The following is a 144,179-nucleotide window of genomic DNA, read 5'->3' as shown; positions in this document are numbered from 1 at the left end:
ATAGTATTTCTGCCATTTTTTAGTATTTGTGCTAAAACATAGTATTTCTACTAAATGCAGTATTTCTGGGTAATCATTGTATTTCTATATATTTGTGCCAGGTCCCCAGGGAGTCAGTCCTCTGTAAGGACTGTAATATTCAAACTTACCTATCAGGACCTGGACGGCTTCCCAGCCAGCCAATCATATCTGAGCCCTGGCACATTCAAATTTGCATATTGGGGCCTTCATGGCTTCTAAGACAACCGATCATATCTGAGCCCTAGCACATTCAAATTTGCATATTGTTGCCTTCATGGCTTCCCAGCCAGCCAATCATATCTGAGCCCTGGCACATTCAAATTTGCATATTGGGGCCTTCATGGCTTCTAAGACAACCAATCTTATCTGAGCCCTGGCACATTCAAATTTGCATATTGGGTCATTCATGGCTTCTAAGCCAACCAATCATCTATGTTATATATCTTTAATATTTCATATTTGTATTTTAAATGGTCAACATTTCAAGATTCCCCCATGTCTTCTGAAGAAAACGGTCTAAGAATGACTGTTTTAGCCCCTACGGTTAGGAATTTATGGCTGTTTGTTTGAGGGGAATCCTGACTATGAGAAATAGACAGCACAAATCCTGTCTCTGTGCTGCGTGTGTGTAAAAAGAAGTGCACCTGTTTTGGCGGGAAAAAGCGCACAGCCTCTCTGATTGGTGGATTCAAATTTAGCAGCTCCCAGGCTGCTTGACTGACCTAGAAACTTGATTTTCTCTCCCTGTGTGTGTGTGTGTGTGTGTGTGTGTGTGTGTGTGTGACACAGAGAGAGAGAGAGAGAGACTGTTTATGGGAGCATCTTATTGTATGATTCAAATTCAATATATTTAGACTGGTTGACTGAATTTGATCCTGTGTTTGTGTCTCTGTGCTTGTGTGTTTCGATATTTGTCCATCTTTGTGATTATGTGACAGTTATACTTTTTTTTTTACAGATTTTGTTTCATTTAACAATTACATTTGAGGGACCCTTAGCATGTTCAGCATTTGTTCAGCTGTCCATTTTGTTTTTCCAATTTTTCTATTTAAGTTATTACTATTGTGCTAAGTCATAGCATTGCTGCTGCTTTTCAGCATTTGTGCTAAATACAGCATTTCTGCTAAATCATACTATTTCTGCTATTTTATAAGACTTGTGCTAAATACAGCATTTCTGCTAAATCATACTATTTCTGCTATTTTATGAGATGTGTGCTAAATACAGCATTTCTGCTAAATCATACTTTTTCTGCTATTTTATGCGACTTGTGCTAAATACATCTTTTCTTCTAAATCATACTATTTCTGCTATTTTATGAGATTTGTGCTTAATACAGCATTTCTGCTAAATCATACTATTTCTGCTATTTTATAAGATTTGTGTTAAATACTGCATTTCTGCTAAATCATACTTTTTCTGCTATTTTATTTGATTTGTGCTAAATACAGCATTTCTGCTAAATCATACTATTTCTGCTATTTTATAAGATTTGTGCTAAATAGAGCATTTCTGCTAAATCATAGTATTTTTACTATATTATATTTTTTCTTTCTAAATATAGCATTTCTGCTATAGAATAGTACTCCTGCTATGTTATAATATTTGTGCTAAACTGGAGTATTTTTGCTAAAACATAGTATTTATATAAAATTACAATATTCATAGTATATTAAAGTATCTCTGGTAAATCACAGCATTTCTGCTACGTTGTTTTTTTTTTTTTAAATCATAGTATTTCTGTAATGTTTAAGAATGTTTGGCTAAATATATTCTGTCTGTTATCTTATACTATTTCTCCTAAATTCTTGTATTTTTGAGAAGTTATCGTGTTTCTGGTAAGTTACAATATTTCTGCTAAGTTTTGCTTTTCTATTGTACATCTGCCAAGTATTATCTTTCCTCTAAGATATTGCAGTTCTGCTAAGTTACTGCATTTTAGCAAAGTTCCTTTGCTTCTGCAAAGTTTTTACAATTTCTGCAACTTTTCAGCTTTTTCAGCTATTTTTAGCAGACAGCTTCAGCGTTCCAGCATCCACACTGCATTTTCGCAGGAAATGCAAATTTTTCTAGTTCTAGTTGCTTCCGTACGTTTTTTGGACTTTAACTACTCTCTCAGTTTTCAGCCGATTTTCACCGTTCAATCTCTAAACTGTTCTGCTCTTTCTGGAGATGGGTGCTATATCTTTTGGTAGTTATAGCTATTATACTTTTTAAAATATTACACTTTTTTCCTTTAATTTGTCCCATTGAAATGAATGGGAAACTTCCACAATTCTGCTAAAACTTGCTTGCTTTTGAAACTTAACTACTTCCTCATACTTTCACCTAGAAACTCCATTCAAACTTTAAAACGTTCTCAAATTATTGGGCTATTCATGTATGATTCAGCTTTTTCAGATCTTCTACCGTTTTAATCTTATACCTCTTTAAGTTTTCAGTTGCAAAATTGTGATTTATTAGAAAATACATGCGTTGTTATGGTTGCTATGCAATTAACTCAGAGTGTGCACTTGTCCTTTCTGAATTTTCTCTTCATGTCTGAACAACTTCTTGCTACTCGCTCAATTTCCACTCAACCCCCACAAATTATATATCAAAACGTAGGTATTTTTGCTGGCTTTCAGAAGATGTCACTATCATTGTTGTGGGATTTACAGATTTTTTGCAAATCTCCTCAGAGCAACACAAAGTCTGAAACCTCTCCATAGAAAGTCAATGGAGAGTTTGTTCAAAATCAGCGCTGGATTTCTCTAATGAGAGGCATTTTCAAATCGTCATATCTCCTTAACGAAACAAAGTTGAGACATGAGGCTTGTGCCAATATATCTTCAGACATCCCCAATGCTCACAGTTGAAGAATTTTTTCCTCACCTATTACCGTTTCGCCATGAATTACACTTGTTTGAGGATAGGAAATTTGTCCCTTGCTCAGATTTCTTCAGATTTCAAACTCTGGAAATGAGGCACTTTTTTCTCTCGTCAGATCTTTTTGATGGATTTCCATAGAGACCTGAAAATTTCCATGACTGTTCACCAAAGCCTGCTGTTTCTTACGGTGAAAGAATGATTTTGATGCTCCATATAGATTTAGAGTTACAAAACGTTGTTTGAGGGCAAGTCAAGGCAATTTTGCTTTGCCTCTACTCAGTCACAGTGTATTACAAGTCATATACCTTAAATAAATTATATTTTATCTCTGAATTATGAAGACCTGAAGATTCCCCCATCTCTTCTGAACAAAACGGTGTCAGAATGAGCGTTCTAGCTCCTACGGTTAGGAAATTATGGCCATTTGTTCGAGGGGAGTCCTGAATGTGAGAAATACACTGAAGAAAACCCATAGCTCTCTCTGTGTCTGTGTGTGTAAGTGCTGATTACAGCAGGTGCAGCCAATTTAGCTGACCTAGATATACCAAGCCCAGACTCTCAACAGCCTCTGTTCCCTTTAGGCTCTGTGTGTATGTGTGTGTGTGTGTATCAATATTTCTCCCATGTTAAAGTATTACTCCTCCATAATAGTATTTGTGCTAAATCAAAGTACTTCTACTACATCTTAGTACTTCTGCTCAATCATAGTATTTCTGCTAAATCATAGTATTTTTGAAAAATCATGGTATTTGTGCCAAATCACGCTTTGGGGGCAAAACCATAATATTTATTTTATGTGATAGTATTGCTACTAAGTGGAGGAAAGTCTGTTATGTTATAGTATATTTGCTGAATACAGTATATCTGTCAAATCATAGTATTTATCCCAAATCATAGTATTTATGCAAAATTACAGTATTTCTGCTAAAAGCAGAAATAGTACCTTTTAGCAGAAATTTCTGTCAAAAGATATTATTTATGTTAAAACATAGTATTTCTGCTAAATCATAGTATTTGTGCCAATTCATAGTATTTGTACTAAGTCATAGTACTTGTGCCAAATCATAGTATTTGTACCCAATCATAGTGTTTCTGCCAAATCATGGTATTTTTTTGCCAAATCATGGTATTTGTGCCAAATCATGTTATTTGTGCCCAATTAAAATTTCTGTTATGTTATACTATATCTGCTGATTATAGTATATGTGCCAAATCATAGTATTTATAGCAAATCATAGTATTTGTGCCCAAACATAGTATTTCTGCCAAATTGGAGTATTTGTGCAAAAACATAGAATGTCTGCAGAATCATAGTATATCTGTTGTGTTATAGTATTACTACTAAGGCATAGTATTTCTACCAATAGTATTCCTTCAAAATCATAGTATTACTGAAATTTCATAGTATTTGAGCAAAATCGTAGTATTTGTGCAAAAACATACTATGTCTGCTAAATCACAGTACATCTGTTATGTTATAGTATTACTACTAAGGTATAGTACTTCTGCCAATTCGTAGTATTTGTACTAAATCATGGTACTTGTGCCAAATCATAGTATTTTTTGCAAATCATAGTATTCGAACCAAAACATAGTATTTGTACGAAGTCATAGTATTTCTTCTAAATCATAGTATTTCAATCAAATCTCAGTAGTTGTGCTGAAACGCAGTATTATTGCCAAATCATAGTATTTGTACTGAAACATAGTATTTCTGCCAATAAGTGTATTTCTACTAAAGCATAGTACTTGTGCCAAATCATAGTATTTATGCCACATTGTGCTAGTTGTGCAAAAACATAGACTGTCTGCAAAATCATAGTATATCTATTATGTTATAGTATTACTACTAAGTCGTAGACTCTCTATTTTGTTATAGTATCTCTGCTGAATACAGTATATGTGCCAAATCATAGTATTTATAGCAAATCATAGTATTTGTGCTAAAACATAGTATTTCTGCCACATTATAGTATTTGTGTAAAACCAGAATGTCTGCAAAATCATCATATATCTGTTATGTTATAGTATTACTACTAAGGCATAGTATTTCTGGTAAATCATAGTATTTCTGCCAAATCATAGTATTTGTACTAAATCATAGTACTTGTGCCAAATTATAGTATTTGTACCCAATCATAGTATTTGTGCCATATCATCGCATTTGTCAGTTCAACTTATTTAACTCTTCTCAACAGCCCAACACCTCTTCTTCACCCCGTTTCAGCAGAATTGTGAGTTTTTTCACCCCTTTTCAGCACAAATCCCAGCTTTTTCAGGTGTTTTCAACAGAAATGTCTTTTTTAGCAGACATTCTGCTGATTCACCTGTTTTCAGTGCAACGTTCTACTTCTTTACCTCTTTTCAGTAGAAATTCTGCTGATTCACCTATTTTAAGCAGAATTTTCAGCCTTTCACCTCTTATCAATACAAATCTCAGTATCTTCTGCTCATTTCAGAAGGAACCTTTTGACCTCAGTACAAATTTCTTTTCAGTACAAATTTGAACTTCTGTACCCCTTTTAAGCAGAATCTTTGCCTTTTCACCTCTTTTCAGCAAAAGTTTCTGTTTTTTCACTTGTTTTCAGCATAATTTTTCAGTTTCTTTACTGCCATACAATTTTTGCAGCTTTTCATCTTTTTCAGTCATTTTCAGCAGACAGCTTAAGCGTTCTGGCATCCACACAGCATTTTCGCAGGAAATGCAAATTTTTCTAGTATTTAATTGTGTTGTGGTTTGCAGTGTTTTGTGTTGTTTCATTTTAAATTTGTTTAAAAGGAAAAAGCTGAAAATTTAAAAGGTTAAAAGTTGAAATGTGAATAGTTGGTTTTTGTATTATATGATTTATTTATTACATTTTATGTGGAGTGAATAAATAAAAGTATATTTACGGTGGTCTCTAGAGACAAAGCAGCACGTACAAACTCCAAAACATGTACAAAACACAACAGAAGTGCTCCAGGATGCTAGGGCGTAGTGTTGAGCTTTTGTTACCTAGTGGCTACACAAGCCAGGAAGTACCAACGACCGGTGTGTGGTAGTAACAGGTAAATGAACTTTTTTTTTAAATTATTTGAATATATATGAGTGCTTGTGTATAAATACACAAACAATACACATATGCTTTCAATTGTGTAATTTAAGTGATCTAGGTAGCTCCGTTTTGGAAGTTCAGTTAATGCTAGAAATGTGTTTTGGAGTTTGTACGTGCTTTGTCTCTAGGGACCACCGCATATATTTATATATAAACATATATAAATAAAACCACCTTTTTTTTACATTAGTAATTCATTTTGTGCATAATTTTATATTGTTGTTAATAATAAATTAATTAAAGCAACAAAACAACCTGAAGAAGAGCAATTTGGATTGCAATGATTTTAATAACTACAGACCTGTATCCAACTTACCATTCTTAAGTAAAATTTTAGAAAAACTTGTTTTTACTCAGATTAATGATTTTCTGAATGATAAACAGATCCTAGAGATATTACAGTCTGGATTTAGGGTGAACCACAGCACAGAGACCGCTCTCCTAAAGGTTTTAAATGATATTAGATGTAACTGGGACTCCCAAAAGCTCTCAGTCCTGGTGCTACTGGATCTAAGCGCAGCCTTTGATACAGTAGACCACGCTATTCTTTTAAACAGACTGAAACACATGGTGGGCCTCTCTGGTGCTGTACACAACTGGTTCACTTCCTATCTCTCAGACAGAACTTTTATGGTGTGTATGGATACATGCTCCTCTAAGATCCATAAAATGACATGTGGTGTGCCTCAAGGGTCGGTTTTAGGCCCTGTACTTTTTAATTTGTATATGCTCCCTCTTGGCAGTGTCATCAGGAGGCATGGAGTGAACTTCCACAGTTACGCTGATGATACTCAGCTGTACATCTCCGTGTCTCCTGATGACACCAGACCAATGGATGCCCTTTTTAACTGTATTCTAGATATAAAATCTTGGATGGCAAAAAACTTTTTACAGCTTAACCAGGACAAGACTGAAGTTTTAATCATCGGTCCTGAGGCTCAGAGAGAGCAACTCTTGTCTAAATTACAGGCATTTTCACTATGTCCTTCACTACAAGTGAAAAACCTGGGTGTTATTCTTGACTCTGAGCTTGGTTTTATCCCACATATTAAACACGTAACCAAAATTGGATTTTATCATCTAAAAAATATAGCCAGAGTCCGCCCTATTCTCTCTCGGGCCAACACGGAGATGTTGATGCATGCTTTTATTACCAGTCGCATTGATTACTGTAATGCCCTGCTCTCTGGTCTCCCCAAAAAGAATATTTCACCTTTGCAACTTTTACAAAACTCTGCAGCTCGTGTGCTGACGAAGACCAGAGGGCGGGCCCACATTACACCGGTTTTACAATCGCTGCATTGGCTCCCCGTGTGTTTCAGGATCGATTTTAAAGTTCTTTTATTGGTTTTTAAATGTCTTAATGGTCTTGGTCCTTCTTATCTCTCAGATCTGCTTTTACCATATGAACCCTCGCGGACCCTGAGGTCCTCTGGTACTGGCCTTTTGATTGTCCCTAAAGTCAGGACACATACTCACGGAGAGGCAGCTTTTCAGTGGTATGGTCCTCGACTGTGGAACAGCCTGCCGGAGGAGCTCAGGGCCGCGGAGAACATTCATGTTTTTAAAAACAGGCTCAAGACCCACCTTTTTAATTTAGCTTTTAACTAACGTTTATTTATTTTATGCTTATTTATTCTATCCTGTTATTCTATTTATATTATTAATTTAGTTTTTACCTAATATTTATTGATTTTATTCTTATTTATTTTTTATTTTCTTACTCTGTTTATACTTATATTTATATTGTATCCCACTCTTATTTATTTTATCTTTTTATCCTGTTTATATTCTTATTAGGTCATATCTCCAGTGTTTCCTTGGAGGGGGCTCTCTGCACCGGGGCTGTGATCGACCGTGGCTGCTGGGGCTCTGTGGACCCTCTCAGCCTGGTTGGGGGGCTTCTTTGCCTCCCTCCTGCTGCGTGCCCAGCCTGGAGGCTGCGGTCTGTGACCGGCTCCCGGTGCAGACGGCTCCCTGTGATAGTGTTTCCTACTTGGCTAATGCGTACCCAGCCCAATTTTACTCTTTAAGTGTGTGTGTGTGTGTGGGGGGGGGGGAAAGAATGTGTGTATCCATGACCGTTTATGTTAATGAGAGTGTGGGGAGTGAGTGGGAGGGTGGGGTGGGGTGGGCTGCTTTTAACCATGTAAAGCACTTTGTGCTACAGTGTTTTTTGTATGAAAAGTGCTTTATAAATAAAGATTGATTGATTGATTGATTGAAGAGCCGGTTCGGAGCCGAAAGAGCCGGCTCTCTAAAAAGAGCCAGAAATCCCATCACTAGTAGAGTGTAACTCTACTAGTGATTGAAATTTATCAAGAATATTATGCTTCTCCAGTGCTTTCTTTACTTGTAGCCAAACGACTTTTTCTAAGATTTTAGAGATAAAAGGAAGTTTTGAGATGGGCCTGAAGCTTGACTAAAGTGTTGGATCCAGGTTAGGCTTTTTCAGCAAAGGTTGAATAACCCCCTGTTTAAAGCACCTGGGGACAGAGCCAGATAGCAAGGAACGGTTTATCAGCGTGACCACAGAGGGCCCGATGGTTTCAAAAACTTTACAAAATAAATGAGTAGGTAAGACATAAGCTGAACTCGTTGAAGGTTTCAATTGGGTCAGTATTTCCAATAGATCTTTTAAAGAAACTGGGAGGAAAGATTCCATAATTATGGAGTGTGGAAGATCATGGTTGGTGGGGTTACCTGAGGGAGTTATGTTCTCTTAGGCAACTAATCTTATCTTGAAAAAATTTTAAAAATTCACTACAGTCCTTATCTGAAAAGACAGGTGTACATGGCGTTGGGGGGGAGACGATGCTACTCACTGTATCAAAGATAACTTTAGGATTTCTTTTTCCTACTGCAAGTAGTTGAGAGAAATAAGTGGCTCTTGAGTCTTTCACCATGTCATTAAAGGTAGATAATAGTTCTTTTAAGTGGAGCTTATGAACCTCAAGTTTTGTGATTTTCCACAGGCGCTCAGTTTTACGACACATTCGCCTAAAGCTGCGGATAGCTTCTGTGAACCAGGGCGGGCATTTAACAGTGCTGCCTTTCCTGATTTTTATCTAGAATTTTTTGACATTGCAAGTTGAAGGAGGCCGCCTGCTGATCTATATCATCTGTTTCAGATAAATTGTTATCAAACAATTCCATAAATTCTTCTACCGCAGAGTCGTTAATTAATCGTGAATACTTCATATAAGCAGAGGGTAGAGTGTCACAGGTAAAAGAGAGATCAAATAAAAGATATTTATGATCACTAATAAAAATGTCTCTGCAGTGAACTGGGCCGATATCCAGACCCAGTGATAAAATCAGGTCCAGGGTGTGGCCACTGCTGTGTGTTGGCCCAGTCACATGTTGGGCAAAGTTAAATGAGTCTAAGAGAGTGAGAAAATCAGAAGCAGCGTGACATGAACTGTCATCAACATGAAAATTAAAATCCCCCAGCAGAAGGATTCTTTCCAGCTTGATGGTGGAGGATAGAAATCCCCAAACTCCACTAAGAAACTCCTGGCTAGTCCCGGTGGCCTATAGATTAAAATCACATAGAAGGGATGAGTCCTATTGATCTTCATCATCTGAATCTCAAAGGAGTTAAAGGAAGGGGTCTTTACCAGCCGACAGAAAAAGGAGTTTCTAGCAATAACTGCCAACCCACCGCCACGTCCTGAAAGACGCGGTGTGGTTAGTCACTTACAGTCTGCTGGACACAGTTCATTAAAATGGACAAATTCCATATTCCGCTGCCAAGTTTCGGTTAGGAACATAAAGTCCAAGTTATTCCTAATAAAAAGGTTGTTGAGAACAAATGCCTTATTTGAGATCGAACGGCAATTTAATAGGGCCATGTTAATCGGTGGTGCTGGAGCATCACTATTTACACCCTGAGGGGCTTGGTGCAGGTTCACACTGCACACTCCTCGGGGTTTCTTACCGTTTACTATAATCTGTGGGACAATGGGATGGTCACTCACATGGTCTGGGAAAACTGTTCTCAGACACGGCGTCCTGACGAAGTCCGTGCGGGGAAGCCGTGCATTTAGCTGGAGGTCCGTCTTAGCAAAAACATCCAATGTTGAGAGCTCCAAGCAGGACGTTAAGTCAGCGGTACTCCTATATTTCCGTAATCTCACTTGCCCGCTCTCCTTCCTCGTCTTCTCTGACGGTGATTTGTCCGGGAATGGCGGCTCCGGTTTTTCCCTGACACAGGCAAGCAAGGGACGTAATGGGCAACAGCTGATCGCCCAAAAGGTGGAGGGAAGCCTCGAAAATGTTTCCAGGTTTCATCCATAGATTCCATAGTTGATTTAATCCGAAGTAAAGTGTGGCGATCGTAAACATAGGTAGCTGTAATCTCATCCACAGACAGCAGCAGAATAGGTGATGCAACATAAAACAGAAGAACACAGAGTTTGACAGCGGCATTGCCGATCACAGGCGCCATCTTGCCAGCCTCCAAACAGATTCAGAAGACCTTTCCCCTTGCACATTGCCACCTCATTGTATATTGATTCACTCACTGCAAATAAACACACTGAACAGCCCTTCCGAGTCTGTGATTGAGTTCACCTGCCTTGATCTACATGGCACATTACATGAAATTATGAGGAAACATTAGACTTCTTCAGGCTCCTCTTGAAGTGCTGCACCTGCTGGGCCCATCTGTCATGGTGTGGAGTCTGTGTGTATGTTTAAGTTTATTACGCTTCTGTGGTTTTGATTATTTTGGGTTGTTTTTTATGATTATCCCTAGTGTTTTGTGTCCTTTGTACTCTCCTGTTCCACGCTTCACGTTCCTATGTTCTGTCTCCCCAGTCTGTGTTAAGTTTGCGTGTGTAGAGTTCAGTCGGTGTGGTTCCTGTTTTACTTTGAAGGTCTGTGTCTCTTGTCAGTGTTTCTAGTTTCGCTTCCCCTTGTCTCGTTGTATCCAATTAATCCCTGCTGTGTTTTCCATTCCCTGATTGCCCTGTGTGTATTTAAGCCCTGTGTTTTGTGGTGTGCATTGCTGGTTTGTCTGTGTTGTTCCCCTGCATCTCCGTTTGTGTCCCAAGGTTTCAGGTTTGTTTTATTCTTAGTTTGCCCAGTTTAGGTTTTGTAAGTTCTGTTCTCGCCACCCTCGCCTTTTGTTGTATGCTATCCTCCTCAATAAAGCTCACTCACATCAGCAGTGACTGCATCTTGGGTCCTTTAATAATTCCCACACAGCTTGCCTCGCGAACTGTGACACCATCAGATCTCATTGTTCTGTCAGTTTGTTCTGTAATAACTTCCAAGATTTGGAAAACATGAAATTACTTTTTGCCAACTAAAGGCAGTCCATTGCAAAAACACAAAATTACACAGCTATACACATACAACACAACCACATGCAAAACAGTCCAGGACTATAAATACACACGGGGGTAATGGGTAAGTGGAAACAGGGGCCCGTTCTTCGTACCTCGCTAAGTAAGTTAGCCGGATTTGATTGTTGACGATTTCGCGTGATCTTGGATCGTTCGGTTCTCCGAAGCTCATCCGGGACTTGCTGTCATAGCAACAGATCCGTAAGCGTAAACCTGCTCGGGAGCAGGCTTACCAACCTCTGTATATTTTATATATCTTATTTTATTGTTTACTTTATTTCATTTGTAAAACATGTATATACATACTATATACACACTCAAACACACACACGTAGAAAAACATATTTAGTATACACATTCAGTAATGTATATACCTTTACATATTGTACATATATTTATTACTTTTTAGATTAGCCAGTTTTATATTTTGCTTGTTTTACGTTATTGTATTTTGCACAACTCTGTTGCTTGTGAAGCTCGCACACAAGAATTTCACTCACATGTACTGTACCAGTGTACCTGCACATGTGATGTGACAATAAAAGTGATTTGATTTGATTTGATTTGATTTGATTTGACTTTATGTAAACAGGATTAGATCGCGGCCACTCAGGTATGTCCGCTGCAGTTATATGAAAGCAACAGTGATATTTCGCCACTGTTTTACCATAAATAAATATTATCAATGTAACTAAAGATAATGCAGCATTTGATTCTTTTATTGATGTCATACAGATACATACAGGTCATTTCCTAAAAAAAGGGAAATGTACTATTAATCATTCTATGTCATGTATTTGATTATGTCAGATGTAATTCATATTTTAGAGTAGTAATAGTAAATTACTTCGTGTAATCAAGATGAGAGACCACGGCTATAAAAGCGAAGGTGGATTTGGGAAGTCTGTCGCAGCCATGTCCTGTCCGTTTGTACGCGAGCAACCCATTGCGGAAGGTGCAAGATTGATAAGGAGAGTCTTCAGAATTCAGCGTATATTGCGGGATAGACAGGATCCTTTAGCTCAGCGCGACAGTGTGCTCATAGAGAGATATCGCTTTTTTTGTTATTTACTTAACACACTCTCTCTCTCTCTCTCTCTCTCTCTCTCTCTCTCTATACATATATATATATATATATATATATATAGATAGATAGATAGATAGATAGATAGATAGATAGATAGATAGGTATATCTCCCAACTTACTGTGCATGCTTCAGTCACCCCTTGCATGGGAACAGGTAAAAGTGATGGAGTGTTGTGTAAAACTACACACAAGAAAACCCACAATGTCAATAAATGTCACGGTACAGAAAGCCGGGGTGTGACGAGGGGGTGCAGGACCACCACCTGTCTTTATTTGCTCTGCCCTTTTCTTGGTTGCTGTTATAAACAAACAAACAGATTATTTCAGGGTCTCTTTTCAAGAGACTAAAAGCAATATAAGTGATAAATATTACCATTCTGTAGAATATTCTTATATTTCACTTTTACTTGTTCCCATGTTCTAGTGGGTCCTGTTGTGGCTCTAATGTGAAAGAGGATATGATGTAATATAATATAATGTGGTATAATATAATATCACATGATATAATGTAGTATCATGGATCACTTACAAGTTTAATTTGTCAGCAACTTTCTGCCAGCCCTCTCTCCTTGCTTTTGCAGCCTTTGCAGTGTTCCCCTGCGTTTTAATTAAACTCTGAAACTCCTGAAATCCCTCAATCAAGAGTTCTTGCTCTGCTGCCGTGAAATACTGAGCGCGCTCCTTCGACATCTTCGCCGACCAATCAAAGGGTTGCCGATCAATGTTTCTACTATCGATGCGTAGCCCCTTTTAAGCCACCCAGTGATCTCACATTACTTCATCCAGCTATACTAATCGTCAACAACAGGTGTGTTCGGAGAACCGGATTAGCGAGCTCAAAGTTAGCGCGATGATTTGATCTTGGATGTGTCATTTGATTTTGGATGTAGTAAGCGAGGTACGAAGAACGGACCCCAGGGCTGAAACAAATCAGGACAATCAACAGGAAGTAAAACATAAGACATCAGGGATAATAAGTAAAAAAATATATATATCAGGAAATTATCAACGTGACTAAGCAAGAAAAAAAATCCCAGCATCCTCCTCTGTCACCTCAACCCCTCTGTCCTGGTTCACTCCATTAATCTTCTCAGAGGTCTTTCTCTTTCCTCCTGCCTGGCAGGTTCATCTCCAACATCCTTTGTCCAGTAAATCCAATAAATCCACTGTCCCTTATCTGCACACATCCAGACCTTCTCAGCCTTTCCCATGGACTCATTTCTAATCCTGTCCATCCTGCTCACTCCCAGTGAACATCTTAACATCTTATGCTAGGCCTCCTGCTGAGGTCAAGAATCCACTTGTGTGCTCTTTCCTCCACTCTTATATTTCAGTCTATGTTCCTCCTTATTCCTAAAGTTCATATTCAAAAACCCACCCATAGAATGCCACAAGCCCAGATAAATGGGGAGGGTTGCATCACAAAGGGCATTTGCTTTTTTGGCAAAATCAGACATGATAAAAAATTTGAAAAGTGAGCATAATAGCGAAAATTAGAAGAAAAAAAAACACAAACTGAAAACATTTAATAGTAACAAAACTGCACAGCAAAACCCACAGACCCTGACTGCTTTGAATTGATGGATAGATTTAGAACACATATACTGTCAGAATATCTCCATGGAAGAAAAAAAACTTAACACCTGTTGCTCCCACACTAGGTGGGACGTGAAGCATTGTGCTGGATTAGCTTGTAAGCTGTTGTTGTCTATCAAGGGCAGGTAGAGCCACAGCTGTTGGACTTGCTGGTATGACATCCACTCGTTGGTGGTGTCAGTCTTTGAATGTTAACTTGACAGCCCACACACACATTAGCTGGGCATGTAAAGACAAAGTAGCCTTCAAGCAGCTTTCAGTTATTTATTTTTTTATTTACATTCATTCTTTCAGCAAGTGAAGCGACTGGAAATGAACGAGTAACTATATCGGCAGAACAGGGCGACATGTACTGTGAGCATGTTGGATATGTCTATCAGCCAGCGTTGCTCCTAAAAACAGCAGCACAGTGTGATCATGGCAGTTGGATCCTGCTCCACCCTGCTGCTGCACCTGTTTGTTGTTTACTTTCACTTCAAATACCTGAACAGATGTTACAGTTACTCTCTAAATCTGTGACATATTTGGACAGTGTGAGTGCAAAATCCTCACTGCTGATCAATAACATGTGAGTGGACTCACCAGCTGTTTTGGTTGCCATGATGTCACTTTTCTGAAAAGACCAGGGGATGAACTGGAAGGAAAAAAATGCATTTTAGGTTCTTTGAATCACACAACATGTGATGGTAGGTGGACAAAGGGTCTGTAAGCATGAATGGTTCAAATGGAACGCCACAACAAAAGAGAAGTTGTTATTGTGATGTTGGTCGTTTTATGCGATACTTCAATTGGTCTCCGGTTGCTCACCATGTAGAGTAGGTTTTATACAAACTGGGAGGTGCGGAGGGTCAAGTGTAACCAATTACATTTAGAGCATTAAGACATCATGAGTAACGACGGAAAGAAGGTTCACATCTTTCACTTTCAATTTCATTTTTCAAAGAAATTAAAGTCTTTTTAAAGACTGATCAACCAGATTTATCCTGAGCAAAAGACTGAAGAATCAGGGGACCTCAGTCTGAACACATGTAGAAGTGTTTTATACACATGAATGATTTATTTCACATTCTCAACCTCAGAGATCATTTCTGCTTTCAGGAAGCTTTCTGTGCACAAGAAGATATTAATTGAATGAGTTTTAATTAAAGAAGAATATGATGGATCCATTTGATCCACAGTTCCACTCATGTGTGCTGCATTCAAGTGCATAATTGGACTGAGATTATTCCAAACAGTCAGACAGAAATGACCAACTATAGACCACATCACCTGGATCATAATCACATTCACATCTTGCTACAAGGATTAATTTAGCAAATGTTTCTGAGAATGATGATTCGATGAGATCACGAGAGTCTGAAAACTCCAGAAAGTGAAACACGATCTGAGAGTGTGGGCGGTACAATCTGCAGCATACCAATCTGCAACAAAGAGAATACCAGGACCTGTTCCAGCCTGCTGGGTACAGGTGAGCAGCTGCAAATAAGGTGTGTGTGTGTGTGTGTACGGGTTTCTACTATCCTGGTGGGGACCACAACCTGACATTTACTATCCTGGTGGGGACTTTCTGCACCGTGGGGACCCAAGTCCAGGTCCCCACGGGGTTGAAAGCAATTTTCACACTCAAAATGTGGTTTTAGTGTCAGGGTTACAATTAGGTTATGGTTAGGTTTAGGGTAAGGGTCAGGGTTGGGCATTCATTTTTGATGGTTAGGGTTAGGGTAAGCGGCTAGGGAAAGCATTATGTCAATGGGATGTCCCCACGAGGATAGCAAACCCGCACATGTGTGTGTGTGTGTGTGTGTGTGTGTGAGTGAGAGGGGGGTCTTATGGCAGTTTCAGTAGAGAGATTAAAATTTTCAGATAGATAAAATATTAAAATATTCATCTTCACTCAACTGCCTCACCCTCCAGTTTATATGCAATCTTTCTGTCAACTCAGAGGAAATTATTTATATCATCGTATGTTATATAACAAATATCCTAATTTTCATGTTTCTGCTCATTCTGTGCAGTCATTTGATAAACGCACAAAAAGAATATTAAAAATTACAGTTCTGCATCATAACACACAGGTTCACTCTCTGCAGCCAAAAAGAAAAGATGTAAATGAGGAAAAATCCAAAGTATATTAAAGGCAGTAACGATCAAAATGAAACTATCACTAACAAAGAGAATCACAACGCACCTCACAGCACAAACACAGCTAACAAAGGTGAAGCAGACCTGCAGAGAATCCAAAACATGAAAAAACATTTAGTGATGAGTTTAACTGTTGAGAAAAAACAGCAGATAAATTTGTGCTTTACCTGTTCGTCGTCCTCTGAGTTCACAGGTGAGACATGGCGCCTGCTTCTTTGTTTGGTTGCACCTCTGACGACGGTATGAAGGCGGGCTTAACGCTGCCCAACCAATCAGAAGTTAGAAACACTGCTCATGTTTTCTCTGAGCCTTATTTTCTTCACTTTTGATTGGGTGGGACAACCACCCACCCATACTCTGTGTGCTGGTGTTTGGGTGGGGTGAGCCTACTCGACACAAATTTATGCTTTATATTTTTATATTTGTACAGATTTGTGTCGACGTTCAGAGGCTGGATCCATGCAGAACAGATGACAAAACATCTGCATCGGTGCGCCTTCATGTTTGTCGTCTCGTTGCACCGTTGTTCTGTACGACATCCTGATGTGTTGTCGGTCTGATGTTCATTGTTTAAAGTTTAAAAGAATACATTTGTCCTCTGTCACTTTAATGCAGTGTGCATTGTGGTTGTGTGAGAAGCCGAGAGCATGAAATTTAATAACTCCACAGACTACAGCTAATCTGTCAGAAAGCAAAAGGAATCCAGGGCCTGTTCCAGCCTGCTGTGTTAGGAACGACGGTTACAAATAAAAGTGTGAGACAAAGATCGTCACAACAAAATTGTGAGTGTGCATGTGTCAAGCAGCCTGTTACAGTTGCTCCTGCTTTTTCTCTTCAGTTTAACTTTTTCTTACTTATTTCTTTGTCCTTTACTTTGTAGATGAGTGTTGAACTCTGTAACATTTTGTATTATTTAAATAGTTTAGTCTGTTACTGTCTTGGTGCAACTGTAACCAACATCATTTCCTTTGGGATTATTAAAGTATTCTGATTGTGAAACATGCAAAACAAAATCATCAAACAGCACTCACACTCACAACCCGTGACACTCATGGCCATGACGAGTGGAAGGCAACTTCTGCCCACAGTCTGTAAATATCAGCTGATACAAAGACACAAAATGAACTTTGGTGCTCGTTCCAGTTTGCTGCATGATGTTTGGCAGCTACGGGTACACAACACAAACTACAGTCACCTACTGAGCTGAAGGTTTAGGGGTAGAAATGATTGACGAGCAATGATTCACAAACGTGTGCGATAATTTGTGAGTAACTATAAAACTATTGTTCAAATGCACACATCAAAAATGATCATTTAGTCACTCATTTGAATCTTCAACAGATCGGATCCTTTCCACTTCTAAAAGCTTCCTGTGCCACTAATGTCTAAAAAAACTGACATTTTTTTAGTTTTTGTTTACATTTTTAATACCCGTGCAACGATCACCTGCACAGGCTTTTCTTTCACAAGCAGCCAGTTTGTTCCTTAAGTTCAACATGTGTTTGACTTACTGAGCATAAAGTCAGTGGGTCGAAACATTGAGGTGGAGATGTGATCAAAAACTGAGAGGAGAAAAGATGTTTCAGATCACTGAGCTGACGTCTGTGTAAATGTGTTTGACAACAGGACATCTCTGCAAACTCAGATGGAGAGCAGGTTCAGACCCTGCTGACTCACTCTGGCTATGGGCTGAGATCCAGTCCACATGTATGTGCGTCCTTCCTACACAATCTCAAGAAGAACTATTTAATTTTTATTCAGGCAGCACGAAAACACAAAAACAGCTTCTAATTTGTGTTTCAGTGCACGCCTGCCCAGACATGAGGAGAATTAAAAGGCCAATGTCTGTCAGAGCTTCAAGTGTCCAACTGGAAAAACATGTACACGGTGTATGTTTGCTGTTATTATTATTATTATTTTATTTTATTTTGGCCGCCTGTCCCATTTGGTGCTTTTGCCATCAGAATTATTGTCTGAAGGCAAAGAGAGAAGCCCAACAGAATTATTTTACCAAGTGGACCATCCCTGCCCTGCCGTATTGGTCCATTTGATTGACCTTTGTTGTTAGTATTTATTTATTTTATTTTATTTTCAGTTGTTACAGACGGGACAGACATGACCGGGGGGCGGGACGGAAACAAAGACAGCGGGGAAGAGGAATAGTGATGAAGGGCAAAGAAGGTGTACACCTGTGAGCATGAGCGTGCTTGTATTTAAAAGGTTCCTTCATGTAATGATCTGCTAGAGGGTGTGTGTGTGGGGGGGGGGGGGCACAGCCCCGTCCTCCAGGGCATGAAGCAGGTATGGAGGAGATCCAGGCTCCAGACATCCAGAGGCCCTCAGAGCACAAGAGACCAAGGAAGACCAACAGAGGAGCAGCCGTGCCACTGTCCCAGAAAGCTGTTATTATTTAAAAGAAAGCTGGAAAACCAGCTTAAGCTCACAGAGCTGAGTCAGTGATGGTGTTTATATTTTTTACATATCTTCCATAAAATCTTTTTTGTTTGTTTGTTGGGTTTTTTTGCCTGTCCCGTTCGGTACTTTAGCAATCAAAATTGTTGTCTGAAGACCAGGAAAGATGCCCAACGGATTTTGTTTGTTTGTTTTTTGAGTGGAGAAAATGTGCCAGTGCCATATTGTTCCACTTGACTGACCTATATTATTATTATTATTTTTAAGTTATTACAAATTGGACAGACATTTAGACAGAAAGGGAGAAAGGGAAGCAGAGGGGAAGGGGAACAGTGAGAGAAGAAACTGAGAAATTCTGTTGGATCACCTGTTAAAAGAAGAAAAAAGAAAACAAACAACAAGAGAACAACACAATACAGAGATCACAGCAACAACATGCTGTTCAATAACATTGAATGTTATTGAGCAGCATGCAAGACCAACAGCACACGATGTGCTTTAAGTTGGCAGCCAAGGAAGATACAGTTTGTGTCTGTGAGCACCTGTGTGTGGTATCTGCCATTCAATCTAACGATGTGTGCAGGTCCAGCTGTAGCTGATTTCGGTACGGCGAGTCTCCCTTTCTGGTTCGTTTGGTAAAACCAGTCCATCTTTGTTTTGATCTTCTCTGTGACTTTGCCTTCATTTGCGCTTTTTTGTTTCTGGGAGAGAACCTGCAACTGGGCTTCTGTTAATATTTTCTTCCTTGTTCTTTATAATGTTGCTTTTATAGGATGACTGCAGTGGACGAGCAGCAACATAAAAATAAACTCTACATGTAAAGAATATTTTTATTTTTCTTGTGAAGAGATTATAATTGCAGGTGGCAGGTGAAACATGATGAAGTCATTAATTTTACTCACTTTGTCTTGTTTTCATGAGCTACTGTAAGGATTTTTGTTCTGTATGTAATATGCTGAGGTTCATATAGCAACAGTCAAATCTGAGAAGGGATTCCACCTGAGTATCTGAAAACCTGCAGATTTTTTATACAACACCTTTAATATACATACACTATACAACATCCAAAGTTTCACCTTAACAATATGAATATTTTCAGCTACATGACGTCCAGTTAGTCATTTGAAATTTGGTGCTATTCAATAATAATAATAATGATAAAATCAGATTTATTTCAACAAACCCAAAGTCAGCTTACACACAAAAGTCAAAGTCTTCAGTGAATTTAACTGTAGGTCTTTATCTGTGGACCTCAGAATCAGGGATGGGGTGTAGGGGAGGAGAAGACCAGCTAAATACTGGAGACCAGGAGCATGTAGGGATTTGTAAGTGAGGAGAAGGACTTTATGGGGGACGTGGGTCTTGACCGGGAGCCAGTCGATGCTTCTAAGTTTGATGTGTTGCCAGGTCTCGTGTTGCTCCAAACTCTGCTGAGTTCTGAATATACTGGATCATGTCCAGGGTTTGAGTTACAATAGTTTAGGCACAAGATGATTTAGACCAGGGGTGTCAAACTCAATTGCACAGGGGGCCAAACCTCAAGGTACACTTTAGGTCAAACAAGATAAACATTTATTGAACACACTAAAACAATGTTTTTTAAACATAAATATGAATAAAAACAGAAAGGAATATTATTCCAGAATAAATAAACTTAAAAAAAATAAACTTTAACTTATATATAATATATCCTGTCAAAATTATGCAAGTTAGAAATATCAACATGCTGCCAAAAACCCCAGAAAAAATAAATGAAAGCATACACAAGGTTGGAGCCGCATGTAGACGGAGCTGGGACGTTGCTTCAGGAATGGAACTAATAAACTGTGCGGGCCGTTCAGTGTAGTACTTTCCCTTGAGTGTCCCGTTACACTGCAGCTCCATCTGAATCTGCACAGGTGCAGTTTCCACGTCAGCTGTAAGTGGGTTGTGAAGCAACTCCAAATTCTCATTTTCATTCTCATCTACTTTCTGTAGTTTCTGTTCTGCATTTAGGTTTTTCAGCTTATCCTGACGTTTTGTCTCGTAGTGCCGTCTTAAATTAAATTCCTCAATTACAGCCACGTTAGCTCCACTAATAAGACACACGGGTTTACCAGCAATGTCTGTAAACATATATTCAGTCTCCCACTGGCGCTGAAAGGCTCTGCTTTCAGAATCAACTTTTCTCTCCACCATTGTGAGCGGCTAGCTTCACAATAACAGAAGTTTGACTTGATTGACACGTGAATGTTCCCAGTTAGCCTACAGTTGGACAAGGAGACTGCAGCGCTGCATTATGGGATCTGTAGTTTGTGTGTTATTAGCGCCTCATATCGCCGGGCCATGCATAACAATAACAATAAATCTATATAAAATGATCTCGCGGGCCAGATATAAATGTCCGCCGGGCCAGATGTGGCCCGCGGGCCTTGAGTTTGACACATGTGATTTAGATATTGCAGAGTCTGGGACCACTGGCCTAACGCTGGAGATGTTCTTTACAATAATAATAATAACAATAATAACATTTTATTTATAGGCTTCTTTAAAGACCCTCAAGGTCACCTTACAATAGTACGAAATATTAAATAAATAAATAAAACCTCAAAAATAGACTAAGACTGAATCATGATTAAGGGTCTGTGAAGGTTCTCAGTCATCCAGGTCATGGTAGTCTAAAACTGGATGAACCAGTTTGTGTCTGAGTGTGTTGCTGGGAGTTTTTTTGATTAACCCGCAACAAAGTTGTTGGTTTGTCTTTCTGCAGTATAATGCATCATAAAACAATGTCATTCATTCATAATAAATCAGCAGTCTAATGTAATAAATCAGCAGACTAATAAATGTAATAGTTATCACCTTCTTCTAAGTCAGGATAATAATGCAACCTAAAACTACATAATGCTTTCACAATCTTTAATCAGGGGTATAACGTGGCATAAGATAATATAATAATCTCACAATGTTGACTAGCGTGCAGCTTTTCCGCAACCATAAAGTAAAAAGGTTAAATGAGCTATTCAGCTGCATGTAATTTCAGCTAAATCCAGGAGCGTGTTAGAGTCTATAACTTAAACATAAAAGAAATGCGACTTTCCAGAAACACAACAGAATTGCCGGCTTCTTCGCTGTCCCGCAAAACAACAACTTCTATTGACAGATAATTGGTAGTCTACAGTGGGATTCAGCGCTCTGTTATTGGGCCAGAGTCTACATTGTCTAGAGTCACCATAGACTCCGGGTCTATGAAAAGACCAGTGTTGGCTAAGTTACTTTAAATTAGTAACTTAGTTACATTACTAGTTACTTCTATCAAAAGTAACTCAGTTACTTTAAGTTACTCGTTACTTTCAAAGTAACTAGTTACTAGGGAAAGTAACTTTGGTTTTACTCAGAATTCTCTGGTTAATGTGTTGCTTCCGTAACTGGATACCCAGCAAGATTATTCTAGCTTGCTTACTTGCCACAAGTGCACTGTGCCACCTACCAATAGAAAGGAAAAGATAATGTGCATATTTCCATGGCTCGATCTGATTTCCTCGTGTTGGTGTTGTTACTGATCATCATGAAAATGTTGTTCCAGGATCAACATTGCAAGTGACCAACCAGAATGTTGTGACGTCATACTTTTGCAACTTCGGGAAAAACCGCCGTAAAACAAAAAACTGTACTTAAGCTGCGAGAAACCGCCTCTGTCCGCCGATCACGGACCCTGACCCTAATCCTAACCCTAACCCTAACCTTTTAATAAACGGTAAGCAGAATTGATATTGTCCTTGCAACATTGGAATTTCATAAATGCAAGAATGGCTTGGCGCGCAAAAGAATAACGTCACAACATTCTGATTGGTCACTTGCAATGTTGATCCTGGAACAACATTTTCATGATGATCTGGGAACAACACCAACACGAGGATATCAGATCATCCATTTCCATGAGAGAAATCCCACGCCTGGACCGTCATTGACCGCCGCCATGATTCTAGCCTACATCACAGCGTCATGTGCGCTTTTTACATCCAAGACAAAAACTGCAGTCGTGGTGCTTTCGATTGTACTCAGAACTCGGAAATTCTGCCATCCGAGTAGGAAGATGTAGGTAACACCAGACTGCAGATGAGCTGCATACAGGGCTGGACTTGGACAAAAAATTGGCCCGGGCGTTTTGACTAGAGACCGGCCCACCATTATAGGAAAGATCATAGTCTTTGAATGGAAACAAACACTGCTGTGACAGTGATGTACACTGTTTTGATGGTATATATGCATCAATCTATCAATTGTTTGTTGTAAGATTCAGATAATTTTTTTTTTAAATGCTAGATATTTTAAATGAGAATAAGAAAGAAAAGTATTTCTTTGTGCCCCCCTTTCCCTGTTAATGCCCTACCTGGCCCCCTGGCAACACTTTGCTAGACCCGCCCCTGCACAGTTACCAGCTGTCAGCTACTTAGAAAAGGATCCTGGTGTTATTTGTCTCTCAGAAACAGTTCATAACTTCAACTCATTCATGTCACCTAAAAGGTAAGCCTGTTTCTCCATCACCTGTTCAGCTCTGATGATTCAGTAAGGACATCTCCTGGTTTCATCTTCATGTTTCCCTCTCACCAGATAACCAAACTGATATCATGACCAGCAGCTTTACAGCTGTGGCTCCAGCAAACATCAGCTGATACTAGAAATTAATATTAAATAAGTTCTAACAACAGCTGATCAAGCTTAAACGTGCTGCTGTTGTTTAGCGCGACATCCGCTGGTTTCCTCTTTCTGGCGCAAAGTGGGCGATAAACAAACAAGAGAGAAAAGCCGATCAGCTGATCATTGATCAGTTTCATGATTGAAGTAGAAACAGGAGAGGGAGGGGGAGAGGATGAGAGAAGAAGAGGCAGCTGTGCAGCAAAGACAGAATAAATCCAACTGAAGTACGGGACAAATCACGTTCCTTTTCACCTCTATACGAAACGCGTAATATTTTCTCTGAATACGAGATGATTCCATTTTTTAGGGGACGGTTGGCAACTCTAATAATTAACCTTATGAACAAAATAAAGTTCAACATCAGTAACATAGCACCCACCCAGCTGTATAGAAACTCTGTCATGCTAGCTAGCACGCAGTATGAAAAAGTCAGCATAACGAAAATAAACTTCACCTAAACTTGGTTTATATCTGACCCAGATAGACTGCAGGTCATAACTTCTTACCTGAAGTTCAGTTCACCTGACACTCGGACCAGCGGCTGCCTCGGGTCTCTGCTCCTGCCTCCCTTTTCCTTCATCCACCTGCTGGCTTCCACCACTTGTTAATGTTACTGAATCTGTGGAAGCTCCGCGATAGCCACCACACGAAGTTACGAATAACGAGCCTATCTAAATCCCAGTAACGAGTAACGCGTTCCTGGTTTTGGCATAATAACTAGTTACCGTGCTCGTTACCACAATAATAACGTGGTTACTGTAACGCGTTACTTAATAACGCGTTAGTCCCAACACTGCTTATGACAGCTGAACCAACCATGACATGTTTTCTCAGCACAGATTAGCATAGACAAACAGGTCTGACAGCTTGCTCTATAAAGAATTAAATGCGCGTAACACACACTGCGCAAGTTTTTGTTGTGGACATTTCTGGCATCAAACAAAATGTATTTGTTGAAACTCTTCCCCAAACAGTGCTGGGATTTTTGCAGTAATATCTGGAAAACTGAAATTCCAGAGAAGGTTTTATTGTTGATTTATACGTTTACAGCACTTCAGGATTGCAGTATTCATAGTAACACATCTATCATTGTTCTCTGTGCAAGTTAATCTGTTTAATTGTACATTGTTTCTAAATACTGTCTTCATTTTAATACACTTTGATCTTTGACTCCAAAATACAAAGTTCTACAGCTGAACTGACGCGATTGAAGAATGACGTAAATGGAAGAAATCACAGTGTTGGAATTCTTTTTGTTTGAAACTCAGTGATGCAGAAAAATATGTGGACACCTTTGAATGTTAGTTAGAAGTTGATTACAGAGTTATTTAATATATGAGGAACAGCAGGTGCTTTCATTTTCAAACTACATCTAGAGCAGAAATGTCACAGACAACATGATGAGAGTTCAACTATATTTAAAAGAATATATCTACGTCTCTATATCTAGATAGCTCTATACACACATCTATCACTGCAGCCGTCATCTCCTGTTTGTCTACCACCACTATGTCCGGTTGGCTAGCCACCACCATTTTGTCCGTCTGTATCTGGAAGTCCCACAGGATCTTAGCTCGGTCATTCTCCATCACCCTTGGGGGCGTCTCCCACGTTGACCTCGTGACTTCCAGGCCATACTTGGCACAGATGTTCCTGTATACTATGCCGGCCACTTGGTTATGGCGTTCCATGTATGCCCTGCCTGCTAGCATCTTGCACCCTGCTGTTATGATTGTCTCAGGGGCATCTTTACACAGCCTGCACCTGGGGTCGTGCCTGGTGCTCTTTTTAATCCAGATGCTGCCTCACACAGCTCCTTTTGTCACTGTTTCTTCCTCGTGTCCTAAAGTGTAAAGTGTACATGTTTAATGACTTTTGTTTAATGACTACTAGCTGTAGTCTGTGGAGTTATTAAATTTCATGCTCTCGGCTTCTCACACAACCACAATGCACACTGCATTAAAGTGACAGAGGACAAATGTATTCTTTTAAACTTTAAACAATGAACATCAGACCGACAACGCATCAGGATGTCGTACAGAACAACGGTGCAACGAGACGACAAACATGAAGGCGCACCGATGCAGATGTTTTGTCATCTGTTCTGCATGGATCCAGCCTCTGAACGTCGACACAAATCTGTACAAATATAAAAATATAAAGCATAAATTTGTGTCGAGTAGGCTCACCCCACCCAAACACCAGCACACAGAGTATGGGTGGGTGGTTGTCCCACCCAATCAAAAGTGAAGACAATAAGGCTCAGAGAAAACATGAGCAGTTTTTCTAACTTCTGATTGGTTGGGCAGCGTTAAACCCGCCTTCATACCATCGTCAGAGGTGCAACCAAACAAAGAAGCAGGCGCCATGTCTCACCTGTGAACTCAGAGGACGACGAACAGGTAAAGCACAAATTTATCTGCTGTTTTTTCTCAACAGTTAAACTCATCACTAAATGTTTTTTCATGTTTTGGATTCTCTGCAGGTCTGCTTCACCTTTGTTAGCTGTGTTTGTGCTGTGAGGTGCGTTGTGATTCTCTTTGTTAGTGATAGTTTCATTTTGATCGTTACTGCCTTTAATATACTTTGGATTTTTCCTCATTTACATCTTTTCTTTTTGGCTGCAGAGAGTGAACCTGTGTGTTATGATGCAGAACTGTAATTTTTAATATTCTTTTTGTGCGTTTATCAAATGACTGCACAGAATGAGCAGAAACATGAAAATTAGGATATTTGTTATATAACATACGATGATATAAATAATTTCCTCTGAGTTGACAGAAAGATTGCATATAAACTGGAGGGTGAGACAGTTGAGTGAAGATGAATATTTTAATATTTTATCTATCTGAAAATTTTAATCTCTCTACTGAAACTGCCATAAGACCCCCCTCTCACTCACACACACACACACGCACGCACACACACACACACACACACACACACACACACACACACACACAACTTATTTGCAGCTGCTCACCTGTACAGAGCAGGCTGGAACAGGTCCTGGTATTCTCTTTGTTGCAGATTGTCCCGCCCACACTCTCAGATCGTGTTTCACTTTCTGGAGTTTTCAGACTCTCGTGATCTCATCGAATCATCATTCTCAGAAACATTTGCTAAATTAATCCTTGTAGCAAGATGTGAATGTGATTATGATCCAGGTGATGTGGTCTATAGTTGGTCATTTCTGTCTGACTGTTTGGAATAATCTCAGTCCAATTATGCACTTGAATGCAGCACACATGAGTGGAACTGTGGATCAAATGGATCCATCATATTCTTCTTTAATTAAAACTCATTCAATTAATATCTTCTTGTGCACAGAAAGCTTCCTGAAAGCAGAAATGATCTCTGAGGTTGAGAATGTGAAATAAATCATTCATGTGTATAAAACACTTCTACATGTGTTCAGACTGAGGTCCCCTGATTCTTCAGTCTTTTGCTCAGGATAAATCTGGTTGATCAGTCTTTAAAAAGACTTTAATTTCTTTGAAAAATGAAATTGAAAGTGAAAGATGTGAACCTTCTTTCCGTCGTTACTCATGATGTCTTAATGCTCTAAATGTAATTGGTTACACTTGACCCTCCGCACCTCCCAGTTTGTATAAAACCTACTCTACATGGTGAGCAACCGGAGACCAATTGAAGTATCGCATAAAACGACCAACATCACAATAACAACTTCTCTTTTGTTGTGGCGTTCCATTTGAACCATTCATGCTTACAGACCCTTTGTCCACCTACCATCACATGTTGTGTGATTCAAAGAACCTAAAATGCATTTTTTTCCTTCCAGTTCATCCCTGGTCTTTTCAGAAAAGTGACATCATGGCAACCAAAACAGCTGGTGAGTCCACTCACATGTTATTGATCAGCAGTGAGGATTTTGCACTCACACTGTCCAAATATGTCACAGATTTAGAGAGTAACTGTAACATCTGTTCAGGTATTTGTAATGAAAGTAAACAACAAACAGGTGCAGCAGCAGGGTGGAGCAGGATCCAACTGCCATGATCACACTGCTGCTGTTTTTAGGAGCAACGCTGGCTGATAGACATATCCAACATGCTCACAGTACATGTCGCCCTGTTCTGCCGATATAGTTACTCGTTCATTTCCAGTCGCTTCACTTGCTGAATCCAGTGTAACACTATCTGTACTTACCAAATGTTTAATGCTTGGAAATCAGGACTGTTGACCTTTACTAAGCATCAGTATCAACAATTTGACCACGATGCCCAAAAATCACACAGTTGGAATCAGGTTACAAGAATTGAAATGTGTCCCAAATATCTGGATCCCATCAGAGGCTAGTTTCATAAAGGAGATTGGTAATAGAATAGAATAGAATAGAATAGAATAGAATAGAATAGAATAATCCTTTAATTGTCTGCCAAGGGAAAATTAGGTTGTAACAGCAGCAAAAAAAAAAAAACACATATTCAAACAAAACAGGACACAGGACAGAAACACACAAAAAGTTTACATATTTACATCATGGACAATAGTTACTGAAACAGTACCGTACAGTTATTAAAATGAAACTACAGATAAGTAGTAAACCCGGGTTGTAGTGTGCAAACAGAGCAGGATATGAAAGATGTTTAAATAGTTAAGAATATTTAGAATAATTAGAAAAGTACAGATTGTGTATTGTACCTGTGCATTAAAAAGTAGACATGTAACTTCCAATAAGTTAGTGTATATAAACTCAGAAAAGTAATGTGCAAGTTATAATAGTCATAGTTGTCCGGCTGATACGTAGCTGCTCCACCACAGAAACAGTAAGACCTCCAGCACACAATGAACACCACACTCACTTAACATAAAGACATTTATTAAAACACAATTTTAAACAATAACGCTTTTCCTTTTAGTGTCTTTCCACTCAGTGTTCCCAAAAAATATATATTTTTCAAGGTCCTTTGCCCCAAAGAAAGCAACTTGAGCTCAGGGAAATGTAAAATGCATCATTGGATACTAAATGAAAAAAAAAACAGCCTACAAACAAATGTGCAGAGGAATTAACCAAAACATATTCATGACATCCAGTATCAATAACTCGGTGTCAGTGTCACTAACGGCTCATCTAGCAGTCTTGACATGATAAAAATACAGGCCGCCGTATTAGGACCGTAGCCAGGCTTGCTTAACCGCTTGCTAATCAGAATCAGCAGAATCAGCATCCTTTATTAATCCCTTAGGAAATTATGTGGGTTACAGTTGCTCCAGTACAGTAACAGAAACAGACTAGACTATTTAACAATACAATATGTTAAATATTGCTGCTATTTTAATTCGCTGCGGATGTTGGGTCAAACATCGCGCTGCTGCTCAGCGCTGTCGCATGTTTAACTCCTCCACTGTTGTTATCAACAGTTTTTAACCAGAACTTTAAAATCCTGGAGTGTTCATGCACACAGACTGAGGAACTGAGCTCATGGTTTTATTCCACATGTCGGACTGCTTTGGACACTGTCACTCCATTAAAAATCAGGCTGCCTAAAACTAAATCTGAGCCCTGGCTGAACAACACAACCCGAGCTGTCAGACGCGACTGTCATCGAGCCAGGGCTGGACTGGGACAAAAAAATCGGCCCGGGCATTTGTATGATGTTTATAGATTTTATATCAGATAAAAACTTTGTTTGTAAGATTCAGATAATTACTTATTAAAAGCGAGACATTTTAAATGAGAATAAGAAAGAAAAGTATTTCTTTGTGCCCCCCTTTCCCTGTTAATGTCCTACCTGGCCCCCCTGGCAAAACTTTGCTAGCCCCGCCCCTGCACAGTTACCAGCTGTCAGCTACTTAGAAAAGGATCCTGGTGTTATTTGTCTCTCAGAAACAGTTCATAACTTCAACTCATTCATGTCACCTAAAAGGTAAACCTGTTTCTCCATCACCTGTTCAGCTCTGATGATTCAGTAAGAACATCTCCTGGTTTCATCTTCATGTTTCCCTCTCACCACATATCCAAACCGATATCATGACCAGCAGCTTTACAGCTGTGGCTCCAGTAAACATCAGCTGATACTAGAAATTAATATTAAATAAATTCTAACAACAGCTGATCAAGCTTAAACGTGCTGCTGTTGTTTAGCGCGACATCTGCTGATTTCCTCTTTCTGGCGCAAAGTGGGCGATAAACAAACAAGAGAGAAAAGCCGATCAGCTGATCATTGATCAGTTTCATGATTGAAGTAGCAACAGGAGAGGGAGGGGGAGAGAATGAGAGGAGAAGAGGCAGCTGTGCAGCAAAGACACAGAATAACTCCAGCTTTGTGTCTTTTTCATTGTACCTGAAGTACGGGACAAACTGTGTTCCTTTTCAGCTCAATATGAAACGCCTAATAATTTCTCTGAATACCAGACGATTCTGTTATTTTACGGGACGGTTGGCAACTCTACTAACTAACCTTATGAATAAAATACAGTTCACTATCAGTAACATCATAGCACCCACCCAGCTGTATAGAAACTCCGTCATGCCAGCTAGTACGCAGTACGAGTTATTGTAACTGACTGTAAAAAGTCAGCACAACGAAAATAAACTCCACCTAAACTTGGTTTATATCTGACCCAGATAGACTGCAGGTCATAACTTCTTACCTGAAGTTCAGTTCACCTGACACTCGGACCGGCGGCTGCCTCGGGTCTCTCCTCCTCCTGCCTCTCCTTGCCCTCATCCACCTGCTGGCCTCTGTGGAAGCTCCGCCATAGCCACCACCAAACAACTGAGTTATTTTTACACATCGGCCAGCATCTGGTCAATCCACCAGCTTTCATTGTTTATACCGTTACAACAAAACAAAAACAAAACAAAAAAACACCCATCGGCCAATAAAAACGAAAAATCACCATCAGCCCACCGGGCAAATGCCCCGTATGCCAGTCCAGCTCTGCATCGAGCTGAGCGCAAGTGGAAAAATGACAAACTACAAGTGTCATTCCAGATGCTAAAGGACTGTTGGCATCAGTATCAAAAAACTGTAAAAGATGCCAAAAGAAAACACTTATCTGACATTGTTCTGTCAAACTGTCACATCCCACGTGTTTTATTTAAAACTATTAACTCTGTTCTTAGTGCACCACATACTGACTGTATCGAGCCCTCATCTGCAGCCTGTGGAATTTTTTCCCCTTTTTACTGAGAAGGTCTCCTCCACCAGGGCTCACATGTCTCCTTGTGCTCGTGACCTCTCAGTCTCTGTTTCCTGGTTCGAGCCCCGGCTCGGACAGTCTCGGTCGTTGTGTCCTTGGGCAAGACACTTCACCCGTTGCCTACTGGTGGTGGTCAGAGGGCCCGGTGGCGCCAGAGTCCGGCAGCCTCGCCTCTGTCAGTGCGCCCCAGGGTGGCTGTGGCTACAACGTAGCTTGCCATCACCAGTGTGTGAATGTGTGTGTGAATGGGTGAATGACTGGATATGTAAAGCGCTTTGGGATCCTTAGGGACTAGAAAAGCGCTATATAAATACAGGCCATTTACCATTTACCATTCCTGCTCTCCTGTCTTTGACAGCTTTGAGCCTGGGACTCTGTCCTCTTTAAAGGAGACTCTTGGCCATTTTAAGCCTGCAGGGTCTACAAATGATGCTGTCCCGCCTCGACTCTTAAAAGAGGTGTTACCTACAGTTGGACCGTTGGTTCTTGAGCTGGTAAACCACAATTTGATGTCAGGTGTTGTCCCTAAAGATTTTCAACATGCAGTAGTCAAACCCCTGATTAAAAAACTTGTTCTTGATCCTACGGTTATTCCAAATTATAAGCCTATCTCCAAATTATGTTTTCTTTCCAAAATTCTTGAAAAGATGGTTCACAGCCAAACAATGACCTTCCTGTTAAAGCAAAAACTTTTAGAGGTTTTCCAATCTGGTTTTAAATCATTTCATAGCACTGAATCAGCCCTTTTAAAGGTTTTGGGTGGGTATTAGGGGCAGGGCACTGGAGTGGTTCAGGTCGTACTTGGCGGGGCGAACTTTCTGTGTCAGTCTCTGTGACCATGTGTCGTCCTCCACTCCTCTCTCTGGACTGTGATCTGAAGCTTGACAGTCAGATTAACTCAGCTAGCTAAAATAAAGCCAATTTTTTCATGGAAGCACTTTGAGACAGTGATCCACGCCTTTGTTAGCACTAAGTTGGATTACTGTAATGCACTTTATATTGGGGTCACCGCATCATATATTACTCGTCTACAGAGGGTGCAAAATGCAGCAGCTCGTCTTTTAACTGGCACTTGAACGTTTCAGCACATTTCCACTATTTTAGCCTCACTTCACTGGCTGCCCATTTCTTTTAGGATTCATTTTAAAATTCTTTTATTTGCTTTTAAAGCTCTCCATGGCCTAGCCCCATCTTATCTCTCTGAGCTGCTACAGCTTTACACACCCATCCGCTCTGTCATGTCAGCTGATCAGCTGCTCCTGAATGTACACAGAAGCTTATCCTCCTTAATAGAGAGCTGACATGGCTGTTCAAACTTAGCCCGGCCCGTCATCAAGAAACCATATTGGAAAGTGTAACTGCCAGCACTATCACTAAGCAACCTGTTTTAAGACAGAATTGTAAATGATTATTTCTCAAGTGATATGATTAACAATTACAAACTATGTAATGGAATCTAACATAAATATGTGTTTCAGAATTTTTGAGGTAAAATAACTTTTTTTTATTGCAGCACGTGAACTCAGGATAATGCTGTTTGGAAAAAGTGAGAACAAAAAATCAGCCCTGGAAAAGCTGCTCGCTGGAAAGAAAGAGTCTAAAGGTTTTGGAGGAAAGCAATCTGGTGCTGCCTCTGGAGAGAGGAACAGGAAACCTCCCACAGTTGTAAAAACTCCTGACATCTTCAGTCTGCCTGTGGAAGCGCTGTTTAAAGTGATGAAGAGCTGTGTGAGTCTCTGTCCTCCTGGACCAAACGTTCTGCTGCTGTTAGTGAAACCTTCTGATTTCACTGAGAAGAACAGACAAACTCTGAATTTGGTCCTGAGCTTGTTTGGTCAAGATGCTTTTAATCACTCCATCGTCATCCTAACACATAATGAGGAAGGGAATAACTCAGTGGATAAACTCATTGAAGAATCCAAACAAAGGCAGCACTTCGTTAATTTTGACAGAAAAGACTCCTTCTCAGATTCCTCAGAGTTGATGGAAGAAATGAATGAGATAGTGAGTAAAAACTGGGGAAAATATCTAATGTTAAAAGAAGAGGCTAAACCCAATCTGAAGTCCAGTCTGAACCTGGTTCTGTGTGGGAGGAGAGGAGCAGGGAAGACGTCAGCAGCCAAGGCCATTTTAGGTCAGACTGAGCTTCATTCAGTCTCCAACTCATCAGAGTGTGTTAAACATCAGGGAGAGGTGTGTGGACGTTGGGTTTCCCTGGTGGAGCTGCCTGCCTTGTATGGAAAACCTCAGGAGGCAGTGATGGAGGAATCATTCAAGTGTGTCTCCCTCTGTGATCCTGAGGGTGTCCATGCCTTCATCCTGGTCCTACCTGTGGCTCCCCTCACTGATGAAGACAAGGGAGAGTTAGAGACCATCCAGGATGCATTCGGCTCTCGAGTCAATGACTTCACCATGATTCTGTTCACTGTCAAGTCAGATCCAACAGATCCAGCTGTTCTTAGCTTTCTAAAGGAAGACAAGGACATCCAGGAGCTCCGTGAGAGCTGTGGAGGAAGATCGGTTGTTCTCAGCATCAAGAAAAAACAGCAGATCCCAGAGTTGTTTGAGATTGTGGACAAAATTAGTCAGCCTACAGGACAACTATGCTGTTATACAACTACAACATTTTTACACGCACAAATGGAGAGAGTCTTAAAACTTGTCACTGGTAAGTAGTTTAGATTTTATATTTTCCAATGACCCACTGAGTCCTGATCTAACTCTAAGTTAAATGCAAATGTTTTCATGTTTTAGGTGGTGAAGTTGGAGAACAGGACTCAGACTCTCTCAGGATTGTGCTGATTGGGAAGACCGGCTGTGGAAAGAGCTCTACAGGAAACACCATTTTAGGAAGAGATGAGTTTAAAGCTGAATCAAGTCAAATATCAGTTACACAACAATGTCACAAAGTACACGGTGAGGTGGACGGTCATCCTGTTCTTGTGGTCGACACTCCTGGTCTGTTTGACACAAGTTTGTCCAATGAGGAAGTTCTAGAAGAGCTGGTGAAATGTGTCAGTCTCCTGGCTCCAGGACCACATGTCTTCCTGTTGGTGATTCATATTGGCAGATTCACAGCAGAGGAGAAGGAGACTCTGAAACTCATCAAGCAATTCTTTGGGAAGAATTCTGAAAAGTTCACCATCGTTCTTTTAACCAGAGGAGATGAACTGGAGCATAGCAGATTGTCCATAGAGGACTACATCAAAAACAACTGTGATCCTTCCTTTAAGAAGCTGATCTCTGACTGTGGAGGAAGATATCATGTGTTCAATAATAATGACAAACAAAATAAAAAACAAGTCAGCGAGCTGATAGCAAAGATTGACACCATGATGAAGAACAATGGAAGGCGCTGCTTTACCAACAAGATGCTGCAAGAGGCTGAAACTGCGATAAGGAAGGAGATGCAGAAGATTTTAAAGGAGAAGGAAGAAGAGATGCAGAAAGAAAAGGAAGAAATTGAAAGAAGATATAAAAAAGAAATGGAGGATATGAAGAAAAGAATCGATGAAGAGAGAGAAAAGGAGAGAATACAGAGAGAAAAAGAACTCGAAAAAATGAGAAATAAAATTAGAGAAGAAGAAGAGAAGAGAAAGCAGGAACAGGAAATCAGGGAAAAGGAGAAAAGGGAAAAGGAAGCTGAAGAAGAAAGACGTCGACAAGAATTTGAAACAGAACTTGAAAAGCTGGACAAACAAATTCAGTCAGAAAAAGAGGCAAAAGAAAATGTCGACAGAAAACTGGAAGAAGCCAGAGAAGAGATGAGAAGAAAACAAGAGGAGTGGGAGAAAGAACAGAAAGAATGGTGGGACAAACAACGACAAGAAGAAGACAAAAGACGAGAGGAAGAGAAAGAAAAAATGAAAAAGCTACAGGACGATTATAACGAAAAGCTGGAATGTGAAAAAATCAATAAAGAAGAGGATCAAAGAAGAAGAGAACAGGAAATAAAAGGATTGGAGGAAAATCATAAGAAAACTCTGGAAGATCTAAAGAAGAAACATGAAGAGGAAGCCAGAAAGAAAGCTGAAGAGTTCAACCAAGCCCAGAAGAAACACATGGACGAATTAGCAAAACAGAGGGAAGAACATAAGAAGGAAATGTATGACTTAGTGAGACGTGTGACCAAAAAGACTGAAAATTTGAAAAAGATCAAGGATTTAATGCAAAAACATGAAAAACAAATCAATCGGACTAATGAGGAGGACATGGAAGACCTCCAGGAAAAACAAAAAGATCAACTAAATGAGTTAATGAAAAACATTTTGGGAGAAGAGCTCAGCAGCTCATCAGCCTGCAACATTTTATGAAATGAAACGTCAGATGTTCTTCTCTTTCTGTCATTTGGATAAGAGAATCTTTAAAGTAGCACTGATTTGTTGTTGTGCATATTTTACTCCTGCTGTCGATCACAGCCACAGAAACTGATTAGTGATCATCAGTCTCAGCAGTGTCATCATTAAACCACAGGTCATTACACCAACATTAAATATGCTTCCGACTCAGACTGGTAACACTAATTCATCTCATGTACAGTAATTAGCTGTTGTTACATGTTACATGCACTTCTGTGTTCCTGAGTTCTAACATTGATTTACTTTTAACCGTCCACTCAGGCTGCTCTGTGGTTTTAGTTCGACTTGATTTGACCTCTGCTTTCGATACAGTTGATCACCACATTTTATTATCGAGGCTAGAACATGCTGTTGGTCTCAAAGGCATAGTCCTATCTTAGTTTAAATCAGATCTCTCAGAGAGGACTTTCTCCGTTGCTATGTGGCAGTACTTTTCCTCTTCTGCCCATATCTACTGTGGTGTGCCCCAGGGGTCTGTTCTTGGTCCTACTTTGTTCTCCCTGTATATGCTGCCTTTGGACTATACTTTCAAAAAATATTACTATCTCTTTCCACTGCTATGCTGATGACATCCAAGTTTACTTCCCCCTGAACTTGGATGTCTCTGACCCACTACAACCTTTAACTGTCTTCATGATGTTAAAGTTTGGTTATCACAAAACTTTCTTGCATCGAATGAAAATAAAACTGAAGTAATAGTCTTTGATAGACATACCCCTTTGCTTCAGAAGCACTGTGTCGAGGCTTGATTCATTTGGCCACAGTCATGTGATGTCTGGTTCTGTTGTGTGTGAGTATGTTGAGTTGATTTTGGTCAATCGTGTGGGTTTGTTAGGATTCTGTTCTTTTCATTTGCTTTTGTTTTGTGTGTGTTTATTTTATCTGAAAACATTAAATACTTAAAATGTCAAAAATCTGCTTTTCATAATATAAAAATCATTAAAAACTTTAGAAAGACCTCCATTTGACTCTTTCAATTTAATTGAATGAAAATTGAATGAAAAATATATTTTATTTTTAAAATAATCTTAAAATGTTATTCTACTAAATGTGCAGTAATTTAATTTGTTTATTCTCTTTAGCTGATAGTCTGTGGGACCCAGGAAGACCGTACTCCTGCATCTCTACCCAATTGCGTTGCAGTTTCTGTGCTCTCCAGCCTCTTCTGTTCCATGTGAGAGGATTTTTTCTAAGGCAGGAGAAATTATCTCCAAGAAAACAAGCAGACTCGGCCATCGCACACTGGAACAAATTCTCTTCTTAAATAAAAACCAAACAAGATAACCTTAAATGCATCATGTTTTTACTTTATAAGTTCATAAGCATTTCCCCTTTCCAGTTCACAATCAACTCTACCCCCAGGTCAAACCTATGTATAAGAAAATTGGTCAAATATAATATTATTTATAAACGTACCTGTCCATGTGTCCAGTGATTAATTGCATAAGTACGAAGTCACGAAGAGGCGAAGGATGACCTCGATTGCAGCTATTCGAAGATCAAATATAACGTTCCAGAACACTCCAGCTCACATGTTGGTCTGCTCCAAGCTTTTCCACAAATGTCTTTTGTTGTAGTTGTTACGTAATTTATCATAAAATAATTGTTAATGTAGGTTACAATAATAATATTGATTTGAACTGAATTCGTTAAGCTATGCTGCTTTGTTTACTGTGGCTTTGCGGGCTAATGTTTGTTGTGCTTTGTAGGCAATCCAGCCTACAAAATGCTGGAATGCGATACAGACTGGGCACCCTCTATCAACCTGGGTCATACCAAGTTTAAAGCTGCTACCACAGCGAGATTTGATCGGTTAAGAAGGAGAGCGAGATCAAAACAGCCACAAAAAGTCCCGCATATATGTGCCCAAGGGTTGTATTGAAGCAATCAAGTGATGAATAACTGTTGTCCAGTATGTTGTTTTGAAATCATTATTTTTTTCCAGTGTTAATTTGTTTTTCACCGAAGCAGCTAATAAAGCACAATGGAATACAATTTTGCCTCGTTCTTGTAAGATTCTATAATAAAATGAAACAATAATGGCAGTTGGTGGCGCTGTCACTATAGCTGTGTCCAAATTCATGGGCTGCATCCTCCTGAGGCCGCATTTGTAGGCCGATTACGTCACAGCGACGCGCCAAAGGCTGTCCAAATTCGTAGACTCCTCCGAATGCAGCCGACAAATGCGTCCTCCTTTTCCCCGAATTTGAAGGATGGGTCGGGTGTGTCCTTCTTGGCTCACCATATACCAGAATTCATAGCGCGGCCCAGCCAAACTCCAGTTTCCAGCAATGGTGGCCGTGACTAAGTTTTAAAATTACTCTTATTAATCTTTCTGTGTCACAAAATAAACTTTTAACATATTTTCAGGCGAGAATGTGGGTGTGTAAACTTGAAATATCTGCTCGGTTTATCAAGACATCGCTTATTTGCAAAAGTGCTTCGACGTTTTCGGAGACGTCTGTTACCCTCCAGCTCGATAGTTAGCCGAGAGCTCGAGGGTCACTGAAGCCGCTGAGAACGGCACAACTCCCGGCACATCATGTTCAGATCACCGCGGACTTTCGCTACTCAGGTTAAACGTAATATACAAGTCACTTAGACAACCTAAAAATGTTATTGTCTGTCTTTTTTCAGTGTTTTATTTGTTCGTGAGTAAACCGTTTTGTCTGAAATTAAAGTTATTAGATTAGATCAGATAAAATAAAACTTTATTAATCCCCCGGGTGGGTTCCTCCTTGGTTTTCACACAGCTGAATAAACGTCAAACAGAAAACTGATTAAACAGAAGTGTGAGATGGTCGAGAATTTACGCCAGTGTCCTGTTATATTTTAGATAGCAAGGAGCAGACGGCCGAGTTTATTAAACTTCACCGAGACAGCGGTGACGCTAATCTGAAGGCTAGACCGTCCAATTTCACAGCCGTTTACTTCCGGCCTACCCAACCTCCTGAGGACCCGGCCCATGTAGACCACGAAGGCCGGCTCCTCAGGAGGATGCAGCCCATGAATTTGGACACAGCTTATGTGTTCGCTCTCTCTGCAGTAGAGTATCTCTTCCTGTTCCTGCTCAAACACAGGGCGTTTCTCAATATGCGTACTTGTGCGTACTTGCGTTCTCGTGTACTCGTGATACGTCATCAGTCGGAGACCAAGTACTGTTCCAATTCGAAGTACGCATCAAGCCGAGAACGCGAAAAAGTCCCGGATGTGTTCTCACTCCGCCCGTTTTATCGAGCATGCATCGGTGGTGACTTGGTACAGCTAAATATCCCAGAATGCATTTCGTCCAAAACTCAACAGCGGACTCCCGGCACATCGTTTTCAAACACCCCCCCACCCCGCTCGCGGTCTTCTCACTACTCAGGTTAAAGAAACCCCAGCAGCTGTCTATAGTATTGGGTGTCCACTAAAATACAAATAAAAGCGTTCTAACATCTCACCTGCTTGTATTTATTAAGGTATGTACACGTATGTACATGTACACTATTTTTATTAATAGAGGTTTCACTACTGAGGTTAACAATGATATATAAGTCACTTAGATCACTTCTAAATGTTAATGTTGGGTTTATTTCAGTGTTTTATTTGTTCCTGAGTAAACCAGTTTGGCTGTGATTAAAGTTAAGCTTCATAACATGTTACTCACAGTTAAATTAAGAGGGGACGGCAGTAAAAACTCCGGACCTGTGACATCATCACGTACGCTGGTGTTCCAATTGTACAAATCGCGAGTCCGTGCTCGCGTTCTCGGCGAGTCCGTACTCCCGTGCGTTCTCGGCCAGTACGTACTCGCCGAGAACGCGAGTATGTACTGGCCGAGAACGCGAGTACGTACTCGCGTACTTGAGAATTGAGAAACGGCCACAGTGGTGTTTTTGAGTAGCTTATCTGCTTAGCAATTTAATTAAAAACTTTCAAATACATTCTTTTTTCATAATATAATCTTCACGTGCTTCATCCGAAGCACACTTTCTGTGTACTCACTCTCTAATTTATAGCCAAAGTATTCACTCACTGTGTCTGTACTGTTTCGCTAGCTTAGCTTAGCTCGTAGCCGACTCGTTAGCACCATGGCCTCTTCACCTGTCCCTCCTGCACTTTCCTGCTCATTGTGTCAGATGTTTAGCTACTCCTCGGCCTCCTTTAGCAGTAATGATACCTGTAACAAATGTAGCATATTTGCAGCTCTGGAGGCCAGGATTACTGAATTGGAGACTCGGCTTCGCACCCTTCATTCACTCATAGCTAGCCAGGCCCCTGTAGCTGGTGCAGCCGAAGATAGCGTAGGCCCCGCTAGCTGTTCCCCGGCAGACCCCAAGCAGCTGGGGAAAGAGGGCGGCTGGGTGACCGTGAGGAGGAAGCATAGTCTTAAAACGAAGCCCCAGGTACACCACCAACCTGTTCATGCGTCTAACCGTTTTTCCCCACTCGGCGACACACCCGCCGAGGGTCAAACTCTGGTAATTGGCGATTCTGTTCTCAGACATGTGAAGCTAGAGACACCGGCAACCATAGTCAATTGTCTTCCAGGGGCCAGAGCAGGCGACATTGAGGGAAATTTAAAACTGCTGGCTAAGGGTAAACGTAAATACAGTAAGATCATAATTCACGTCGGCAGTAATGACACCCGGTTACGCCAATCGGAGGTCACTAAAATCAATATTGAATCGGTGTGTAACTTTGCCAAAACAATGTGGGACTCTGTAGTTTTCTCTGGTCCCCTCCCCAATCAGACCAGGAGTGACATGTTTAGCTGCATGTTCTCCTTAAATTGCTGGCTGTCTGAGTGGTGTCCCAGAAACGATGTGGGCTTCATAGATAATTGGCAAACCTTCTGGGGGAAACCTGGTCTTGTTAGGAGAGACGGCATCCATCCCACTTTGGATGGAGCAGCTCTCATTTCTAGAAATATGGACCAATTTATTAAACCCCCCAAAATATGACTATCCAGAGCTGGGACCAGGAAGCAGAGTTGCAGTCTTACACGCCTCTCTGCAGCTTCTCTCCTCCTGCTACCCCCCAAAAACCCATCTCCATTGTATGGGCTCAAAATGTGGTCATAAATATTTTGTACTTGTAAATCAGTTTTGTATGTGTAAAAAGAATTTGTGTGTGCGTAAAAAAGATTTGTATGTGTAAAAAAGATTTGTGTGTGCGTAAAAAACATTTGTGTGTGGACTTAGCCAAAAAAACCCTGCAAGTTACAAGTACGAATTTTGACCCGATTTTTCTTCCTTTCATCTGATTGGTCAATGTCATGTCAATCACAAATGTAACAATCCAATCAGAGAACAGATGGGTTTGGCTGTCGGAGGGGCACTTTTGTTGAACTGCAGGTCTTTGAAGGGAATAAATGCCCTTTTACATGCCAACCCAGCGTTTTCCTTCATCACCACGAAGGAAAACAGTCTGTGGTCGTCCGAGTTTGGTGATTTTTGTGTCACAGGTCTATGTGCTTAATACAGGGACTTCCACAGCCTTTTCAACAGCGCTGCAGACCGCGGGGGGGCGGGCAGTGTTTTGGAAATGACAGTCTTCACTACAAAGCTTTCTTCATTATGAATTAGCATACATGTTTTTATTGAACATTTGAAGAACTAGCAAAAAACCCCGAAACTCTTGTAGAGGACATAAAGTCAGAGATAGAAACGACAAGGAGCAGGTGCAGCTAGTACAGGTAGAGCTGCTGCAAAAACCCACAGACCCAGCAGCCAGCGCAACAAATTCTGGATCCTTTGCTTTTAGTTAGCAGTTAGCATTAGCAGCACATCCTGTGTCCGATGTGAAAGGACTTTTATGCTGCGCACTGTGACTCACAGCAATGGTCCCGGGTCAGCCCTGACTTTGTGTTAAACTAATCCTAAAGTAATGATGGTATTTCTAACCACTGACATACCACAACTTTATCCTTTCAACAGCTGCTGAAAGTTAGCGGACCTAGCTGCTATCGGATATTTATATAGAGATCCTCCAGCTTCAAACTGTATTACCCTTCAAGGACCTGCAGTGCCCCTCCGACAGCCAAACCCATCTGTTCTCTGATTGGATTGTTACATTTGTGATTGACATGACATTGACCAATCAGATGAAAGGAAGAAAAATAGGGTCAAAATTCGTACTTGTAACTTGCAGGGTTTTTTGTCCACACACAAATCTTTTTTACGCACACACAAATCTTTTTTACACACACAAATCCTTTTTACGCACACACAAATTCTTTTTACACATACAAAACTGATTTACAAGTACAAAATATTTATGACCACATTTTGAGCCCATACCATTGAGACTGTGTCAGCTCCCAAACAGACAAAAAACAAACTAAAAACCAGCAATAAACAACTTAAACATAAAAACTCAAAAAGAAAGAACAATACAGTATCCACATCTGAACCAAAGAATAAAACAGTGAAATGTGGATTATTAAATATTAGGTCTCTCTCCTCCAAGTCTCTGTTAGTACATGACTTAATAATTGATCAACAAATCAATTTATTTATAAATCGGTTTCTCTTCAGCATGTAGCCAGGCTGAGAAAAAGTCAGGGCTCTATCGAGCCAACCATCCCTTTAACGCTAACTTGTAATGACTTCATGAACTTCTTCACAAATAAAATTTTAATCATTAGAGAAAAAATTACCAATAATCATCCCACAGAGATGCGTGGAGATCAGGGGCAGTACCCCTGGACTGGCAGACCGGGGTGGTGGTCCCCATCTTTAAGAAGGGGGACCGGAGGGTGTGTTCCAACTACAGGGGGATCACACTCCTCAGCCTCCCTGGGAAAGTCTATGCCAGGGTGCTGGAAAGGAGAGTTCGTCCGCTAGTTGAACCTCAGATACAGGAGGAACAATGCGGTTTTCGTCCTTGTCGTGGAAAATTGGACCAGCTCGTTATCCTCTCAAGGATACTTGAGGGTGCATGGGAGTTTGCCCAACCAGTCTACATGTGTTTTGTGGACTTGGAGAAGGCAATTGACCGTGTCCCTTGGGGTGTCCTGCACTGTAAAATCTAATATTGTGTATAATTAAAAATATTAAGTAGGCTGAACTCAATTTTTATCAGTTTGTTATTAGAACTCAGTTTAAGTAAGTTACCAGTACTTTTTATGCACAAACGCTGATCAACTCAATTTATTTGAGTTGTCTTAACTTAGAACTAAGTAAGCTGGAAGTTTTGCTTCTCAGTGCGGAAGGATGAAACGATGTGGTTTGAAAATGCCACGTCACTACCGTCCTCCTCCCTCGCACGGATCAGTCCGGATGTTCATGGTGCCAGCATTTGTTATGAGCAAACCTTGAGAAGCTTCAGCTCAAGATATTATTGTTGTCATTGCTGTGGATCTTTACCTGATACACTGACTTGGTGAGTAAATGTTTACTCTTATTCAAACTGATTTTGTGGCTTCTCTTAGTTTAGCACCAGGTTTATAATCTTGCTAGCTAGTTAGTGTTAGTCTAGCGTTGCTGCTGCCGCTGGGCTCATGTTACTTAAAAATTAACACCACAGCCTTAAAAACCTTACATAAAACTATGTCTGTGAAATTTTCTGTTGATTGTTTGAAATATAAAAGTGAGATAAGAGCCCAGACAAACTTTTTCGGGAGGTGCAGCCGTTAGGGGTGGGGTGTGGGGTGTATTTTCAATCCATAGCCATAACTAACTAACTATATATATATCATATTTAACCTGATTAGTAAAAGACCGCAGGGGGGTTGAAAACATACGCCAAGAGTTAGCTGTCCTCGCCGGCTCTATCGAGCCTTGACCTCCCAGTCAGCTATCCCACTGGTGGATAACAGAGCTCTCCGAAAACGTGGAAGCACTTTTGCACATATGTGATATTTTGATAATTTAAGTAGATATTTGAGCATTACACAGCTACATTCTCGCCTGAAAATATCTTAAAAGGTTATTTTGTGACCCAGAAAGGGTAATCTGGAGAAAAGGAGGATCGAGGTTGTCCGAGCCTGTGCGTACTTGTGTGTACTTGTAAACGCGGCAATGGTGGAAGAGCGCGACTAAAAACTTTTATATATTACTTTTTCTGGGTATGTGGTATCAGTGAATGCTGTCGGTGTTTACTGATAGCAAACTGTGGTATGGAGACGACTGTTTATAATATTTCTAGTGATACTCGAAAGGTCTCATCAAGTCCTGATTTAATTCGATTTATGCTGTTATCAGTGTTAGCAATGATAGCATGGCTGTGGTGTCATATCAGTGTATGCTCTCGGTGTTTGCTGATATCAAACTGTGGTATGAGGACCACTGTGGGTAATCTTTGTAGTGATACTCACTCCTTTTTTTTTCTTTAGACCTGGTTTAATTCTGGTATAGTTGAATATTTGTGTATAATCCCTGCAGCTGTCAGACTCTATAACAGGGGTCACCAGCCTTTCTTAAAACTGAGAGCTAGATAAAATTGTGAACAGTTTGGTTCATCTTTAATTATATGATAATAACAATTCTATCTTGATATGCTGTCTTATCACAGGTTAATTTTTCGAAAAAGGCCTGGGTCGTGTAGCAGCCAACAACTGCTCCAGAGAGGCTGTCCTGGTGAGGGAGAAGTTCAGGGCCCACTTCTCGGCGGAGGGAGCAGCGTTTTGGCAGCCAAAACAACAGCCTGTTTGAAGTCCCAGTGACTTCCCCACAACGGCTCTGAGCCGCCCACAAACCTCTAAAGAGCGTTCCTGCCTTTTTTTAAATATTCTTACTGAATGGAGCTCTACTCCAAAATAAACTAACCTCTCTTTATTCTCTTAAATAATTGGTCTTCACTATGTTGCTATATATTAGTATATTTTTCATTAGTATAATATGAAATTAATTCTACATGTGTCAAGTTGTGTGCCAGTATTTGCTGTTTAGTAGAACTGAGACATTTGTCATTACAAAATTTGTTTCAAATAATATTAAAATTTACAAACAGAAAAACATTAAACATAAATATATAAAATATAACTATTTACAGAGAGACAGGAATAAAAAGGAGCCAGCTTAAAGTGGAAGAGCCTCAGGGAGAAGGAGGAGAAAAATAAGAACATTGTTTCTGCCCTGGAGAGCTGCTGCCTCATCAGAAAACTACTGATTGCTCGGGTCCAATGTTTCCAAATTTAACACAGCTGTGCTGTTTTCAAAAACTAATTTATAAATTTGAAATTTCACTAATACTCTTGTCTGAGGCGGCATGCTCTCCAGAGAAGGACCAAGGCTGAGGTGGAAATGCTCCGTTGGAGACTGGCGTGGCCTCTTCAGGGACACCAGGATGGCCAGCTCCACCGCCGATGGACCGTCCTAGGACCCGTCCCTCATCTGCCTCGGAGCCGTCCTCCTCTGTGGGCCTGTAAAACACAGCACAAAACAACACAAAGAAATGAGAATGCTGCTACTAGATTTTCATTTTCAACATTGAAAAAAACAGGATATAAACAGATTGGTTGTAGATATTTAGCAAAATTGATCACAAGGGAATCCAACCGAGTAAAAAGTTATCAGTGCTTGCTGTACATACCTGTGGGTGCAGCAGCAGGAGCTCAGGGACTGGGGAGCCAGGAGAAGCAACAGGGGATGCTCTGCTGCAGAATCAGTTGGCTCTGTCAAGACAATATTAAAAGTTAACAGGTTGAAAACAATAGTCATAGAGAAAGTATATACAGTGGTCCCTCATTTACTGCAGCAGGGGTTCTCAGAATAACTAGCCCCTCGCCACGCACTTTATACACTTTTTTTCCCCACACACATGAACATTACTCACAGTTCTCACAAGGTTCAAGGTTCTTTATTTGTCACATGCATAGTTGCACAGTGAAATGTATCCTGACACGCTCCTCGACATGTGCAAAAAAAAAAAGGGGGGGGGGGGGTAGAGGAATAACATTATAAATATATATATATATATATATATATATATATATATATATATAGTATATACATTGGGTGAATGTGCAGTAGTAGCAGCAAGCAGGTGAATTCTGTACATTAATATGAATAGACATCTGACTATTTTACAGAATAGACAATATAAACATATTTAAACTTAAAGGAATTGAGTGTCTGGAGGAGAGTCTCAGTCAGTTATAGATGATGTGAGAGGGTGTGTGTGTGTGTGTGGGGGGGGGGGGGGGGGGGTGTTGGTTTAGGGCCCGGATGGCTTGGGGATAGAAGCTCCTCTTGAGTCTCTCTGTCCTTGCCCGGATGATGCAGAACCTTCTACCAGATTGCAGAAGTTGGAACAGTTTGTTGCCAGGATGGGACGGGTCCTTCAGTATCTGCGTTGCTCTGGTCCGGCATCTCCTGGTGTAGGTGTCCTGAAGCGGGGGGAGAGCAATCCTGCAGCAGCGTTCTGCTGTACGGATCACTCTCTGGAGAGCTTTTTGGTCCTTCACACAGCTGTTCCCAAACCACAATGTCATGTTCTGTGTGAGGATGCTCTCCACAGCGCCTGTATAGAAGATCCTGAGGATCTTTGGAGAGACCCTGAACTTCCTCAGTTGTCGTAGGTGATACAGGCACTGCCTAGCCTTTTTGGTCTGGGCCTGAATGTGGGCAGCCCATGTCAGGTCTGAGGAGATGTGGACACCAAGATACTTAAAGGACTGCACCCTCTCCACTGGAGCTCCATTGATGATAATGGGCTTGTAGTCTCTGTGCTGACTCCTTCTGAAGTCCACCACCAGCTCCTTGGTCTTGCTGACGTTCAGCTGGAGGTGGTTGTCCTGGCACCATGATGCCAGATTCTTCACTTCATCCATGTAAGCCGCCTCATCGTTGTTGGAGATGGCACCCAACACCACTGTGTCGTCAGCAAACTTCACAATGGTGTTGGAGCCGTGGGTGGCCACACAGTCTGAAGTGTAGAGGGAGTAGAGCAGTGGCGAGAGGACACACCCCTGTGGTGCTCCTGTGTTGATGGTGATGCTGTCGGAGACACACCTACCCACCCTCACCACCTGAGTTCTGCCGGTGAGGAAGTCCAACACCCACGCACACAGACGGCTGTTGAGTCCCAGATCCCTGAGCTTTGTGAACAGTCTGCTGGGCACTAGTGTGTTAAACGCTGAACTGTAATCAACAAACAGCATTCTCACATAGTTACCCTGTTTCTTGTCCACGTGGCTGAGGGTGGTGTGCAGGACGTGGGCGATGGCGTCCTCAGTGGATCTGTTGGGTCGGTAGGCGAACTGGAGCGGATCTGTGGTGTCTGGGATGGAGGAGGAGATGATGTTCTTCAGCAGCCTCTCAAACACCTTCATTACTACCGAGGTCAGCGCAACTGGCCGGTAATCGTTCAGGGATGAGGGTTTGCTGTTCTTGGGCACAGGGATGATGGTGGATCTTTTGAAGCATGTGGGGACCACAGACTTCGCCAGGGACTCGTTGAAGATGTAAGTGAACACACCTGCTAGCTGGTCAGCACAGCAGCGCAGCAGATGGCCGGTGATGCCGTCTGTCCCCGCCGCTTTCCTTGTGTTCACTCTCCTCAATGCCGCTCGGACGTCATGCTCTGCGAAGCTGGTCACCGGTCTCTCGCTGATGACATCACTGTCCTCGGTAGTCAGGCGGTAGATGGCATTAGCCGCCTGGCTAACCTCGAAATGGGCGTAGAACTGGTTCAGCTCATTGGTGAATGCAGAGTCGGCGTTGATTGGCGCAGTGTCCTTGGGTTTGTAGTCCGTAATGGTGCGTAGTCCGTGCCACATACTCCGTGTGTCGCCCTGGTGGAAGCGGGACTCCACACGCTCCCGGTACCGGCGTTTAGCATCTCTCACCGCGCGCCGTATGGGGCCGCTTTGTAGGCGCTCATATCGCCAGTGGCGAGGCCTGCGTTGTAGGTGGCGGTCCTGGCGTTTACTGCAGCGCGGATCGATCTGTCCATCCACGGTTTCTGGTTTGGGAATGTGGTGCCTCTCGCAGTGGGGATAATCTCCTCCGCTAGCATATTGACAAAGGATACTGCTACTTCCGTAAACTCGTTGATGTCGACTGCGCATGCTCTGAACATGTCCCAGTCGACGTCGTCGAGTGCGTCCTGTAGCGTAGCTTCTGATTGGGCAGACCACCGTTTCACCTCCCTCGTGGTTACTTCTTCCCTCCGTATGTTTTGTTTATACTGGGGAATGAGGAAGATGGCGTTGTGGTCAGACTTCCCAAAAGCCGGGTGTGAGACAGCTTTGTAGCCCTGCTTGTATGGCGTGTAGCAGTGATCCAAAATTCGATCCCCCCTCGTCGGACACGAGACATGCTGGTAAAAGTTTGGCATGACTTGTCTGAGGTTCGCTTTATTAAAGTCTCCTGCTACAATGAGGGCTGTGCCCGGGTCCTTGTTTTGAAGCGAACTCAGCACATCATGTAGTTTGGACAAAGCCATACCTGCGTCCGCTTGGGGTGGGATGTAGACCGCCGTGGCGATGACTGAGGTGAAGTCACGGGGCAGATAGAAAGGGCGGCACTTAATGCTCAGGAATTCCAGATGTGGCGAGCAGCTGCTGGAAAGAGTAGAAATGCTCCTGGCATCACACCACTTTCTGTTTACCATGAAGCACACTCCTCCACCTTTGGTTTTTCGACTCTGCCATTCTGTCCGTGCGGAGCACAAAGAATGAATCCGATGGAGTTACGGCCTGGTCCGGCACGGTGGGGGTCAGCCATGTCTCCGTGAAGCACAGAATGTTGCAGTCCCTCATGTCACGTTGGAAGGTGACTCTTGCTCTTAGGTCATCGAGCTTGTTCTCCATGGATTGTACGTTGGCCAGTAGGATACTGGGCAGTGGTGCGCGATGCGCCTGCTGTCTCAGTCTGTTCCTAATGCCAGCGCGTTTCCCCCGGCGCTTCTTTGTTCTACGCCTCGGATGAGCGGCCCGTCCTTTGTTGTTCTCCGTGCCGCGGAGAATCTCTGGCGGCCAGGATGGGTCGGGTTTAAAAGTGTCCAAGATTAGATGTGCAACCTTGTCACCGATGTTTACAAGTGATCTGCCGTCGTATACTATAAGACTAGAGGATTTTGGAATGTAAACCAGAGCAAAAAATAAGTAAAAAACGAGAAAAGTGGATAGTCAGAGCGGAGCGGTCAGGAAGGCGTCTGGACGTGGCCGCGCCATCTTAACTTAACTCTCACAAGTTGATTCTCAAAGTGCAAACCTTTGTAGAATTCAAAACGTAAAAGTATTATTATGTCGCGTTTTTTCTTCGTCTGAGCGCCACTTTGGTGCACCTTTTTCCCTCGCGGTGCAGGTGTGTATTTCCGAATGAGGGTCATAGTTATGGGTGTTTTTGTGCTGTTTTTTACTATTGGACGTGATAGTTGGCCTGTATGGTAAATGGCCTGTATTTGTATAGCTCTTTACTTAGTCCCTAAGGACCCCAAAGCGCTTTACACTACATTCAGTCATCCACCCATTCACACACACATTCACACACTGGTGATGGCAAGCTACGTTGTAGCCACAGCTGCCCTGGGACGCACTGACAGAGGCGAAATCTGCAAAAAAGCGAGGCAGTGAAGGATGAATAGCGGGACCACTGTGTGCTGTTTATTAATAAACAATAACATATATTTCTATATGATAACATGCATAAGAGCAGAAAGGTATTTGAACATCAGTGGGAAAATAGTGGTGGCTTGCTAGCTTTTGTGCGGCTTCCCCGGGTCAGTCAAAAAATTCAAAAGAGAAATGAATGAACTTACCAGGTTGACCGACCTCTTCACATTTCTTCCTCCAAGCTCGGTCCTTTTTATTCCTGTCTCGGTACAGAAAGCAGCTGGTGTTGTACAGCTCCGGGTGGTTTGCTATGGCGTTGATTAGCCTTTCCTCCATATTGAATGAAGTATGACGGGCTTTGGCTGGACCTGCCCCTTTGACCTAGGTCAGAGCCACGTCACCAGGCTCCTGATTGGTTGTCGCGGCGCGAATTGACACTGGAGTTCAGATTTTTCCAACTCGAGCGGTAGACGCGATACGCGCGAATGCACAAAATGCAACACAAAAACTGACGCACGTATTTTTATTCGTGCGACAAAGTAGCGCGACTGGCGCATTTGACATGCGAATAAAAATGACACGTTTTCGCAACTCAAATCTGCTTCTGAATTTTCGCGGGACCCCCAGTCGCGCGTCATCGAGCTTCTCCATTCACTTTACATGTAAACCTGATGCTCTGGTCGCTTCTATCGCGTTCGTTGTGAACACACCGTAAGGGAAGTTAAAGACTTTCTTCTGCACTTACATTTGGATCCATGAGAGTCATTCAGGCAGTAATGCCTGGACTGGAAACAAGACATCCTTAAAATATTACAACATTCCAGCTCATGTGTTGGAATGAAAAACAAATGTGTTGTTTACATTAGAGACTGCACTTGTGACAGAACAATAAGCCTGTACATACTTATAGTTATAGCATATTCATAACATACTTGTACCGTGTACATTATAACATACCATAATAGACCCATTTCTGTAATATACTCACATATCTATATTATTGCTAATATATATATATATATATATATTTGTAATATATCTATATCATGGCTAAAGCACTTCTGGATGGATGCAAACTGTATTTCGTTGCCTTGTACCTTTGACATGTGCAATGACAATGAAGTTGAATTCTATTCTATTCTAAATATTTTATTTTGATTATATAAGTAATGTAAGTACAAAACAAACTTGTGGTAGGCCTAAACTTATTTTCTTAATAATTAAATCTGAGACTTTGTTTCATTGTAAGATTATAACAGTGATGGCAACATAATTGTTTGTTGTTCAGCAGAACAATGGCCTCGGACCGGTACCGGTCTGTGAGTCGTTTGGTACCGGGCCGCGAGAGTTGAGGCTCAGGTGTGAAATGTATGGTTTTCAGGGTTTTTAATCGGTTTTCAGCGTTATTTTGTCATCGTTTTTATCGTTAACTCGGTTTTCCTGGGTCTTTTCACGTGTGTTATGAATAAATCTTCTTTTTTTCGGTACCGGTACTAGTTTTATTTTGTTGTATTTATCCGCAACACCTTAAAGGCCGGTCCGTGAAAATATTGTCAGGCATAAACCGGTCCGTGGCGCAAAAAAGGTTGGGGACCGCTGCCCTACATGGAAGTTTTTTGGGTGATTATCCATCTGCACTGTAACACTGGCTCCACCATGTTGGTCACATGACGTGGTTTCCTTCAGATCATTGGCTGTTTCTCTCCTCCGTGACTCCGGTACTATTGAACCTTGGCTTCATGTGTTTTTCACACCTTTGGTGTTTTGTCCGAGTATATCTGCTTCTTTTGTCATAAAATAACATGAACTAAAATAACATGACTAAACTGCCTGTCAGTCAACTGTCCAATTACTTTTGACACTCTGAAAATGCTCGACTTTGTATTTTAAACATGAATAAAAACTTTAAGTCTGCACTTCACTCACATCTTGACTGTTTGGTTTAAAATCCTCTGTGGCGATGAGCAGAGTCATCAACACAGTGTCGTTATTCAGATACTAACAAACTTAACTGTGTCTCTGTAAACACCTGAAATACCACAGAATGAAGCTTCGAGTCGTAGCAGCACTCAGACCTGTTTCAGAACATCGAGCAGTAAAGCAGATGGCTGAGCTGATGTGCCCGAACGCGTCTGAACACTACGTGTAGATAACATGGAGGGACTTGAAGCAGGGCAGACATTTAGAAAGTGGAAGTACAAACATGTGGCCGCGCTGTGTGTAAATATGTCAATAAAAACAGAGCTCAATTTTCTCATAAATAAATATTTTATTCATTTATCGTGTAAACTGTTGAAACTGGAAAATGCACCATCTTAAGAAAAATGTGAGCGCAAACCTTGACACTCCTGGACCATCTACCCGTGTCGTTTCTCCATCACCCTGGTGCTGAACTCTGATGTAAAGGAGCAAAAACAACAGCTTGTGAAATAATAAACGTCAGTGTGCGTCTAGGAGCTCAGAAATAACGTAGACACTCAGCAGCTATGTGCGGAAAAGCTCTTTTTCATTGACAGCCTTCATTTTTCAGCAGGACGATGTTAAACCACACGCAGCAGGACTTCGTAGCAGACGAGTCCAGGTGCCAGCTCCAGGCTGGAGCTGCAGCGCCTGCAGCGGCTGATTCAGCTCATCATGGGAAACAAACATTTTGTACATCCAACAACCTTTTCTGCCTCCTGGGTGCGTTGGCTCGCTGTGCTTAAAAAACATCTTCTGAGAAGATGAAGTTTTGTGGCGCTCAAAAGAGAAATACAATCATTTTACTCAGATTTAAAAACATTTGTTGACCAAAAAAACTTTAGTGTGAATCCTTGGGAGTAAAAAGATTCTGTTTCTGATCGTACACGACTGCTTTCTGTTCTCAAACGTAAATGAAGTACACATCTGTGTGGCGTCAAAGCTGTGTACTCAGAGAAGACGATGAGGCTGAACGGACCAATCGGGATGGAGGCGACGACTCAGGTCGAGCCCGCCCCCTGGTGGTCATTTGGTGGTATCAGATGGTTAAGCTGCAGATTAAAAAGCATGTTTGAGATAAACCGAAGCACGAGGTGGTGCCTGACTCGACACAGAGCTGAGGCTTTAACGTCACTCATGGACACGCTTAAACACTTCAACCTGACAGGAAGCTGTTTTTCAATTTCTGGTACTTTAAAAATAATAAATATTTTCTAACATCTTTAAATATTTTAAAAAATATTTTAAAAATATGGTTGTTGTTGTAATACTTCTAGAATAATTTAGTGGTTCCACGGGATAGTACAGATACATTAAAAAGGTATTCAGTACTAATTAATTTCTTGTTAGACTAATGAAATGAAACAGTGTTGTTGGTATTATGGAGTGTCCACAGTCACATGATTTGATGGATGTGCAGGTTGTGTTTGATCAGCTATTTTATACTCAAACCTTCTATTGTAACATAATTACACACAGCTGTTAAAATCCTCTGATGTACAATAAAAATGAGAAAAGTGCTTTTAAAAAAAAAAACAAAAAACAAAAAAACGCTTCTTATGTTTCAGCGTAAAGGCTGACATTTTTATTTATTCGAGCTTCCAAACAGTTCATCTCAAACATTTTACACATTTTTGGTTTTAGTAACAGGCGTCACAGAGTCCACAAACCTGAAGCATCCACGTTTCAAACGTCTCAGCGGGAGTTCAGGCCACGCCTCCATACTGAGCGTCACAGTGGGGCGTGTCCTCTAACGAGCCACACAGGAAAATAATAAACCATAAAAACATCGTCAGTGGTCGAGCCGAGCAAACCGGTGTTCGGCGGCTGTTTAGTCCAAAGTTCAGGAAACTCGATTCCACGACTGAAACGATCCACCGCTCGTTTACGATCGTCCTCGGTTCTGATCCGGACCTCAGACTTGTGCTGACGGGCGCGTAATGAAAAGAAGAATTAAAGAGCGGCGAAGTCCAGGACGCACAAACTGAGGAACTGAAACACGGGAGGGAGGGGGGACGAGTCCTCGCTCGTTCAGAGTCACAGTGTTCACACCGACGCCTCTTCATCATCGTCCTGCTCTCGTCTCAGAGTTCGGCCGAGCTGCAGCAAATCAGCGCCATGATTAAAGCGCTCATCATCCCGACGTGCCCGCTGCGCTCAGGCTGAACACGTGCCCGTATCACGCTGGATCAGACCCGCCGGGCTGAGCTTCGTTTCCCCCTCAGACAAACACGTTCTTCAACAAAGCCAGCGTACGAGCTGCTGTGACTCTGATCCACATCACAGAGAACAAAAGGCTGAAATCAAAGACTCAAAATGATTTTTGAACTTTTTAAATCAAACGTATTGTTTACACGTGTGAGTGTGCACGAATGACAGGAAACTGTTGCACAAAGTTAAAAACTAAACACAGGCAGGGAAACATGGGCGCAGCTGCAGGGTCACAGTCAGGAAACGCCTTCACCTGCATTCTACGCCACCAGAGGGCGCCAAAAATACTTCCAGTCCTACAGAAGTCTGAGGGACCAATGACCTCTGTCAACTGCTCATTTTGGGTCATACTGAATAAATCATCAAGTCTGTAAATTTTAATCACACCAGGTCTAAGCGACAGCAGCCCCGCCCACCCTCACACCGCTCGTGAAACACCGTCAGCTGAAACACGGCGGCCCTGCCTCGCTTCTGTTCCTCGGTGACATCGATACGCAACAGACAAACAGCCCGCAGCACCTTGAGCATGCTGACAGAAGGGAAAGTGTGATACGGGCACGTCTGTAACGTGTTCCTCGTGTTCCTGATCTGTGTCTGAAGAGGGAAATGAGGAGAGGCGGGGAGGGGGGCGTGTAAACGATGTCGGGGGGCGGGTCACCGTCTCTGCTGGCTGTAGACGGGGAAGGCCAGCGTGACGTTGAGCGAGTCATTGTGCTGGACCAGCGACGTGTGCTGGTAGTGCAGCACCAGCTCCTTCAGCGAGCCGTACAGGTTGTAGGGCTCGGCGAAGCCGTAGCCTGTGCTCGTCTTGTTGATGACGCAGTGCTTCACCTCGCCATCCACCCTGTGTGAGAGAGAGAGAGGTGAGACTGAGGCGATAAACACTGAAGCAGGCTGATGTGCAGTAAACGGGTGAAGAAGAGGAGCAGGAGGAAGATGGAGGAGTGTTTCTTACACCACGGAGCAGGCGTAGCAGCCCGGCTTGCTGCTGTCCCGGACCAGGAAGGTGCCGTCCCTCTTCCCTCGCAGCAGAGACTCCGCCTGGCTGCGGTTGATGTTTCCGAGGCGCCACAGACGCTCGTCGTGATGAGGAAGGTCCTCCTCATCCTCCACCATGCTGTACTCGCTGAGGGGGCGGAGACAGAGGACTGTGAGGAAGCTGCTTTACTCGAGTATTTCTACTTTCTGCTGGGATTCAGGCTGAGAGCTGCCTGCACTGTGTGTGTGGGGTGGTGCCCCCTTGTGTGACCTTTAACCTTTCAGGTAAATTTAACGAGGTTTCTCTCGAGAACAAAGCCGAGTCACCTCCATCTTTAGTCACATGACAGGTTTCTGTGGCTACACAGCGTGACCTGCCATCATCGTTTTACAGTCACACTGAATTCTAAAGGCTGGACTTATTTATGACTCCTCCTCCTTTGGGTGGAGCAGCTGACGGAGGCTTTGGGTACTAAAACAAACTGTGTTTGAACCCCTGGTGTGGTCGGTACTTACTCCTCTGTGGTTTCGTTCTTCAGGCCGAGCCACTCGTTCAGCCTCCTCTGCCGAACTCCTTTCTGAGTCAGCCACCTGTGAACACACACACACACACACACACACACACACACAGTTATTAGTCTATCACACCGGGCGTCACAGCCGTGCTGCGCTCTGGGCGTCACCTACATTAGGTACTGGTCCCTGGTCTTGCGGAGCTGGATCAGGTCCGGTTTGATGCTGTTCATCTTCTTGTCGATCTCTCGGTAGTCGGCCGCCTGCTTCTTCAGGTCCACCTCCAGGTGGCGCTTGCTGTCCACGATCTCGCTGATGCGGGACTTGAGCTTGTCGTAGTTCTCCATGATCCTGCGGAGACGCAGCGGGAGTTTACTGTCACGTGACAAACACGCTGCTGCACGGCGAGCGCGCAGACTCATCATCCTGTAACGTTTCTGTTTCTATCGGTTTGTCGTTTCGATATAAAAACATAATTCAGATCAAACTCTGAGCTGAAGCTCGTTTCTGACTCCAAACTTCGTTTACCAGCAGGTGGCTTTCTTCCTACAGTCTCTGCTGCCATGGCAACCGGGCTTCCTTTTAGTGTGTGTGTAGATGTGCTTTTCCCCTCAACGAGCTCTGTCACAGTTGCCATGGTAGCGGCTTACCTCTGGATCTCCTTGTCGTTTCCCTCCCGGCGAAACTTCTCGATGTACTCTTTGCTGAAGCGCTCCTGAGTCTGACACTGCTCCTCGAAGATCTTTATGGTCTCGTTGAACGCCTCGATGGCCGTCCTCTTCATCTGGATCTCCTGAGGAGGAGGGGGGGGGGCAGTAATGTTTTATTTACCATAATTTAAATGTAATCATTTTAATTAAACTGTAGGCCTCAAATCTCTCAGTCCTCTTCTACTCCAGTACTCAGAGTTCCCCGTTAACACCCTTAAATGATCACGTACTAAAAGTAAAGAATCGGCTACTTCTTAAAAACCCTGTAAGTACCCTGATCATCACTGTTTGTAGTTCTGTTTGATAAATCTGTAGTTTCATTAGAGTACTTCCTCCGAGCGTACCTGCGATGTTCTGGTGTACTCCTCGTACAGCCTGTCGTACTCTCGGTTCTTCTCCTGGTACTGCAGGTGATACTCGTGCAGCTTCTTCCCCACCGCCTCGATGCTGTCCTCCTTCACCACCTGATCCTGAACGACAACCACACAGCGGTCAGACGCCGCTCGTTAACCAAACGCAGACTCTCAGAGAGCGCGACCCACCTGCTGGTGCTTGGAGACCGGGTAAAGCAGCTTGACGTCCAGTTTGGGGTTGTACTGGGCCAGAGACTCGTGTCTGTAATGGTTGATCAGCTCCACCACCGAGCTGAAGGTCAGGGGGTCGGAGAAGCCGTACTTCCCCTCCCGATGGAAGATCTTTATCAGCTTGTTGTTGCCTCCTTTCCTGCAGGTGACGACAGAACGGAGAGCTGGTAAACTCAGAGCCCGCGGCATCGTCCAGACACAAACCAGACAGTCGTACTGTGGACGTTTACTGCACGAATAACAAGACTGTAACTGTGCAAACCATGAAATCTGTGAATCAGCTGGAAGATGTAGAGCCTTGGCCCCCTGGTGGACAGTGAGGGCGCTGCATGTGAGCAGCCACAGATCACTGAGAGTAAATTATTTTTATAGGATTTCAAAAATGTGAATTAACAAGTATAAAGTTGTTTAACTTTGTATGAATGTTTTATTCTTACGAGATTAGCAAAGGTTTTACCCTGCACAATGGTTCCACATTCTATTAAATTATTAATTATTAATTTTGACTTTCAGCTGAACGTTTCTCTCAGCTTTATTTGAGCCTCGTAGCCACGAGTTTTGGCTCTTCCACGCTTCACACCTGTAGATCATTCAGTCAGTCTTTACATTTAAACAAATATTTAAACGTTTCTTTTCTGTTCACTGGATTTTAAACCTGTGTTTGAGAAGCCGGTGATGCACTGAGAGCTTTACCTCAGAGTCAGAGTGTAATCTCCGTGCATCTTGGTGGAGGCATCTCGGACCAGAAACGTACCATCGGCCGTGTCCCTCAGCTTCTCGTTCACCTCCTCCCTAAAACGCCAAAAACAGACTCTGCATCACTCTGTACATCCTGCATGTCCTCCCACGGTGTGTGTGTGTGTGTGTGTTACCTGGAAATGTCTCCCCAGTACCACTCGGCGTCCTGCAGAACCATGCTGTTGTTGAAACTGGTGGAAGGAGCCGGAGCCGAAGACTTCACAGGTTTAGGAGGTAAAGCTGAAACAGAGCGAGGAGGAGGAGTCACACCCCGAGATGGAGCAGTTGTCTTTTTGATGGATGAATAATCAGGCCCCATCTTATCTTAATGACCTTGTAGTACCATATCAGCCTATTAGAGCACTTCGCTCTCACACTGCAGGCCTACTTGTTGTTCCTAGAGTATTTAAAAGTAGAATGGGAGGCAGAGCCTTCAGTTTTCAGGCCCCTCTTCTGTGGAACCAGCTTCCAGTTTGGATTCGGGAGACAGACACTATCTCTACTTTCAAGATTAGGCTTAAAACTTTCCTTTTTGCTAAAGCATATAGTTAGGGCTGGACCAGGTGACCCTGAATCCTCCACTCCCTCATCCTGGTTTCTTTTAATAGTTTCCATCCTATCCGGTCTTTAAGTCTGACGTTATTAGCCGTGTCTGGGCCCAAAGTCAAACGAACACTGCAGCATCACAAAGTTACAAACTGTGTTTCACCTGTAATAAAATGATCAGTGTTGCTGCTTTACCAGGTGTAACAATTAAGTTTAACATCCATCAAAACAGGATTTATTACATTCAGTTAGAAGTTAGCAGGAAGTTAGCTTGCTAGCTTCCACCTAAGCATGGTATAGCATGTTCTGACAGAGATTTCTGAAACATTCAAACGTACAGCTCTGCTATCACTTCCAACATCAATGAAGACAGAAAACTAAACAGCAGTGACGTTTGTAGGGTTACTGAAGTTGGGCTAGCTGGTATATAATGATGTGCTACGTGATCGCTAGCTACACAGCTATGTTAGCATAACATAAACACAGTGAAGCTGGAGGACGCCAACTTTTTTCCACTGGATAAAAGTTAACGTGAGGGTTCCTGATGGTTAGAGACAAATGCAATCGCATGGCAGGATGCTGTAAACGGACCAAACTTCAGTCAGGAGAACAACAGATAATCCATCCACAATACGAGGTTAGTCATTAATATACTGCTGCATGGGCTGGGCTGTAGCTACATGGTAAGGGTTTAAACACTGAGCTTCAAAATGATTAGCGGTGATAAAAACAGTGAGAGGCGGACAGTGATCACTGACTGTTTTTAGGGGTTTTTTGAGATTAAATAGAACAAGATACAAAACATGTTAAAAACACAACAGCCTTAATAAATGCAGAGTAGTTTGGACCCGGAAGCAGGTTTCATCACGTCATCACTTAAAGAGCGGATTAAAACAGAGTTCTTCCTTCCCACTGTCACCAAATGCTCCTGGGTGAGTTTTCTCTCTCATGCTGTAGAGCAGGGGGTGGGCAACTCCAGGCCTCGAGGGCTGCTGTCCTGCTGGTTTTAGCTCAATGTTCTCACTTTGGGTCAACACACCTGAATCAAATGATTAGTTCATTACCAGCTTCTGAAGAACTTCAAGACATGTTGAGGAGGTCATTTAGCCATTTGAATCAGCTGTGTTGGATCAAGGACACCTAAAACCTGCAGGACACCGGCCCTCGAGTCCTGGGGTTGCCCCCCCCGCTGTAGAGTCTGTACTACATGAAACACCGTCAGGTAAGTGCTGTTGTGAACCGGTGCTCTCCTCCTCACAGCATCACCTGTTCCACCACCAGGGGGCGCTAACAGGTGAGCGTTTGAGTGTGGTAATGAACAGAAAGTATTTTAAGCCTTTGTTAAATCAGCCTCACAAACATTCTGCGACTCTGATTTATAGGCGCTCACTGACTCTGACGTTCACTCGTTCACCCTGATGTCAAAGGTATCTGCAGTCATGTGACACATCAATCACTCATGAGGGGAGGGGGAGGAATCACTTTCTTGTGCAGACTATATCGAAGAAACCACAACTAACCAGCAGTGTGACCCACAACCCAAAGAAAGAACAGTAGGACTGTGTGAACGTGTGCGCTGGTGGGGCTGTTAAAGCTCCACGCCAGATTTAGAGACGCGTCTTCATCTGACAGCACAACCAACAGAAACCTCAGCGACGTGCCGGCAGCACGGAGGAGACTTTGGTGCTCCTCACTGAGAACAGGTGCTGCATAAACACCTGCTGTGCAGTCTGACACACACCTGTGCACCCGCTCCACACCGTCACCGGCTGCAGCAAATTGAGCTCAGTCTGACACGATGTTTAAATCAGGCAACAGGGCTGAGTCTAAAGGGGGGCTCGGGGGGTACCAGACCACAACTGTTTCAAGGCTTTAGTAACTTTACTTTGAAGATTCAGATTCACATAAATATGAACAAAATATTATGTTTATTAAATTGTCTTAATAATTGAAAATTATTCTTAACATTGATGAAGTATTTATATTAACTATTAATTATTAACACCAGAGCGTCTGTTTTCAGCAGGAAACGTTGCATCACAGCAGAGAGTAAAACTGACAATGTCGATGTGCTCATTTTCTTCAATGCAACACACACACACACACACACACACACACACACACACACACACACACACACACACACACAGCAGATGAATCACTGTCAGAACTGTTTCTGCTTCCTCTTAACGTCAGAAATCCTTCACGCTTCATTTTGTCTGACATAACTCTACATGTAAGGACAGCGTTTAGATTCTTTGCAGTTTCTAAAATGGAAACAAATGATTGGTTCATATTTATTATTTCTCACTAATGAGACATTTAGTATTTCTTATTCAAATATTCGATTATTAGACTGAAAACTCGATTACTAAAATAACCGAGCATATTAGGACCGAGCTGTAGAGTAAGAGCACGATTTTGTTTGTTAAAGAGGAAGTGAAACTCAGCTTTTCGTCACTCACAAATAAAAAAAAGTGACAGCGCGCTGCGTTCAGCCCATCCGGCCTGAAAACAGCAGCTTCTAAATCAACTGTCTCTTCACCAAAATAAAGTTTAACACATTTCATGTTTCTCTGAGGAACACCTCACGCTCTCCTGACTGAAGCTTCACTTTCTGCTCAACTGAACAGCGAGTGAGTCTGAGCTTTTAGAGGAGGCGCACGGGGAGGAGGCGCACGCCATTTATAACAAGTGAAAACCAGAGCTTTGCAGCACAAAACACCTGAAACTAAGCGTCGGAGCAGTTTCTCTGAGCTCGCCGCATCTCGTGGCCATTTTTAGGTTTGAACTTTGAGCTCAGATCAGGTTTGACACCATTTTTCTTTCTCACGCGTGGCAGGAAATCGCTTCAGACGCGTTTGCGCTTCGGGAAACACTCCGACACTCACTTTGGTGAAATCACCACGAGATGAAGTGCGGGGTCATCGTGTGCCGACTCCTCAAGCACACAGCGACGTCACATTTTAACCTCTGACACGACTCCATCAGATATCTGCATTCACACGTGCACCGCCGGGTTCAGCCTGAACATGGTGACTTTGGGTGGGGGTGGAATGACGAGAACATCAGGAATGTTTAACATGGAAACACATTTTGCTTCACAGCAAACAAACTTCCAGCTTTAGATGCAGATTTTTAACCCGACACAGGTTTAGTCTCCCCGCTACGGCCATCTGATCAGGCGCTGCTCCCTCCAGGTGGGGGTCTGACTCCTACCTGGGCTCTGCATGTTGATGTAGCAGAGGATCTTGTCTCGTCCCCTCAGCGGCTCGGCCTCGGCCCTGCCTCCCTCCTCTCGCTCCATGTCGGCCCCTAAACCGTCACCTGCCTCCACGACGAAGACGAGTCCTCAGAAACGAACGGACGCCCGGCTCTCATGTCCCGCTGCTTTCAGCCCGTTCAGCCGCCAAAAATCTGACGTCATCTCAGCTACATCTTCATTTTCGGTCACCTCGCTCAACTCAGGCCTGCCAGACGTGGCTTCGCTCTGCACCTGCAGCTCTGCTCCGCCTCCACAGCCTCAAAACCTCCTTTTTTATTTTTCCAGCTCGCCGTCCGCGGCTCGGAGACGTTTCCAAACGACGCAACTTTCTCCCGTCCGTCTCTCTCTCCCTCTCTCTCGCAGTCTCGGTTCAAAGCTCAAGAGAGCAGCTTGGAGATGTGTGACATCACCGATGGCTCCAGCCAATCCTGTGATGGCAGTGATATCACCAAGGCAACACCCCCCTCCTCCCTCCCCTCTTCGTCTGCTGCATCTCTCACTCTGTGGACGGGTGATGTCATCGTTTCAGCTGCTGACCGGCTGACTCAGAGCCGGGCTGAGTGGACGGATGAGTCGATGAATGAGTGACTAACGCAATCAGAGCTGCTCGTTGACCCACTTTACTGACCCAGAGACAAACGCCAGCGATCATGTGTGCATCGCTTTTTTTTAAAATCAGCTGATTTAGGCTTTAAATATTCCCTCCCGTCACATCTGAGAGGTTTTATCTGCTGAAACCTTCCATTTCTCTCCAAATCCATCTTTCCTCTCTGTTACCCACAGCACCCGATCCTTCAGCCAATCATCATCCTGAAATAACACAACAAAGAAAAAAAAAACCTCCTCCTTCCTTAATGGGACAGGAATGAGCTGCAGAATTCCTGAACCCCCAAAATGGCCAATGTATGACAGAAATCCTGCCTCTTCCCCCTCCGAAGAGCCAATCATCTGCGTTCTAACAGCCAATCACGTGTGCCGGTGCACACACGAGGACCAATGTTAACAACTGAGTGTAAATGCTGCCAAAAACGATCCAGAGTGAGCGCTGTAATTACACAGCGACACATTACAAAGCAAGCATGAAATAATAATAATAAAGACAGAATAGACGTTCGATGCTCTGGGTCATCCTCGCTGTGAGAAACATGAAACAGGAAGTTCTGGAACCATCCGTGAGCTGCGCTGCGTAAAGCTTTCATCACGAGCATTATTTCAACCGTTTCCACCGTCTGCTGAACAAAAGTACCAGACTGTACCTCAGCACAGGCTGATCACTTCCTGTCACATCTTAAACCAAAGGCCTCACAGATGTTGCCAAAGTAACCGCGAGTTTAAACGTCATCTGATTCTTCTGTACGACGTGTAAAACTTCAAAACATAAACGTGTCGTTCGACAGTGTGAGGACGGCGCTCTAAACACTCCTGGATCTGTGTGATATCAGAGAGGATGGATAAGCCCCACCTACTTCATGTTCACGAGGAGCAGCCAGTCAGGAGAAAGGCATCCCTGATCATCTTAAAGGAGGAGGAGCCAAAACAACTTGAGTGTAAGACAAAGGAGGATTATTTTTGGACTTCAGTCCGAGAATAAAACTGTGGAGCTGGAAATGAGCCAAAGTCGTCAGCCTGAGAGCTTCAGCACTTCCCTGAGTGAAACCAAAGCCTCGTGCAGCCATAACCAATAAACCTCGTCATCAAATCTTTGTTGCTGCACTTTTTCAGACTCATCTCTCCGCCGCCGTCTCATCTGAACCATTGAGCAACAGCTGTGCGTGACACAGACTAAACGTGACAGCCTTTACAGGAACTGCGAGCAACCGTACGGGAGTTTTACACTCATGCACATCAACGCTCAGCCACTCGAACACGGGCAGGTGTGTGTTACCTGGTGCGGCCTGGTTCATGTTGAGCTCGCTGGTTATCAGAACCTCCAGGACCTGAACCAGAGGATCCAGACCGGACTCAGACCTGAACACAGAGACACAACATCATCAGTGCTGTTAACAAAATGGGTCAAAGGTTTTCTCTGCTTCATCTTATTAATCATCATTAATCATCGCACTTCCTGTGAGTGTGGCCTCAAATATGTGGATGTGCCAGGACCTGCAAGCAGCTGACCTCCTTCCTGACGTCAGTGACTCCCTGAACCAGACCAGCGTGACCCATCTAAGCTAAACTTCAGCCTCAGGGTTTGCAAGGCAGACAACACGACAACCTTAACTCTCTCCATGTTAGCTGCTCTTAAGAGTCATAAAATGATGTGTTACGAAACATTCCTTCAACTTAGTATGGAAAAGAAAATGAAAGTGTGTATAAATAACCCGCCACATGTGTATAAATAACCCGTCACGTGTGTATAAATAGCTGAGGATCACTGACCCGGCTGTCTGTCTGAACAGCAGCGGGCTGAAGCTCTCGGCGAGGTTTCGGGGGCTCAGCTGGTTCCTGGAGCCGTGCAGGCACAGTCGGGCCAGGTGTCTAACCACGCTGAGCAAGGTCAGCCCGTACTGGGCGGGGCAAGTTGGCGAGCTGGCCACGCTCCGCAGCAACTGGGCGCACTCCTCTAGGTCTCTGACCTCTGGAAGCAGGAACAGGAAACAGGACAGAAGCGTGAACAAACTACCAGATCATGTGTGAAAGAGGGAGACAGGGGCGGGGTCATCGGGCTTCTTCTGACCTTGAACGGCGTGGATCATGTCGGCCTGCAGCGAGGCTGGCAGGACGGGAGCGGGGAGATCCTGCAGGAACCGGACCACCCCGTCACACAGGGACGGCACCTCCAGCTGCTCCAGGTCTGAAAACAAACACACCTCAGATTAAGCAGAGATTTCACGATGCAGTCGTTCTCTGATTCACAGGTGAAAACACGTCCTCCTCACCTGCGTCTGCGAGCTGCTGCGTGTCCACGCCGCCGCCGCTGAGGCTGCGATACACGCCGGGGCTGTCCAAACCTGCAGCAACACACGCATGTTACAAACACCAGCTGAAGATTTCGTCAGATAAATATTTCAAACTTCACACTCACAGTTTGCTTTATGTTCAAACTCACATGAGGAACATAGAAGTATTATAAGCTCCTAAACTGAAGCTGGATCTAATAAAGTGTCCACAAATGCATTTCTGACAACTCTGCAGAACTCTAACTGCACAAATGAGGAACTGTGAAAAAGTTCCTACAGACTGAAAGTCACGAAGCTTCAAATGTTCAGTTTAAATGCTGGAAAACACCAACGCAGTGACATGAGAGTGAAGGAAGAAAAGGTCAGAATAAAACTGTGAATGCATCTGAAGGGTTAGTGTGCTGTTTGCAGATGTAGGCGCCTCGAAGCTTCAGAAGAACAACAAAGATCAACTCTGAAACCAGACGCAGAGACAGGAACTGGTTGGAAATCCATGTCAGTGTGTTTGGTACCTTTGGTCTCTATGGCCTCCATCAGTCTGCTGAGGAGGGGCGGGGCCGTGTCCGGGGGTCCGAACTGCTCGGGGAGGTCCGGCAGCAGGAGACCTGAAGAAGAACAAACAGCACACACAAGATTTCAACTCAACAGTCAAAGTAATAAGAAGGCTTCGTAACGAGACATTGATCTCCCTCCCTCAACCCTTGGATCTTTATGATGTCATGAAGTATGCCACCTGCCACAAGGAAAAAGGGGGGGGGGGGGGACTAAAATTATGGAGGAGGAAATGACAGCATATAACAGCTTTTACTTTGAAAGGATGTAGGCAACAGGAAGCTGAGTGAGCAAAACAGTTCTGTGAAACACGCAGGTAACAACAATAATCAGGATTCTGCTTTAACCACAGCGCGTGCGCGCACGCACACACTTCCTGTGCTCTGTGAGGCGGGTGGCAGCAGATCTGTTCACTCAGCAACCGCAGCCCTGACTCAACCCGAGCTCTCTGTGTGTGTGTGTGTGTGTGTGTGTGTGTCTTTGAGGAGTGTATCAGGAGGTGAGCGTCTCTAATCTGCTCGAGTGTTCTCAGGCTCTAGTTTCCAGGTGCAGGGGTCGTCACACACACAGGTGTGTGCTGTTGCTCTGTTGAGGAAGCAGCTGAAGGAAACTGAATCACTGAGCGAGCGATCAGGCTGAAAACTTTCAGTTTCTTCAGAGCGACAAAAACAAGCTTCAGTGCCGGTTTACAGATTTCACGGCTCCCTCTTAGAGCCGAGACTTTCAGGCTTTCGGCTGGTCCCGGATCAGAATCTGTTCTGGCTCCGTGTGACGGCGAGCATTACGTCTACCTCGAACTGAAGGTTTAAGGAAGCTAACGTGTTCCGTGACTGTGGCGTGACGTTTGGATGTTTTGTAGAGTGGTTGCTGTGGTAACAGCTGACAGGGATCAGGCTGTTTCAGTGTTTATGAAATCAGATTCTTAGTTGTTGAGTTTGCAGTTGTGAGATTATGAAGCCGGGATCAGAGCACAAAGTCCCGCAGCCCGGAGCGCTGCACCCGCAGGAGGCTGCGCCTGTGTGACATTTCCTCGACCCGCCCGAGGAAAAAATATAAACGCAAAATAACAACAATTCACATTTTTATTTACTCGCTTTACTATTTACCATCTTTATTCTCTTGCCATCTTCCCGCGCATCATTTTAATTAGATCTGCTGCACAGCTGATTATCTCTGAATTTGCATTTTGTATTTTTATGCCAGCTTTTCTTCTGTCTTCTATAAAATCAGCAGAAAATAGAGAAATACATGATGTGTTTGTTTTAGCAGCCTAATGTTTCTCATCCAGTCTCCACGTCGCTGCGCTCACTGGTTCATAAACTGGAGAACTTCCTGGTTTCTGCTGCTGTGCTGAGATGTTGGGGACAGCTGACGCTCGAGCTAAAACATAAGCACTTCCTCTCAGAGCGCTTTTATAAAACCCTGTGGGACACCAGGAGGACGGCTCCACATTGTGTCATGCAGGCACGTCGGCCTCTTTATTTGGCCTGACATATATGACAAAATTCAATAACGTTTGAAAAACGGAAAAGGGTGGAGTGCCCACTCCAGGTCGGGGACGAGACCCTGCTCCAAGTGGAGGAGTTCAAGTATCTCGGGGTCTTGTTCACGAGTGATGGGAGAAGGGAGCGGGAGATCGACAGACGGATTGGTGCTGCGCTGCAGTGATGCGGACGCTGCACCGGTCCGTCGTGGTGAAGAGAGAGCTGAGTGTAAAAGCGAAGCTCTCAATTTACCGGTCCATCTACGTCTCTACCCTCACCTATGGTCACGAGCTGTGGGTAGTGACCGAAAGAACGAGATCGTGAATACAAGCGGCGGAAATGAGCTTCCTCCGAAGGGTGGCTGGCCTCTCCCTTAGAGATAGGGTGAGAAGTTCAGCCATCCGGGAGGGGCTCAGAGTAGAGCCGCTGCTCCTCCACATCGAAAGGAGCCAGTTAAGGTGTTTCGGGCATCTGACAATGCCTCCTGGGCGCCTCCTGGGTGAGGTGTTCCGGGCATGTCCCAGTGGGAGGAGGCCCCGGGGCAGACCCAGGACACGCTGGAGAGATTATATCTCTCGGCTGGCCTGGGAGTGCCTTGGTGTTCCCCCGGATAAGCTGGAGGAGGTAGCTGGGGAGAGGGAGGTCTGGGCTTCTCTGCTTAGGCTGCTGCCCCCGCGACCCGGCCCGGATAAAGCGGAAGAAGATGGATGGATGGCATTACACAGATGTAATATTATCTGCAGCTACTTTTAGCACCATTGATATTCATTTAGACTCTTTTTCTCCAATTGATCTTTCTGAGTTAACTTCAATAATTACTTCCTCCAAACCATCAACGTGTCTTAAATAAAGCAGAAGAAAATGGATGGATGTTTAAAAAACACGTGTAACAGTTTAAAAAAACCCAAGAAAACTCTAGAAGCAGGCGAGCTGGTTTGAAGCAAAGTAGTCACACAGTTAAACCAAAGTGGAGTCGAAACCTGTAATCTACGACTTCTCTGTTTGCAGCTTCGTCACTCGCATCAAACACCAGAGAAGTCCTGGGTGAACGACTACATGACAGATAATTAGGATGGTCCATGGTTACTGTTCAGGTTAAAAAAAGTTTCTGTGAATTCACAAAAAATTTCAGCTGGATCGGACGTGGGTAACAAACTAAAAGCATCTGAGCGACTTTACTCACCCTCTGACTCCGAGTCGGCCCTCACCGATGCTGCAGATGGGGGCCTGGGTGGGCGGGGCTTCGGGGTGGGCGGAGACATCCGCTTCCTGCCGACAAACTCCACATACGTTCCCGGGAAGTCGCCTTTTTCCTGTCGTACACGAGTCAAAGATTGCAGATGTGAGAATCAAATAAAATCAGTAACGATCATTTTTTTGGAGGCTAGTTTTGGTCACACAGCAGAAAAGCTACGAGCGTTCCCGTTAATCCCACCATCATTCCCAACAGACTGGACCAAACGTGAAGGTCGGAAAACCTGAGCCCCTCGCTCTGACCCCACACCAAGGAGCCCCTTGGTGTGGGGTCAGAGCGCTTCTTTCGGAGGATGTGGGATGCAGAGCTGTGTGTTTGTGGAGTTTCGTGATGACGGAGTCGTGCAGCTACCGCCGCTCCTCCACTTTTACTTCAGCTTCGTTTTCTCTTTGCATCACCGACAAGAAGCCGAGAGGAAACGCAAGTAAAATATCTCACTTTGACGAGTCAACGCGGAGCATTTCCTCCATCACATGAGCTAAATATAGCGAGTGCTTCACTGACTGCAGGATTTATTCTAAGCGCTGCTGCAGGAGTTATGACTGAACGAGCTGGACCAGGCTCAGCAGCTTTTAAATGAAGGAGACATTTCTGTGCCCAGACTGAGCTCTGCCTCACATCTCTCTGCGTTACAGGTTATTAGCCTATCACAGAGCTTCCACTGCTGTAACCTTTGATGTCACCACATCAGCTCTTTCACAGAGACGACCAGCAGAGCCAAAAAGACTCCAAAATAAAGACTAAGAACTTTTATTACTTTCTTCTGCTAAAGGAAGAGCTTCCTGTGACAGAAGAGGTTCGTGAAAGCACTTCCTGTCTCTGCTGCGGCGTCGTACCTGTGTGGTTTCGTTGAAGCCCGGCAGCCAGCCGATCTCCGACGGCCGTTCTTCGGCTCCGTTGGTGCAGCCGAGCGCCAGCAGCGCCCCCTTAGTGACCAGCAGCATGTCCCCGACGTGCAGGTCAATGTCCTCCTCCCTCTCCTTCTTGTAGTCGTAGAGCGCTCGGTACTGAAAACCCTCCGAGCTCATCCTGACTCGAGTATGGCTTCACGAAAACTAACAAAACAGCTCTGAGTGAAAAAAATATGAACATAGGTTTGAGTCCGTGTCCTGAGGGGGTCTAAAGAGGAGAATCCACGTGGACGCGCGTCTCCCCTGTCTCCATGTTGGTCCGCCACAGTCCTGTCATCCCTCCAGGCCGAGCCGCAGCCGCTCGATCAGCGCGTCCTCGCGGTTCATGAACAGCAGTCTCAGCAGAGGTAGCGGCCACATCTGTGGAGGCGACGGGTCACCTGAGAGACGAGAGGTCAAAGGTTACAGATGAGTGTGAGGAACGCGATGCGGCAGAAGACACTTTCATCATTTAATGAGCAAAAGCTCCAAAACAAAAATGCTTTTTCTACACAGTCTGTACCTAATAAACTGGTCCCCGAGCGTTTATTTAACCTTTAAAACAAGGAAGAACCAACTTCCTGTCAGTTTATTCGTTGGTTCTGCTGCAGTGCTGGGTTTCCCCCAGGAAGCAGTTCAGCCACCACAGCGAGCCGCTGTCATTCCCGCTGCCTCGGATCTCCTCAGAGTCCGTCGGAAAACATCAGCACACTTAAATCCAAAGCTTCAGAGGAGCGATGCTCCATCTTCATGAATAGCATCGTGTCTTCATGATGCTCTCTGTTAGTGCGCAGCCAGGAAGAACTCAAATATTTTCACTGTGGGTTATTTTAATAACTAACCGTTTAAATCAGGGGTGTCAAACTCGCGGCCCAGGGGCCGCATGCAGCCCGTACGTTGACATGAAGAAATATGACACGATTTAGCTGCTGAAGTGACTTTCTGTTAGAGAAGATTTTTTTGTTGTTGAGTGCAATGTTCTTTAAATGACTTAATATGAAGGCAACATGAACACAGTGTTACAGACATGTGAGGGATGTCAGCTCAGTGAGAGTCACAAACTAATGCGCACACGCATGTCTGCAGTTTGAGTTTGTTACATATGAACACACTGACAGCAGCAGCGCTGCCACGTGTGCACAGAGAGGACCAGTGTGTGTGTTTGATAGTTCAATGAAAGGATTCAGTGAAGTTTGCAGTTTTGTTTTTTTATACAATATTAGAAATTTAAAAACAAAAACAAACAAAACTACATTTCCTGGAGTATTTGTGGGAGTTTCCCTGTTTGGTTTTTATTACTTGAACACTGAAGTGGGCTCACATGACACCACAGTGCCAGCAGTGGCTCACAGCTCGTTTATGTTATGTTACGATCTACATGGTTGTTTTTTGGGTGTTTTATTTAAAAATATAATTTATGTTTTTATGATGTAAAATGTAAATAAAATAATATGCAAGTTATTCCAATCCTATTAATAAAAGAAAACGGTACAAAGACAATGAGACATTTTAAATTTAAGTTCTGTAACACGTTTCACCGAAGCTGTGAGCATCAGACCTGTGACTCCACGCCGACGAGCCTGCTCCAGTTTAACAGAAAAAAAAAAAAAAAGAAAAAAAAAAAAAAAAAGGGTTTTGGCTGCGAGCGAGTTCTGGTTTCAGAAACCTCCGAGTGCTTCGAGTCACGGCCGGCTGGAGTTTTGTGCTTAAACACAGACTCTCTCTGAAAAAGACACCAGAGCAGGGCGGCCGTCACCTGCCTCCTCACACCGGCACCGCCTGATGGAGCAGATGGTTCAGCTTTAATGAGGCCTCCACCCAACCCCCACCCCGTCAGGCACGCTGGCTTTGAACTGAGTGCTGATGACCTGCAGCATCCATGACTTCCACCCAGACCTCAGACTTTGATTGGTCAGACTGGAGGACAGGTGCATCGGCTGCGGTCAGAGAAGGCGGCGCCATGCGTGAACACCATCATCAAGTCTAACACAGGCCAGCAGCAGACCATCAAAATAAAAGCTTTCAGATAAAAGCTGCTGCTGACAGCTCCTGTTATAACTCAGACACTCCAGGTCTTCATCAGGCGCCTTATCATTATTATTGTTATTATTGTTGTTATTGTTATTATAAATTCTTTTATTCTCGAGGATTTCACAACTTTTCTCATTTCTGAATAATGTGGATGTACAACAATAAAAATGAGACAACATTGTTATTATACAAACAAAGCCTCATTTTCCACAGTGGCTCACCTTTATATTTATTTATGAATCACATGACAAAAATTATCTGAGGATTAATATTATTATTATTGTTAAGCTGTAAATAACTGTAGCTTAAATCCAACCACAGAAATGAAACATATGTTTAGTTTTTGATCATTTAAATGTAAAAATCGCCTTCAGTGAATCCACAATCTGCGTTCTGTTCACAGACGCCTATAATGATCACAAGATTCGGAGCTGGAGAGCTCAAATTTTAATTTTGAACTTTGGAATTTGTGAAAAATATTTCTGGCATTAAATCATAACATAAAACATGAAAATAAGAACAGAATAATAAAGTGGGACAACAATGAGTTACACGCCGTGTGGATGCTGCACAACATTTTAACAAAATAAGCAGAATAAGTTCCCTGGTGATGTTTAACAGTCAGATATTGAACTAATAATCAGAAACAGATTTGATTTATTTTCTTTCCCATGTGGCTGAAAAAGGCTCACTCGAAGCTGTTTAAGACCCAAAACACCAAGTCCGAAACCGAGGAGCTGGAATCTGAATTTCGGCAATTTCTCTTGAAGCAATCATTAATCGACCGATAAAAAAAAAAAAAAATCATCTGTCGTTTCACGAATTTTAATTAGTTCATGTTCAAGCGGACATGCTTTAAGATTTAATTTAAATAAACTGGAATTTCTGGATAAATTGACGTATAAATGAAAACAAAGCGACGACATTTAAAAATGCTAATAATTATAAAATACACACAATTTACAAACATTACACACCAAACAGAGACAATTTGTCGGGTTTTAAAGGGACTTTCGTCACTCAAAGAGCAGAAAAGGAAGAAAACTCCAAAAGTCTGACTTTAAGGGGACTTTCCACCTCGCGGGGTTTATCCCACAGAGCCTAAAATCAAACACTTTGATTTTATTTTAGCCACATGAAATCTTAATCGATACAGAGTTTAAGTAAAGCTCCCAGAAGCTGTAAAACAGCATCAGGAGCAGCTTTCAGACGATGGATCCCCTCAGGAAACGGGAAACGACAATGCATGCCAGCGCTAGCTTAGCCACCTAGCTTCAGACGCTCAAACGTCTCACCTTTATTTCTTGATGTTTCACCAATAAAAGCCTCCAACAGCACGAGCAGCGGGCGCCATGACGAAGCAGTGAGGGCACACGACCTCCTGATGGAGTTCAGAGCTGAGATATGCCGCTGTTTTATCGATTATTTCCAAGATGAAGACACTCGTGCTTCGTCCGTCTGTATTACAGCAGGGAGACAGGTGTCAAGTGCGCGTGACAGACAGAGGTTCCGGTAGGGGCTTTCAAAATAAAAGGGGCTTTTAAGTTTACAGCGCGAATCATCGGCATAAAAATTCAATTTAACCGTAAATGCTTTGTTTTCAGGATAATAGTGTTTATCAGAATCCAAAATCTAAATGTTAAAGTTATTGATTTTCTGCTTAATGTATCAAATATATGTGTTTCTTTTAAATAAAACAAGCGATCAAAATGTTACATTTCCGAATGTCTTTCACAATAAACCTCAGGATACGAACGTGCTTAAAAATCAATAGTGGTAATTTCAAGCAGGTGAGACGTTTAGCAAACCGAAGATAGTCACGTATTCTGCGTTTCCTTTATTATTGCATCATATATTTGAGGCGTTAATGAGCCAAAAACACGGATTCAAGATCTGACAAGCGATTAAAGCTGAAAACGGGGGCTGGGTGCTTACGTCACATCCGGTAACCCAGATACTTTTTTAACGCAGCGTGCAGAGAGCCCACAGCAACAAAAGAGTGCGTGTGAGAGGGATGGGGGTTGTACTGTATTCATGCTGCACTCATTCATTCAGGCTGCTCGGGGTGTGTGTGTGCAGACTCCAGCATCATGTGACTGCTGCAGCTTTTCCAGAACAGTCACATCACAAGCAGCAACTCCAGACACTTATTACAAACATAAAAAAGCTTTATTGGCATCAGAGAAGGATGACAAACATCAGTATGAAAACACTTTACAAACACACACACAGACACAACACACAAATCCAACTGGAGCACCCCCCTCCCCCCAGCTCATGAATAGTTCAGTAGATTTGAATAAAATATAAATGGATTTCTGCCCTTGAAGCATTTGATGAAGAGGAAAAACAGCTTTAGCTTAACTTAGATATATTTTTACATCCTGTGTGGACGCAGAGCAGCGCTGAGAGTTAACAGTGCACAGCTGTAACACTGTTTCACACAGGTCAGGCTTACTGGTGTAAACTGGGCTTAATCTTCTCATAAAGCCAGTATGGCAGAAAACTAGATGAATATTCGCCTTGTTTACTTCAGAGAAAGCCTGAACAGTGGATAAATGGTGTGGATTTGCTGTTTGATGATCATATTTCATTCACTATCACCCAGACTCGCTCTGAGCGTGCACTCTGTAACGCTAACTGTTCTTTTTAATGTGCTCTGTGAGGTTTTTGTTAATGGACTCTGGTTTATTTGAAGACAGAGCAGAATGTTAACTTGATTTTTCTTGAGCTTCTTCGTCTTCATCAACAGTTTCCAGCTACAACCTGATGTGAACAGCTGATAAACATCAGCTGGATTATGTCTGCATCTCTAAAACAAGAATGTTAACTACGGCAGAAAGCTTCCTGTAACACAGCGCGTCTCCCTGAGTGGGTCTGATCGTTTCACTCGCACTGTTGTTTCCTTTTATCACTTTTATTGAGCTGATTATTATCAGACTGGTGTTTGTCAGGACTCACACTGTGACTCACACTGATGCCGGCCAGGCCGAGCTGCAGGTTAAACCACAGTGACAAAGAATAAGACTGAAGCTGCCCCCGCAGACGTCATCGCAGCCTCCGTCTAAGCTGCGAGGTCTGCAGAAACCCAAGCAAGTCCTCCGCAGTGCAGCAGGGGGCGCTCTACATGCTGAAGACGTTTCCTAGCCGGTGCACCGACAGGCCGATCCTCCCCGACAGCCGCAGCTCCTCCTTCAGGAAGCGCCCCACCTGCTCGGAGTGCAGCACGTCGCAGAACACCCAGATCTCGCCGCGCTCGCGCTGGATGTTGGCATTACACGACGGCAGGCAGGAAGTTCGCGCCGAGCGGCTCAGAGTCCGCCACACCTGCGGGGAGGAGGAGCAAACTCCACATAAACAGTGTGACAACATCAAACAGCTGCTTGTATTTTCCGTCTCTATTGCTGAGCAGACTTTTATTTCTGTGGGACGTTTAAAATGTGATGAGCTGTGGAAACAAGGTGAAGGTCGGACACTCAGATAAGGATCAGCAGACACAGCACGCAGGGAAAAAAGCACACGCTGGCGCCGTTCACAGGTAACATTTAACCAGGAGCAGACTCACAGTGTTCGTGCCCGCTTTAACATTTAAAGCGTGAAGATTATCAGAGATGCAGTTTCTAAGCCTCTCCACAAAGTACGTCTGACTCACACACTCGTTATTTCATCGCGAGACGTCAGTGGAAAACCTGGAAGCTGCAAATCTTTGGCATTTTTCTCTGAGAGCCAACAAATGATTAACTTTGACGAGCAAATAAAGTTTTCTTTCTGTGACTTTCTGTCGTTCTAATATTTAACATATGCGTGTGTGACACTCACACCTGGTGATTACCACGAATGGTCCAGATGATTAAATATTCCACAGTCACTGATTGTTAAAGACTATTTGTGTTTGGTTGTTTTTGTAACGCACTGTTATGGCTGAAGGTGGCAGTGATGCACCTAGAAGCTGTCTGAACATCAAGAATGGGAGAGAAGGACTCGGACTCGTGACGATTTATTATCCGACGTCGCTGCCAGCATTCGTACATGTGTGAGGTTTCCCGTGCGTGCTGTGAACGCAAATGCAGCAGATGTGATGTCACAGCTGCAGATTCACAGATGTTTCAGACGGGCACGCTGCTGGAAACGACCGCTCCCATTTTAACTTCATCTACACCCACACACTGCAGCATTTATTTCTACCATGCAACACCTGAAGTTCAGAGGAAGACTGCAATGAGTCCAGCACCTCAAGCACCAGGAAGTGGTCACAAGGCTGTAATGATGTCACAGTAGCACACGCAACAGCCAATACAGCGAGTGTAAAGTCACGGCGCCACCATCATTAAAGAAACGTCTCTGAGGAAGAGTCGAGGAGTTCTCGTTACACATCGCCCTGCGCTTCTACTCGAAACCCACCTGTAAACACAAACATCAACCTCCTGCAGGTCCTCTAACATCCAGCAGGGGCAGCAGTGAGTCAGTCCCCATAGACTCCCATGTTAAAACTTCAGTGTGTTTCCAGCCTGATAAACAAACTGGTCTCTGTGGATAATTTCCTCCTTCATAACAGCTGTAGAGGGGAGGATGCTTTAATAACGGACCTGTTCTAGTAAGACTTAAACATTTTATTATTTTATATTATATTATTGTTTTGTTTACTTTTATGTTCCCTGCTGCTAAACTAATCTCCCCTTGTGGGACAATAAAGAATTTGAATTGAATTGGGGGCGTGGCCTGTTTGACTGACAGCTGGATCTAGCTGCTAGCTGTCTGCTAGCTTCACCTGAACTGGGCCTCTGCAATGTGTTTGTTTGCTCAATGACATCATGTGACCAATAACATGGCTGCTGTGAGGTCAGTGCACTGACCCCAGGAAGGCTGGGTGAGTTTTACTCAGTAACATTTTGGGATTTTGAGTGAATGTTACTGAGCACTGATTAGCAGGTGTGTGTGCCTGTGTGCACTCCACTGTCTCACATCACGTCTGGCTCCAGTCTGTGGTTTTTCCTCACTTTTAACATCTTCATCAGCCTTCAAACAAAATTTTAAAACATTGTAAAGCTTCACAGTTTCTACAACATTCCACCGACCTCCTCGATGTCTCTCGCTGCTCCGCAGTTCAGCTCACCGATCACCCACTTGGCCCTCTGGTGGAGGTGGAGCCCGTGGACGGAGACGGCGTGGTGAAACTGTTTGGACAGCGACTGCAAGCTCTGCTGCAGGACGCCTCTCTGCGTGAAGACGCTCCACCTGCTCCGCCTGACCTCCGAGCCGGTGCCAAAGGCACCATCTTTGTCCTTGTGTGGCTGCTTCTCAGGTCTGTTGTTAGGAGACACAGGGTGGAGATTGCAGTGGGTTTCTGGGTCACCATCTCTGGGTCTCACCTCTGCTGCTGGGGAATCATCCAAACACGTGACGACAGGAGCTGGTTTCGCAGGTCTGATGGGCAGAGGGCGGTCTCCGGTGAGCGTGGGGAACCACGGTGTGAAGGCCGGAGGAGCACGGAGAGGGAACGGCTCCAGGAGCTTCTGCGTGGTCTCCAACAGCGAGCCGAGCTCATCAGCTGATCCAGGCTGATAGTGCAGGACTACATCCTCCATACAGGCGGACGGGGTCAAGGGACCGGCTGCAACACCCTCCTCCTCACCATCATCATCTTCCTCTGTGTGACGTCAGTCCAGGCAGACATGAAGCACGTTTCATTCAGACCGACAGCCCTTTAAAGTCATCAAGTGGTGAATGGATTAACTGTTAAAAATGCTCAGCAGAAATTATACTGCGCATGCTCCAGAGTTCACCTTTCTACACACGCTGACAGAAGCATTCACACTACACAGCATCCCGACCGGAAATGTCACATTCAAACAAATCTTTACCGACTCTGTGACCTTTGAACTTTGCGGCTTTAAAGTAAACTCAGGCTCAGCTCGCGCTCAGGTCCCAAACTTCCCTCGAGCACCGGGGGCTAATGTTTTTAGCCTCTGCTGCTAGCTCACTGTAGCTACCGGGCTGACCGGTAAGCAGAGCCGGTATTTACCGGGGGGCCTCTCCGAGCTGACAGGTGATGACTCTAGCCCACCTCCACACCTCAGACACGCGCGCCTCCATCAAACAGCCGCGAACCGCTCCAGGAAGCTAACATGGACGGTGTCGAGCAAATATCGCTCCAACTCTCGCGATATTTGATGTAACGCTGAGGCGGAAGTCATTTTAAGTTGAAAACGTGTCTTTTTTACAGTCGTTGATTTTCATCAAAGTTTGATATCATAAAAAACAGTAACATCTGAAAACATCTGCTCATCATCCACAAAGGCAGAAACATCCAAAGAAGAGCTTCAGGAAGTCCGCAGAGCTCACACTGAGCTGAAGGATGAAGCTGCTCACACCACATGTTCACCTGCAGGCTTTGACCCCCTGATATACATTTCCATGTATCTATTCGCATTTTCCTGCAAAAGATGGAGAAACGATGGTTGTTCAGTTGCATAAAAATAGCAAAAAGTGGAAAAAACTTTTTAAACTTTTACCATAAATTCAAAATTAAATCACGATGAAATTTGTCTTTAAGGCTTTTTCTAATTCTCAATTGTAAAACTCGCTCTGCAGAAATCATTTAAAGAAAAAGTTCCTGCTGATTTCTACAACACACATCAGCCAGTTCATGTTCATAGCCTGAATTCAGAACAGCTGTGATTCACTATACGTGACGTCACTCATACTTGCCGGTGAGCTCCGGTTACCGTTTCCAGCAGTAGATGCAGGTCTGAAGCTGGTGTCTTCTCTACAGGCTGCTCAGCACTGTGATGTTAGTCTTTCATCAAAACACAAATAAAAACATCCTGCAAAGTACAAAGTCTCATTTAACACTTTTAAACATTTCAGATTTCCTTCTGAATCTCTGCATTAAAATATGTAAATAAAAAAATATACATTTCCTGCCAGCATTCTCAGACTTGACCTTAGAGCACAGGTGTCAAACTCCAGGCCTCGAGGGCCGGTGTCCTGCAGGTTTTAGATGTGTCCTTGATCCAACACAGCTGATTCAAATGGCTAAATGCCCTCCAGAGGCCTGTAATGAACTAATCATTTGATTCAGGTGTGTTGACCCAGGGTGAGACCTAAAACCTGCAGGACACCGGCCCTCGAGGGCTGGAGTTGCCCACCCCTGGGCTTAAGTAACAAGGTGAACATGTGTTCTGAGCACGCTCAGAAAACAACAGAACTGGAGGACAAAGTTCGAACCTCCAGGTGAAGCAGGAGAAGAACGAGGCTGACTCACACAGGAAGTTCATCAATAGGACATTTTATTTCATACGTCTGTTGTCTTTATTCAAATTACAGTAATATACTTGCTGAGATGACCACCGGCTGCAGCCCGGACAGCTAAAAGTCACAGCTGTACTACTAGAAGCAAACTTAAATCAGTTTTTAAAATTATTTCGCAACAGAAAAAAAAAAAAAAAAAAGCAGGTATGCCAGGAGACGCGTGGTGTTGGCGGTAACGTCAGGTCGGGTTTTAGTGCTGTGGTCTTTAAAAAAAAAAGAGAAAGGAAACAGAAGAGGGAGAAGGAGGAAGCCTGCGTTTGCGTTGTACATGTGGTAAAGGAGCAGAATTATGGCACATTTGGTCCACGTTGGTAGTTTTATTCTCTCGATTTCAAACATGTAAGAAACAAAAAGAAGAACAGATCAGAGTTTACATGTTTCTGCAGCACAGCATTAAAGACAGCATACTGAAAACACGACTGTAGGGGGCCGCCCTCTTTAAAATCTGGATTCAGCCAATCGTTTGTCTCTATTCATCATCATCATTATTATCAGAAGAAGGATTAGAATGGTCTTTCCATCCAAAATGACTGGGGGGAGGTGGGGGTGGGGAGGGGTGGGTGGAGCTTCATGGACGATGGACGGGGATGCTTCGGACATTCACAGGAAGTAGTCGGGAGTGCGTCTGGTCACATGGGGCTCACCGCGGCGAGGGGCGGGGTCAAACTGAAGGCTGAGGAGACAGAAGAAACCTCGTTAGTGATGACTTCCTTTAAGTCGAGTGAGGTTAGATCAGTTAAACCTTAGCTTCTGTATCCATGGTAACCAAGACAGTCATGTAATTTTAGTGGATGAGACCTAGACTCAGACTGTACATAAAAGATGGTCAGAGTGATGTAAAGCCTTGACCTGGCGTTTTAAAATCAGATGTTAAGGAGCGAGCCGTGGAGCTGCTTGTCTGTCACAATGAAGTCCCGCCCCTAAGCCCTCCCCCTTTCTGGATGTTTCAACTGTAACAGGACCAAAACTTCCAGAATAACTACATTTTATTCAGACCAAACACTCATCAGGAGAGTTTACTGAGCTCAGCTCATGTCAACCTTCAGGAGTCGCCCCCTGCTGGCAGCTGTCAGTGTGTCCATGAATGAAACCGAATGTGTGCCCTGATGTTTCTGACTCAACGTTACCCAGAAGCACAGTCTGCAGTATTCATGCTAAACTTTTTATATGAAAGAAGAGAAACATTAAAAAAGGAATCTGGGGATTCGTGATGTTTAGTGTGTCACCCTGAGCCAACCCCCAGGGTCCCCACACGGCTCACTTCATGTATTTTACATGGATGTATTCATATTTAACCTCAGCACCGTTTGGCCTCTCATATGATGTGAACGCATTCTTCGTACTTACAAAGAATATTTCAGAGTGTCGTCCAGTTCCATGATGGCCGCCTGGTTTCCACAGCGGTAGCAGTAGTTTGGAGCACTGAAGATGGTCACCACGTTCTTGTCATGGCCCCAGTTGTAGCCCTGCAGGAACAAACATGTCAGTTAGACTGGGACACCTCTGATCAACAGGGGGCGCTACTGAGCTGAACGAGCAGGGCTCCATGGGCTCAAGAACAAGTTTCATTTCTTTGTTTTTGACGTTTCACCGCTGCGGTCGTTAAATGTTTCTGAGTGAGAATCAGCCAGTCATTAAACGACCAATCATCACAGAGTAGCAGAGATATTTTACTCTGAAGGACAAAATCGTCTGTGAAAAGAAAAAAAAAAAAGGACTACAAAGTCGTATTTCACTTCAGACACATGAAATTGTCAAGTTAACCGTGAACTGAATGGCGTGCTAACATCAACAGGAACGGCTCTCGCAGATCAGTTCAGGAAAACTGACGAGAACTTTGTAATTTTAACATTTCCAGTGAGAATAACGGCCGAACCAGGAACTCTCAGCTCGACCTGATGGAACCAGCAAGGGTGACCGCTCTGTCGGGACGAGCGGAGGGTTCATCTGTGGGCGCGGCGCGTCCTCGGCCGGCTGTGATCGGAGCTTTCCTTCAGCTGCAGATGAAGTTCGGGCAGCTGCTCGACAAATCTTCTGAACAGTGAACTGAACCTCCGTGGGAGTAAAACTGGGACACCAGGGAGGAGATGAGGAGCCTGCTCCAACTTCGTGTTGTTGCCATGGAAACCAGAGGATTTTTATAGGACCCTTCAGTCCACTTGCTGTGTGAACACGTGTGCCAGGTTTAACATAAAAATAACAGGACACGTGAGCGCCAGTCTGTGAGGTTCATCACGACAAACCTGCAGCAGCATGGGTTTCTGAAGCTCATCATCATGACATCAGAGGACAAACAGGTCACCTGACCGGGATAACGAGGTCACCTGACCCAAAATAAAGTGTTGCGTTTTTTCTTTCTAATCTGAATCATAACAGATTGGATTTCCTTCTTTTACCTGAAAAGCCGTTTACGCAGCCAGATTTTTTTTTTTTTTTTTTTTTTTTTTTTTTTATAAAAGTGAACCCCCGAGGAGATGATGTATAAACAAATATTCATACTCATTCTTTGGTTAAATAGCACAATATGTTCACATAGAAGTGACACCGTGCTGTGAAAAAGCGTCCAAAAGTCATCGTTTTACCTCCATGACCAGCTGATGGGCGCGAGACACCAGAGTGAGGCCGTTGGCATGATTGAAGGTTTCAGAGATGTCCTGACCGAAGGTGTAGCCGGCACCTCGGGGAGAGATCCCCCACCCGCCGCGGTCATCGGGGTCCGACCACAGCAGGTCGCACATCGGGCCCTGAAACAGAAGCAAACAGCTCAGATAAACCGCACAGTTCAGAATCTTAAATATAAACCTGATAAATGACGCTTAGAGTTTAAACTAGAAGCACAGATCATAACTGCACTGTAAGCAGAAACTCATGATGGACACCAGACATTGTTGAAGGTTTGACTGGTGTTGCAGAGCTTTGCAGAGTACTGATTTTTTTTAATAAACTGCTCTGCTGTTCTTGCTTTGGTGACAATTTTGTACATAAAACAGTAAAATTACTACGTGTGAACAGATGAGCTGTGTCTGTAGTTTTTAAAGTAATTAATGACACAATCAGGTCTAAGCCTCGGCTCTGGCTCCTCTGCAGGTCACGAATGAGCGTCAGCATCGAGCCGACCGACGCGTTTGTTCTGCCTATTTATCACCACAAACTGCTGTGGTGCCAAACGTGGATCAGTGTGAAAATAAAAGCTCCACAGAGGCCGTCTCTCACACAACCGACGGGCTTTTGTTTAAAAAGTATTTCTGTCCTCAGTAGGAAGCAGGTGGTTTCCATCCCTGACAATCTGAAAGCTGACCTGTGTGTGTGTGTGTGTGTGTGTGTGTACCTCATGTGGAACTTCTTGCAGGCGGTCCAGAGCTCGTATGTGATCCAGAGTGTCTATGGAAGGAGACAAGCCTCCGTGGAGACAGAAGATCTGAAACAAAGAACAACAAAACCTCCAGTTAAATAATTAACGAACAGATTCACCAACAAACAGTTAAAAACATCTTTATCCAGCTTTAAACTCAGGCGGGAGTGTGTGGATGCTCAAATATTCACTCATGAAGAAAGAAAAACCCAAATAAAACTGACAGGATGTGGCTGAAAAACAGACAATAGGGTAAATGTTTAAGAGGCGGACAGACCGCAGACACGAGAAACAGGCGATTAAAAATAAATAAGAATCATGATCTATGCTGACCGTTTTTTCTTGAGCATGAATCTGACATTAAAAGTATATGAAAAAATATGCCACATTTGCCAAAAACAACATGATCATCATTCTTTCATGTGTTCAGGTTTCTTTAATCAGCTACAGTTCACAGCAGATCTCTGCACTCGTCTTCTATTCTGGTCTATCAAAAAGCACGACGTGAGGAGATTTATCATCTATGGAACAATCCAAACAATCATGAAGTCATTTAAATAAAGTCGTTTCTCCCTTTTCTACTCTCAGCTAAAAACATGCCAGCATCACCAGCAGGGGGCAGTGATGCAGCTACAAAACGTTTTCCAACCAACAAACAAAAACACTTCTAACATCTTAACTACTGGGTGTGTGTCCAAGTAACCATCTGTGGGTTATGATATTAAACACAGTGTCATACCTGAAAAAAGGAGCACTGATTTAACCTTACACGCAGGGATGGGATACGAGAACCGGTTCTTATAGTAGAAGAACCGGTTCTTGGAATTCTAGTAGTCTACGTCCTTGGAATTGTTAGTCTGCCTGCCTATAGATCCTTGCACACTGGCTACGATCAGCTGATTTCAGTTTGTGTGTTGGAGGAGGAAAATAGTGGCGCCGTCTCCAGTGTGGACGCAATGATAACATGGAGACTCCTCCAGGACAGAAGCGTCTGCATCATACTGTTAACACATGCTCTTTAACAGCATGCTAATGCTAAGCTAGTCAGACAGCATGCTCAAACTAAGCTAGCCAAGAGCCCAGACTGACGCTAAAGCTGAGTGAATCCCAACACCACACCGTGGTGCTGAAGTCCTCAATGATCACAGTTAAAGTGTTTGTGCTAATAACATCATGTACAGTCAGACAGGCATGGAGAACAGCACTGACTGAGAGGCTGTGAACAGATCACATAGTTCAAGTCAACATATAAGACTTTAAGAATGCACAAGCATCTACTTAAAATCTATTGAATTTATCATCCGTGATATTATTATGTACAATTCTAATGTATTTTGTTCATCTCACTTAAATAAACAGGCAGCCTTAAAGTATGAAATATTCATATACAAAAACACATAAATGTGTGTACTGTCTCAGTGGCTGATGCTGCCCCACAGGCCTCAGTGTGAGCTGGAAGACATTTATAATGTTTAAGTAGTTTAATGTGTCGGTGCTGATGATAAACACATTTCGAATGAAAGCCGGAGAAACAAGTGGCTATTCTTTGTGACCATATGTATCGGTCCCTCATATTACCATTATTTCACCCAAAGGCACCAAGTTAATACTCAAAAAAGCTGCAGCAATACACACAAATATAAACAGTACTTGGTGACAACTTTGCTTTTAGCCTCTAACCCCTCTGGGGTCCAGGGTATAATTGGCTGTTTTTGACTACTTTTGATTTGGCCTCTATATTTCACCTTTAAAAACTGTTTCTCTTGCCAATCTGTTATTTTCTCATTTTGACATAATGTGTCAGCACAGTTGATCTAAATTCAGACAAAATATAAAATACGAGTAGAAAGTGATATTTTTGACTGTAAAAACCACAAGCATGTTTAACGAATCATTTTCATAAGTTGAAATGCAAATTTTACATTTTTTAAAAATATGCACAAGTTTTGCAAACAACAAAGTTATATGGTACTATTTACCTAAAAATGCAGCCAAGGCTCAGACGTTTTTTATATAACCATTTAAAACTATTTACAGAACAATCAGGTGTTCTGTATCAAATAAGAAGACACACAAATTATTTATGCAACTCCAAAAAATAGTTTGTGTCCACTATAACACAGATGAGAACAGCACAGGGACAAACCTGCAGGTCTGACAGCAGGTTTACACTGCAATCTGCCTTTGGTGGCTTTTTTGCAGCAACTGTGACGTTCACTAGTAGAACTGACACACAAAACAAAACAACGACTACACTAAACACTAACTACACAAGACAACACACTAACTTGAGACTCCAAACATGGTAAACGTCACAAAGCTCTCACGTATCAAAACTCTCTCTTTCGCTCACTCTCTCTCTCTCGCCGGTCACTCCTAAAACTTCCCCCTCTTCCCAAACAACCAAATGCCACATGTTGCCATATCATTTTTTGATTGGTCGACATGGTACATTTTTCCACCAGTAGGGAAGAAGTGTTTTTTCTTTTTCTTTTTTTCACTCACAAGCAAAGCGTGTTTGCTAGCGCTCTCCTTAGAAAACGCAGTTTTTACCGTTTCGTAGCGGAGTAAACGCCACAGTTTTATTCAGAAAAAAACATCGGTTTTACGTGGCCTATCAACACAATTTAAAAACTGGTATATAGGTTGAAGTCCGCACGTTCGAGTTGAAATGGAGACTCTGGGTCCGTCGACCCCAGAGGGTTAATCAGTAAGCCTTAAGTTGGCTAGTTATGTATCGGGCTAATGTTTAAAGCTTTCACTTGAGTAAATTAACTCATATTACTGCTAAGTAATGTTAGCTAAGTTCACAACGTGTTCCATAATAGCGCTGCCATACTGCATCACACTCAGTGCATTTCAATCATTTCTCCAGCGAGTTTGATAGCAAAATAATAATCATAATTTTAAAAAATAGCATGTGTAACGTACACGTACTGGAAAATTATTTACTAGGACTCACCTATCATGCGACTAGAGAGCGTAAACTCCGCTCTTGTCGTTTTCCATCAAACACTCATTAAAACAGCGACCTACAGGTATGTTAGCGCACTCATCCCCGACTGTCCGAGGGAGGGGCGGGGGTCACACGTTGAAACAGACAGAGGCGCAAAGCAGCCCAGGCGGGGAAATTTTGCTTTTACATTTTGCGACTCATTTTATTTCTCTATCTGATAAGAAAACTATTCAATCAGATAGTTATTTGTGGTGAATGAAATACAGTTACACTTTCAAGCACTTTTAAGCACCACATCTGAAATTCAAGCACTTTTCAAACCTTGAAAAAACAACATTAAAATTCAAGCATTTTCAAGGATTTCAGTGTGTTTCAGATCATTCTACATGGTAACATGACAGTAATGTAAAGAGTAGTGTAATGAATGTCTTTCTCCTGGGAGTAATTAAATAATTTACTGCATTACTTTTAAGAAAAGTGTACTGTGTAATATGTGTATTAACATTTTTACTTGACTTTGAGTATTGACCCAACACTGATCACAACAAACAGGAAACACCTCCAACATGCACAAATAACTGACCACACAACATGAAATTAATCTGCATGAATTGATATGCTGCTCAGTGACTGTGGCCACTCTCAAACCAGAGCCAATGAGAATCAATAAGGGAATTAATAAGGAATCAAATCGATAAGTAATATTAATAATGGAATCTGAATAACTAAATTCTTATCGATTCCCATCCTAATTGCAGGTCTGATCAGATGAAAACATCACAGTGAAACTGGGATCAATGAAAGGGCGTGGCGCGTCCTACCTGTCCGTCGACCAGCGCGGTGAGCGGCAGGTAGTCGAACAGGTCTGTGAAGTACTTCCACACGTTAGCGTTGCCGTACTTCCTCAGGCACTCGTCGTAGAAGCCGTAGACCTGTGTGATCTGCCGAGACTCGTGGTTCCCTCGCAGGATGGTGATTCGCTCCTGGAAACGAACCTGAACGACAATTTAAAAATACATAATAATGTTAAAGACGATCTAAACCCAGGTCGGACCCCCAGGGAGCAGCATGCTGACTCAGCTACATGTTTAATGACTGTTCAGTCAGACTTCATGATGTAAAATAGAAACGATTAGCTAAAAGGAAACCATCTCGCTGTGATACCGAGACAGGAAAGAAGAAGCACTCAGACAAAAGTGTGACATTTCTCCTGAAAGGAAGGAGAAACTCTGCTGGCTGCCTCTAGAACAGAAACAGGACCACCACTCCCCACCAGGGGAGGAGTCTGACGGCAGGACAAGACATACCGGAAGAACCTTTGAGACAGGAAGCTAGCTGGATGGCATTAACTATACTTTCAAAATAAAAGCAAAGAGGTTGTAAACTACTAAAGCAGCAGCGCTGTTCTCTCAAACAAGTTAAAAAAAATGATAACAACCAGGTAAACGTGTGAAACATGCAAGTACAACAATAACCACAGTGATGCAATTTTCTAAATAAAGTTTCTTTGCATCATTTTTATTTGTCTGTGTATCATTTTAACTACATTACACTAAACTTTAAGTATAAATAACTTTGAAGGGCCGATCACGCCGGTGTGTTCCTGTGAACAACCAGGTTTCTGTAAACTCAAAGCTCACAGCCTGTGAATCCTGCAACAAACCTGATATCTAACCAGAATCACACGTCAGAGTCCAGGTCTGACACGTGTTGTGGTTAGAAAACAAAAAAAGGTAATTGAAGTCTGTCAGTTTCCTTGAGATTTACATGCTGCAGTGTGAACACAATCAGAGTCAAACTAGTTCACATCATGTGGTTGCTTCTGTTCAGACCACATTTATCCACCGACCGCTCCTCTGTGTGCAGCAGAAACATTGGCCATATCCTCAGTCAGCTGATTTCCCCTCACACGTCACCACTAAACGTGTTTATGATGCTCTAAAACTTTACAGAACCATCAGTCCTCAGATTAAATATCTGCTCAGCTGAGCTGATGTTGATCTGTTTGTTTGAACAAATCGAGTTCAGACGAACTGCAGATGATTTTTGGAAGCTTTCAGGCTGACGGAGCAAACAAGTTCAGTCTGCTTCTTATCAAAACAAACAAACAGTCTGTCAGCCTGTGGCCACCGAGAGGGCCGCTGTGATCCTAACAGGAAGTAAAATCAGAGAACATCAGCTGACATCAGAGCGCTTCCACGCAGCACATGTGAACGCCACACAGAAACACAGAGGTTTACCTTTAACGTGACGAGCAGCGTGACCGTCTCCACAGAGTAGTAGCCTCTGTCGACGTAGTCCCCCATGAACAGGTAGTTGGTGTCGGGAGACTTTCCTCCGATCTTAAAGAGCTCCATCAGGTCGTGGAACTGACCGTGGACATCGCCGCACACCGTCACCGGGCATCGCACCTGAGGGGACAAACACAGAGTCACATGGTCAGCGCCACAGAAACTGTTCAATGAAGCTCATTTGTTTTGTTTTTTTGTTTTTTTAACACCAAGCCAAAAGGAAGCCAGCATTTTGTTTTTTAATCTTCCTGCTCTAACATCCTCTCCAGGGCCTGATTTTAGATAAAAGCACAAATATAGTTCTTAGATACTGGCCCCGATGACTGATGATCAAATAGGATCCAACTGTTGGGTCATATTAAATAAATTACATTTTTATTAGGATACAAAGCTGAAGGAAAAGTCAGGGATTTTCTTTAACCCCGAACAACCTGGTTTTATGTTGACATGACTCATGTTTGTGTCTGCAGCAGAGGAACGTCAATATTTAGGCTGATAACAAATGAGCACACATGCACACACACACAGACACACACGGAGCTGAGCGACAGTACATGAATATTTAATGCTGGGTTTTATTTGGGATGCGCTGACCTGATCTTTGAATCAGAAATTTGATCTCAACTCAAAAGGTTGAACTGGGTATCCATGACAACAGGCTGATATATTCTAGTCAGTTCTAGTTTTTACTGTTTGTTAGCCTTTTGGACACAAATACATCAAACCTGCAGGAATCAGATCAGCAACAAAGACGATGAAAATGATAATCGGTGTAACACTGTTCGACCTTCAGGTGACTCACTTGTGCTCACTAATTACCAGGAATGTGTGCGACTCATCAATTAGATGTTTAACAGCTGCTGCACTCGACAGTTACATAACTACTCTGTGGTTAAACTGAGCAGTATTTCATTAATCTACAACCAGTTTCCTGTAAAGCTAGCACAGTTTATCGGTGGGCCAATATCAGCGTCAGTATATAATCATGTCAATAAGAAACAAAAAAGATGTTAGAGACATCCATTTATTTTGTTTCTGAAAGAAAAAAAAACATTCCCAGCTGATCTGTTGGAATATCACTAAATATCCACACTGGTGTTAAAACTCCTGCATGTGTTGGGCTCTAGTTTCCTGGCACACTAACATAAAACCACGGGACCCACATCATGCACATGATGGCTGCAGGTGCTAGCACTGCTAACGTTAGCCTCACCGTGCTGAGTACACTGGCATGTTTGTGCAAAATCACACTGAGCGCACCAATTACTGCCAAGGCACAACACAGAGTGAAGTAACGTTTCAACACACCTGGATTAATACCTGCAAGGGAAACGTCTTCATGTCACCTGTAACAGGATCAAGCTCTCTTCAGGATAAGCTCACTGGATCATAACTGGTCTTATCAGACACTCTGGTTCAGATCCAGCTTTCTTTCAGAGGAGGAGGTTTCTCTGAAAGCTGCCGACACCTCAGCACACCTCGTCAGGCAGCTTTCACTGTCATTTCTCTCGACTGTTTTCCTTCAGGTCATTTCTCCAAACGTCAAAGGGATCAGTTTTACCTCTTCACCATCAATCAGCCCTTTCATGTGTTCACACACAGTAAACGTAACTTTCACTCGTTCCTTTTAGTACACCTGAGTCTCAAAGAACCCCCTACTTCAGAACGTCAGCGTTTGCTTAGTTCAGGGTTTAAAGAGGTTCTAAGCTGCTGACAGAAATCCTCATTTTTGTTATTGTTTATAAATAATAAAAAATGAAGGAACCAAAAAATGTTTAAGAACTGCATTAAAACAAAAGACAAATCTGATCCGATCTGGGAACTGCTCTGTTGACAGGAAGTCAATATGATCAATTATCTAAACAAAGTTCTTTAACCTCCTAGGACCTGGCGTCCACATATGTGGACATCACATTTTGGGTTATTTAGACCAAAATACTCAATTTTGCTCTACAAGGGCCTGATATCCACTTACGAGGACATTATACTGCTACTGTTCTATCGAAATTTTAAACAAATATCCTCATATCTGTCTCTCATTTTTCTTAGAAACAAAAATCAGGTAAAAAAAAAATCTGGTAATTCTTTGTTTTTACATTCATTGGGTCCCAATCAGCTCAAATATCAAAGAGAAATTAAAAATGCATGCCGTGGAAGAGTTCGGGTCTTAGGAGGTTAAGGCCGAACACACAGGAGGAACAATTTCCTCAAATCACTTCCACCTTTCTCACTGCAGGTGAATCAGTAACAAGCAGCTGACAGGAGCTGCTGTAAATAGGACGTTCACCGACGGCTGAATGTTTGGATCAGTTTTGTGCTTTTGAGGGAAAACCGTTTCCATAAAAACATGGCGGTGGGCATGTGTGCGAGCCCACGCCTCAGCTGTAGACAGTGTAAACAGTGTGAGATTGCTCAAACACCCCACAGGGAACAAACCGTACACTGAAATCTGTTCCTCAAATCTTTTCCACACTTTGATACAAATGAAAGAAAGAATTTGGATAAACAGGCACTGCAGAAACACCATCAGCGGGTGGAGAGCTCATTTAAAAACTCACCTACACGTGCTGATACCTGGGACCTGGAAACTGTCCATCATTTCACAGCTTGTTCCTTCATGCTGCTTTTATGGGGGTTTTTTTTGTTTGTTTTTTGTTTTTTTAAAGAGCAGCCTGGAGGTGTTTATGAGGAGAAAGGAGCCTGTCACAGTTTACAACTCCACTATCTAGAAGGCTCCCTGGGCTGGACCTACTTCAAATATTGTCAAAGGTACCGTGGCTCTGTGAGCAGTGCAGCTCAGGTTAACACAGAACTACGGATGCATGTAAAATGTTAACCTGAGCTCCGCTCCACCCGAGTCACAGAGCCACATCTTCACTCTGAAACACATAAAGGACCGATGACCCATAAACGACTGACTTGGATTAGAATCTATCTTGATATCAGCTCTGGTTTTATCTTCTGCTTTTCTTTTTCCTCGTGTCTTTCATTTTTCCATGAATAATCAATAATGAGTTTGGAAAACTCACCTCCTGAACGTTGGACTCCTTGGTCAGGATCTCCTTGGCCTGTAGAGGAAACAGATTTAATGAGTGTCTTTGGGTTGTTTTGTTTTTTTTAAGGAATCACAGCTCAGACAGTGGGGGGATCATGTGACGAGCTGATAGGAGGTGAAATCAAACTCAGCTCCTACGTGCCCAGAGTCACACAAACAACTGTTTTTGGTTTGTTTGTTCGTTCCTTCTTAAGATTTCAGGCCCGCGTGACCTCAGAGGACACCGTACTGTTTGGAAACCTGCTCTCCTCACCCCCACAGCTCTTTTAAATGAGTGAGAAAATAAAGTTGATCTTATTTTAGAGTTTTAACCATCAATCACTCAGCAGCTAAACTTCCCTCCTTCCCATCAGAAATCACAGGATACACAGGTTACAGCTGGGACTGCCTCATTTTTGACCAGCTAAACACATCATACACATGTGACATTTAAGCTGACATTTTTTTAAATTCTCTTACTGATAAAGTGAAGAATTATTAATTTATTTTACTGGAAATAGCTAACCGGGCAAAATGCTAAATATCTTTTTTATGCTGTACCAACAGTGTCCTCCAACCAGAACCCTTCAGAACAGCAGATTATAGTTCCCTCTATTCGAAATAACACCATCTTTGTTAGTCAAAATGTCAGAAATATCCAAACCTTACACAGCCCTTTGTTAAGCACAGTAAACTCATCAACACTGAGTCATCAGCTACACGTGGACCCGTCGTGTGAGGTTCATTTAGAGCAGGAAAAACTTGCTGCAATGAATCATGCAACAGCTTAAATACCTGGAAATATAAAATCAATAACCTTTAAAAATGTACCCACCTAAGGAAAAAGTCCATAAACATGTTGCTGGTTTTTATTCAAATTTACTGCAAACAACAATGTGTAGAAAGAGGAAAATAAAGACTTATCAGTACTTTTTACTTCACTTCAGCTCCACTCATAGCTAAAAGGTGACAGCATCTACCTACAACAGGCCAAACTTCATTCATCTCATGAATGTTACGGTTATTAACTGTAATAAGAGCCCCCTTCAGTAACTGATTAGTTCATATGAAGTCAGCTGGCAGAACCTGGCTGGGCTCAAACCTCCTCACCCATCTGACCAATACCACCTGGATACTTTCATTTCCCCTCAGGTTACTGCAATAATCTCCTAATGGAGATCAATCAGATATGAGCCAGTCTGTGCCATGTTTATCATACCTCCATTATATTCTTCTGTCCTTCAAATTTCACGCCATGTTTATCCAGTTTTTACTTTGAGACTTTCATCTTTTTATTATACTGAAAATCTTAGAAGACAAAACGGGGACACCAGAACCTGTACTATGAGTCTCTTTATTTATTTATTTTTTAAACATCTAAAACATCTCTGATTCTGTTGATTAGCTAGAAATAAATAAATGACTGATTAGTACAGACGGTTTCAGCCCTCATTTAGATGTTAAATGGCACCAACAATGGATTCATCTTCATGCAGAGAGCATAAAAAAAATAATCAGGTTACAGACATTTTACGCTCTGCTGTCTCGGACGTGGATTTTCAGTTTGATGGGCATTTTCTCTGTGAACATTGCTGCTGTAATAGAAATGTCTTCAGATCAGATCATTTAGTCAACGCACACTTCTAAAAGTTGCAACGAGGAATATTTCGGGTTTAATCGCTTCGACAGAGGACGAGAGCCGCCACACGGCTGCACAAACGGCTCATTTTTAATGGTGCAACCAACCTGCCGTTTATGCAATCAAATGGTTGATCAATACATTAAGGGCGCGGTACTAATCGATCAATCGCGACACACATTAACAGATGATTAGCCTTAAGAGAGAAATAAGAATAAAGCCCCCTACAGTGAATGGCTGAATCAGGGTGAATCCCGGCCTGTGCGCAAAAAGCAGCGCAGGTAATAACCGGGCAGTAAAATGGGCTGCGTCTATTTCTTGGCACTGGGCTAGAGATGCGATTTTTCGGCCCGTGTGTAATGAGTCGACGATAGTCGGACAACAGTTCACAGTGGGGATTATTTAATAGAAATACACACATATATCACACCTGAAAGCGAATTCTGACTCAGAATGCGGAGGAAAATTGGGCGCAAACAGCCGCCTCGTCGCTCCTTTATTCCGGAAATTAGCCGGAGCCACTTTCGCAACACAGGCCGCGCTGGACTGAGCCAGGCCTGCCGGGAAATCATGTCAAAAACTTTGGAACTTACCTTCTCACAGAGCGTCCGGACTTGGTTTTCCGATAGCTGCTTGCACTCGTTTAGCTGTTCGATCCATTGGTCTAACTCTTTAGTGAAGGATTTGTCTTCCATGACAGCCGCGGTAGCTCGCTAAGCTAGCTGTGTTAGCTACCTGAAGAAACAAGCGGGCCTGTGTCTCTACGCTAGCTGCTAATTTAGCCTTTAGCTCTTCGTATTGTTAACCCACCGGACCGGTTGGAAAAAATCACCGCAACAGTTTAAAACAACGACCTGTTTAATCAACTTCTATCATGATAAATGACCGATGTTAAGATACCAACGTTAAAAACACGGGTCTATCGGCCGGGGGAGTGAAAAGGATCAAAAGTCCCCGATGCGGCAGAGCGTAGCGGCAGAATACAGCGGCGTCGCAGCGGCTAGCCGATTTGCTAAAGGAGCTAGCCACAATAACATCCGGGGATTTAACCAGCGTGTGGACTCAGCACAGCAGTGACACCGTGTGGACAGACCTTGAAATACGGCGCGAATGCGCGCCACAACACTACTAGTACTAATACTAACACAGTACAAGTACAAAACTACTACTGCTACACTACTACATTACTGCTGCTACAGCTTCATTACTGCTACTTTCACAGTACACCTACATTACTGCAATACTATAACTACGCTTTACTACACTATCACTACTGTTAATGAGGAGGTTCAAAGGAAAGTTGAAATTGTTATCCTCATGAAATTAACCGGTCAGAATGCAAAAATAAAACAGCCATCAATCTGTTGCAGTATATCAGAGTTATATAGCGTAACTTAAAGGGAGAGATAAGCTGTGTCCCAAAACGTAGGCTGTATCCTCCTGAGGCCACATTTGTAGGCCGATTACATCACAGCGGCGCAACGAAGGCTGTCCCAATTCGTAGACTCCTCCGAAGCGTCCTCCTTTTCCCCAGATTTGAAGGATGGGTCGGGTGTGTCCTTCGTTGCCCACCAAGGGATCATTAGGGGGTCCATTGTCCCTCTCGGGGGGGGATACTCCCACAGGGTTTAAATCTCGGACTCTCCACCATTTGACCCTAGACATGAAGAAGCTTCTCAGATGAGAGGTGAAACGTCTTCAAGCAACTTAAAGAAGTCCAGACGCTTTTCTTTCCAAGCTCCTTAGACTACGATGACCTGGATGACCGAGGACCTTCACAGACATGCTCTTATTAATCTTTCTAGGTCACAAAATAAACTTTTAACATATATTCAGGAATGTAGCTGTGTAAACTTCAAATATCTGCTCGGTTTATCAAGACATCACATATTTGCAAAAGTGCTCCGACGTTTTTGGAGACGTCTGTTACCCACCAGCTTGATAGCTGACCGGGGGTTCAAGGGTCACTCGAGCCGGCGAGAACACCAGACTCCCGGCACATCGTTAATCGTTCCACCCCCCGGTCTTTCGCTACTCAGGTTAAACATGATATATAAGTCACTCAGATAACTTAAGATGTTATTGTTTTGCTTTTTTCAGTCTTTTACTTGTTGGGGAGTAAATCGGTTTGGCTGAGATTAAAGTGATTAGATTAGATTAAATAAAACGTTATTAATCCCTCGGGTGGGTTCCTCTGGAGCTGGCTGAGGTCGTCGACTTTGCAGTTACCGAACAACACGGAGATGCAGCTGGTCAGAACGCTCTCTATGGTGCTCCTGTAGAACACGGTGAGGATGGGAGGAGGGAGGTTGGCCCGCTTCAGGCGTCTCAGGAAGTGGAGGCGCTGCTGGGCCTTTTGATGAAGGAGGTGATGTTGAACTTAGGAATAAAGGTTTAAACTCAGGAGACCAAATCAAACTCACCTCAGCTGCTGCCCCATGTGGCAGTGTGTAAGTGAGTGCAGTCCTTATATAATGTGTGCCAGGCGAGTGCAATTAAGGGCAAACTCCAATCGAAGGTGAGAAAGGGAAACAAGGTAAGTCAGGTAAGGTTAAGGCGAGTGAGGAAGAATAACAAGAATCTTTGCAACAACCACTACTCGTAAACTACTACACTACAACTGCACTACTGACACTGCTACACTGTTGCTAGTGTTACTACAGTCACACTTCTCAAATCGTGAAGTGTAAATGTTTAACTGCAGACACCACTTTGACCTCTGACTTGTTTTTCCCACTGAGACCTAAAAGCAGCGTCAGAGCTGTGCCTGCAGTCTGAAACAGATCCAGGATCACTTTTCCTGATTCGGTTTATCTGATCCTAACATCAGCAGGTTGATGAACCTGGTTGCAAGGGCGTTTACATGAAAGGGGCGGGGCTAGGAGCATCTTATTTTAAAATGTTTTTGGGTTTTGGGGCCGCTGCTTTTCATATTGTATATTAATGAGATATGTGCTATTTCAAAGTCTTTGAAAATAATATTATTTGCGGATGATACAAACTTACTGTGCTGTGGAAGTAACTTGGAACAACTTCTGAATGAGCTAGAAAATGAATTAAATAATCTGAAGACCTGGTTTGACCATAATAAATTAACATTGAACCTGAGTAAAACAAAATTCATAATATTTGGGAATCGCACATATTCTACTAACAGTAAACTGACAATAAATGACACTGAATTAGAGTATCTGAAATAAAATTCCTTGGTGTGATAATACATCACAAACTATCCTGGATTCCCCACATTACTCATATCAAAGGCAAAATATTGAAGTCTCTGGCAATTCTCTATAAGGTCAAGGATCTCATAAATCAAACATCATTATATACTCTTTATTGTTCTATTATACTGTCGTACATGACATACTGTGTGGAAGTGTGGGGAAACACATATAAGACACACACTTATCCAATATACATTCTGCAAAAAAGAGCAATAAGGATAATAAATAAAACTACTTCAAGAGAACCATCAAATCCACTTTTTATCAAATTAAATATTCTCAAATTTAAAGATTTGGTCGACCTCAGAACTGAACAAACAAAGTACAAAGCAGCAAATAAATCTTTGCCCCACAACATCCAGAACTTGTTCCAAATAAGACCAAATACTCCTGACCTGAGAGGAATCCTTATGTTCAGCAAGCCAGTAGGAAGGACAAATGTAAAATATCAGAGCATTACAGTCAGAGGAGTCAGTGTGTGGAACACCTGTACAGATGAAATCAAGACAAGTACATCAATACAAAAATTCACACGATTGTTTAAAAATAATAAATTGCATGAATATAGGAAATCTTCCTCTCAGTGACTGAGTTGTCTCATTGTGTCCTCATTTTTTATAGATCAAGGCCTGAGTAACCCAGGCTTAAGTGTTCATTAAGGTGTTTGTCACATAGATTTAAAATAAGCTCAGAGATTAAGCAGGTGTTATAGACAGGGTGATTAGTTTATGTAAAAATGTAGTTTGTTGTTGTTCTGGTTTACGTGTTAAAAATGGTTTTATTTGTATATGTTCAATGTGTTAGACTTGTACATAGTTAACCATATATGATCAAATAATGTTGAATCAGCAATGAAATTTGAAATAAGGGGGTAGGAACAAGAAAAGTGTAAACTTCATCCTACTCCTTTTCAAGCACACGCATTCTGTAGACAGATATATATATGAAAACTTGGTGATTTTTAAGTTTTTTTTTTCTGTTGTTATTTCAATTATATTTGCATGTTCGAAATAAAATTATCTATCTATCTATCTATCTATCTATCTATCTATCTATCTATCTATCTATCTATCTATCTATCTATCATCATCAATTATTTGCAGCCACCAAAAATAAAAATAATAATAATCATGGAATAAATGAGGGATTTATTCAAAGAAACTTTTGCAAAGGGATCCACGCAGCACCTGCCTTTGCACTGATACCCACTGTGGAATAACACACTCACTGTGTGGATGCAGGTGCCTGATCCTGTACAGTCCAATGTAAATACATGTTGTTTATGAGGACTTTGTTGTAAAGAAAAAAAAATGTAGTTCATCAGCCAAAAAAGCTAAAATCATAAAACTTTGATCCTTCCCAGCAGACGATGAGCGTTCATTTGTTCTGAGTTGTAGGTAATAAATCTGTAACTGAAACGCACATTTGAATATGTTTGTTCCTGATTTACTCTCAGTCACTGTGATGAATGTGACCGATGATCTATTCCTGAGTCTCTGACAGTTAACCTCTGACATCAGCTGCGCTGTGTGCACTGTTACTACAACAGTAATAAACAAAGATAGAGGATGCTGCCCCGTCGGGGAATCGAACTGTCAATACGGATGTAATATATTTTTGGTCACTGTGTTCTTCTCGCACTGTTTCGAGTTTGAGTCACAGCGTTTTTTTTTAAAACTTTCCACTTCCAGAGAAGAAATCGCACCTCAGAGCTTCGTGTTCGTTAACCACAGGTAAGAAACGTCGTCTGAAAGAAGAGTAAACCTGCAGGATAAATATCCAGCTGTATTTTGAAGGTCTATCGGATTCATGACCGCTAGCTTCCATCTACACTGATGCCCGAGACCTTTGGGACAATCCTCTGTGGACTGATGAGAGTAAAGGTGAACCTTTTGGAAGGTGGGTGTAGCGGAGGTATCAGGGACAGACACAGCTGTGACACTGATTCACTCTTCAGCACTACGGTCGCCCCGGTGTGTCGGCCAGAAACACACTTAAGGCCAAATTGTCCAGAATATGGAAGGAGGAGCTTAAAGTTTGGTTTGAGGCAGTTTATTCTTTCACAGCGCGGTTCTTGTAGCTGTAATCACGTATGTGTTTTTTTTAGGAAGTACACAATCAGTGTTGGGCGAGGTACTTGGAGTTATTTTCATAACGTAGGTTGGTAAGTTGGTTTATGGTGAGCAAATATTGGTTCAATAGTCATGACTCTGGTAATGTGCTGAGTTCTTTAATTCACTCCACAGCTTGACTTGTCAGGTTCTACGAGGCAGACCGTGGGAAAGTGGGGAATGAGGACCCAAATGCTGGACTCTTTATGCTGAACAGTGCGTTTATTTACAGTGCAGCAAAATGACAATAATTCCCCGTGTGCTCCCCTGACTCCCGTGTCGTGTCTTCTTCTCAAAAGTCTGTGCTCTTCACTCCCGTGTGGCTGCACACCCCGTGCTTGCTGCCCTCCGGTGTTCCACGCTCTTCCTGAGGGGAAATAACAGAGGCAGCTGTCAAGACACTTAATTCCAGTAGGCATACACTCACAGACTTTAACTAAGCTAGAAGACTGACGTGGAGTCTCACGCAGCAATCCAGCGTAGAGGAGCGCCCAGCCACACTGCTCTGTAGCTCCCCCGACGATCCTGATCAGTTGCAGGTGTGTGATCCTCTCCCTCAGGTGTGGCCAGCCTCAACACCCACCAGGCCTGATGAAAGTGAATTCTAACAGTTTGAAAATCATAGGGTTATTTTTGATAATGCAATTTATTGGTTTAATCTAAAGCTTTACCTGCTCATTAAAGGTCTTTTAACAGATAACACCAGCTAGGTTGTGATGAAGAAAGTTATTTCTACTTAAAAATGCTTCATTTCATCGTTTTAAGTTATAATTTGAAATGAGGCTGAGGTTGCTCTGTTTGACTAACTATTTAGAGATCACTGTATACAGAACAAAGGAAGTATGAGACTGGGTGTTGCATTTGTGGGAAAAAGGAACACAATCTAAACTATTTAATTTAATTTAATTATTTAATTTAACAACATCTTTTTATTTAAAAATTTAAAGGAAATTCATCCAATTTAGATTGTTAAGAAAAAGATAGCTTGTGCTAATACATTGACCCCCTTCTTTCCCTCGTTTACTAGACTGCGCAAAGGGCACGCGTATTCCCTGCGCTTAGCTCGCTTGCTACTAAAGAAAACTTATACTGCCACCACCAATATTTAGCCACCATCTACAATCCTCACTCTGAGACCTCGGTAGCTTTAAGGTCCTCCTCTCCAAAGTTTACGTGTAATCGAAGTAAAATAAAAAATTTACTGCCTTCTAAATATCGTTTGTATTAAGCTTTTTGTTCTTAGTCAACACACAGGCTAAGTTGTTAAAGAGTTAACCTGATGGGGCTGAGAGTGTCGGCTGCGTTCAGACCCTGCTCAGTATACAGCTGATCTGCTCTTCACAGATGGAGGCAGTGCTGGCTGCTCTATGACACTGAGTGAAAGCAGCATGTCATTACTTCACAGACGAAAGTCACCGACTTAATTGCGTGAATGATCGATCCCGGGTACACAAGCTGTGCAATCAGGTTTATATTTTTTTAATCTATATCTATGTAAATTCACTTTAATGAAAATTAAAAATGAGAAATGTTATCCTTGCTAACTTTTGAGTATTGTGATGGACCGAGCAGTGAAGGAACGTCAGGCACAGGTTACAGTGCAAAATAAGGTTTTTTTAATTTGACCCTAAAACAAACTGGTTAAATTATACAGAAAATTTTAAATCTTGGGCCCATAAAAGAGGTCAAAGAAACAGAACTCTTCTCAAAAGCTGGCAACAAACGATACTACTAACTCAAACAAACTAACCTACCTGAACGAGACAAAGGGGAAACTGAAACAGTGGCTGATTGGCCAACACAAACACAGAAAGGCGTAGAAACACAAAACACAACTAAAACTAACATGACAAATTCCTTTCCCCCCCCATGATACAGAATTGTGGTATGACCCAATTTGGTCTCCACATAGGCTTGCTCCGCCCCTTTTCCACCTTTTAGCTTTACCAATGGACTTGCTGCCACTGAGCTAACTCAAAACAAAGAAAGATTAAATCAGACATATATAACAGTGTAAACTAAAATGTGCGCACTTGTTTTAGAATACAGTAGTGATGGCCAAATGAATGAGGTGGAGGATTAACTCAACCTCGGTGTCTATTGTCTGATGTAGTCTGGGAGCTGACTGAATGTTGGGGTGGGTGTAGCTTCCTCTGTGGTGTCGGGTGGGTTGACCCGGGCTCTGTGGGGCTTGGGGGTGTGTCTGCTGTGTGTTGGGGTCGGGATGGGCCCAGGCCTCCTGCTCCTGGTGGATTCTGGGGAATGAGGGAGCCTATCAAGGCCCCCCCCCCCGATCGTTCCCTCCCCATCCCCAACCTCCTCCCTTCTCCCGCTCTATCACACCACCACACATGCAGGGCCTGGAGGTACAGGTGCGTCACTGAGTTGGGGGGGGGGCATTCCCCCCTGTCCCCTATAGACCCCCTGTGCCTCAATTTTATCCCACAGACACTCTCATAGCACACACATAATTCAATTCAATTCAATTTTATTTATATAGCGCCATATCACAACAAAAGTCGCCTCAAGGCACTTCATAGGTACAGAGAAAAACCCAACAATCATATGACCCCCTATGAGCAAGCACTTTGGCGACAGTGGGAAGGAAAAACTCCCTTTTAACAGGAAGAAACCTCCAGCAGAACCAGGCTCAGGGAGGGGCGGGGCCATCTGCTGTGATTGGTTGGGGTGAGAGAAGGAAAACAGGATGAAAGACATGCTGTGGAAGAGTGTAGGGCCTTATGGGTGGGCACGTTAAACGGTGTCCAGCTCCCCTGCTGTTTATTCAACCTCACCTCCTGCCGATGCCCACCTCTCAATTTGAAATACAGGTAGACATTGAGAGTTTGTTGGAGGGGCTGTGCTGACACCAGCTGTTATCTGGCAGAGGGTCATTGGCGGCATGCCCCTCCTATGTTGGATAATACTTCCCACCCACTCCATGACATGCTGGCTAGCCACAGGAGCACGTTCAGTGAGAGACTGAGATTACCCATAATGCACCACTGAACGACACAGGAAATCATTCCTGCCTGTGGCCATCTCCCTGTACAACTCCTCCATCTAACACACTGTAAACACTGTAACAGTTTTTTACTCAGTAATACTTCTGTCAATATTCCTGATATTTATTTATAATCACCTCTGTTAATCCTTGATATTTATTATTGATTGATTAAGTGTGCCTATGCCAAGAGGCACACTTATTATTATTCGTCAGATTTATTATTTTTCTTCTTATTATTCTCCATCTTCCGCCTGAAATTTCGGCGCGTAACTCACCCCACAGTTTTTACTGTTACTGATGCTTATGTTGGTTGTTGCTGTAGTTTCCCAGCAGGTGATCAAACAGATTTTTACTGTCTTTTCTCTCAGTTTCTCTCTCTTCTGTTTCTCGTTCCCTCTCCTTCTGTTGAGCCTTTCCCCAACTTCTCATATGTCTGTGAAGGTTCTCAGTCATCCAGGTCATCGTAGTCTAAGGAGCTTGGAAAGAAAAGCGTCTGGACTTCTGTAAGTTGCTTGAAGACGTTTCGCCTCTCATCCAAGAAGCTTCTTCAGGTCTAGGGTCAAATGGTGGAGAGTCCCAGATTTAAACCCTGTGGGAGTTTCCCCCCAAAGAGGGAAAAAGGACCCCCTGATGATCCTCTACCTAATCACACGAGCCAAAGTGTGAAAACGGGTCGAAAGAGTGACCTTTGTCCTTTAGATGCAGATGAACTGCTGAGTCTTGTCCTGTGGAGGTGGCTCTTCTATGTTGTGCCATGCGCTTGTGAAGTGGCTGTTTGGTCTCTCCAATGTAGAGGTCTGGGCATTCCTCGCTGCACTGTACAGCATACACCACGTTGTTAAGTCTGTGTTTTGGAGTTTTGTCTTTCGGGTGAACCAGTTTCTGTCTGAGTGTGTTGGTGGGTCTGAAGTAAACTGGGATGTCGTGCTTGGAAAAAACTCTCCGGAGTTTCTCTGATACACCGGCTACATAGGGGATGACAACGTTGTTGCGTCTGTCTTTCTTATCCTCCCTCGCTGGTGTCTGATCTTCTTTTCTGTGCATCTTTGCTGACTTTATAAAAGCTCAAATTTGGCTTTTATCAAGTCAGCAACTTCTCCTTTCTTCGTCTTCGTCTTTCTCGTTCCCATCCCTGGTCCTGTCTGTTCTGACTGTAATAACTTAAATATTAAAAAATATATAAATAATAATGATTGAATAAGCTATGACAGTCAAGTGGCTCGGTGTAGCAAAAACCATATTCAATATTCGCTTGAAAAAATAAATGTGTTGGGCATTTTTCTTGGCCTTCAGACATTCTGACGTCTCCTGTCAGGATCTTGGGTCTCTTGACCTAGTGTTTTGAGTTTTCTTGTGTCTCTGTGATTTTGTATTATGTTTTTTGTATAAAGTTCACCTTGTTAATCTTTAGTGTATGTCTTAGAGTCTAGTTATGTTTTTTTGAGTGTCTTGTGTTCCTTAGTTCGCCGGTTATTAGTAGTAGTTCCCCTCCTCTCCATTATGTGTCTGTGTATTTCGTGTTTTATTGTGAAAGTCCGAGCCTTATGTCAGTGTGTTCAGTTTGTGTTTCTTGTCAGGTCAATTAGGTTCAGCTCTGTTTCCCTCTGTGTGTATTTTTAGTGTGTGTCGTCTGGTGCTCGTCTGTGTCATCTTCCTGTGTTCTGGCTGTTTTCCCTGCTCGTTGTCCTTCGTGTTACCTCCAGTTGCGTTACCCCTCGTGTTCAGGTTTGTTATTTAGGTCTAAGTTTTCCCAGTGTAGATTATTTCTAAGTTCTGTTTCTCGCCGCCCTTGCCTTTTGTTTGTAAGTCACCCAGTCTCAATAAAGCCCACTCGCTTCACTGCAGTGTCCGCATCTGGGGTCCTTTATGAAATTCTACACGGCTCGCCCTGCTAGCCGTGACAGCTACAGTGCAGAACAGGAAAGGAGAAAAAACAACAAAAATATATTTCACTCGCTGGGCCCACGTCCTCATCTTGCTTGGACACAGTGGCGTGTCCAGCGGGGTGGCCTGGGGGTGCACAGGCTACCCCCCCAACCAGACTGGCCACCCCAGGTGCCACTCCGAAGCTAAAACAATAAAATTGAACGAAATATCAAATGTACGATTATGTTTTCACAGTGAAGCTCAGATATTCGAGTGTAAGTGAATGCAGCATCGGCTTCTGCACTATGAGCATCATGTTAGCAAAGGTAGGAGAGCCAAGCATGAAAGAAAGCACCGCAGAAAACAATTTTTCGGCGAAAGATTAACAGGTTAACATAGCTGGACTGGCCATTGGGCATACCGGGCATTTGCCCGGTGGGCTGATGACTTATTTATTTTTTTGTTTTGTAACGGCATGAACAATGAAAGGTGGTGCATTGGCCAGATGCAGGCCGATTTGTAAAAATAACTCAGTTGTTTGGTGGTGGCTATAGCGGAGCTTCCACAGAGGCCAGCAGGTGGATGAGGGAAGGGGAGGCAGGAGGAGGAGAGACCCGAGGCGGTGAACTGAACTTCAGGTAAGAAGTTATGACCTGCAGTCTATCTGGGTCAGATATAAACCAAGTTTAGGTGGAGTTTATTTTCGTTGTGCTGACTTTTTACAGTCAGTTACAATAACTCGTACTGAGTGCTAGCTAGCATGACGGAGTTTCTATACAGCTGGGTGGTGCTATGATGTTACCGATAGTGAACTTTATTTTATTCATAAGGTTAGTTAGTAGAGTTGCCAACCGTCCCGTAAAAAGACGGAATCCTTTCGTATTCAGAGAATATATTACGCGTTTCGTATTGAGCTGAGAAGAGACGCAGTTTGTCTCGTACTTCAGCTACAATGAAAAAGACACAAAGCTGGATTTATTCTGTCGTTACGCTGCACAGCTGCCTCTTCTTCTCTCATTCTCTCCCCCCTCCCTCTCCTGTTCCTACTTCAATCATGAAACTGATCAATGATCAGCTGATCGGCTTTTCTCTCTTGTTTGTTTATCGCCCACTTTGCGCCAGAAAGAGGAAACCAGCGGATGTCGCGCTAAACAACAGCAGCACGTTTAAGCTTGATCAGCTGTTATTAGAATTTATTTAATATTACTTTCTAGTATCAGCTGATGTTTGCTGGAGCCACAGCTGTAAAGCTGCTGGTCATGATGTCGGTTTGGATATGTGGTGAGAGGGAAACATGAAGATGAAACCAGGAGATGTCCTTACTGAATCATCAGAGCTGAACAGGTGATGGAGAAACAGGTTTACCTTTTAGGTGACATGAATGAGTTGAAGGGAAGTTATGAACTATTTCTGAGAGACAAATAACACCAGGATCCTTTTCTAAGTAGCTGACAGCTGGTAACTGTGCAGGGGCGGGTCTAGGAAAGTTATGCCAGGGGGCTCGAGGGCATTAACAGAGAGAGGGGGGCACAAAGAAATACTTTTCTTTCTTATTCTCATTTAAAATGCTTTTATTAAATAATTATCTGAATCTTGCAAACAAAGTTTTTATCTGACGTAAAATGTATAGAAATCATACATATACCAACAAGACTGTACATCACTGTCACAACAGCGTTTGTTTTCATTCAAAGGCTTTATGGCTTTAATACCTTGTGGGCTGGTCTCTAGTCAAAATGCCTGATTTTTTGTTCCAGTCCAGCCCTGCAGGTTAATACTGGCAGTGTCACCATGCCAGCTGACTGTATTTCATCATCAGCCAGTGTTGTTCTTTATACATCAATATTACCAAAGTTTACCATAAGGCAGCATAGAAAGTATTTACTTGCTTTCAGGATTCATTCAAATGTTAGTCTTTTCAGTTGTTTCCCCACTTTTTTCCTGTTTCAAAATCAAACACCAGTTTGTGAGAAGATTATCTTCTTTGTTTAATAGGCAGATAAAGTTTTGCATTGGCATTGGCTAATTTGCCACTTGTATGCTAAAAATGTTCATATTTTAATATTCAAAAATGCGGCAAAAATGCGGCAAACATTAATTGATCATATTTTTATTAATAGTTTAGGGCAGTGGTTCCCAAACTTTTTTTGCTGGGCCCCCCCTTTGTTTTAAAAGAAAAATGTTCGTCCCCCCCCCTTTTCTCACGCGTGCATGCGCGCACGCACACGCACAAACACATCCTTCAACCACACACAGCCATATTTTTCTCCGTTTATTTCACACCTCAAACATTTAGTAAACAATTAAGCAAATACGAGTAATCTGCAATAAATTACAGGTAGTAATAAAATAAACTACTAACTCTTTTACGCTACATTCACACCTACACGGGTATTTTTGAAAACGCAGCTGTTTTGATTTTTTTAAAACTCCTTTTTTGCGTTTCTGTGTGGACGAGGAATACAGAGTTCATCAGGCAACGTCAAAGGTATGTGCCTTTTTTCATGTCACGCTGTGCGCCGCGTTATTGTTTACGTGAGATGAATTGCAGAATGGCAGATAGAGACAAAATACTGTTAATCTGACTGTCTGCAGGTTTTACAGGCTTACATACACACACAGTTACTGTCCCTCCATTTAGAAAGGCAGAGGCGTCACGCTGTGATTATTTTACATGTAGTTGTTTTTTTCCTGTGTAATAATATTCAACATTGCTATCAATACATTTTTCAAAAAATGTCTCTCTGTGCAAAATGGGTTTAAAAACATAAACAGCTGTGGGATACTGTTTGTCTGTGATTTGAACCGGGGGAACAAATCGTGGCAGGATCAGCCTGATGTTATTTGTATCCCGCTGTAACTTTACTGTATAAAGAGCTAACATCTCCAACATGTCAGGAGTAGTTAGTCATTAAAACAAGTGTTTGTGAACTAAAAATCAAGAATGTGGGATACTGTTTGTCTGTGATTTGGAGAGCCCAGCGCTGCTCCCTACGAAGGGAAAACCAATTCTGCAGGGAGACCTACCTCAGCACTTGTGCAGGTGAAGCCAAAGGGAAGATTTGCTTCACCATATTTTCTAGTCTTTGGCTTAGAACGAAGTTGGTTTGGAAACATATTCAGCGATGCTTCATCTCCTGCTTTGCATTTGTGTGGGCATGCTAGCAGTGTCCAAGTGTTTTTTGTTGGTTTTTTTTTTTCGCTTTTCATACCTCGCCCCCCCTGCAATGGCTCTGCACCCCCCTAGGGGGCGGGCCCCACACTTTGGGAAGGTCTGGTTTAGGGAATAATATTAAAAGTGGCCTCATCATAAACGATATAAGTGATCATTTACCTGTTTTTTTTACCTTAGATTACAATATGAGAAATCGTAAGGAGGAGGAGGAAGAGCAATTGGACAGATGTATAAGGATAAGAAATGAGGATGCAATAAATAAATTTAGACATGACCTCATAGAAGAGGATTGGAAGGAGGTTTATGTAAATGATGTTAATGTCGCATATGACGCGTTTTTAAATACTTATTTGGCCTTGTATGGAAAACATTGTCCACTGTTAACGCTTAAGTTTAAGAAGAAGAAAACTAATTTTAAACCATGGATAACTAAGGGGCTAGTAAACGCGTGCAAAAAGAAGAACAAACTATATAGCGATTATATAAAACTCAGAACAAAGACCGCTGAAATGAAATATAAAGTCTATAAAAATAGGCTAGTATTAATATTGAGGAAGGCCAAGAAAGAATACTATAACAAACTATTTCAAGAAAAGAAAAATAATATAAAGGGTATTTGGAATATTTTCAGAGAGATATTAGGCAATAAGAATGTTTCCTTAGATTTGCCTAAGTATTTTTATAAGGAAGATAAGATTATAAAGGACATGAATGAAGTGGTAAATGAATTCAATTCCTTTTTTGTAAATATTGGCCCTAATTTGGCAAATTTAATTAGAAAACATGATAAGTTAGAACAAAAGTGTCACGGTCCGCCAGGCAGACCATGGGGATGTGGGGAAAGGAGGACCCAAAACGCAGACTCTGCGATGCAAACAGTGCACTTTATTTACAGTGAAGGCTGTAAACACAATAACTCCCCGTCACTCCCTTGACTCCCGTGTGTGTGCTCCCCTCCGACGTCTGTGCTCGTGCTCCCCGCTGTCGTGTTTCCGCACACCCCGTGCGTGCTGCCTTTCCGGTCCACTTTTCCTCCTGCAGGAAAACCACAGAAACAGCCGTCAACACTGACCCCCGCGGCACACACGAACTGACTTAAACTCACACACACTAACTTGGGATGACAATGCAATGATCCCACGCCGGTGGGAGCTCCAACACTCTCCTAAGTAGCTCCCCCGACGAGCCCTGATCACCAACAGGTGTGTGGCAGGAACTTCAGGTGTGGCCAGTCCGCCTGCAGGGCCACACCCATCAGGCCTGCATGTGGCTGTTCTCCATCCTCCAGCCACACATGTATACACCCACACCCTGCCTCTACAAATAATGAGTGGAACACCGAACAACACAGCATAGTGCAGAAAAACACACATCCCCAAATAACAACAACAATACCAATAATAATAATAATAATAATAATAATAATCCATCCTGCTCACGGACCCCCGAGTCCTCCAGAGCAGGGTCCGTGACAAAAAGGATGATTGGAAAGGTGAAAGCAGAGTAGTTAAGTGTATATTTTTAGCTGATATCACTGAAAAAGAAATTGCAGCAATTTTAGACAAGACTAAAAATAAGACATCTACTGATTGCGATGGTTTAGATATGGTTATAGTTAAAAAGACATTGGACTGTATAATTACTCCTCTTTGTTATATTTTCAATCTTTCATTCCATACTGGCGTATTTCCTGACAGAATGAAAGTGGCAAAAGTGATACCTTTGTATAAAAAGGGAGATAAACATAGTCTTAATAATTATAGGCCAGTGTCACTTCTGTCACAGTTTTCTAAAGTACTTGAAAAACTGTTTGTGGAAAGACTTGATAGCTTTATTGAAAAACATCAATTACTAAGTGAAAATCAATATGGATTTCAGAAAAATAGATCAACGACATTAGCACTGATGACTACTATTGACGATATTTCGTGTGCAACAGATAATAATAAATATACAATAGGAGTATTTATTGACTTAAAAAAAGCTTTTGATACGATGCAACATTCTATTTTGATTTCTAAGCTTAATACTTATGGGGTGAGAGGAATTGCATTAAACTGGTTAAGTAGTTATCTAGAAAATAGGACCCAGTATGTGCATTATTTAGGCAATTCCTCTGAAAGACTGAAAATTGAATGTGGGGTTCCTCAAGGGTCTGTTTTGGGACCAAAACGTTTTAATTTATATATAAATGATATTTGCGATGTGTCCAAAATGTTAAATTTCGTTTTATTTGCAGATGATACAAATTTTTATTGTGCTGGGGATAAATTGAAAGAATTGGCTGAATTAATGGTTTCTGCAATGGAAAAACTAAAAAAATGGTTTGATGTAAACAAATTATCTTTGAACTTGACAAAAACGAAATTTATGATTTTTGGAAATCGGGTAAAAGAGGATGAAGTAATTCTGTCCATTGATGGAGTTCCGATTGAGAGAGTTACTGATCTCCGTTTTTTGGGGGTAGTATTGGATGATAAATTAAAATGGAAATCTCATATTGAACATGTTAGAAAAAAGATGGTTAAAAATATTTATATTCTGGGTAATGTCAGAGATATAAAATATGCATTGCCTTATAATCTAGTATATTTCTCACTAATTTTCCCCTATCTCAGTTATTGTGCTGAGGTGTGGGGGAATACATATGCGACTTATATACATCCTCTATACTTGTTACAGAACAAAGTGGTACGAATGGTTCATAATGTTAAATATAGAGAACATACAAATAATTTGTTTATAAAATCAAAATTGTTGAAATTTGAAGACTTAGTGAAATTACAGACATTATTATTCATGTGCAAGGCAAAAGTTTGTTTGTATTGTGTTCAGGAAGTGGGGACAGTAGAAGGAAGTTTGACTTTAAGCATAAGTTTGCTAGAACCACACAAAGGCAAATGTGTCCGACAGTTAAAGGTATAAGAATATGGAATTCTCTTGAAGATAATCTCAAGAGTTGTACAAACATGCACTGTTTTAAAATGTGTTACATACTTAAAAGGATAAATCAATATGAAGAACATGAAAGTAATTTGGGCGAAATGTGGAAGAAAAAATTTTCATTGCCATTTAATGCTGTATATTGCTGATTATATTGATTTGTTGTTTAGTTTTGCATTGTTACATAAAGATACATGTTAGAGGGTTTTTTGGGGGTTATTGGCAGCCTCTTGTAAGAATATTTGGATTGCAGATAGGGGGCAGGTGCTAACAAGAATTTATTGTTCTTCCTGTTCCTTTTCACCCATGGGTGCAGTGTCATATTAATGGGAATGAGGTTCTGTATGTAGGAAAAGAAACACTGTTGAACCATGTGTGAAATAAATAAAGAAATGAAAATGAAATGAAATATTACAGCCTGTAATGATGATGGTAATAACTGCACAAATGCTTCTGTATTCTTTGTAATATATGAACTAAACACACAGTGAGCTTAGCTTTCTGCTAAATGAAGTCATGCATTGATCCTGCTCAGCTCACTTTATTCTGCTAACAACCGTCTGATGAAGCTTTGCACACGACACAGAGAGATTTCAGATGCTAAAGAGACTTTATTCTGATCATTCTGTTTCAATAAAGTGATGCAGAACTAATCGAACAGATTGTAGGATCAATGATCGTTGGTGGAGTCAAAGCTCTGAGATCACAGTGATTGAAGATCATTACAGAAGGGAAAGAAAAACCATCACCACATCGATTAAACAGGAACATCTTTGATTCTCTGGTTTCTGCTCAGTGGGCACGCTCAGCTCTGTTACCATGACAACTTTCACTGACTATTGAAACACAGGTACAGGACATCACCACGACCTCCATCCCTGCCCTCTCATACACCTGTTTAGCTGCTGCATTGGCGATCACAGTGACATTTGTGATGGGGGTTTTGCAGCTGTTGTCTTTCTTGTACCACAGGAACACCGGGTTTCCTCCGGTCCCCTGGTTCAGGTCCTGGTTCACTGGTCTGTAGCCCTGACTTTGAAAGGCCTGCATCACTGGTGGAAACTTGCAGCTGTCTGATGGCCTTCTTGGTGTCAGTGGTCAGACGATACCAGACATAGACGTAAGCCCCTCTTCCACCTCGGTTGGTGTCTTCATCCAGTCGTATGTAGCCATCATTGAGGAGGTCACTGTCTCCCTTAAAGTCAGCACTGGCAGTGATGTCACAGATGTAGGTTGTCTTTCTCTCTTCACCCACAGGTAGATCCAGTTTCCTTTAGCGTTCCGGTTTAGATCACAGGCCAGTCTCTCCCAGCCATATTTAAACTTCTCAGCTTCATCTGCTGCATCAACAGTGACATAGAGGTCCACAATGGGAATGTTGTACTGTGAGGAACCCTTGTAGTACCACAGATAGATGAAGTCTCCACCTGCTCCAGCATTGAGGTCTCTGTTGATCTTGTGGTACCCTGCTTTGATCAGGCCCTCACTCATCTGATCAATGAATGCAAGCTGAATGGCGTGACTGCTGGGCAGCTTCCTGTCATGGTCCTGAGTCTGCCGACTCAGTGTTTTGTGTTTCTTTATGCTTTTGTTTATTCTGAGTATGTATTCTGTTATGATTTGCCATTTGTTATGTTTCTGTTCTGTGCCTGCCCTGGTCCCACTTCTGTGTTCTGTCTGTCTATGGTGTCACACTGTCTGTTTGTGAGTCTGTTTAGTTCAGTGTCTTGGCTGGTTCTCTGTGTCTGAGTTTTCTGTTTTATTCTGAAGGTCCTTGTCTCATGTGAGTGTGTTCAGTTTACGTTTCCCCTGTCCCGTCAGCTCTGATTTCTCCCAGGTGTGTCGCCCTCCTGTCTCTCATCCCGATTACTGCTGTGTGCATTTAAGCCCTGTGTGTTCTCCTGCCTGTTGCCGGTTTGTCTGAGTTCCATGGTGTTCTGTTCCTTTGTCTGCGTCTCTCTGCCTCGCACCCCGTTTCTTATGATCTCAGGTTTGTCATTTAGTTTTCCCAGTCTAGGTTTTTCCAGTCATTTGTCATACCTCACTGCCTGTTCTGTCACTCCACTACTTGTAAATAAACGTCACTAGTATCATCAGTCTACCGCCTGCATTTTGGGTCCTTTCTCCCTCCAATACCACACGGCTCGCCCCGGCAGCCGTGACACTTCCTTTTTGTAGCAAAGGTAGATGTGATTTCCTTTTACTATAGCTGCACATCAACAGTCTAACTGCACCTAAACTATAACATCCTGATGATTTTAATATGAGTAAAAAAAATGAACATATTAATATAAAGAGAAAACACAGAGTCTGTTGAGTGGTTGCATGCCTTACGTGTGTGCAGGCGGTGTTTGGCTGGAAAAGATCTTCTGTTTGTCTGCTGTGACAGAGAAAGACCTGCCCTTTATATATGATCAGCAGGATTGCAAAATCAACACGGGTGTGTGGTTTTCTCAGGAAATTTGAACGAGCGTAATAAAAATGGTATCCACCCTCCAAATTTAATTTCTCTCATCCACAAAATCTGTTTTCATACACAGAAACTTGAGTTTCTGCCTAAAAAAACTGTCATTCAACTCTCTGATACTGCAGGGTTTATCACGCAGCATCCAGGCCTCTCATCAGTCTGTGTGTGTGTGTAAAAACTGTGTTGCCAATTCATCATACACATAATCCTGAATCACAATAATAGAATTAAGGGGTGACAGATTAGCTGAAAGCAGCGGACCTGCATCTGACCTGTGACGCTTTGCCACTTGTCTTCCTCTTCCGCATCGTGTTGATGATATTTCGAAGAAACAGTGACACAGAGCACTGATGTTCAGACATGCAGTGGGACTGAGTCCAAGACAGGCTGCTGTCAGAGGACAGTAACGTTCACTCATGCTGCTGTTTCCTCGACATCACATTTGTGGTTTCCTCAAGAAGCAAACACAGAAACACTGTATGCTTATCTGCTGAAACCTGAGCTCTGTCCCAGTTTCCCTGTACGATGTCCAAGCATGGTGACAAAGAAGGAATCGTGATCCTAAACTTATCATCACAAACTGTCTGAGGAAAACAAACCAGCGTCAACCTTTTCAACAGAAACCTGCTGAGACCACAGACTGATGGATAGGATCAGATCACTGACAGAGAGGTTTATCATGTTTACAAAGTGCCTGCAGGTGATCTGACAGTTTAAAGCAGGAGGTAAAGTTAGTTCATGAGTGTGAGTATAAAGTTGTGAAAGATAAAGAATCAGAATAAAAACTGAGTTTCATTCATTGAACAAGTTGAAGTGACGAGTTGAATAAAATGTATAACATGTTGAAGTACATGAATTTTAATAGAAGACCTGAAAAAAAATTCTAAAAAGACTTTTTCAAATACTCTAGGAACAACAAGTAAGCCTGCAGTGTGAGAGCGAAGTGCTCTAATAGGGTGATATGGCACTACAAGGTCATTAAGATAAGATGGGGCCTGATTATTTAAGACCTTGTATGTGAGGAGCAGGATTTTGAATTCTGGATTTAACAGGAAGCCAATGAAGGGAAGCCAATACAGGAGAAATCTGAAATGAAACCCGGGCTTATTGGTTTCCACAATTATGGGCTGTGACAGGCGCTAGCAAACTGCAGCCTTCAGTCTGCACATTTTGCCCTTTAATATTCATCAGCACAATATGATATTTGTGAACATTCCCATGAAAACACTTGACCTCCACCCTCTCTGCCTCCAATCATGCACCCGGTTGAACCAGGCTTTGGTGGACCAGGGTCTGTGTGCAGAGAGAACATGGTTGTTCCACTGACTGACAAATTCTGTTAATGCTTTTTCAATCCTTGGCAAATAAACATAATGCAGACAAAAAAGATGTAGCTCATTCAGTGAATCCAACATACCCTGTTCTTCCATAAAGTTAAAGATATTTATAAAGTTTTGATACAACTCTGAGTTCTGCCCACAGTCTTTCAATTCTTTGGTTATGTACTGAAACACCTGTAATAACACTGCCTCCTCCTCTTCTCTGTAACATAAAACGAGCAACCTGTATATTTTCCATACCATGATCACACCTGACCCTTAAAGGCAAACCAAAGTTTTGTATTCCTTCCGAAAATAATGACAAAACACTTGAGGCTCTGTTATTGGACAAGCAACGTAAGTATATGATAGTTCGGCTGAAGCCATCAACACAGCCATGCAGGACCAAGCGCCATCTAATCAACTTGTGGTTACCGTCAAAATGCCTGTTGAGAGATCAGAAAGCATTACTACAGTTCCACATGTTTGTTCATATTATTTAGTAGTGAATTCCTGACCCTGTACTTAAACAAAAACTAGAGGTACCATTTTGTACATTTACTTCAACAACACCACACCTCACACACACACACGTGCTTACACGTGCACACACATACACACAGTGGCATAAAATGATACAATCGATGTTAGAGATTAAAATTGTGATGTGAAATAAAGGATTAAACAACTCAGCAGTATCTCCAAAAGTTGAATCTGTTCATCTGGACGTAGCGTTTTGTGGGAGAAACGTTTCGTCACTCATCCAAGTGACTTCTTCAGTCTCAGCTGACTGCAGGTTTCCCCAAACCTTATAAACAGTACATTTGCATAATGACTGAAACCAGCCCACTGAAGGAACAATGGGCTGTGAGGTCAGTTCCTTAATCATAATTATGCAAATTCCCATGACCATTGATCAACAATCACTGACCAAAACCCACTGATCAAAGAACACTGATCAATGGCCATGAGTCCATTGATCAGCAGTATATACATTAGACGACATCTAAATTGATGTACTATGAATCCCCCCAAATATTTAACATACTTAAGGCAATTTCAGTTTTTTTGGTTATTGTTTTTTTTTATTACTATTATTACCTTATGCTGATCATATAGATTAACTTCAGTAATGTTTTGAATGAAGGACCTTTAATTTTGATGTATTGTGTTAATACTTTAAAACACAAGGCCTGACCATTTGTTTCAAACCAGTGAACTTACCATAAGTGGTTGGGGGCCTGAACACTATAAATCCTTCGCCTTATCACATGATGACGTCTAAATGCACGTCCAATAGGATCCACTTCCTGTAGACTTTGTCTGACCCTCCAACGTTGAACTCTTAAGCCATGAGATCTCAGACTTCCAAGAATATATACTTCCCCTGCATTTGGAGTGTTCTGTAGGATATCCGTCACAAGGCCATTCAGTTCTTGATTTGACATATCCACATAGCTTAATGGCTCAACTCCCAAAGTTTGTCTGTGTCTGTGGAGGGTTCTTCGACTTATTCCAAAGCATGATGCAATTCTCTGCCATGTCATACCAATGGAAACAAAGTGAGAAATCTGTTCAGCAGATATAGTGTATCGTGGCCGACCTGGATGACCACTCAAGGTGGTTGGGGGTAACAATCTGTGGGTCACATAAGCAGATCTCTGTCTAGCATCATATTCATGTAGCAAGCTGCCAAAGCATCTATACAAGGGTCCTAGTAGGTTGGTGGCAATCCTATTATTAGGATCATATAGAGATACAGCAGCAAGAAATTCTGATAGAGTTCGTGTATGATCATCTAGCGCTCTACAAAGCCGCTCTTGTCTGATATTGTCCGAATTTTCATTTTGGATTGCCTCAATACATTGCAGAGCACAAGTAAAAAATCTTTCAACATCTTCTTCATTGGTTCTCACCTCAAACAACAAAGAATGTATGTAAAAAATGACAAGGATCCGATGTAATTTCATTGTACAGGGTGGGCCATTTATATGGATACACCGTAATAACATGGGAATGGTTGGTGATGTTAAAGTCCTGTTTGTGGCACATTAGTATATGTGAGGGGGCAAACTCCTCAAGATGGGTGGTGACCATGGTGGCCATTTAGAAGTCGGCCAGCTTGGATACAACTTTTGTTTTTTCAATAGGAAGAGGGCCATGTGACACATCAAACTTATTGGTAATGTCACAAGAAAAACAATGGTGTGCTTGGTTTCAACGTAACTTTATTCTTTCATGAGTTATTTACAAGTTTCTCACCACTTATAAAATGTGTTCCATGTGCTGCCCATTGTGTTGGATTGTCAATGCAACCCTCTTCTCCCACTCTTCACACACTGATAGCAACACCGCAGGAGAAATGCCAGCACAGGCATCCAGTATCCGTAGTTTCAGGTGCTGCACATCTCGTATCTTCACACCATAGACAATTGCCTTCAGATGACCCCAAAGATAAAAGTCTAAGGGGGTCAGATCGGGAGACCTTGGGGGCCATTCAACTGGCCCACGACGACCAATCCACTTTCCAGGAAACTGTTCATCTAGGAATGCTCGGACCTGGCACCCATAATGTGGTGGTGCACCATCTTGCTGGAAAAACTCAGGGAACGTGCCAGCTTCAGTGCATAAAGAGGGAAACACATCATCATGTAGCAATTTCAAATATCCAGTGGCCTTGAGGTTTCCATTGATGAAGAATGGACCCACTATCGTTGTACCCCATATACCACACCAAACCATCACTTCTGTTGTTCCAACAGTCTTGGAGGGATCCATCCAATGTGGGTTAGTGTCAGACTAATAGCGGTGGTTTTGTTTGTTAACTTCACCATTCACTTAAAAGTTTGCCTCATCACTGAACAAAATCTTCTGCGTGAACTGAGGGTCCTGTTCCAATTTTTGTTTTGCCCATTCTGCAAATTCTGTGCGCCGATCTGGGTCATCCTCGTTGAGATGCTGCAGTAGCTGGAGTTTGTAAGGGTGCCATTTGCGAGTAGCTAATATCCGCCAAAGGGATGTTTGACTAATGCCACTCTCCAGTGACATGCGGCGAGTGCTACGCTGTGGGCTCTTGCTGAATGAAGCTAGGACAGCCACTGATGTTTCTTCATTAGTGACAGTTTTCTTGCGTCCACATTTTGGCAAATCCAACACTGAACCAGTTTCACGAAACTTAGCAAGCAGTTTGCTAACTGTAGCATGGGAGATGGGTGGTCTCGTAGGGTGTCTCGCATTGAAATCTGCTGCAACGACCCGGTTACTGCGTTCACCAGATATCAACACAATTTCGATCTGCTCCTCACGTGTTAACCTCTTCGACATGTCAATGGCTGTGAACAAAGAGAAACTTGTAAATAACTCATGAAAGAATAAAGTTACGTTGAAACCAAGCACACCATTGTTTTTCTTGTGACATTACCAATAAGTTTGATGTGTCACATGGCCCTCTTCCTATTGAAAAAACAAAAGTTGTATCCAAGATGGCCGACTTCTAAATGGCCACAATGGTCACCACCCATCTTGAGGAGTTTGCCCCCTCACATATACTAATGTGCCACAAACAGGACTTTAATATCACCAACCATTCCCATGTTATTATGGTGTATCCATATAAATGGCCCACCCTGTATTGTGTCCCACCAGAAATACCTTTTAATGAGAGAGCTGGTCCTCCCACCTCCTGGATGACAAGCAAATTTGCCTTTGTGAACCCAATCAATCACCTTAGATCGTGCCGCTGCTGGAACGAAACACCGGTTTGGAGGACCCGTGCCAGGGTCCGGTTCCGTCTGCAGTGCGCGGCGGATGTCCTCCTCCACCTCCCAGGAGACGGCGCCGATTCTGACGCCTGCCGGTCAGATGGTGGGAGCGTCAGGTGGATCATTTGCCAGGTCAAACTGGCGGGACAGGGCATCCGGTTTGATGTTGCGGGATCCTGGTCGATAGGAAATAGAAAAGTCACAGCGATTGAAAAAACAATGACCAGCGGGCTTGGCGTGAGTTAAGTCTTTTAGCAGTGCGGAGGTAAGTTAGGTTCTTGTGATCAGTCCAAGCAATAAAGGGATGCTCAGCGCCCTCAAGAAAATGCCACCACTCCTCTAGCACCAGTTTGACCGCGAGCAAATCCCTATCCCCAACGTCATAATTTCTCTCCGCTGGGGAGAGGCGGCATGAACAAAAAAGGCGCAGGGTTGAAGCTTTTCGGCCGGGCCAGAGCGCTGGGACAACACCGCCCCCACCCCAAGATCCGATGCATCTACCTCAACTACAAACTGTTTACTGAGATCAGGATGGATCAACACCGGCGCAGACGTGAATAGTTCTTTCAACTTAGAAAAGGCGGCATCAGCCTCCTGACTCCAGATGAAGGGAAGTTTAGAAGATGTAAGGCGGCTAAGGGGAGCGGCTTTCTGACTGTAATTTCTTATGAAGCGAAAACTCTTACAAAACGTTGTAAGAGTTTTCGCGATGTTGGAACGGGCCACTCGACGACTGCTTTAACCTTAGCTGGGTCAGTCTTCACCTGCCCCCCTGCGAGGATATAACCCAGGAACGACACCGAAGAAGAGTGGAACTCACATTTCTCAGCTTTGACGAAAAATTTGTTCTCCAGCAGCCGCTGGAGCACAGCCCGGACATGTACTCTGTGTTCCTCAAGATTCTTAGAGAAAATCAGGATGTCATTGAGATATACAAAGACAAAACGGTCCAAAAAACCCCGAAGCACATCATTAACCAATTTTGAAAAACTGCACACAAAGGCACCTGGTTTGTGAGACCGAATGGCATAACCAAATACTCAAAATGACCTAAGTGAGTGTTAAATGCCGTTTTCCACTCATCCCCCTCTCTGATTTGGACGAGGTGATAAGCATTTCGGAGGTCCAATTTGGTGAAAATGGTGGCACCGTGAAGAGGCTTGAATGCAGAACTTTTGAGTGGTAAGGGATATTTATTTTTAATGGTAATGTCATTGAGGGGTCGAAAGTCAATGCAAGGGCGGAGTGAACCGTCTTTCTTACCGACAAAAAAGAAGCCAGCTCCAATGGGTGAAGTAGATGGTCTAATGAGCCCAGCTGCTAGAGAGTCCTTGATATATGTTAAGGGAAAATTGTATTTTATAGTCAGTATAAGCTTTTAATGATATAAGTTTACTTATGATAGAATGCTGCATGATGATCATTTCCTTGCTCAGAACTGATTGCTCTTTATAAAACGTGTTCTGATATTTGTATCTGAATCTTCCCACAGCGATAGTAAGAAGTCAAACAAGCAGTTCTGACCTTGGACACACACACACACACACACACACACACACACACACACACACACACACACACACACAATCACATATGCACATGCTCACGTCACTGAACAAATGTATTCATTTTTCTTGTGTATAAATAAAGGCAAGTACAAGAGCAGAGCGCGCACATTCACAGGGCCCCCACTCTGATGTGAGTGCTCTGTGACCTGCCCTTGCAAGTAAAAACTGCAGCGTCTGTGTGTGTTTCTCCTCTTAGACTCTTAGCTGAAGAAGTGTCATTTAGAATAAATCTCTTGACATTTATTTGGGTCCTTCTGCAGAAAAATCAGAACTGTTATCTGTGACTCTGTCCTAGGATCCAGCACTGATTCCTGACGCCGTGGGAAGCCAGCACCGAAGTCTGTGCACAGCCCTCTTAGACGAGGCCGAAAGACCTGGGGCGTTAATTCGAGTCCAGGCCGGTGTTTATAGTCTGGTCCACGGCGGTGGGATTCAGTCTGACGATCCGAACCACCAGCGAGATGTCTGAGGGTGAGAGAAACACTATTTTGGTTAGGAATCGCCGTAATGAACCGAAAAACAAACAAAATAGAAAAATAAAATAGGTTAGGATTCGCCAAAATGAACCGAATTAGACTTAGGTTTTAGAGGTAGCCGTAATTACTTCGTAACAAATTGCGCAAATGTCTATGTGTGTATGTGTCTGGAAATAAGTTGATTTTACAGCACAATACGCTGCTGAACTACTTCCATTTTATTTTGTTCTTTGCTTGAGGCTCACGTACTGGTGACAAAGGAGAACGGTTGAGCTTCGTCTCATAAAACTGATACCGCTTCACCTCTAGGGTGAAGTCGAAGGCCGTATCAGTAACCACTCTGAAGTCAAGCGTGCCAGTGACGGCCCAGCAAAATCTTTGAAAATGGGGAATAAACAAGCAAAATTAACACCTGATGAGGAATGGTTAGAAAAACAACAAACCGGTGCAGGTAGAATAAGTGCAAATAGGTGGAGAAATCCACGAAAAGCTAAAAACCGCAGCTGGGAAGGGAAATGCAATCCCTCAGCTGTCTGTGAAGGTTCTCAGTCATCCAGGTCATCGTAGTCTAAGGAGCTTGGAAAGAAAAGCGTCTGGACTTCTTTAAGTTGCTTGAAGACGTTTCACCTCTCATCCGAGAAGCTTCTTCAGTTCTAAGGTCAAATGGCCGAGAGTCCCAGATTTAAACCCAGTGGGAGTATCCCCCCAAAGAGGGACAAAAGGACCCCCTGGTGATCCTCTATTCACATGAGCCAAGGTGTGAAAGCGGGTGTGGGACCTAATCAGCCAGGGTTTCGGGTGTGCCCATTGTGAAACCTGGCCCCACATTGTCATGTGAATTCCTGAGGTCAGATGGCCCAGAATGTGAGTGGGCATCTGGGGAGGGAACTCAAAACTGGATTATAGATGGCAGACAGTTGGTGTCGTAAACCACCGCCTCTGTTCAAAGATGGTCGCTCACAGTGGACATAGATGGCCTCTTTCACTCCTCTTTCAAACCATCTGTCCTCTCTGTCCAAAATGTGAACAATCCCTCAGCTGTTACCCAGCTGAAAGCTGCCCTGAAACAAGAAATTACAATGACAAAAGACCCAAAGAAAAAATTAAAATGTAAAGAAGAGTATAAACTTTTCCAAGCATGGGAAACTGAAGCTGAAAGGAGAACTGAAAACAAAAAAAAGGAGAAAAGAAAAAACAATTAGCAGCAGCTTTAATAACCCCTGATGATGAAACTACAAAGCAGGCACGTGCTGAACAAAGACCTCCACCGACAAACCCACATAACTCTCTTTTAAACCCCTCCGTTAAACCTTTCACACCAACTGCAGAAAAAACAACCAGCATTAAACCAAAAAAAAATCTAGTCTCAAACGATCTCCCATAGCGACAAGAGCAATGAAAACTAAATTCACCAATGTACATAAGGACACGCAAGCAATGTTAGCCGAGCATGAAACAGATTTTCATCCAGGAAAATCTGATTATGGCTCTGAAGAAGAGTGCGACAGTCGTGGTTCACGCCCAGACCCATGAAGCGAGATCGATCAACTGCAGACCAGACAACAAACGACGGAGGCTCCAGAAAAGTGCAATCAAACTATGAGTTTATTACACAGGAGAAGAAGCATCAGCATATGTCCTCTTCTGACAAGAATACACTGAATGGGGGTTTTATAGAACAGAAAATGTACGCCCCCACGTACACGTCAATTACAGGTCAAAAATGCATTGTTGACAGACATGGGTACATCTTGTACATTTTTAATAGCTATAATCAGACATATAACTTCTCTATTCTATAACACTCGCCTTTTAAGGTAATAAACTTCAAACCTCAGGGTCTCTAGTGGCTAATTATTGACCCTCGTCACCAATCACTAAGTAGACAGAACTGCCGCAGGTCTCAAAAAGAAGCAGAAGACACTTGGGCCTTCGCTCAGGCCTGCTACTAGATTAATATGTGTAATGTAAGCCTGCATGCAATTAACCTGCTATGTTCTCATCCTCCCTCAACATGTATCACCTGAACATCGCGTCAGTGAAGCTTACAACCCTCCTGAATGGAACACCAACTCTAAACAAGCACAGATAAGCAATGTGTATAGAATAAACTGAACCTGTAAATAGAAAGGTCAATGTGGTGACAAACATCTTCAATATAACCCTGTAAGAAATATTACTGATAAAATAAGGCTGTAAAACATGTTATTAATGCAATTATCATAAGGCATTATGATAATGCCTTATGATAATTGCATTAATATGCAATGATATGGCAGAAATAAAAGAATTTCTGAATCCTAACATTCCCTCTTTTGACATTCCAACAAGGAATGTCACCAAACTTCGTGTTGTACCACTCCCTTCCCCACTCTATGGGTTCTAAGTTCATCTGGTAGATGCCCTCAACCCAGTCAGGGTTCACAACCCTCGCCATTACCTTTACCAACAATCCTCTGAGACAAGGAATGATACAACAACCAGCGATGACCAACATTCCCAAAAATACAGCCAATGAGCATATCACTGACATAGCCACACCTTTCCATCGTCCAAACACAGATGTCATCCAGGACGCCAGCGGATTTTCGATACCTGAGTGCTCATGCATGGTTTTAGACAATTCGATTTTGCACTCCCGTCAGTGAACCCGTCAGTGAACTTGGACCTAATTGTTCCGCGAACCCCACCATGGCGTCCCTGGTCAGGTTAGAGAGTCTCAGCCGGTTGTAATGAACATAATGCGGTCAACATTTTTATTAGGCGTTACCCAAAGAAATATACTCTCAAATCCCGCAGCTATCGGATTTACCAGCTTGTACTCGTCTGGAACTCCCCTGGGCACTCCTATGGAGTCTATCCAAGTCGGTGAGTTCAGGCGAGGATCATAAGTCTGTGTACCCTGGGTCCCTCTTTTGGCCAAAACATGTCTCTTACGTCTGGCGGCTAAGGTGCGTGTGTTACGTTGTGGAATAGCCTTTACCCGGTGCCCAAATAAGCATAAGTGGAGCTCCCAATCGCACCATCGCACCTGTCCCTATGCTTCCCAAAGGAACACGAACCAACAAAGTGTTTTCCCCACAATAATAATAGAGCCCACTTCTTGCCCAGGTTCCAATTACTGTGCTAGGGCTGCTTACATTATTTGTGGTTCTTCCCTGAAGTGTGACCATTAGCATACCAATTCGGGTCGATCTCTCCCACCTTGTACTTTTCATCATCTGTAGAGAACTTAAAACACGTATAGTTATCTTGTTTGGGCATAAATAGTCCCACTGTTGTCTGCTTTGAAATGGGAGGGAAAAGTCTGGACAACAGAGTGCAGTTGCCAGTACTCACTACACTCCTTGTTAGCTGCAACATACAGTCATAGCCCCAATTATCCTCTAAATGCAATGGTGCTGGCTCTGTAAACAAACGTGGCCTAGCCGAAGCACAGGCAATACAGTCAGATACATGTGGTTCTCTAGCATTTTGAGCCACCCAATCAAGCCAGAAGTCACTGTCCTTAAAACCGGTGGCCCGCTCAATCAAATCCTCAGGTTTTAATCTAGTATAATCTGTGGTAACAAGTAATCTCTCTTTTGGTTCCTGTTCCTTTTGCGCTACTGTTCCCCAAGTCACCGTCTCATCAGTCAGAGTGGTGATTGAGCTTTCTACGAGCGGCTTAGACTTTGGATCAACTAAATTTACCCTAAGCATATCATATGGTGATTCCAGACCCATACATTATACGCTCTCCAACTACTACTAGCTCCTGTACACTTAATGACGTCACACAAATCAAACGTGAATAAGCTGGTAGACCCTTTAACATAGTTCAACGCTATGCCATTATTCATGCTGAGACACTCATCACCTTTACCTGACACCTCGCGCTTTTGTCTTTTTACCAATCCCGTTTTAGCAACTACAGTCTCAGGAAGCGCTGGGCTGGACTGGCCTCCGTGTTCAGACAAGGGGTCCGGAGTGTCCTGCAAAATATAACCAACAAACAACACGGCCATAGTTAATATCATTGCATACAATAAACATGTAGTTGTAAGGAACATTTTGATGAGTTTTCTGATGGCCTGTCTCTGACTCGGGTGGTTGCCTCATGTTATATAAACTTTGTGTCCTGGAATGAAACTCCCCTGCTTGTGTAGAGTCCTCAACTTGTCACCGCTCCTTTCTGCTGGCGTGGTGACCTTCTAAGCTGCCGCTCTTCTTTCTTCGGCCCCCCAGGTGGACTACTGGGTGGCCTGTTGCACAGGTGAGAGGATTTATTCTGCCTCTGTTTGTTGACACCCGTGTTAGTTGAAGACGAGTTTTCCTCTACCAAACTCTCATGTGCTGGTGCACACTGGGACCAATGATACCAGGTATCGCCTTTCCCTCTTAATTGAACTGCTGTAGTGGTCCTAGCAATGACCTCGTAAGGACCCGTCCAGCGTGGCTCCTTTTCCAAAGACCACCCTCTTTCCGGGCTCCTTTGCTCTGCCACACCTCTTTCTCCTCCAGAGAAGCCTCCTGTTGGGCCCGTCTGGCCTCCAACATATTGATGCCTGCCTCTGATCCTTCGTCTGTGGGTGGCGCTGTCACTTGGTGTTTCGCTCGCTTTGTGGTAGAGTATCACTTCCTGTTCCTGCTCAAACACAGTGGTGTTTCTGAGTAGCTTTTCTGCTTAGCAATTTAATTGAAATCTTTTGATACATCCCTTTTTCATAGTATAATCTTAACATGCTTCATCTGAATCACCCTTTCTGTGTGCTCACTACCTAATTTATAGCCAAAGTATTCACTCACTGTCTCTTTACTGTTTCGCTAGCTTAGCTTAGCTCGTAGCCGACTCGTTAGCACCATGGCTACTTCACCTGTCCCTGTTGCACTTTCCTGCTCATTGTGTCAGATGTTTAGTTACTCCTCGGCCTCCTTTAGCAGTAATGATACCTGTAACAAATGTAGCATATTTGCAGCTCTGGAGGCCAGGATTACTGAATTGGAGACTCGGCTTCGCACCCTTCATTCACCCGTAGCTAGCCAGGCCCCTGTAGCTGGTGCAGCCGACGATAGCGTAGGCCCCGCTAGCTGTTCCCCGGCAGACCCCAAGCAGCTGGGGAACGAGGGCGGTTGGGTGACGGTGAGGAGGAAGCATAGTCTTAAACAGAAGCCCCAGGTACACCACCAACCTGTTCATGCGTCTAACCGTTTTTCCCCACTCGGCGACACACCCGCCGGGGGTCAAACTCTGGTAATTGGTGATTCTGTTCTCAGACATGTGAAGCTAGAGACACCGGCAACCATAGTCAATTGTCTTCCAGGGGCCAGAGCAGGCGACATTGAAGGAAATTTAAAACTGCTGGCTAAGGGTAAACGTAAATACAGTAAGATCATAATTCACGTCGGCAGTAATGACACCCGGTTACGCCAATCGGAGGTCACTAAAATCAATATTGAATCGGTGTGTAACTTTGCCAAAACAATGTGGGACTCTGTAGTTTTCTCTGGTCCCCTCCCCAATCAGACCAGGAGTGACATGTTTAGCCGCATGTTCTCCTTAAATTGCTGGCTGTCTGAGTGGTGTCCCAGAAATGATGTGGGCTTCATAGATAATTGGCAAACCTTCTGGAGGAAACCTGGTCTTGTTAGGAGAGACGGCATCCATCCCACTTTGGATGGAGCAGCTCTCATTTCTAGAAATATGGACCAATTTATTAAACCCCCCAAAATATGACTATCCAGAGTTGGGACCAGGAAGCAGAGTTGCAGTCTTACACGCCTCTCTGCAGCTTCTCTCCTCCTGCTACCCCCCCAAAAACCCATCTCCATTGAGACTGTGTCAGCTCCCAAAAAGACAAAAAACAAACCAAAAACCAGCAACAAACAACTTAAACATAAAAAATCAAAAAGAAAGAACAATACAGAATCCACATCTGAACCAAAGAGTAAAACTGTCATGATCCTGGGTCCTTTTGACCCAGCGTTTTGTGTTTTCTATTATTGTACTTTTGGTTCTGTTCTCCCTCGGTTAGTGTTCATTCTTTTCTGCCCGTGTATCCCTGTGTTTAGTCTGCGTTTTTGAGTCTGTGTCATTACGTGTGTGTTTCCTGTTTTACTTTGAAAGTCTCTGTCTTATCTCAGTGTGTTCAGTTACATTTCCCCTGTCTCGTCAGGTCAGATTCCTCCCAGCTGTGCCCTCCTTTTGTGTCTCATTCCCTCGTTATCCTTCTGTGTACTTAAACCTCGTGTCTCCCTCTGTTAGTTGCTGTTTCGTCTGTGTTGTTTCCCCTCGGTCTCCCCATGTGTATTTCCCCGGACCTCCCTGCATCTTCATTTCTGGTTTGTTTTGTTAGTGTTACCCAGTTTAGGTTTTCCTGTTAGTGTCACCCGCCATTTCTGTTTATTCGTCCCACTGTTAATAAATTCTCACCTGCACTTGAGCTGCCGCTGCCTGGTCCTAATTTATTTCCACACGGCTTGCACCCGCAAACCGTGACAGCACGAAACAGCCCCGACATGGATCCAGCGGACTTACCCGGGGAGAGCGATCTGATGCGAGTCCAACGCCTGGTCGAGTGGATAACCCACACCTCGAACATGAGAGCTAGGATCGTGGGGATAAATGGCATTGAGGAAATCCTCAAAGGAAATCCCTATCTCCGCCAGGTCAGAGGATGTTCGGACTTATTGGCCAACTTGTATGAAGCCCGGGAGGCGGCGCGAGCTCGGGAAATATCGGACTTTGTCCAGCAGCAACAGCCAGCCACCCCGGAGCAGCCGCGTCAGCCTCACCTGCAGGATGCGAGTTTACCCGGCCTGTCGGAGCCGGCTGCGGGGAAGAAATGTCGATCGCGCCGCCGGCGCGCCACCCCACAGCCGGACGTTCGGACTTCTAAATCGCCGGCTGTGGTGAGTGAGGACTCTTTTTCCGTTGTGGATTGTGGAACTGTTTGTTCCGGGGCAGTGTGTTGTGCGACGGATAACAATGTAAACAGCTTATCGCCTGCTCAGCCATTCTTAGCTCAGTTAGCTGCTACGCAGCCACTCTCCACTCAGTCTCCAGTGTCAGTCGCTCACTCACCGTCAGCTCAGTCTCCGGTGCCACACTCTGCTCAGTCTCCAGTGCCTCCAGTGTCACCTGTAGTTCAGTCTCCAGTGCCTCCAGTGTCACCTGTAGTTCAGTCTCCAGTGCCTCCAGTGTCACCTGTAGTTCAGTCTCCAGTGCCTCCAGTGTCACCTGTAGTTCAGTCTCCAGTGCCTCCAGTGTCACCTGTAGTTCAGCCTCCAGTGCCTCCAGTGTCACCTGTAGTTCAGCCTCCAGTGCCTCCAGTGTCACCTGTAGTTCAGTCCCCAGTGCCCCCAGTGTCACCTGTAGTTCAGCCTCCAGTGCCTCCAGTGTCACCTGTAGTTCAGTCTCCAGTGCCCCCAGTGTCACCTGTAGTTCAGTCTCCAGTGCCCCCAGCGTCACTTGTAGTTCAGCCTCCAGTGCCCCCAGCGTCACCTGTAGTTCAGCCTCCAGTGCCCCCAGCGTCACCTGTAGTTCAGCCTCCAGTGCCCCCAGCGTCACCCTCAGTGCAGCCTCCAGTGCTCCCAGCTTCACCCTCAGTGCAGCCTCCAGTGCTCCCAGCTTCACCCTCAGTGCAGCCTCCAGTGCTCCCAGCTTCACCCTCAGTGCAGCCTCCAGTGCTCCCAGCTTCACCCTCAGTGCAGCCTCCAGTGCTCCCAGCTTCACCGTCAGTGCAGCCTCCAGTGCTCCCAGCTTCACCGTCAGTGCAGCCTCCAGTGCTCCCAGCTTCACCGTCAGTGCAGCCTCCAGTGCTCCCAGCTTCACCGTCAGTGCAGCCTCCAGTGCTCCCAGCTTCACCGTCAGTGCAGCCTCCAGTGCTCCCAGCTTCACCGTCAGTGCAGCCTCCAGTAGTCCAGGCCCCAGTGCCGCCTGTAGTCCAGGCCCCAGTGCCGCCTGTAGTCCAGGCCCCTGTGCCGCCTGTAGTCCAGGCCCCTGTGCCTCCAGTGTCTCCAGTGTCACTTTCGGTTCGGTCTCCAGTGCCCCCTGTAGGTCAGGCTCCTGTAGTTCAGGCCCCTGTGCTTCCAGTGTCACCGTTACTTGCAGTACAGGTTCCAGTATTACCAGTTTCACTCATTCACTCCATGCAGGGAGAAAGTCTAAGTTCCAGCCAGGGAGTTTCTCGCACTTTAGCTGCTTCAGGCACCGTGATGCACTCCAGGGCCTCCCCAGAAGCTAGGTTTCAGTCCCCAGCTGGTTCTGGACCCCTGAAAATTAAGCAGCCCTCAGAGAATAACTCCGTGTCAGCGCTGTCTGAGCAGAGCCAGTGCTCAGCACAGCACCCTCTACTTTCGTGTTTGCTAGTGGCCTCCATGACCGCTGGCTTGCTGATGGCTTCCGCTGGAGGGTCCAAGGGACCGCTCCGGCCTTTGTCTCAAGTCTCCGCTGGAGGGTCCGAGGGACCGCTCCGGCCTTCGTCTCAAGTTTCTGCTGGAGGGTCCGTGGGACCGCTCCGGCCTTCGTCTCTAGTCTCCGCTGGAGGGTCCGAGGGACCGCTCCGGCCTTCGTCTCTGGTCTCCGCTGGAGGGTCCGAGGGACCGCTCCGGCCTTCGTCTCTAGTCTCCGCTGGAGGGTCTGAGGGACCGCTCCGGCCTTCGTTTCGTGTCTCCGCTGGAGGGTCCGAGGGACCGCTCCGGCCTTTGTCTCTGGTCTCCGCTGGAGGGTCCGAGGGACCGCTCCGGCCTTCGTCTCTGGTCTCCGCTGGAGGATCCAAGGGACCCGTCCAGCCTGCAGCGCCTCCGGCTTCCACGCCGCCTGCTGCAGCGCCTCCGGCTTCCACGCCGCCTGCTGCAGCGCCTCCGGCTTCCACGCCGCCTGCTGCAGCGCCTCCGGCTTCCACGCCGCCTGCTGCAGCGCCTCCGGCTTCCACGCCGCCTGCTGCAGCGCCTCCGGCTTCCACGCCGCCGCCTGCAGCGCCTCCGGCTTCCACACCGCCGCCTGCAGCGCTTCCGTCTCTGGCTTCCATGCCAGCTGCCGCCTCTTCATTCACGCCAGCTGCAGCCTCACCATCTACGCCGCCAGCTGCAGTGCCTTCGTCTCCGGCTTCCACGCCGTCACCTGCGGCCTCTTCGTCTCCGGCTTCCTCGCCGTCACCTGCGGCCTCTTCGTCTCCGGCTTCCTCGCCGTCACCTGCGGCCTCTTCGTCTCCGGCTTCCTCGCCGTCACCTGCGGCCTCTTCGTCTCCGGCTTCCTCGCCGTCACCTGCGGCCTCTTCGTCTCCGGCTTCCTCGCCGTCACCTGCGGCCTCTTCGTCTCCGGCTTCCTCGCCGTCACCTGCGGCCTCTTCGTCTCCGGCTTCCTCGCCGTCACCTGCGGCCTCATCGTCTCCGGCTTCCTCGCCGTCACCTGCGGCCTCATCAGCCTCGCCTGGTCCAGCCTCCGAGTCGTCACCTGCGGCCTCATCAGCCTCGCCTGGTCCAGCCTCCGAGTCGTCACCTGCGGCCTCATCAGCCTCGCCTGGTCCAGCCTCCGAGTCGTCACCTGCGGCCTCATCAGCCTCGCCTGGTCCAGCCTCCGAGTCGTCACCTGCGGCCTCATCAGCCTCGCCTGGTCCAGCCTCCGAGTCGTCACCTGCGGCCTCATCAGCCTCGCCTGGTCCAGCCTCCGAGTCGTCACCTGCGGCCTCATCAGCCTCGCCTGGTCCAGCCTCCGAGTCGTCACCTGCGGCCTCATCAGCCTCGCCTGGTCCAGCCTCCGAGTCGTCACCTGCGGCCTCATCAGCGTCGCCTGGTCCAGCCTCCGAGTCGTCACCTGCGGCCTCATCAGCGTCGCCTGGTCCAGCCTCCGAGTCTTCAGCGTCGCCTGGTCCAGCCTCCGAGTCTTCAGCGTCGCCTGGTCCAGCCTCCGAGTCTTCAGCGTCGCCTGGTCCTACCCCGTCGGGGTCCGCAGCTGACCGGCCACCTTCCAGGCCACTGGCCAGGCGACATCGCCGTCGTGGGCGGCCCCCGGACCGCCTCCGCCTGAGTCGCCGCCGTTGCCTTCCGCACGGCCGGCCCCCGGACGCCTTTCGCCTGAGTCGCCGCCGCTGCCTTCCGCACGGCCGGCCCCCGGACGCCATTCGCCTGCGTCGCCGCCGCTGCCTTCCGCACGGCCGGCCCCCTGAACTGCTTCCACGTGGCCGCCGCTGCCTTCCGCACGGCCGGCCCCCCGAACTGTTTGGGCCCCGGTGCTGTCGGCCCCCTGGCCGGCCCCCTGAACTGTGTCCACGTTGCCGTCCTCACGGCCGGCCCCCTGAACTGCCTCCGCACGGCCGGCCACCTGAACTGTTTGGGCCCTGGTGCTGTCGGCCCTCTGGCCGGCCCTCCCAACCTGTTCTCTTTTGGACTCTGTTTTCCTGTGTTCTGGTGTTTCTTTTTGGTTTTTGACTCGTGTTTTGTGTTTTTCTGACTTGCTGGTGCTCCTGTTTTGTTTTGCCTCGGGCCCTCCGTCCTGGGCCCCCGCCGCCCGCCCTGGTCGGGTTGTTTTCTGTTTTTTCGGGCTGTTTTGTTTTCTTGTTGGGCTGTCTGGGGCCAGCCTTTGGGGGGGGGGTACTGTCATGATCCTGGGTCCTTTTGACCCAGCGTTTTGTGTTTTCTATTATTGTACTTTTGGTTCTGTTCTCCCTCGGTTAGTGTTCATTCTTTTCTGCCCGTGTATCCCTGTGTTTAGTCTGCGTTTTTGAGTCTGTGTCATTACGTGTGTGTTTCCTGTTTTACTTTGAAAGTCTCTGTCTTATCTCAGTGTGTTCAGTTACATTTCCCCTGTCTCGTCAGGTCAGATTCCTCCCAGCTGTGCCCTCCTTTTGTGTCTCATTCCCTCGTTATCCTTCTGTGTACTTAAACCTCGTGTCTCCCTCTGTTAGTTGCTGTTTCGTCTGTGTTGTTTCCCCTCGGTCTCCCCATGTGTATTTCCCCGGACCGCCCTGCATCTTCATTTCTGGTTTGTTTTGTTAGTGTTACCCAGTTTAGGTTTTCCTGTTAGTGTCACCCGCCATTTCTGTTTATTCGTCCCACTGTTAATAAATTCTCACCTGCACTTGAGCTGCCGCTGCCTGGTCCTAATTTATTTCCACACGGCTTGCACCCGCAAACCGTGACAAAAACAGTGAAATGTGGATTATTAAATATTAGGTCTCTCTCCTCCAAGTCTCTGTTAGTACATGACTTAATAATTGACCAACAAATCGATTTACTCTGCCTTACAGAAACCTGGTTGCAGCAGGATGATTATGTTAGTTTAAATGAATCAACACCCCCGAGTCATTCTAACTACCAGAAACCTCGAAGCACAGGCCGAGGGGGCGGTGTGGCAGCAATTTTTCACACCAGTCTATTAATTAACGAAAGACCAAGACAGACTTTTAATTCATTTGAAAGCCTGATGCTTAGCCTCGTCCAACCCAGCTGTAAAACTCAGAAACCAGTCTTACTTGTTATCATCTATCGTCCACCTGGGCCTTACACAGAGTTTCTCTCTGATTTCTCAGACGTTTTATCTGATCTAGTGCTCAGCTCTGATAAAATAATTATTGTGGGTGATTTTAACATCCATGTAGATGCTAAAAATGACAGCCTCAACATTGCATTTAATCTGTTATTAGACTCAATTGGCTTCTCTCAAAATGTAAAAGAACCCACCCACCACTTTAATCACACTCTAGATCTTGTTTTAACATATGGCATAGAAACTGAACATTTAACAGTGTTTCCTGAAAACCCTCTGCTGTCTGATCATTTCCTGATAACATTTACATTTACAATGATTGATTACACAGCAATGGAGAGTAGACTTTATCAAAGTAGATGTCTTTCTGAAAGTGCTGTAACTAAGTTTAAGAATATAATCCACCCACTGTTATCATCTTCAATGCCCTGTACCAACATAGAGCAGGGCAGCTATCTGAACGCTACTCCAACAGAGGTCGATTATCTTGTTAATAATTTTACCTCCTCACTACGTACGACTCTGGATGCTGTAGCTCCAGTGAAAACTAAGGCCTCAAATCCGAAGTCCCTGACTCCGTGGTATAATTCTCAAACACGTAGCCTAAAGCAGATAACTCGTAAGCTGGAGAGGAAATGGCGTGTCACAAATTTAGAGGATCATCATTTAGCCTGGAGAAATAGTTTGCTGCTTTATAAGAAAGCCCTCCGCAAAGCCAGAACATCTTACTATTCGTCACTGATTGAAGAAAATAAGAACAACCCCAGGTTTCTCTTCAGCACTGTAGCCAGGCTGACAAACAGTCAGAGCTCTGTTGAGCCAACCATCCCTTTAACGTTAACTAGTAATAACTTCATGAACTTCTTCAGAAATAAAATTTTTATCATTAGAGAAAAAATTACCAATAATCATCCCACAGATGTAATATTATCTACAGCTACTTTTAGTACCATTGATGTTAAGCTAGACTCTTTTTCTCCAATCGATCTTTCTGAGTTAACTTCAATAATTACTTCCTCCAAACCATCAACGTGTCTTTTAGACCCCATTCCTACAACACTGCTTAAAGAAGTCCTGCCATTAATTAATTCTTCAATCTTAAATATAATCAACCTATCTCTAATAATTGGCTATGTACCACAGGCCTTCAAGCAAAACTAAACAGGATCACAAAACCCCATGTGTCAGTTGCAAAAACAGCAGGTACACAATGGTATCAATTAGGCAACATCCTGCAAAAGGTAGAAAATGATAAATATACACCTACAGAAGAAGAGGGTTGGGCACAGGGTAAAAGAACAGGGTGCATAAGATACACACTTGGCTGGGTGATAAGAACTACACCCAACGCTCATCTGCATGACAGCACACAGGAATGAGAAATTCTATCGCTGGAAGAAGAGCCAGCACTTAAAAGTTTACCTTCTGCACTGTGGTCGAATGGACCAACTGATGTGGGATTAATAAAAAACGCAGACTCAGTAACAGTGCAGACTGTCTCATCCCACAGGCCCATTAAACCACAATACCCCTTATCTAAGGAAGCAACAGAAGGGATTAAGCCAGTGATAAAGGATATGGAGAAAGTAGGAATTCTAATAAAAACTAATTCTGCTACCTGCAATACTCCAATCTTCCCAGTAAAGAAAGCTAATACTGGAAAGTATCGTTTGGTACATGATCTGCGAGCAATAAATGAAATTACTGCAATGATGCCACCAGTAGTAGCAAATCCTCACACCATACTGAATCAAGTTACTCCAAAAGAACAATGGTTCTCAGTTATAGATTTATCAAACGCCTTTTTCTCAGTGCCTTTACATCCTAACTCACAACATCTGTTCGGCTTCACTTTTGAGGGACAAAGATACACCTATACCAGGTTACCTCAGGGATTTCAAAACAGCCCCACTCTCTATACTGAAGCTTTAAAGAAATCAATGATGTCCTGCCTCCTGCCAGCAGGAGGACAGTTTCTACTTTACGTAGATGACATTTTAGTGACTGGCCACACAGAGGAAGGGTGTAAACAAAATACTATGGCTGTGTTACGTCACCTAGCAGAACAAGGCCACAAAGTGTCTCTGAATAAACTCCAATTATGGAGACCTGAAGTAACATACTTAGGGCACACCCTCTCAGGTGCAGGGAAAAAACTACTAAACAAAAGAAAGGAGGCCATACAAAACGCACCACAGCCACAAACTAAGCAGCAAATGATGAGTTTTCTCGGGTTGTGCAACTTCTGCAGGGCATGGATTCCAGAATATGCGGCATGGGTATGACCACTGCAGAACCTAATCTATGGAAAGGATCTTGCTTTAAAAGATAAAATACAGTGGACACCAGAAGCAGAAGGAGCATTTATTAAACTAAAATTCATGCTCCAAACTAACGTTGTGCTCGCATTACCAGATTATGACAAACCATTCTACTTAAATGTAGACAGAACACAGGGACACATGAAAGCAGTATTGACACAATCATTTGGAGAAAAACAAAGGCCACTAGCTTTCTATTCAAGCAAACTCAATTCAGTGGCCTCAGGAAAGCCCACCTGTGTACAAGCATGTGCAGCAGCTGCAGAGGCAGTGCAAAAATCTGCCGACATAGTTTTAGGACACACTCTGACTGTTAGAGTACCACATGCGGTAACTTCTATACTGCTACAAGCACATTTGCCTTTCTTAACACACGCGAGACAACTCTCCTATGTTGGCATACTGCTTTCACAATCCCACATCAACATAGTGAGATGTGGACCTTTAAATCCCAGCACATTTTACCAACACCTACGGAGGGAAAAGCACATTGCTGCGTGGACAAATTAGAAGAAGAAACAAAACCACGTGCTGACATTTACAGTACACCACAAGAAGGTTTCACTGACATCTTTGTTGACGGTTCAGCATCAAAAAATGCACTAGGGCGTAACTGTGTAGGATATGCAGTAACCACAACAGACACTATAGTGGAAGCAAGAGCCTTGCCACACACACATTCAGCTCAGAGTGCAGAACTAATTGCTGTAATCAGAGCATGTGAAATACATGAAGGACAGGACATTAACATCCACACAGACAGCCAGTATGTATTTGCAGCAGTTCACCACTTTGCAAAAATAAGGGATAACAGAGGGATGGTGACCTCCTCTGGAAACCCAGTTCAGCATGCAGATTTACTGAAGCAACTGTTAAAAACAGTACAACTGCCGCAACATCTAGCAATTTGCAAATGTGCAGCACATCAGAAGGATGACTCTGAAAATACAAAGGGAAACAATTTTGCTGACAAAGCAACCACAGTCTTATTAACAACTCATGACAATCACACCATTCCACTATCTGTACTGCAGGACGAACAAAAAGCAGCACCATCAAAAGAACAAAAACAATGGCTGAAACACGGAGCAGCACTAGACACTGATGACATAATGAAAGTAGCAGGAAAACCCATTCTTCCCAAATCATTGCACAAAACAGCCGCTCTAGTGAGCCATGGTTTTGAGCCATGGCTCATTAGGAGGGGTGATCCAAGGAATGGTCTTTATAATAAACCGACAATTTTACACTATAAATTTTGAAATTTCAGCAAAAGAATATGTGAGAACATGTATGACCTGCCAAAAACACAATACCCAGGGTAACTTAAGGCCAAAAAGAAGACATTTTCCTACACCACCTAACCCATTTCATACAATTCACATGGACTTCATTGAATTGAATGAGTGTTAGGGCTCAAAATACGCTCTAGTAATTATAGATGTTTTCTCAAAATGGCCAGAAATCTACCCAGTGAAAAAAGCAGATGCAATCTCAGTTGCAAGGTGTCTATGCAACCATTTCATTCCAACATATGGAATTCCTACTCTGATAAGATCAGATAATGGAACCCATTTTGTAAATGACGTGATCAGCAAAGTATCTGAAGCACTAGGTTTCAGTTTAAAACACCATTGTGCCTACCATCCACAGAGTGCAGGATTAGTGGAGAGAACAAATGGCACTATAAAACAAAGGCTCAGGAAAACAATGGAAGAAACTGGCAGACCATGGCCAGAATGTGTAGGCCTAGTCAAAATGTGGATGAGAATAACACAAGGAAGTAACAAACTGTCCCCATTTGAAATTATACATGGGCGACCTTTTCCACTACCAGTTACTAGCGAGCCACTAGATAAATCAATCCGTGAAACCACTCTGGCAGATTGGATGATTCAATTGTTGACAAACAGAGAAGTCATTTTGAACAATAAACTGCCGCAAGACTCTTTTTCACCTATTTCTTGCAGATTGAAGCCAGGTGATTGGATCCTTGTCCGAGTACTCCAAAGGAAAAACTGGAGCTCGCCACGGTGGGAGGGTCCATACCAAGTGCTTCTGACTACTCCAACTGCCTGCAAAATAGCGGAGAGACCCTCCTGGATACATCAGAGCCACTGCAAAAAGGTCGAGGTCCCAGAGGATTCCACTTCCTTCACAGAAATCAACTAGGAAAGTTTCACCCTCGCTTGGTTGCTTCAGTGGTGAGGGGGAAGTGCTGATTGAGCATTGCTCGCACTTCCACCTCCAGCCATTGACCAACTCTAGGGTAACCAAGCAGAAGGGTGTGACGGACCTGTACGCAGCCATGGGAAGGTGGACCCTCTTGGTTACCTTGACTACGATGCTCACCTTTACAGGACCCCAGCTGACGCCAACAACAGCTGAACCACAAGGCAGACAGAAAAGATGGACGCACGACAACTCCCACCTAAGAGACATGACACAAGACCACATACACCCTTGGATGAACAATGCCTGGTACCGCTATATCCACGACAGGACCAAGGCAGAATCGGCAAATACAGACTGTTATGTCTGTTCTCATATGCCCAGCACATCGACACACCCCACACTATATGGTGAATATATGAACAACACTCAAGCAAAGTGTGCAGCCAGCTTTGCTGGCATTGGATTCCAACACAGCCGAATCATCACCAACGACACAATCCCACATGCTGTTGGACTTAGTAATGGAACATGTGATCAACTCTTCTGGATTGATTTCAACGTGACAAACCGGAATACATCCATCCACTTCCCAGTGTTTCTGGACCAACTCCCAGGGAAGAACCACGCCATGTGTTATCAACAAGAGAAAGGTAACACCACAAACTGTGTCCAAACTGCAGGCCACGGAGAGGGCGCCCCTGTGAATATGAGTGGACCTTCTAACGGCACGTACTGGGTGCAAGGAATGGCCTGGCTATGTGGACAACGGGCATATTTCATACTGCCCCCAGGTTGGACAGGAACATGTGCTCCTATATTCCTGTCAGACCACACTTTCAGGATGACCGCAGTAAACACCACTTCTACAGCACGCCGGAAAAGAAGATCAACGTTCCCTAAACTTCAACCACATGACCCGATATGGGTAAACAAAGTACCCGAGGAATTCAAACTGTGGACTACCGGACAGAAAGTACTCCACACATTGTTCCCCTGGGTGGGAATCGGAAAAAACATGCTGAGGATTGAAACTCTGGACTACCGCTTTGGACTCTTCTTGAACGCTTTGTGCAAAATCAACGAACAGCAGAATCAGGAAATCAATGCATTACAAATCGCAGTGATGCAACATCGAGTATCTCTGGACATGATACTAGCAGAGAAAGGGGGTCTTTGCGTCCTCTTCAACAACACCTGCTGCACTTACATACCAGACAATGTACACTCATCAAACATGACTGACGCCCTGAACGCCTTGAGACAGATCCAGCAGGCCCAAAATCAGGACTATGTGAGTGATACAAGTGACTGGTTTTCTTGGCTTTACACTGGCTCCTGGCTACAGGTGCTAAAAAGACTACTACTGCTGTCATGGTTCGTATTTTGAGGTGGGGGACAAACGACTGCAAAGTCCCAGTAGATGTCAAAATAGTGATTTTATTATACACATATATATGTGGGGAAGATGAGCATCATCACACTCCCAGAGCCGATCTCCCCCGAACAAAAACAAGGAGTGGTATATATAACAGTTGATGACGAATAATATGCGTCAAAACAGTTGGATTTACTGGAAATCTAAGTATCAATTCTCGTAATCTAAGAACACTCCAGTACATCGGACCCTTGACACCCTTTACTCCCTACTCCAGATGTTCTCTGTTATTGCTAAACAGCCACGTACACTGGACAAGTCACGTAGCAGTTTTGAGCAAAACAAGTTAAGAAACTGTGTGTGTATGAACAGGCCCCTCCATGTGTGTCTTACTCCGTGACCCTCCGAGTCACCTGTTGCCGGGTAGATTCCCCTGCAGCAGATTACTGGGCCCACAGATCTCTATGCTCTATGCTGTGATTTTATTATATGTGATGTGTTGTATTGTAAGCAGATATGGAATCATCTTAACTTTACCTTAACTTTCTCCATTGATCGGCCAGACCTCACGCTGCCCGTAGCTTCAGACCCTTAATTGACCTAACCCAGCTTCAACTCTCTAATAAGCACAAAATGCAATATAGATAGCATGATTACAGTTGCACCTGCAATGAAAGATCATCATGTGATTATGACAACCCCTGAAATACAGACTTGAAATAGAGAATTTCATGTAACATCGACAGCTTCAAAAATGCTCTGATGAAATGATAATGATAAATGATAAGTGATGCAACAGAAACAATAATGGTTATGAATAGTAACAGTAAAATAATTTCCTAATCTCCACACTCCTCCTCTTTGGCCTTTGAAAAAGGCCAACACTCCTCTCATTGTCTCACTCCTCGGGCAACTCAGCCACCTCCTCTTTGAGTGAAGTGATGCTCTGCGATCCTCCTCTTCTTACTTCAACTTCCCAGGTAGACTACTGGTTAGTCGTCGCACTGGTGAGAGAATGTATTCTGCCTCTGTTTCACCCGTGTTGGTTAAAGATGAGCTTGTCTCCACCAAGCCCTCATCTGCTACTGCACATTGACACCAATGGAACCAGTTCTCGCCTTTCCCCATCAACTGGACCGCCGTTGTGGTATGAGCCGTCACTTTTGGAGCTTGGCACGCTCCCTTCATCCCTCAGGTTCTCATGTCCCCACGGTGCTGAAGGTTTAAGGCAGAGCACGTCGTACACCTTAGTTGTCTTCCTCAATGTCAACGATGAATCTCTCATTTTATTTAAAATTTTGCTCTGGGAAGTCTCCTCTCCATCTCCTGGAAGCTCAGTCACACTGCTCCTTGTGCTATGTCTGCTATGATGAAGATGATCTCTGATCCTCCCCAAGCCTCCATCCTGTAGGCGCCCCTCCTCACTCACTTTTCGTCATGGCACCTTACGACACCTACAAATTAAAAATGACCCTCCTCTTGCACATGGCTTCCGCCATGTGTCAGCTCCCCACTGAGACATGTACAAGAATGTTGCACATTCTCTCTAAACCAATCTCCAGCGTTTCCCACTTGGAGCAGCCATACTCCAACCTGTAACCCTGTGTACAAACATTAGTCAGCAGCTACATGTTAAGCCTGTTTAACTCCCAGCTCCACCTCGAACCTGTATCCTGGAAGACAAATCTGTTAAATCAAACTTCTTATTTACAACCAACTATAAATCATAAGAGTGATAAAGTATTCAGCAAAACAGACAAGTCTCATGCACAGGTTTTCTCCAATCATTAAGTCACTATTATTATCATAATTTTTTCCAAATCATCAATCATCCCAATTTATTCCACAATTTAATAGGTGACTTTCCTTAAGCAATGTCACTCCACTGTTTCATCACTATGAGCTCAATAGTGGCCAGCTAGTGAGCCCCCTATTAAACTATTCCATAAACACTGCATCTCTTATTTTTTCTTCATGTCACTTGTCTGCTCTCTACCGAATCCTCCACATGCCCCCTTACAAAAGCAAAACAAACATTAGCAACACACATGGACCATCTCGGTGGTCAGGCGTCGGCCATCCACATTCCAGAGGTGCTATAAAAGACCATCAGAATCAGAATCAGAATACTTTATTGATCCCTGGGAGAAAGTATTTAAAGTCAAGCCATCCATAGCTGTGGAAACAAGTGACACTAGTTTCAACACAGAATGTGTCTCCCAATACATTCACTTCCCTGTAGTATTCAACATTTTCCCAACCACACCGTGTAATAGCATCATCCATCCTGGAGTAGAGAAACAAACATCAACCAATTGTTCCGTTATAAATCACATGATCAAATCACATCATTAACTCTCTGCTCTCTCGGTGGCACTCTCTGAAAAGAAATGTAAATGTTAACGCTGCGCACAAGCCCATGAATAACACACCCCTGTTAGATTCTCAAACACAGAAAGTGGCATTTAAAAGGTTAAATCGTCACACAACCTAGGATGCTGCTGTCATCATCCTGCTCCTGTGAAAAGAAACACACATAAATTCATCCACCCTTTCATCCTGTCTAGGTGGAGGTTAACCTTGAGTCGTGGTCAAGTCTTGTCAGCTTTTGTCAGCTTTTACCAGTCAGTCATTCATTCATCCATTCTTTCTTTCTTTGCTGATAGAAGAAACCTTCGCCGCATTTGATTTCCCCCCTCAGCAAAATGACGTCTTTTCAAAAAGAAAAACAACTTTAGATGGATTACCTCGCTGAATCCTCTTTTGTCAGGGACTTACTTTCTAATTGTCCCCGATAAGTGACTTTCTCCAGAGCCCATTCTAATGTGGAGAACCTCACTTGCAACAATTTTCTTGACGACGTGTAGCGCTTTTAATTCCCGACGTGCAGATCTGCTTAAAGAAAAGAAATTCACAAACAGAAATCAGTGCACTGTGCAAAAAATTATAATAAAATGAAAAATAAACAAAAGATACAGAAGCCCGGTCTTAGGACTTGTCACCGAATATTTCTTCTCTTATAGATGAAAAAACACCAAATCTAAAACTTGGTGCCATGGTAAAACCTCCCCCTACTTTAGAAACAAAAACAAAACAAAACAAAACAAAAGATCTGCTAGTTTCACTCATTTAAACTCTGGCTGCAGGATTCTGTTCACCCCTGTTATCATGTTCCCCAAAATAATACTAATTCAGTCGTCTATGTGTCAGTTCTCAATCCACTCAATAAACCAGACAGGATGATGGTAACAGCATTACCTGCTTAAAATTGTGTTTGATCCTAATGAGCTGATCCTAATGAGCTTCATTACGTGTGTGTGTTTGTGTTAGTAAGGTTAATACATTTTCTATTTCTATGTACCCTTCTATGTATCTTCCCCCTTTTTTCTGAAACCAAATTCCGTCCACTCCAAATTTTGTTTCAGAAACATCTAAATGAAAAACTCTGTCATAGTCAGGCACAGCTAAACCCCAAATGCTAGCAGGTTACCATAAGCAACCACACTGTGTGTTATTAACCCCTTCTACAAATATCCTCTTTGGATGTGTAACACTTTATGTATGCTTTTGCATTCTCTGTAGTGCATATCATGTTCATGTGTGGTGTTGTCTTTCCATTTACTCTAACAGTAAACTTGCATACCACAGTGCTTGTCTTCCTCCCCCTTTTGTGGTGTCCTGGACACTTTGTCAATCCTCCACTTCCAGGCAGTCGTCTGTCTCCCTGGATTCCTTAACCCCAATTTGATTCCCCACACTAAAACAGCATTCCCCTGTCCTCACTTGCTCCATTCTCTCCATTCTCCCCACTTTGCAGTCCAATGTCAGTCAGTCTTCTTCAGCTTTGTCCCCGCGTATCTCCCTCTGTCTCTTTCATTGCCATCTTGCTCCAAACATGGCAAATGTCAAACTCTGACAGTCTTCTCAAAGGTCCTTCACACACAGTGAGGTTGCAGCCTGCTGGAAACGCATCTCCATCCATCCAATCTAGATGGTGGATCTTCTCTTTCTAATGCCACTTGCCCATAGTGCTGCTGGACCTCTCTGTTCAGGACTCTGGTATTGTCTGGGTGTTTCTATTTCTCTAATGATTTTAACCTATAATTTACTGCCGACTGCTGCCCATGGAGAATTGATCCAGGTCCGTTCCCCACCTGTAAACGACAGACTGAGAGACTTTCATTATTTACCGTGACTCCAGATGTTTTAATCACTCCTAAAGCAACACATCTCTACTTGTTTTGTTTTGAACTCTACTGCCTTTAAACCCCAAATGTCAAATTTATTTGGTCTTAACCGCAGACACAAAAACTTCTTCACATTGTTATTAATTATTTTCATCCACAACACTCCAAATCATGTTTTCTTTTTGTGTCCAGCAGGGGAAAAAGATGACCTCTACTATCTCTGCTTCCCCAGTTGGAGACAATTTCTCACTCACCCTTCCACACTTTTTATTTTCTTTGCTTTCGTCACTTTCTTTCTCTTTTCTTTTTTACTTTCTTTTACCCCATTGTTTTACACCCGCACATTAACCTGTACACTCACTCTTCCAACCTCCTTTTCCTTTCCCCCAACAGTTCTCATGCAGTCAGCAAACAAATCCTCCATTCATCCTTGAGTACTTGATCACCTTTAAATGTCTCTGTTAATTTTAACAATTTATTTATCATTACCTTAACACTAATCCTCTGTTTTAGTTTTCTTTATTTATTTTCACTAGGATTCCTTGGCTATTCTTACTTCACAGAAAATTCAACAAATCCACTTCTTCTCCCTCCTCTGTCATCCAGGAATTCACACACACATGCACAGGCTGGTCACTCAGCCCCCACCTTTTCTTTCTCTCTCCCTCTCTCATACACACACATTTTACTCCTCGTTCACTCCGCCTGTGAACCCCGCCTCTCGAGGCTGGCTCACACACTCTTCATGCTTCTCGCAGTCCCATCCAAACTTTCTGTGAGACACTTCTTTCTCTGCTTATTCTGGACAACGCCCTAAACAGCACACAGAGCGGCTGTCATCCACTCTTATACACCTCACAAATTTTCAAACTGCGCCACGGACTCGACACCACAGTTTCTCTCCCTTTAAAAAATATAAAACCAAACTCAACCCCCCAATTGACCTCACAGTTTGCAATAACTCGGGACACGGCTTCCTACCGCGATTTCTACACACCACACACACACTCTTTTGTTCAATCGTCATACACTCAGCTTCTGTATTAAATCAGTTTCACAGCACACCCAGTTATAATCAATGCAAGCAATTTACACAGCTAATTTACACTTTATTTTATATACACAGGCCTGTATGAACATGAAAAAAACAAAAAGACACCAGATGCCAGGACAAGTTATTCAACCGTTCCTTATTCTTGTCCTTATCCTTATTTTATCCTTATTCCTGTCACTTATTCCTATTAAAACCTCTGTAGCATCACACCTAACTTTTTGACTAATTTAAAACCTTCTAAGGCCAGGTCCAACCTTGCTGATCAATCCCGCCGCTTCGGGAACGCCGTCGCCGACAGCGGTCAAATTTCTAAGCCCTAATTAATTTATAACCGCTTCCTGCAGCTTGACAGAGAGCTCCACATCCGGCGTCTAGTATCACACTTGCGCCTTCAGCTATACTTAAAGCTCAGCAGTCAGCTCACGTTTAAATGGTTACGGCCGGGTCCAACCCTTTCGACCAAACAGCGCAGTACAAAAGTGATCCCTGACCGCTTGGTTCTTAACGGGTGTTCGAAGTCCCGCGGGTACCACCCGGGCTAAAAATAACCATGCGTCCACGGTTATTGGTCGCTGCCACACGCTGAACAGCTGCGCTCCTCGGAGTCCAACTCCGGTCCTAGACTAATTTAAATACTCTTTTAAAAGCATCACTGTGGGCTCCAAGCTCCAACCGTTTATTTTATCAACCGTTTATTATCTGATGCCCGGATCTAATCCTAGTAATCAATGCGGGAGTAAAATCCCTTGGCCAAAATGCCCTAATCTAACCTAATCTAAACCTTGTTTGACTGGTGTCACAGTCAACAAATATAACCCAGTAACTTAACCACGTATCATATTAACTTAAGAACACCACTTATTAACTTAAAATTCCCCCCAGAATTAACAGCAACAAATTTTGTCAGTCCAATATTCCCCAAACTTTTATCACCAATTACCCCAAAATCACCACGGACAATTCCCCAGAAGTTCCACTGAGTGAACATTTAATTTAGCTTAATTCCCAAATTCAGCACCTTTTAATCAACAGGTGGTGCTTACCTTATTAAGGGCCCCCGTCACTCAGTCGACCTGCTGGACTCCCGTCCGTCTATTTGACACCACTGGACCTCAGCCAAACCACCAACCAAAGTCCCTCCTCAAACCGGGGTTTCGGCACCAAAACTGTCATGGTTCGTATTTTGAGGTGGGGGACAAACGACTGCAAAGTCCCAGTAGATGTCAAAATAGTGATTTTATTATACACATATATATGTGGGGAAGATGAGCATCATCACACTCCCAGAGCCGATCTCCCCCGAACAAAAACAAGGAGTGGTATATATAACAGTTGATGACGAATAATATGCGTCAAAACAGTTGGATTTACTGGAAATCTAAGTATCAATTCTCGTAATCTAAGAACACTCCAGTACATCGGACCCTTGACACCCTTTACTCCCTACTCCAGATGTTCTCTGTTATTGCTAAACAGCCACGTACACTGGACAAGTCACGTAGCAGTTTTGAGCAAAACAAGTTAAGAAACTGTGTGTGTATGAACAGGCCCCTCCATGTGTGTCTTACTCCGTGACCCTCCGAGTCACCTGTTGCCGGGTAGATTCCCCTGCAGCAGATTACTGGGCCCACAGATCTCTATGCTCTATGCTGTGATTTTATTATATGTGATGTGTTGTATTGTAAGCAGATATGGAATCATCTTAACTTTACCTTAACTTTCTCCATTGATCGGCCAGACCTCACGCTGCCCGTAGCTTCAGACCCTTAATTGACCTAACCCAGCTTCAACTCTCTAATAAGCACAAAATGCAATATAGATAGCATGATTACAGTTGCACCTGCAATGAAAGATCATCATGTGATTATGACAACCCCTGAAATACAGACTTGAAATAGAGAATTTCATGTAACATCGACAGCTTCAAAAATGCTCTGATGAAATGATAATGATAAATGATAAGTGATGCAACAGAAACAATAATGGTTATGAATAGTAACAGTAAAATAATTTCCTAATCTCCACACTGCCTTTTCACTGTGCAATACTTTTTGTTAATCACCAACGGTGCAGTAGACTTCAATACTTGAAATACTTGCAATTCCCTTGTATTCGTATTTATTCTATTTATCCCTTTTGTATACTCTTATTTATATATATGTCTCTGTATTTATATATGTGTATATATAGTATTCTGCTCACATTCTGTAACTTCTGTCGGTGCTGTGCTATTTGGAAACCGAATTTTACAGTTAATAGGATTAATACAGTTTTATCTTATCTTATCTTATCTTACTCATCAGAGTTGGAGTATTTTTACTTTTATTTTGTGTTTTTGTAACATGTATCCTGCCATGTCTAAAACTCATGATTAACCGCATAATCGTTTCCACTGTAGCTGCATACATAGCCGTGACAAATGATGATGATGATGACCCCGACCTGTTGGAATGTGAAGACTTTGTGTGATTAATGATGATGTGACAGAAAATGTGCAACAAGATGTTACATACTGATATCTCACTTAAAGGTTATACTGACAACAGGAGGGAATGTCAATAGAAAATTGTATTTTGTTAGTCAGTATAAGCTTTTAATGATAAGTTTACTTGTGATAGAATGCTGCATGATGATCATTTCCTTGCTCAGAACTGATTGTTCTTTTCATTGCTCAGAACTGATTGCTCTTTATAAAACCCAGAATGGATGGATTTAACTCAAAAAGAGGAATCTGAAGCTGGTCAGCTAAATCCCTATCAATTAAATTCTGCTCGGCCCCCGAATCGACCAGAGCTTGCGAGGTGTGGGTTACTTGACCGAGCAGGAGTGAGACGGGTAGTAACATGCGGGGTTTAACATCGGTACGCGTTCCGCCCACCTGTATCCCTGGATCTACCAGCAGGTGGCTTCTTTTCCCTTCTTAGGGCAGGAGGAAATGAGATGGTCTGAACAGCCACAATAGAAACATGAGTGCGAGCGGCAGCATCTCTCTCTTTCCTTCCGGCATCAGCTGGTACCGCCCGATCTGCTTGGGTTCCGGTTCCGACTCCACATTCTCCGAGCGGACTGTGGGAGCGGATGGCAGAGCCGGAAGCGGCGCTGGGGCAGGAACGACCGGAGACGACCGTCGCGAGGACCGACGAGAGCAATACTCTTTCTCCCATGCGGGCTTCGGCAGCTGGTTATCAATACACAGTGTGAGAGAAACTAGCTCCTCAAAGGAGGAAGGTGCATCCCTTGAAGCTAGCTGATCTTTCATTTCATCATTGAGCGAATGTAAATAAACACTCTGTAGCGCGTCATCTGACCACCCCGCCTCGGCAGCGGCAATGCGGATATCGATCAGAAAATCAGCTATGCTTCGCCGGCCCTGACAGAGATTCAGCAATTTCTGGGCCGAGCTGCACACCGAGGTCGGGTGAGCAAATGTCTTTTTGAAGTCACTCAAAAACACATCACAGGGATAAGTTGGCAACGGGTGTCTAAGCAAATATGCTTCGGCCCACTTTAGTGCGCGATTGCGCAACTTCCCGACAATATAGGAAACCCGCACAGTATCCGAAACGAACGAGCGGGGCGAACGGCCAATCGCCAACTCGCATTGGAGGAGAAAGCCGCTGCAGCCCTCCGGATTGCCGGAAAAAGGATCTGGCTCCGGAGAAGCAGCATCGCGGAACACTGGCATAAGTGGCGATTCAGAAACCGCGACAGGCTGAGGCGGCGGAGATGTGGTGGAGGTGTAGCGGAGGCCTGCGCGGACGTACCTGGAGTAGGCTCATTAGCGGAGGCTGGAACAGCCTGAATTGCGGACTGCATTTTCGCCTGTTCGTCAGAGAGGTTACTAACAGTTGCTGAGAGATAACAAAGTATCTGCTCGTGACTGCCAATAATGGCGCCTTGCTTAGCAATAACAGTCCGGGTTGGATCTGCTGAGTCCATATTATTGGCCAGATTGTACTGTCATGGCTCAGAGGCCCGTGAAGTGGAATGGACTCATGCGCAGAACCAAAAGACCGGAGGCTCGAAGTGAATTGCAAAAACAAAAACTTTTATTTACAAGAATTCGTAACTTAGATACTCAAGACTCATTGTGTGTGCTGCTCCTAAATACTGCCAGAATGTCTGTGAAGGTCCTCAGTCATCCAGGTCATTGTAGTCTAAGGAGCTTGGAAAGAAAAGCGTCTGGACTTCTTTAAGTTGCTTGAAGACGTTTCACCTCTCATCCGAGAAGCTTCTTCAGGTCTAAGGTCAAATGGTGGAGAGTCCCAGATTTAAACCCAGTGGGAGTATCCCCCCAAAGAGGGACAAAAGGACCCCCTGGTGATCCTCTACCTAATCACATGAGCCAAGGTGTGAAAGCGGGTGTGGGTCCCAATCAGCCAGGGTTTCGGGTGAGCTCATTGTGAAACCTGGCCCCACCCTATCATGTGAATTCCTGAGGTCAGATGGCCCAGGATGTGAGTGGGCATTAAGGTGTCTGGGAAGGGATCTCAAAACTGGATTATAGATGGCAGGCAGTTGGTGTCGTAAACCACCGCCTCTGTTCAAAGATGGTCGCTCACAGTGGACATAAATGGCTTCTTTCACTCCTCTTTCAAACCATCTGTCCTCTCTGTCCAAAATGTGAACATTGGCATCCTCGAAAGAGTGACCTTTGTCCTTAAGATGCAGATGGACTGCTGAGTCTTGTCCTGTGGAGGTGGCTCTTCTATGTTGTGCCATGCGCTTGTGAAGTGGCTGTTTGGTCTCTCCAATGTAGAGGTCTGGGCATTCCTCGCTGCACTGTACAGCATACACCACATTGTTCAGTTTGTGTTTAGGAGTTTTGTCTTTCGGGTGAACCAGTTTGTGTCTGAGTGTGTTGCTGGGTCTGAAGTACACTGGGATGTCGTGCTTGGAGAAAACTCTCCTGAGTTTCTCTGATACACCGGCTACATAGGGGATGACAATGTTGTTGCGTCTGTCTTTCTTATCCTCCCTCGCTGGTGTCTGATCTTCTTTTCTGTGCATCTTTGCTGACTTTATAAACGCCCAGTTAGGATAACCGCATGTTTTGAGTGCTTCCTTTACGTGTGTGTGTTCCTTCTTTTTTCCCTCAGGCTTAGAGGGAACATGTTCTGCCCGGTGGTGTAGGGTCCTGATTACTCCAAGTTTGTGTTCCAGAGGGTGATGGGAGTCAAAGAGGAGGTACTGGTCCATGTGTGTGGGCTTCCAGTAAACTTCAATGTTGAGGTTGCCGTTTTCTTCAATGTGCACAGCGCAGTCCAGGAAAGGCAAGCAGTTATCCATTGTGTCTTCCCTGGTGAACTTGATGTTTTTATCCACAGCGTTAATGTGCGCAGTGAAGGATTCCACTTCTTGTGTTTTGATTTTGACCCAGGTGTTGTCTACATATCTGTACCAGTGGCTGGGTACTCTTCCTTTGAATGAGCCAAGAGCCTTCCTTTCCACTTCCTCCATGTAAAGGTTGGCTACAATAGGTGACACGGGGGAGCCCATGGCGCAGCCATGTTTTTGTCTGTAGAAACCCTCGTTGTATTTGAAATATGTAGTGGTAAGGCAGAGGTCTAACAGTGTGCAAATCTGATCGGGTGTGAAGTTGGTCCTGTCTTCCAAGGCGCTGTCTTCTTGTAGTCGTTTTCTGACAGTCTCCACTGCCTCTGTGGTGGGTATGCAAGTGAAGAGGGAGACTACTCCACCATTGACTCTCCACCATTGACCCTTAGAACTGAAGAAGCTTCTCGGATGAGAGGTGAAACATCTTCAAGCAACTTAAAGAAGTCCAGACGCTTTTCTTTCCAAGCTCCTTAGACTACGATGACCTGGATGACTGAGAACCTTCACAGACATATTGCCGTACATTTTGGGAGGAACACCCTTCAACTGCTGCGGGAGTATGAAAGGGAATCAAGAAAACTGGCGGATTATAGGAACCATCTCCGTTTCAACCTGAGATGCAGACAAAGGCGCAGACATTAGTCCTCAAAGACTGTGGGTGGCGCTGTCACTTGGTGTTTCGCTCGCTTTGTGGTAGAGTATCACTTCCTGTTCCTGCTCAAACACAGTGGTGTTTCTGAGTAGCTTTTCTGCTTAGCAGTTTAATTGAAATCTTTTGATACATCCCGTTTTCATAGTATAATCTTAACGTGCTTCATCCGAACCACACTTTCTGTGTACTCACTACCGAATTTATAGCCAAAGTATTCACTCAC

At 43.5% G+C, this 144,179-nt stretch overlaps 4 protein-coding genes across 5 annotated transcripts; 1 reads left to right on the top strand and 3 right to left on the bottom strand.

The window, feature by feature from the left end:
* Positions 1–31,955: 31,955 nt before the first annotated feature.
* Positions 31,956–34,738, top strand: LOC134637955 (GTPase IMAP family member 8-like). Its single transcript, XM_063488536.1, has 2 exons — positions 31,956–33,093; positions 33,180–34,738. Exons 1-2 carry the CDS (start codon positions 31,956–31,958, stop codon positions 34,736–34,738), a joined length of 2,697 nt encoding a protein of 898 aa, XP_063344606.1.
* Positions 34,739–52,582: 17,844 nt separating this feature from the next.
* On the bottom strand, positions 52,583–70,371 carry LOC134638940 (phosphatidylinositol 3-kinase regulatory subunit alpha-like). Of its 2 annotated transcripts, XM_063489908.1 has the most exons (17): positions 70,181–70,371; positions 66,801–67,255; positions 65,893–66,022; positions 63,186–63,278; positions 62,653–62,724; positions 62,451–62,567; positions 62,153–62,351; positions 61,659–61,741; positions 56,097–56,202; positions 55,918–56,016; positions 55,183–55,363; positions 54,985–55,110; positions 54,581–54,723; positions 54,105–54,281; positions 53,934–54,008; positions 53,395–53,565; positions 52,583–53,283 (listed from the first exon to the last, which is right to left on the bottom strand). In XM_063489908.1, the coding sequence occupies exons 2-17, from the start codon at positions 66,990–66,992 to the stop codon at positions 53,094–53,096; spliced, it is 2,154 nt and encodes a 717-aa protein (XP_063345978.1). In that variant the 5' UTR covers positions 66,993–67,255; positions 70,181–70,371; the 3' UTR covers positions 52,583–53,093. The 2 variants fall into 2 exon arrangements, with proteins under 2 accessions (XP_063345978.1, XP_063345988.1); XM_063489918.1 differs by lacking the exons at positions 61,659–61,741; positions 62,153–62,351; positions 62,451–62,567; ... (3 more) ...; positions 66,801–67,255; positions 70,181–70,371 and adding an exon at positions 59,728–60,164.
* A 693-nt stretch (positions 70,372–71,064) lies between these two features.
* Positions 71,065–75,028, bottom strand: zgc:101664 (uncharacterized protein LOC450064 homolog). The gene is made up of 2 exons (XM_063483940.1): positions 73,961–75,028; positions 71,065–72,212 (listed from the first exon to the last, which is right to left on the bottom strand). Exons 1-2 carry the CDS (start codon positions 74,468–74,470, stop codon positions 72,009–72,011), a joined length of 714 nt encoding a protein of 237 aa, XP_063340010.1. The 5' UTR covers positions 74,471–75,028; the 3' UTR covers positions 71,065–72,008.
* Positions 75,029–76,157: 1,129 nt separating this feature from the next.
* Positions 76,158–90,495, bottom strand: LOC134638933 (serine/threonine-protein phosphatase 2A catalytic subunit beta isoform). Its single transcript, XM_063489897.1, has 8 exons — positions 90,062–90,495; positions 87,825–87,863; positions 84,745–84,915; positions 83,326–83,499; positions 79,525–79,614; positions 78,779–78,940; positions 77,544–77,662; positions 76,158–76,869 (listed from the first exon to the last, which is right to left on the bottom strand). Exons 1-8 carry the CDS (start codon positions 90,161–90,163, stop codon positions 76,797–76,799), a joined length of 930 nt encoding a protein of 309 aa, XP_063345967.1. The 5' UTR covers positions 90,164–90,495; the 3' UTR covers positions 76,158–76,796.
* Positions 90,496–144,179: the final 53,684 nt, after the last annotated feature.

Source organism: Pelmatolapia mariae, linkage group LG2, assembly GCF_036321145.2.
Source record: "Pelmatolapia mariae isolate MD_Pm_ZW linkage group LG2, Pm_UMD_F_2, whole genome shotgun sequence".
Classification (NCBI taxonomy): domain Eukaryota; kingdom Metazoa; phylum Chordata; class Actinopteri; order Cichliformes; family Cichlidae; genus Pelmatolapia; species Pelmatolapia mariae.
The sequence above is the reverse complement of the archived record's forward strand: the minus strand, read 5'-3'. Positions and strand labels throughout refer to the sequence as shown.

Bases quoted from the DNA above. Each gene is read 5' to 3' on its own strand.
- LOC134638933 (XM_063489897.1), bottom strand. From the start codon at position 90,163: ATGGAAGACAAATCCTTCACTAAAGAGTTAGACCAATGGATCGAACAG. The intron at 83,500-84,744 runs GTAAACCTCTGT...ATTGTCGTTCAG, and splicing joins CGCTGCTCGTCACGTTAAAG to GTTCGTTTCCAGGAGCGAAT. The intron at 77,663-78,778 runs GTAAAACGATGA...TTGTTCCTGCAG, and splicing joins CCCATCAGCTGGTCATGGAG to GGCTACAACTGGGGCCATGA.
- LOC134638940 (XM_063489908.1), bottom strand. From the start codon at position 66,992: ATGAGCTCGGAGGGTTTTCAGTACCGAGCGCTCTACGACTACAAGAAG. The intron at 63,279-65,892 runs GTGAGTAAAGTC...GTTCTTCTTCAG, and splicing joins GGCCGACTCGGAGTCAGAGG to GTCTCCTGCTGCCGGACCTC. The intron at 62,725-63,185 runs GTACCAAACACA...GTGTTGCTGCAG, and splicing joins GGAGGCCATAGAGACCAAAG to GTTTGGACAGCCCCGGCGTG.
- zgc:101664 (XM_063483940.1), bottom strand. From the start codon at position 74,470: ATGGAGGATGTAGTCCTGCACTATCAGCCTGGATCAGCTGATGAGCTC. The intron at 72,213-73,960 runs GTCGGTGGAATG...TCCTCCCCGCAG, and splicing joins CAGCGAGAGACATCGAGGAG to GTGTGGCGGACTCTGAGCCG.
- LOC134637955 (XM_063488536.1), top strand. From the start codon at position 31,956: ATGCTGTTTGGAAAAAGTGAGAACAAAAAATCAGCCCTGGAAAAGCTG. The intron at 33,094-33,179 runs GTAAGTAGTTTA...TTCATGTTTTAG, and splicing joins AGTCTTAAAACTTGTCACTG to GTGGTGAAGTTGGAGAACAG.